The 144,179-nt window shown below is 42.2% G+C and overlaps 4 protein-coding genes across 11 annotated transcripts in view; 2 read left to right on the top strand and 2 right to left on the bottom strand.

Annotated features, from left to right (window-relative positions):
• Positions 1-24,452, bottom strand: part of GTF2B (general transcription factor IIB) — a 28,157-nt gene extending 3,705 nt beyond the window's left edge. The window contains exons 1-3 of one of the 2 annotated variants that reach the window (XM_054211625.1): positions 24,144-24,452; positions 18,331-18,437; positions 5,789-5,922 (exon numbers count right to left, since the gene is read on the bottom strand). In XM_054211625.1, the coding sequence (XP_054067600.1) occupies positions 5,789-5,922; positions 18,331-18,361 (165 nt within the window). In that variant the 5' untranslated portion in view covers positions 18,362-18,437; positions 24,144-24,452. Of the gene's footprint in view, positions 1-5,788; positions 5,923-18,330; positions 18,438-21,692; positions 21,821-24,143 lie in introns of those variants that run through there. The other variant, XM_054211624.1, reaches the window with a different exon arrangement.
• Positions 24,453-26,710: 2,258 nt separating this feature from the next.
• KYAT3 (kynurenine aminotransferase 3) lies at positions 26,711-51,590 on the bottom strand. Of its 4 annotated transcripts, none has more exons than XM_054211620.1 (14): positions 51,483-51,590; positions 46,857-46,987; positions 43,675-43,733; positions 41,798-41,942; positions 38,634-38,783; positions 37,328-37,414; positions 35,782-35,904; positions 35,571-35,691; positions 31,837-31,913; positions 30,858-30,947; positions 30,025-30,211; positions 28,937-29,010; positions 28,415-28,501; positions 26,711-27,440 (listed from the first exon to the last, which is right to left on the bottom strand). In XM_054211620.1, exons 2-14 carry the CDS (start codon positions 46,953-46,955, stop codon positions 27,378-27,380), a joined length of 1,362 nt encoding a protein of 453 aa, XP_054067595.1. In that variant the 5' UTR covers positions 46,956-46,987; positions 51,483-51,590; the 3' UTR covers positions 26,711-27,377. The 4 variants fall into 4 exon arrangements, with proteins under 4 accessions (XP_054067595.1, XP_054067596.1, XP_054067597.1 ...); XM_054211621.1 differs by having other exon boundaries at positions 46,857-46,977; positions 51,483-51,570; XM_054211622.1 differs by lacking the exons at positions 46,857-46,987; positions 51,483-51,590 and adding an exon at positions 46,520-46,789.
• A 10,928-nt stretch (positions 51,591-62,518) lies between these two features.
• LRRC8B (leucine rich repeat containing 8 VRAC subunit B) lies at positions 62,519-86,348 on the top strand. Of its 4 annotated transcripts, XM_054211930.1 has the most exons (7): positions 62,530-62,673; positions 71,692-71,809; positions 76,835-76,877; positions 77,849-77,900; positions 79,270-79,369; positions 80,055-82,213; positions 83,260-86,348. In XM_054211930.1, exons 6-7 carry the CDS (start codon positions 80,081-80,083, stop codon positions 83,530-83,532), a joined length of 2,406 nt encoding a protein of 801 aa, XP_054067905.1. In that variant the 5' UTR covers positions 62,530-62,673; positions 71,692-71,809; positions 76,835-76,877; positions 77,849-77,900; positions 79,270-79,369; positions 80,055-80,080; the 3' UTR covers positions 83,533-86,348. The 4 variants fall into 4 exon arrangements, with proteins under 4 accessions (XP_054067907.1, XP_054067903.1, XP_054067905.1 ...); XM_054211932.1 differs by lacking the exons at positions 71,692-71,809; positions 76,835-76,877 and adding an exon at positions 82,300-82,421 and having other exon boundaries at positions 62,519-62,673; positions 83,260-83,340; XM_054211929.1 differs by lacking the exon at positions 76,835-76,877.
• An 18,068-nt stretch (positions 86,349-104,416) lies between these two features.
• LRRC8C (leucine rich repeat containing 8 VRAC subunit C) lies at positions 104,417-127,711 on the top strand. Its single transcript, XM_054212625.1, has 3 exons — positions 104,417-104,516; positions 117,801-117,942; positions 120,110-127,711. The coding sequence occupies exons 2-3, from the start codon at positions 117,805-117,807 to the stop codon at positions 122,378-122,380; spliced, it is 2,409 nt and encodes an 802-aa protein (XP_054068600.1). The 5' UTR covers positions 104,417-104,516; positions 117,801-117,804; the 3' UTR covers positions 122,381-127,711.
• Positions 127,712-144,179: the final 16,468 nt, after the last annotated feature.

Below are 144,179 nucleotides of genomic sequence, written 5' to 3'. Positions count from 1 at the left end.
CTGAAACATGCCTTTAACAAATAATGCCATGTCAGATTAGTAATAGCCGATGACAACATGGCCTGTAAGTTCAGAAGAGCAATGTCTGTAATTTATATTGCCTGCTTATGTGCTTTCTGTTGCAGTGTGAGGGACCATGAGTTCTCACAAGTGGAAAATGCTTCTTCACAACAATTCCATATCACGAGTAGAAACCTGGATTCCCTGAATCAGCAAGCATTTATTCCTTGCTGGCACCTTCCAACAATTTAGCTGGGCAGGGACGTCCAACTTCCACTGCAGACAGATTTGGTCATTTAAACAAGCTGATGTGGCTGCTGCAGACAGACTACTACACTGTTCTGTTTTGCCAAAAACAGTAAGCATAAAGCAGATCCTGATCTATGACTGACTGCTAACCTGGCTGTTCATATCCAGCACTTGCACACAAGTTGAAGACTCGGGAATATATGAGGATGCCCACGTGGTACAAAGTGGGACCAGGATATAGTAGACAAAGGGCAGACCACACCCTGGCACCACCTTATTCCTCTGAGCTGCCCAGATGGAGTCAGAGCTCATTTCTTCTTTCCTGATCCACATTCTTGGGAATTGCCCTTCTATTTTAAAACAGCCTCTGATTTTATAATCTCCCCCTGGTACACATCCACATTTAATACATGTTCTTTGTCTGACGCTAATAACGCTCACTCTTGACCATTCATGTACACTGTTCCACTTCCCTACATCCAAGGATTCCAGTAACACGCCATTTCTGACGAGCTCAGTGGATACCTCTACTGTCGAGACCCGTGTCCGGGACGCACACACACTTTGGGACTGCTGTGGAGATCGAGGAGCCAGCACAGAAGCCTCCTCGCAAGCTTCCCTAGCCCCTTGAACAGGCCCCTCTATGACAGATGCTAGCTTCCAAGACTGTTCTTGGTTTTTTTCTACTCCTTCAAACATCCTTTCAGATGAAAAAAACACCCAGAAATGATCCTGGCACCAACACAGCAGAGGGCTGCTCCAAAGGCAACCCTACTTCCTTGACTGGATGAACTACCAACTACCCAAAGGTTCTCAGGTAAGGTTTAAAGGCCAACAAAGAGCAAGAATCAAGCACAACAAACTTTAGGCCACAAACAGCATTACAAATGTATCTGCAACACTAGACCTTCCTTTCGGAAATGACGGAACAACTTTCCTTGGCCTAAAATATACACAAGCCTCAGGTCAAAAGGCTCCTTTCCTGGCCATCACTCTTAACCCTGTTCCCTGCAAGACATTACAACATTAATGCGCGTTATGGCCTCCTACGCTAGCGCTACGCACAAATGCTTACAGGAACTGCATGTGCTCAAAATCTTGTAGCTGCCAGAAGGGTGACCACAGACAAAGGCTATCAACCCTCACAGAAGCACCCAGTCCCTGTCTATGCAGGCTTCACACCAGATAGTCCTTTACCATGAAACACTGCTCTGTCCTGGGGACATCAAATATTCCCCTTCACCGCGGAGATTTTCCCTGGCTCAGTATATGGCACCTAAAAAATTTAAATTTTTTTTGTAATGGTTCTCCTTCATCTCTTATTTTTTACTTTCTTGCTGGTACTCACAGTTACCTTTTCCTTTTAATGTTTGCTTATGTCTGATTATTATATGCTTACTATATTGAAATTACCAACAGGCAAGTACTGTTAGCCAAAGGATTTTACCCTGTCGGTATGAGCACTCCCCCAAAGCCATACCCAATATACAGCTCACACCTATAAAAGAGCTGGAAAAGACTCTTCCTTCTCAACCGCTTAAATAAACCATAGCAATTTAAATGCACCATCTACTTTCCTTCTGGAGCTTTCAGTCAAGGGACAAAGCTTTGTTGGCTTCAGCTCTTGACAATCACATTAGGTGTCCCTTTCCTTTCATGGAACAAACAGAAGCCATACAGTTTTAACTGAAATCAGACTTTAAGAATTGTGTGTTTTACTGTTGTGGCCTTTAAGAGACGTCTACTCATATCTTTACCATCTTGGCAAGAAAGGTGCCCATCAAAGTCAGGAGTTCCACCTGTTTGGCTTTCGAACAGAGCAGAAAACTCATGGATACAATCCTGGAAAGAGCCTCAAAGATCACTAGAGTGAGAAAACAGAGTGCAGTAAACAGGGGTAATCTCTGAAGGGGCTCAACAGAGGTTACGTTTACAGTGCTGGCAGCCAACAGCTTTGTACGCCAGTATATCCCCTTTAATAGCAGAAAGTAGAAGCATCACCAACATCATCCACATCATTGACTTGAGGTTATCCACAGCGCTAAGGAATGCCCCTAGATCCAGCAGTCTTCTTGCCCAGTACAACCAGCTCATTATACAGTCTGATGGATCCTTTCTTCTTTTTCAGTCATCAGCCCTTGGTATCTTGCCACTGCTTATCAAAATAGCACTTCTAGATCCAGCCCATGCAGTCTGGCAACAGCCAGCTTCCTTCCAGAGGCATCTGATCAAAGGATAGGAATTCTATACCAACAGATTGCATCAGTTTCTTGTTCGACCAATCTAAATTGTAGTCGCAGTCACTACAAAAAGGAATAGATTAACTACAAAGTGCGACAAAAGACAACTTTTCCCACAAGATAGGTAGCAAAACTTAAAAGTTTTCCTTTACATTCACAGAATCTAGAAGCTGCTTGTTCAGTTATTTTTCTTGAATTTTACACAAGGATTTTAGAAATAACTACAATACTCTGGCAACCAAGTCACAACTAATGCCAGACATCACCACACCTCCAATTCATCTGCATTGTCATGAGATCAACTACAGCACACAGTATCTACTTTCAGAGATCACAGTTCTGTGCCAATAACCTAAAGATCTGCCTGAAGAATGCAAACCGATTCCACCGCAGCCAACTACACTATTCACCCTCCTCTTCACAGACAAATTAATCTTTCTTCCAATGCAAGCTGTTGGTACCTCAGACAGATGGTTCCGTGAAGTACTAAAACAAATTAGGAACTAATCCCTTTGCATGGGCAAAGCAGCCTCTGTTTGCTGCTAGCAGATACAGACCACATACTCCCAGCAGAACGGAGTCCTAAAGCAGCACCTCCTGGTTTCAAAGAGGAAAGAGTGACAAACCATTCTGTGAAGCAGAACTGGGCCCCTTCCTTCATTATTTCACAGCAACGGACAGTCACCAGAACTTTACTGTTGCAACCAGCAAGTGGTTCAGACTCCACTTCCACCTACATTCCCAGGAATTTACAACAGATCTCTAATATGATGTGCCATGAGAATTTTCAATGTCCTTCTCTTCTGGATTTTTCACATCACAGGTGGTGTTTTGGATTTTTTTGGTGGGGAGGGGTGGTTCTTTTGGTGGAGGAGGAGAGAGTGGCTAAAGATTCTATTATCTACAGCTCTACCTCAAGCAGAAAGGAATACCTCTGTTCCCTGTTCCATGCAAAAGGCTAAAGCAATCTCTGGCACACATATCTGGGGTCCACTCCAAGCCATTCTAGGAATTGTTATTAACTGAGAAAATACAATCTTATCCTGCTTCATTCTCTGGAATTCACGAAGGCTGTTCTGTACGCTGTCGGATACTACTTATCTTCCCCATGACTACACCAATTTCACCCTTGTTCAACCACTGTGCACATCTAGGTCAATCCTCATCCCAGCCTACTGCTGGCAGTGACTTCAGAAAATTGCTTGAGAAATGTACTTCCTTGGTTTAGTTATTTTTGCTGCAAAATTCATGCCCTTTCTGCACTGATAGGAAGTGTCTTCAGCATCTTCTGATAGAAGCCATTCTCTTCCTTCCAAATGACTGAGGAAAAACGCAGCTCCTGATACAGAGTTCACATCAATGAGCTGACATCCCAGAGCCCCTGCTCACTGGCAAGACAAACACAGGAACTCTTGTCCAGAACACATCCGGGTTCATCAAACAGATTCCCAACTTCCTGTAGAAAATAATGTGTCTCTTCTGTGATTCCTCCCCATGCAAATAAAATATCCACAGTAGGACAGACTGTCCCCTCTGCATTCTCCAATGCGATCCCAGCCGTTGCAGTACTTGGACATTTTTGTTCACAGTTCTCGTAAGTTAAATCAAGCCACACTGACAGTCATGCCTATTCTGGGATGTTCTGGTTAACAGAAAAACTGTTTCATTAGATGAACGTCCATCTCTGAAAATTTTTAGATTTCATTGAAAAATAAACTTTTCACAGATATTTCTTTACATCTTTAAAGAGAGGCTGAGGCTGCTATCCCTTTTATTCTAAAATGAGGATCCGAACCTCCAGAGAGAAGAGGGTTAGCAGCACAAGTCACTGTTCACTTGGATATAAATTCTATCTTTAGCTGAAATATCTTTTGTCTTTTCTAAAAAGACAAAGGTTCTAAAAGAGCTCAGGTGGTCATCCTACCTAGTGAATCAAACTGAGTTCCCAGTAGCAAATGCTGTATTTACAGAGTCCCAAAACAAGACAACAGTGTGAACCTGGACCAAACAGGCCATTTCTCCATCTGTCTGTAAAGGTGTATTTCTGATTTTTATCACAGCTAATGAAATCAGTGACAGAAATCCAAGCCCTGAGAACTACGATCTTTCTGGACCTATACAGGTGATGTTAAAACTCCAGTGACTTCTACAGCACTGCTTCACTGAGCTACATGGCAATGCCAATTTTTTTAATGGACCAGTGCAGAAATTTGTTTGCCTGAACAAATTCCAAAAGCCACCATAAGGCATCCTAAAATCTAGTGGGCAGCAATGCTTGGTGTTGTCCAAAGCACAAGCATCTACTTGAAGCCTTCTGTTCAAAGGATTGTCCTTTTCACCACGGGAGCTTCAAGATTAGCTGTCCATATCAGTATTTATTAGTTGTCTTCATCTCTCTGAAGAATTCTTGGTAGACATAAGTATGGTGCACACTCCCCTATATGTATCCATACGTATGTAGGTATGTCTACTTCTTCATCCTAGCAACATCACTGGAACAAAAACTTCTGAGAAATCCTGGTGTGTATGTACCAAAACACACAAAGCAGCAATACATTTTTTAATAGTTAGTTATCAGCAATGGGACCACCTTTCATGAAACATTCAAAGAATCCACAAAAATCAATTTGGATCTTGCAGCAGAAAACCTAACACAAAGCACAACAATGAAAACTTACCTGGGTCACTACTTCATTAAAGGGAGTGCATTTGTGCAATTAATCTTGCTTGCTCTCTCGTGGGAAACAGCAGGATATGGCTGTACCACTATATTTCAACTAAAATATACAATGAATACTTTCTCACACACCATGAAAGAGTTCTACTTCTAGTGCTTGAACCTTAACTGGAAGAACATGTACAACGTGTGTAGATCTCTGGGTCTCCAATATGAATCTGATACAGATTTTATTACAAACAATGATAGTCAAGTTGGGCAGTACTAGCTACTGAGACCTCAAAACTAAGTATCTGTTATTTCAGAATCATCTTAAATACAAATGCTAAGTCAAAGTGTTTCTTTAAAGATTGCAACATCAGCATTTCTATTTATAGCAGCATACCAAAGAGCAGCAATTAACCCCAGAGCACTGCAAACTTCTCTTTTGTTGAAGAGGTCAGTCCTTTCCTGCTACCCCCAAGAAAGAGCCACATTTTACACACCACTGAAATGTAAGAGTTCAGTTTAGACAAAATCTCTTTGTAAATACATTCTCTGAATAGTTTCCCAATGGACATACAAATACGTACTTGACATTAAAATGCTCAAACGTCATAAAATTTAGTATTTTAAGTGTTACCTTGCCAATCATTGTACTCAAGTCGCCATCACTCAACAAAGGATTCTGGGTATCCCCGACTCGAGATGGATCTTTTGTTGCTTTGTCATTGCTGAAAGTTCTCCACTCTGACCCTACGTCTATGACCCGGTCACCTGAATTTACAGAAAGCAATAATTGTAACATTTTGAAATATTTCACGAAGTTATACATGTGAGCTCTTCATTATAAAAAGGTAGTCTGTTGGCATTCCCAAATAGAACAGTAACTTGCAGGACAATGTACTAAAACGTTTGGGGATGTACAAGTTCAGTTAAAGGCAATGGGGAAAAAATGGGGGGGGGATATGCAACTAGAGCTGCACAGAAACCATAACTAACTAGATAAATGCATCCGGAACACAAAGAGTTACAGTTATCCTTTAAGAGTATCATGGGATCTTCAATACATAAAAAGAATCAAGACCTTGATTTCAAGCTGGAGGTCTCGGCTGCCTATGGATGTTCTCAGTGCTTAGGCAAATGAGTACGTTATTGTAACTTAACAAGTTCTCTCACATTTGCCACGCGTTCAAAGTGCACATGTGAATTATCTATCATGCACAATCTCATTAAGCTGTAATAAATCACTTCTGTGCATGAACTCCAGGTCCTTGGTACTCTGAAATATGCCACCTTCTAACCCGCCATAATGACACTTGGCACCTCAATTCTTGTTCTTGAAGGAAGGTCTGACCCTGCCCAACTCCATTTCATTTATGATGCTTGACAGTTATCAACACACAATACATACCCACAACTATTTCTTCTTAAACTCAACCTACCCTGTTATACCTGGAACAGTTTAAATACAGATTCAGAGTAAGCAGAAAAAGCACTAAACCCACATTGTCTGAATGAAACGGCTTTCCTTGCATTCTTCTGTTCATCTCACATTCATCTAAACCTTTTCTACAGCAACTTTTCAGATTGAGAAATAACTCTAACCAAGGTTCTGATACAGGCAAAAGTCCTACAGTAATCACAATGATACAATCTTTAAAAAAAGAAAAACACACCCCAAACAAATGAAAAAAAAAAAAAAATCAAAACACCACCACACAACCACACCCCCTGCTGTTGGCAATGCAGTTTGTTCTCTTCACAGATCTGGTAAAAGCTGCATCTCAAAGGTGTTGCCCACAGAGCAATACTACAGAATTTTTAAGAATACACATACAGAAACGCACAAAATGAACACCCTTCTTGCTGTTTTTGCAGAAAAGCAGATTACAGCTCTGTGCAGGATATCAGAAGAAACTTCAATATAACTGCCACCAGGCTTTGCTAAACTCGAGGAAAAATTCACTACCTTTATCTGTGTTTAAGTATGTTGTGAAAGAAATGTCTGCAAAGAGTAAGTAGCTTTGACTGCAAGAAAAATTTCCGGTATGGAATTCTTAGTATGAAACCACAGAGGTTGATTTAACCTGCTGAGAACATAAGCAGACAGACAAAAGCAATCTCCAAACAATGGTAATACAAGATATGAAGCTGGAGAAAATACAGGAGCAATGGACAGAGTGATACAACTGCACAATTATTTGGGGGAGGGGGGTCTATTCTGAATGAGGAACTTCATTCTTAACATAAATTTATGCAAGGAATATTCTTGAAATTGAAAGCTGTAAATGAACCACAAGAAATCATCACAACCAGAAAGAATAAATTTAGGTTACAGGTTTTCTCACCAATATTTGCCAGACATGCTCACAGCTATGCTCCACCTTTATTTACTGCTATAATGAAAAGTGGGGGGAATCAAAAACTAGAAGGTTAAGAACATAGCAGAGTAAAAGGCGGCACAGATCCATTCTTTCTGATAGAAAGGTCTTCCCCCCCCCACAAGCTTAAATTAGCCGACAGCGTGCTCCTCTAGCTCCTGGACTCTCTGTAAATATTTGATTCAGTAATGCTCCTTCTACGGCCTAGCAGTAACTCTACTTTAAGACAACCCCCCAATACTGTTTACAGCATCTAAAAAAAGCAAAATGTACTTAAAATTCTGGCATGGTATAAATAGAACACTGAGTACAGGGCAATGATGTAATATTTTTTCCACACAAGAGGGAATGACCTAAATGACTCACTCAGGGATCTGCCTCTTGTGAGTTATGAGCCATTCCTGCTCTAACAAAAAAGTGTTATATCACTGCCTGCTTTGGCAAACATAGTACAAACAGAGGACTGAGACTACTATTTCAGAGTGAGAAAAGATTAAGTCGAACAAATCACCGAATATAAAGCATTTGTGTAATTAAGATGCAGTATGCAAATACCTTTGCCAAAAAATCTGCTATTGCAGGAAAAGGCTTATCTGTGTACTCTCAGTGTCTTATTTGAAATATAGGAAGTGCATTCTACCTTTCAAAAGGCTTCTACAAAAGTGCGACACAAGCTAGAAATATTAATGAAAATGGAAAAAATATGCCAAAAGATCTCCATAGATGGAAAATATACTCAGCTACAAGCAACTAATTATCCCATTCTACACACAAAAAAAATAAAGTGTGGCATTTATTATTTTTAACTCTCCAGAACACAAAAAGCACTTTGGAACTGTGATGTTAAGTACAGATGCAATTAAGCTCCACCCTAAACAAAACCTTAAAATACTGAAGTCAGTCTTGCAAGAAGTAGTGTACAGAATCAGCCGTACTTGAAGACTGGTTCTGAGTCAATATTTCAAGTCCTAAACTGAAGTTGCTGGTCATACACTACTGGTTGGCTTTCCTGAAGCACCTGGAAAACAGGTCTGATAGTCATATATCAGAGTAAAAATAAGCTCCCAATAAGTACCTTATAAAATAGTTTCTGCTTTCTCACATCATTATTGTATTGGGTTTGGTAATGGTATCGAGCTGCGGTAAGTATGGGAGTGGCTGCATATTCCTTTCACTACTTCCTTTTGATGCAGTCCTTTTGAACAAAAATAAACTTCACTAGATATGGTTACATTAGACACTCCTTGATTTAATTTTCAAACGGATGAGTTCATCTCCTCAGCTTTCTCCTCTGATGTACATACAGAAAACACAGTTTATAGGACCACATCTCTGTACAACTCATCTCCCATCTGATGTCCTGAACCATCCTTCTGAGCGTATTGAGTGTTTCTCCATTGCCCCATTTCATTTCATAAACCATTCTTTCAGAATTCCGTTACTCTTTAAAATACAGTCTAACAGACTAACACACAGGCTCTAGTGGAAATACACACCGCAAACTTCACCGACTCCGGTTACCCACCATCTGAAAAGCTCATTTAGTAAAATGCAGAACTGTTATTCAGAACGGAAAACCTCAGACCAAGGCTACTTTTTTTCACAACTGCCAAAGGGAAAGAGCATGCGCTACAGAAATGCAAGAGTAAACTCAGGTCAGTATCAAAAACTAAAATATCATTTTGAACAGTTTCTAAAAGTTACCCTAGAAGTTACGCATCAGAAATTATCTATGTTTACTCCCCTCCTAAAAATTGAAAGTGCTTTCTCAAAGGAAAATATTTTCACTTGACAAGCCCTGAATTTGCAATTACATATTTATAGAGAAAAAGTATCAGCTATTTTGATGTTGCACTCCACTTGCAATAATTCATAATACACATATATTTTATTCTTTTTGCATTTTGTATTATCTATTATATGAAGACAATATAGCTGCAAATTTAAGATGTTTAATCAAAACAAGGAATAGGATGACATCGAAGCCTCAAGTAATGTTATCTTCCATATCCAGTCTTGAAATGGTTGAGAAGGTATTTTCTTAAGCCTTTTTCAGAGTAGCTCTAATATCAGCTGTACATCGTATCAAGCTCTACATACTATTAACTAATATTTTGATCTGAAAATGAATATGGTGATTAAAGTTTATTTGCACTTTAAAGCACCAAAATACCTATTGTTTCTGCAGAACATTTCATTCTTACAGTTAGTTAAGGAATCTGCTGCCATCTAGTGAGCACATATATTATACTTTTAGTTAAAAGCATTTTACAATGCCAAATTTTAAAAAAATAAATATATAGAATTCTAATTAATTTCAGTCATGTCCTTATTATCCAGAGTAATGAGGTGCTGAGAAAAACTACAATGAAAATCCCAGGTAGCTGACTACAAGGTGAGGAGAATTGCGAAAACGTAACTGCACAGAGCCGTGCTGAACCGAGCCTTCTGTTTCCCGGGCTAACAGTCTCAGCTCTCAGCCTCTCCTCGTACAGAAGATGCTCCTGTCCCTAAATCACTTTTGCAATCTTCTGCTAGACTTGCTCCAGCAACTCTCCATCTTTCTTGTACTGAGGAGCCCAGAGTTAGACTCCAGTACTCCAGATATCTACTCTGTTAAAGGAGAAGCTGCTGCCAGAGCATTCATACACCATTCTGGTGTGTCTCTCTTGGAGGCATACAGCCCGGGCTGTTCTTGATGTTATACCTTTCAATTAATTATTTTATAAAATCTGATGCCTGGGACTCTGCTGTGGGAAACCTAGGGTTGAGCCTGAATAAGGAGGAAGCAGGCCTGAGAGTAAGTGTGTGTGTGTGAGCCTCACCATGAACGGTGTGTGAATGCTCAGGCAGCAGCTTCTCCTTTAACATACTCCATGTTCTATTATCAGCTAACGCACTGCCCCATACAGTAGTACTCAACTTCATAGCTTCCAAATAATAAACTCAATTTTTTTTTCCAGTCTTCAGCTTCAGAACTTCTATTTAAGACCAGATGTATCCAATGTTACCAAAGAATAAACTCTCGGGTAAAAATAAACCTACAATTTTAGTGTCACAGCTTTTTCTACAACATTTCCAGCCTTTTGTAAGATAGCAATATTCTTTGCAAAAAAAGTTGTCTTGTTTTCAATAAACTGTAACCACCACAACTGTATCATCACCAACAGCAACACCAGCCTATTCACAAGACTCAGCTGAAATCACAAACCGAACCAAATCAGGCTTTGAGAAAAAAAAAAAAAAAAACACACACAAAAAAAACCCCACACAACAAAATGCAGAGAATACTTCCACTAGTTTCCAGACATCAACAGCATCATACCAGTACCTATCGGCAACTATGGATTGGAACAGTATAGCACTGCAGGCAAATGACTGTCACAGGAACAAAGGCTGAGCAGGTCCTGCATATCAAAATGATAACAGATTTAACGGGATTTCCAGGCTTCCTAAGCCTGGACTTGTAATAATTTTGGAGGAAGCAAATGAGAGTAGAAACGTTAAACAATCTGGTGGACAAGTCTGGTCAGCTGAAGTTAGCCCTCCCCAGGACTTGTGGCCTTTAAAAGGCAAACAGTTGAAGCATTTGCAAAGGATGCTCCAAACTACAGAATCTCAATGAAAAATGTTGTGCCTGATCTACACTGTATCACAAAAATCAGAGGCTTTGAACTCTCCTTCCATCAAAGGAGTTTAGATAATTTCCAGCCCTTATTTGCCCTAAATCACTTTGCCAATCTGATAAGGAAGCAAGTAAAAAACATTCCCTAAGTAGGATGATTCAAAATGTTACCGTTATTCCACTAGATAAACCTAGTGCTTAAACTAATAGAAGCATTCTTCATAGTGGCCCTCAAACACCTTTGGTTCCCAGACTAGAACCCACTAACTAGAAAATCTCCACAAACAACATGCTAAAAGTGGTGCTTATTAAAAAGCCTGACAAAAAATGCCAACTTTTTGACACCTAAAGTCGAAGTTTCCACTGTTACAAGTGTTGTGGCTGAAACAGATAGAACCTTGTCTTTAAAGCTGAAACGGGTTAGACTTAAAACACAGACTATTTGAAATGCTGACTGAAAAAGGCTAGTAAATTACTTTTTTCATATTACAAATTCCCAGTGAAAATCAAGCATCTATGAATGCTCATGCAAAAGTCAACTATTCAGAATTTCTTCAAGTTTCAGTATCCTTTATAATTAGCTTTCCTGTGGATGCAAAGAGTTTTACTTGCAAGGACTAACTTTTGTCAGCCACTTTTTAGTCCTCTGGACACCCAGTGTGCAAGCAGTAACCAGATATAAGGTGCTAATACTCTTCCACATCTGAAGATTTTCACCTATTTAAGTAATACTTCAAAATGAGATTTTTAAGTGTTGACAACATTCACAGAAAGAAGTAACCATGAACATACACCCAAAGATGAAAAGATATTTCACTATTCAGAGGCATAAAGACACTGTAAGAGATGTAACAGCGTAACTGCCCTCTAGTGGATCCCAGTCAGAAGTACTTAAGCACCTCCACTTAACGAGGTACTACCAACAGCTGGGGGGATGAAACACCAAACCCATGTTTCTTTGGTTTTCAGAAAACAAGCATCTGTGTACAGATGCAACCAATCTTATCCCTAATGACAGGCATCCTGAGTAATGGGCTGGCCAGCAGAGAGGCAACTGTGAAACCCCTTCCTCCTCATTTGTTATAGTATAGAGAAAAAAAAAAAAAAAAGTATCTGTGGTACGCTTAAATCTTACCTATTCTTCATACAATACCTGAATTTAAGATGCACCATTTAAACCTCAAACTTTTCAGAAGCATTAGCCAACTGGATATTCTGACAGAATTTCATAACAGCCTTACTGCTGACCGCAAGCTATTGAACATTCTTCCCCAAGATTCTTTAACTGAACACTCAGGTATACACAGAACATTGCATAAACATCTGAATGTAGGTCATAATCTGACTCAAAGCTTTAACAACTTGATACGTGTCCAAGGATTCTCATCAGCTGAAGGCCGTTTTCTGCCTTTTTATTTAAGAAGCCTATCCAAAATGACTTCATACAAGAGCACTCTTCTTCTCTAAGCCACACCTGCCCACTGAAGCAAACAGAGCTAACTAGTTAGAGAAAAATCACTTACTAAATGCTGAAAATAAACTCCTCACTGCTGCAACTCCTGCACACTAAGACAACATTTAATGAAACGATACAGAAGTTTAAGGGAAGTCTTAGATCAGAAAGGTATTCCTACCTAGCTGAGATGCTACATGGCTGTACATGCCACTAGACTCAGTCACCTTTGAAATTCAGCTCACCACTTTGCTACATATCAAGAAAATTCAGTGCTTTGTATTCCACTTCGATTCTGCTTTCTTCAGCCCTTTCTGGAATACCAGCTGACTTCCAGCCTTTTTTACTGCGTAAAAGGTAGTAAGCAAAATATTTACCTGTCAAGAAAGAGGATTTACTAGCCTTGTGTTCTTGAACAAAATACCTCTCCCCCCACTAAGTCTGTCTGAAGAATGAGATATGGTCAACGTTTTAAACGAACACAGAACTAACTACTTCTCCAAACTTTAAGAACTCTGTTGGTGAATTCTCAAGCCAGTACCCGAATATTTACCGTACTATATATCCCAGAACAATCTCAGAAAAGTATGTATAATAAAACACAAGACTTAAAACAGCAAATAAACATAGACGGAGACTTGTAAAGTTTCAGATTCATGTCAATCAAGATTAGTATCAAAATTCCATGGATAATTGCAACTTAGGTCTCCAACTGCCTTTCATCCAAAAGGCAATTCGCAGGAGGAAGAGTTAACAAGTTGGAAAGTTACCATGAAAAGATGGAGCACAAACTAATCCAGGAGAGGTAACCCCGAGAAGGCAAATGAAAGTTTTTAATAAACTGAAGGTATATTTTGAAGCAATAACAAAACAGCCACCAGCTTCAGTTACACTGACATGACAAGATTTCATTGTTTTAATACTGCACAGCAAAACAGCACAGTTTATTTAGAACAAGTGAAAAATGCTGTGCAAAGAAAAAGCAGCATTTAACTTAAAATTTTAATCTTGAGATACTAAGAACAACGTCTATGAGTACAAAACAACTTTGATTAAAAATTTCTCGAAAAGCCCTTCAAAAAGCAGTATTTCCAATATACAGTGCTGCCTAAGGCATGGAATTCAGCTGTTAAAAGAGATGAGCTCCTTCTCTGAGCCTCCTGTCCCATAACTTTTCCCCTTGCTTCACCTTTTCAGCTACAGACCTGATAAATACAACTTCAGTCATAATACTAATAATACTGATTTCATCTCATATTCCCAGAAAATTGAATACAAAACATGAAAATTATCTATGCAACAGCTGGCGATAAAGGCGGGGCACAGGCGGCGGAGTGACTTTGACCTGACCGCAGGCTGCTGAGTGCTGTGCCGGTGCCGTGGCCTGTGGGGGGGCAGCCGCTGGCGCCGGTGTCGATACGGCCGGAGCCGGCGGGGGGGCAGCCGATGTGGGTCTGGCCAATGTCGGGGCCTGGGGGGGGAGCGGGGGGGCAGCCGATGCCGCTCGGGCTGGTATCGGGGCCGGTGGCTTTGTTTGTGTCTGTGCTGTAATGGGCAGTAATCCGAGTTGTTTGGGTTCCTGCTGTAGCTTTCAGTGGGAGGGCTCTCTGAATTCCTACTGCAGCATTCGGTGGCAAGGTTGTCTGAATTTCTGCTGTGGCTTTTGGAGGCGGGGCTGTCTGAGTTTCTGCTGTGGCTTTTAACGGCAGGATTGTCTGAATTTCTGCTATCTCTCACTTTGGCCGTGGGGTTTGAGTAGCAGTATCACATGTCACATAATACTCACTCCTGCACTGATATTTAACAATAAATCACCCCTGCAACACATTCAGGAAAACCGACAACAGAATCACGTACAAATGAAAGTAACATTCACTCTCTAGACAGCCCAAAAGTTTTTCATCCCCTAATTCTGTTGCTGTCATTTTGGCATCATCATCCAAGGGCAAAGTAAACTTTCCCCAGGTAAAACCAAGAGTGTAATTAGTAAAAGAATCCATCCCAAAAGTGTAATTAGTAAAAGACTCCATCATGAGGTGCCCAAGATGCAGGTAGAACCATTACCCAAGCAATTTTTTTTATACATCTGAAGGCAAATCCACACCAACAGAGCATGCTTAGACCACCGCATCCAAACACAAAGAAGAAATAAACCATGCAATATATTCAACCAGTTAAACCCCACTGCATTGATTAACTTCATACAAAGCTCTCTAAGGACACGATACAAGATTTCACGTAAGAACGACATGATGTGAACTGTCTGTTCTCCCTGAACAAGCTGGAATTCAAACTATTCAGGCAATCTGTCAGAGCTCTGTTCATGCCCCATGTTGGGCACCAATAAATCTGTCGCGGTTTTGGACAAATTGGCCAATGGCCAGCAACAGATGCTCCCCCCAACCTCTCATATACGGAGAGGAGGAGGAGAGATAGAGAGATTTAAGAGTTTAGAAGAAACTATACAACTTTAATGAAATATTAATAATATAATATAAAGGAAATAATAAAATAGACACAGTATATACAAAACCATATTAAGCTCCCAGGGTGACGTCACCAGCAGCCACTGGGGAAGTCCCAGACTGGACTCAGCGATGGGTGGGAACTGGATTCCACAGACGGAGTCAGGAACACACGGATCAGGATCAAAGGCAGATGAACAGGCAGGGTACTCCCTGGACACTGGCCATTGAAGAATGAGCATTGACCCTTTGATCCCTCAACTTTTATACTGAGCATGGGGCAGATGGGATGGAATCCCCCTGCTGGTCAATTTTTGGGTCACTTGTCCTGTCCGCTCCTCCCTGAAGGTGGGACCCCTCTACGCTTTTCCGCTTCCAACCCTCCAAGGGACAAATAACAAAATTAGCTGACCTTGGTTGTTACAGCAGTAAGTATAAGCACGAGCCTCTCTGCATAGCATTCCTTGGCACGAACTGTCTTATCACTCTGAACGAACCTTTTTATACACAGCATGCTGTTAATTTCAGAGAGTTAGAAGACGCCTAGCTAAGAAATAAAATTACTGAACAGAAAATTGGTTCTGTTTTACTTCAAACCAGGACAAACAAACTCACATTTTCCCCACAAATGTGAAGCTTTAGTACTTTGCCATAGCAAGCAAGAAAAACACTGAGTGGAAATATACTTAGTTTAGTCAAAGACTCTTTGCTCTGACTTCAACCAAAGTGTACTAAAAACAATAAATTAAAAAAAAAATAAAAATCAGTGAAGTCACATCACTATGTACTTTACAACAGTAAAATATATGCACAAATTCAGCATTTACTATTCTGCTCCACATACACCAAAATCACAGTATTTAAAAATAAACCTGTAACACTTCTTTGGCTATAGAGTATATTGAGTCTTTTGGGGTTTTAACTGTTCTAATCAATCCCCTTCAGTGATAAAGATCTCACTAACTTTCAGTCCACCTCAAAATATATTCTGAGTGGGCCCTATTCGCAGCTACACATCATGACCTATGTAAGCTTTGAAACCCAAATGCATGACTTTTCTATGTAAGAACAGGCAATGAAATTACTACTTTCTTAACGGGAACACGTATCATGGAATCCGCACCAAATACATAAAAGTTTTCTCATTTGGAAACAAAATTTTGTCTTCGCTCCTTTAAAACATCCCTACTTCGCACGCACCCCCAGAAAACAGCCATCAAGAATTGTATCTGGTTTTGTCTTCCTCTAAATTTCTTAACAGATCAGAAGAGAAAATGCTGAATGTTCACACTTCTGTTTGGTCGTGCACTCTCCAATTATTTATCTTCATCTGATTTAATTAGTTTACTAAACTAGCTGCTAGATACTCTAGCTAATGAATTGGACATATGCAGGTAAACTAACATGCTGAAGGAAGGCATGACACAATGAGAACAATCAGCACAACAAAAGTAAATGTTAAAGCCTTTTAGTGATAAATCCATAGAAAGGCCTACTTAAAAAACACTGCATGCTTAAAGAAAAAAACCTTTTTACTCTACCGGTAATGTTGGCTGCAAAGAGGGCTAAGACCATTTTAAACATATTTTTAAAATTAAATTCAGCAAAAGTTTGAACTAATATTCTAATGATTCTGCTCATCAAAAATGCTGACAATGCAAACTAAAGAAATCTCTAATGCTATTGATTCAGAAGAGACCAGAGAGTAAATTTCTAAAGCAAGAATACCTTGTGACTGGTTAACAGACGGTACATGAAGTGAGATTTCTGATAAACTCCCCAAGTTTGTAAAAATGAAACAGATCAAGCAAACCCTTTTCCTCTTCTTCTAACACCAGCGTTATCTTAAAAGTTACGAACTGATCAAGATGGGCTTTTCGAAACTTTGGTTCAACTTCTATGGCAGCCATGCAAAAAGCTAAACATGGACCAAACTATTTTTAAGCAATAACTTAGAAGCCTGTTACCATATTTCAATAGGAAATACTGATATGGACATTTGAATTTTTAACCAGCAAATCTGTGGGAATTCATTTATCTTTATCAGAATTCATGCAGTTTAAACCACTTCTTTTTTTAACAAAGAAACAATCCTGCCCCAGCCTTTTAAATGGTTTCATAATTTTCAAGGTAACTGGTACTCAGTTTAAATATTTTTATGTTTACTTTAATAAGCTATGTGAAAGTTTGCTTTTTGCAGAAACAAAAGACACATATTTTAGTCGCATGGCTAAATTAGTACTACTTTTGCTGCAACTTATTAAACCTTTACGCTAACAGCTGTATGAAAATTTTTAATTCAGTGCAAGACGAGAGCCAAAACAAAATCACCACAGTCTAGGAGAGACATACATAAAACCATCTGAAATATTTAGCACCACTGAATGAATCATCTGAACACACACCCTCAAAACAGAGGATTTTCTTTTAGGTCATAGCATGTGTAAAAAATGTAATAGAAATAAATGAGGTTTAAAGAAAGATCATAACAGGAGCATGAAGTTTCCCATGCAAAAGGAATGAAGACAATAAGGTGCACAGTAAGACGCTCATCCTAGAAAAGATAAATAAAAATGAATATGCAGCATGTTCTATGACACGATTCCCTCTCACTCATTCAAACAAAGACAAAAAAGGCCTAAAAGGCCTTTCGTTTTAAATATTCAATTATACTTAGAAATATAGTTTAGCCTGTGGAAGTTGCTGCCACACGAATAGAGTAAAAGAGCTCAGAAAAATTCTAGAGGAAAAACTGGATATTTACTTTGGGTAGTATTAAAAGCCTTAGAAGAAGTAATTAACAAAAACAGGTGCTGGCAAGGATATAAAGATAATTCCTCCAGGGCAGAAGATAACCTCTAACTAATGGGAAACTGAGATTTATTTTTTTTTTGTAAGCAAGTTATTTGACAAAGAGCTTTTATTACATTTCTTATACTTTCCTGACTGAAACAACAGTCATGATTAAAGACAGGATACTGGACTAGACAGCAAAATATTCTAAATCAATATTAAAACATATTTTAAATTACAACATATTTTAAGTTTTTAATCTAAAGAGAGCTTGGTTCTTTTCATAACGCAAGAAGTTACCAGAAGATGAACTATTACAAACAGTAATCTTTTAGCCAACAGAATACCATAAAAGAAAACATTTAGGCATCAAGAAAAAACCTTTTAACACTCGAATTATCATATAAGTCTACATGCACAGTCTAAGTTACATGCTAATTGATAAAAATATGAATAGCTACTTACCAACTACTAGCCCACACTCAGAACAAATCATATCACCAGCTCTATAATCCTCTACTAAAATGGAATCTGGATGATTTGGGCAAGTCACTCTCGGAAGTACATCCAAACTAAGAAAAAAAATAAGTTAAAAGTATTCATTACTTTTAATCAAGCAGGCTGCATATACAAAAGTATTAAGAGTTCCTTGCTGAAAAGAACAATTTAATAACACAGAATTTACAGTGATTTGAATGATACAATATTAATCTAAACACTGGAACTTCACCTTTTAGTTAAATGCTGTAACACTACCGTTGACAATCGAGACTTCAGGTCATCTTAAATCCCAAAATTTTTGTGATATATCTTACAAGATACACCAAAACCACTTCAAATTAAAACATCAAAAATCTAAATAACAGACTTGACTAAGTGTAGTCTAACTCAGAATCTACCACTAAATGAATTTCCCAAAAAAGTTAGTGGTGATTGCGTCATTCCAGATGAGTATTCTCATTCATTCTAATCAGACCAATATTACTAACCAGGTCCTTAATTCAGGAATTAGTGTATACACAACATGTATTTTTAGGAAATAGCTGATTCTACCACTGTTCTATTATTTTCAAGTATTTGAAGAAAAAGTCCCCTTTGTAATTAAACAACTCATTAATTGTGAGATCTTAACAAAAAACAATCAGCTCATGAAGGGGATTACGTGGCAACTGCTTCTGAAAAGAGGGATCTGTCTTTTTCACACCCATGCATCTTCAAGAGTTATAGCAGATATAAAAAACTTCCTAAAAAGCACTAGCACTATTTAACACAACTGACTAGAACAATAGCCAATTGCTTCTAACCAAACATTTTTAAATTTAATACCTCATTCAAGCTACTAGTGACTGTTCATTAATTCTGTTAAAACCCACCATTTCAAAATTAGAATAATAAATATTTACAATTGGAGTCTGTATAGTCATCAAAGCCATTTTGCTCAAGCTAAAAAGCAGAGGGTATGGAGGGTGATTACAAAAAATTTGTCACGAGTACCCACAAACTTAAATCTGATTGTGCCAAAAAATAACTACTAATCCTTTCAATTGTAGAAAATATCCTATTAAAGTTTAAATTAATCTGAGTTCCCTCCTTCACACTAGTCCATTACTTCAGCCTAATCTATACATTCCATCTGAATTTTTGTGTCTTAGGCACTTCTGATGAGTCGAAAGCACTGTCCTGGTTTTGGCTGGAACAGAGTTATTTTTTCTTCCTAGTAGCCGCTACAGTGCTGCTTTGGATTTAGGATGAGAATAATGTTGGTAATATACTGATATTTTAGTTGTTGCTAAGCACTGTTTACACTAACTCAAGGACTTTTCAGCTTCTCATACTGCCCTGCCAGTGGGGAGGCTGGGGCCATACAAGCAGCTAGGAGGGGACACAGCCAGAACAGCTAACCCAAACTGGCCAAAGGGATATTCCACACCATATGACATCATGCTCAACATAAAAATTAGGGGGAAAGCTGGGGAGGGGCAGGCCACTGCACAGGGCCAGGCTGGGCATCAGTCAGTTGCTAGCGAGCAATTGTTTTTCATTTGCATCACTTGTCTTTCTTGGGGTTTATTTCTCTCTGTTATTTTCCTTTTCATTACAAATTATTATTATTATTTTATTTCAATTATGAAACTGTTTTTATCTCAAACCATGAGTCTTCTCACTTTTACTCTTCTGATTCGCTTATCCTCCGCATGCCACTGGGGGACAGCGGGGGGGGGGGGGGGGGGGGGGGGGGGCGGGGGGCGGGAAGGAGGGGGGAGGAAGTGAGAAAGCAGGTGTGTGGTGCTCAGTTGCCAGCTGGGTTTAAACCACCACAAGCACAAAAACGAAACAACAAAAAACCCCCAAACATTTTAATTCAGTGACTGTTCAAAAATAACTAAGACTTGAAGCCAAAACTGAAAATCAACATCACTATTAATATTAAAGCCTCCAGAAAGAACACGTACACACAAGATTTTCAGGTGTAAGCTATGTTCAAAATACTACATAAAAGCTCTTTAAACTACTTTCCGAGAAGTAGTGAGAAACTATTCCCAGGCAGTAGTTTCATATGACAAAACAAAACTGTTGACAAAGCGTGTGCAATCATCTGATGTTTGGCATTACGCAAAAGGCTAGCGACACACTAAGCAAAAGAAAAAAATAAAATCCAGAAGCCTAAAAGAATACTAACAGTGTCTTGTTTCAGATTCTACCTTCACGAAACACTGTAAAAAATTAGACTTCCTATCCTAATTTTAACTCATTTATCTAGACATATATAGCCTACTCATATAACATACAGGTTCACTAAGTAACCCATACTCAAGGAAAACGCATGCCACATGTGTCAAGGTCCGTCTCAGCAAATAGCTCCTGAGTTGCACTAAGACGAGTAGGAAGCACTCCCTGTATCCTAGGACAGGTTTAGCAGGAGGAACAGAGTCACTGCACAGCCCGCTCCATAGGCTTCATTCCTGACTTGAAAGAAAACCTGGATAACGCTCCAGGGAAAGACACCAATTCGGAGCCCGAGAGCCGTTTGGCCACCGACTGGTGCCGGTACAGATTTAGGGTGGGAGCCTCAGAGTTGTTTGCAGGACCCGATAAGCCAGGCAGGGAGAAGCCACCCCGGCTCGGAGGCGGTGCCGAGCCCGGCGACACCGGGGAAGGCGCTCCATACCCGCCCGACGGCCTTAGGGCACCCGACGCCCCGGACCGAGGGCAGCCCTCCCTCCGCCGGAGCCGCGCTCGGCGGCACGAAGGTAGGACACTGCCGAGGGAAGAGCTCGGCCCTACAGGGAGAAGGGCTCGATCACAGACGCCGGTGACACCAAGCTCTGGCTAACGAGGGGCCCCGGAATCCAGTCACAAATGGCCACCAAGTGCCCTAAAACATTCGCTTCCTCCCAGTGCGCTACCGGTTAATAACGACACGAAGCAGCAAAGCGGGGAGCTCAGCCCCCCGCGGCGCTCCCGACCTCCGGCCCCTCAGAGGCCGCTCGGCCCGGCCCACACGGAGAAGCCTAGGGAGGCCCGTCCCGCCGCGGCCCTCCCTAGCCTCCTGCCACCCCGGGAGCCGCGCACAGGCCGACATGGGAAACCAGAGAGCGGCACGGGCGCCGCGAACCGAGACAGCCGCGCCGAGCCGGGGGACAGCGGGGCCGGGCAAGGGCAGCGCGACGGCCACAGGTTCCTCCCCGGCCGGCAGCAGGGGCAATCGCCGGCCATTTTCTCTCCTGCGCCACGGGCAGGGAGAGATGGCGGAGCCCCTCCCGCCTCCCCCCTCGCGGCCTTCCTCCGCGCGCGCCCCTCCGGGCGCCCCGGCCGGCCTCCCGTACCGGCTGGTGGACGCCATCTTGCCTCCTCGTGCCGCAGCGCCGCCGCGCAGTCAGACGGCGTCCCGACGTTCCCTCTTTTTATAGAGCGGCAGCGCCGGGCGGGGCCAGCCGGGAACGCGCGCGGTACGGGTCGCGCGGAGGGACAAACGGGTGCGAGGCCGCCAGGCCCCGCCCTTCCCGCGGGGCTGTTTGTTCGTGGCGTCCCGGCGCTGCCGGGGCCGAGCCCGCCGCTGTGTCAGCGCAGGGACCCAGGCCCACGGGCAGGGCTTGGCCACCCCAGGGAATGGCGAGGGCAGGGGCGAGCGGGGAGCCAGCCTGGGAGCCACCCGGCAGTCAAGGCGGCGCAGGGACCAACATCCCGCTCTAACGAGCCAACCGATGCCGAGCACCTCGGGCTCAGACAGGGCCTGTCACCTCAAATGCGGCACGGTGGGAGGCTGCGCTGCAGCCTTCCCCTTTGGGCAAGCTGCGGCCCAAAGCCCAGGCAGGGGCACGGCTGCGCAGAAGCCCCCTGCCAGCCTGCATGTCACTGTGCTGTCACCGCAGTGCCACCCCTGCCCCTGGGACACCCCTCCGGTTCCCCTGTTTCTGCACAAACTCCACAGAAAACGAGCTTAAACAAAACTTCTGGAGTTTGCGCAGAAGCTTCTGGGGCACAACATGTTCACGGCTCCCAGAGCCAAGCTGAGGCCGATTCCCAGAAAGGGGAAGAAAGCCAAGTTTAGTTCCCCCTTATTGGCACCATCTGCGCCAGCCCTTCAGGTTCACCACTCAGCTGATGCCACCATGAGAAAAACCCAGCCCTTCCGCAGGACCGGTGGGTGCCGGGCAACCCATCTGTGTCTCATGGAAGCCCTTGGCAAACAGGCCATGCAGAGACACTCAGCCTGATTCAGGCAGACACCACCAGATGTGCCTGCTGGTCCCTGTGGGTTCCCCATGTCACCCTACACGTGACATGATCAGATCCCCTTCTGTCTCCCCCCCAACACCCGCCTGGGCAGCAAATGTCAGGCCAAGGAGAAATCCACAAAAACTGATGCCAAACCAAAGCCCTCCAGCACTGGACTCCAGTCCAGACTCTAATTCCCCAAGAGGTGATCCATATGCAAAATGAGTCTGTGTATTGAGCAGCAACAACAGGTTTTCAAGCCCAAGTTGTAAAACAGTGGAAAAACACCCTACTCCTTTGGCATGAGCTTCTCCTCACTGATAATGTGAGGGATGAATGGAGCAGGAATGTCTACAGGTTTTGGAAAGTGCCATTACTTCAAGGCATTAAAGGCATCCAGACTGACATCTCTGAACAGTTGGAAATTGGCTATCTATTAATCAGATACAAAGAGCTATTCACACCACTGAAGACCATGTCTCCACTATGTATGAGTATTTTTCAATTTGCTAGCTCAAAGAAGGAAATACAGCAGGGTTGAAAAGTTCTCTTCATATTTGCTAATATTGAGTCAAATTCATTATCACACAACTTCTAAACACTGAAATGCTGTGTGCTGGTTGAAAATGAGCTAATTTGAATTTGCCAACATACTCCTTACACTTTAAAAAAATATATCTACCTTTTGGAATAAAAGGAAGCTGAACTATTAGAAGATACAGATGCTAAGATAGAAATTTAAAGCTTCTCTTTTTCCACTTGTAATGACCTTTTTCACAAATGCTCAATAAACCCAAAAGATGAAATAGTAATGAAAAAAAAAGTCACTGTAACTGTCAATGGGAATACAGCACGCGATACTAAGTTTCCCCATAACGTCTGAAATACAAATGTAGCAGCATCTGCAACAGATGTGGCCCATCAGCACTCTCAGGTCCATCAAGCTTTCCAGCTTTGTCCTGGCTTCTCATATAATCCGTTCTATGAAAAAGATCTTCTGCTGGCAATCACTGTCAGCAGTGGGTCCCTCCTGACCCTATTCTCATTAACTAGAATGGAAAGAGTTTAATTTCCACCCACAGAAAGACAATAATTTTCAGAAATGTTGCAAAAAATATGATAGATCATCTCTCAGCATTTCTTTATTCCCTGTCTGCAGCAATTTTTCAAGTGCTCTGTCCATAAGCGGCAGAAAAAAGGTGGTTGATGCGGCAGATGGGAATATCGCTATTAACAGTCTCTGTCAACAACAGATCATTTTAATAACTTACAGAAAGTTCACCTTGCTGTCCCTACTGTATCTGTTCTTTCCCATCACTGTAGTTAGAACAATAATCCTATTTTAAAACTTACTTAATTGGTCATTCAGGAGTTTCTTAAAACTTCACCCAAAGTATCTCATGCTAGCTACTGTCAGTAATAAAAATGTGTAATTAAATTGCAATTCTTACATTGCTTATATTACCAGCACCATTTCAAGAATAACGCAATGGGATATTCAGATGCCTTTGCAAACACAATGAACAGTACATTAATGAAAACAAGTCACTGGTTCTTACTTGTATGTCTAAAGGTCCTTTGTAATGGTTTGTTGATTTAGCCAACGGTCATTTTGTTAAAATAGCAGATGTCAGTCAAATGCCTCAAAGGAGCAAACGAAGGAAACAGTAAATAGCCAGAACAGTTGAATTATGCTTGGTGTGCTGCATCTTATCTGTTCAGACATTTGATGAAACGAAAAGATTACCACATTACAGCACCTGGACAAAATAGGAAAAAGGAAATTTAAACTACTGAAGTCTAACACAATGGGTCCTATAACATGAAGGTTGTGGTTTAGCCTCAGCCAGCAACTAAGCACCACACAGCCGCTCACTCACTCGCCTTCCCCCAGTGGGATGGGGGGAGAATTAGAAGGGTAGAAGCGGGAAAGAAACTTGAGGGATGAGATTTAAAAGTGTTTAATAATTAAAAATAAATAAAAAATGTAAGGAAAATGGTGAAAAAAAAAATCAGAGATAGGAAAATAAAACCCAAGACAGACAAGTGATTCAAATTAAGACAATTGCTCACCAAGAACCAACCGATGCCCAGCCAGTCCCTGAGCAGCACCCTCCCCTGTCAACCTCCCCCTGCAGTGTTATTGCTGAGCATGACGTCATATGGTGTGGAATATCCCTTTGCACAGTTGGGGTCAGCTGTCCCAACTGTGTCCCCTCCCAACCCTTTGTGCACCTCCAACCTACTTGCTGGCAGGGCAGTCTGAGGGACAGAAAAGGCCTCGAGACTGGATAAGCGCCGCTCAGCAGTGACTAAGATGTGTGTTATCAACACTGTTTTCACTACAAATCCAAAACACAGCCTCATACTAGTTACTATGAAGAAAATTAACTTTATCCCAGCCAAAACCAGTACACATGAGTAAGGCTCTGCATCTATACACATCGGCCACCTGTGTGTCCCAACTCAAATTTGGTGCTTTAGCAAGCGAGTTATTAGCATACTAATGAGGTATTTGAAACAGTCAAACATAACCATGGAAAAATTATTTTGCTATAGTTATTTAATATCCTCTTCAGCCCTGCATATCATTTTTCTTTCATGCGTATTCTGGACTGATTTTACACAGTGTCCCATTTGCCAACGAAAGTAATATAAGCGTGTTAGATCAAGTCTTCTGGAAGCAGTGAGGTGCGACAGCAATGAAAACATTGTAAAGAGAGGTATGTTCTAACAAGCCAGCTATCTCAGGAAAATCTTAAATCATAGAAATACGGTTTTAAAAAAATACTTAAGAGATTTGTGCTTTGTAGCTGTTATCTTCAAGAGAAGCATGATGCAATGATCTTTAAAACTTTTTATATATAACAATGATGCAAATAATATTACTTGTGTAATGTTTAATCGCATTGAGAAGCACCTGTTTCAAGGACAAGAACCCAAAATGCAAATATTTTATTATTTTGTATCATTTCAGAGGCTTAAGAAATTAGAAAATTTTGATTCACATAATCATACAAACATTTCATAGAAGCCTATTTTTTCCATGTATTTATGCTAGAAAAATCTGCTTAATTTTATAAAAATTTACTTTTCAATTAAAGCAGAGTATTTTGCATTTGCCTTTCCCAAATTATCATGCAGCTCAATAGATTATTACACTGCCCTCTTAGCTCCTGCAACAGCACAGCTCCCCAGTGCAACTTAGATAAACATTTTAAGCTCCTTGTAAAACAGAGAGTAGATTTCACAGAAATTTAGTATCTTAAAAAAATAGCTCCTCCTGGAATTTAATGTAGGAATTTCCACATTAAATTCATGCTGAAATTTCAGTTAAGTCATTCTAATTACTAAATTGATTTTTCTACACAAATACTACACACCACCTTAAAAATACCAGCCAACAATTTTCTGGTAAGATTCGGGGAACGGCAGTACAAGACAGACACAAGGACTACAGAAGTCCCAGCTACTGGACTCTCAAAGGCCCAAGACCAAGAAGTACTAATGAAAAAGCCTTGCAGCTTCCTCACAGTCCACTTTCTATACTTTTTTTTCTAGGCCCTGGCCATGGTCACAGTCTCATGGAATTCAGTTAAGATTCCAGCTGTGTGATCACAGAATGAGTAAAATATTTGCAAAACTAGTGCTTGAGTTTGTTCAGTTTTTCCACCATAAGGCCTGTGGGAAGAATACAGAAACAAGATGGAGAACATAACCCACAGCCTTAAAAGGCTGGCTACCTGAATTGCTTCTGCTGGTGGGAAACCCATCGACAGATTAAAAGGTTGCAGACAGAACTGAAATCAGAGACAACTAGAAAGGAATTCTCCATATTGATCTCTTTTGAAGCAGTCCTTTATCAACTGAGCTTCAAAGAAAGTTAGTTGAGCTCCATAGCACAGTATAAGGCCCATCTCCATTCTCCCCCTAGATCTAAAGAGCCTGAAATAAGTTTGGTGTGAAGTTACCAATGTTCTGAACATGCTAAAAAAAAAAAAAGGATGACAGGATTAATTATGTCACCGTACATCTGATTGTGAAGGAGCCTCTAAAGTGAGGTTTTTTATTTTGCTTTGTAGATTCATCCATGTAATAAATAAATAAATAGGCAGACAGGAGTAAATAGAATTCCTATTCTAGAGGCCACTTTTATAATTTTATTGAGGACCGAATACTTTCAGAGCAGCACACTTGACTATTGTGGGAAAATAAAATAGTAATTATGCAACTTAGCACTTTTCAGTCTTGCCTACAGTGTAAACACTGCATTGATTTAACTCCACCACTTTAAATAAACTGATGCAATTTGTGCATAGACAGGGTAGGTAGGTATGTATGTAGAAAGTCACTGCAATTATCTAATATGAGGCATATCTTAATTTTCCTCCACTGCAGGCTATTGTGTTTCACAAGCCACAATGTTTAAGTCTCACCCTTAGTTCCTATACTGTCTCATACCAAAAACACCTCCCACTTTTTTCTTATAACTTTTAAAATACCCGTATCATTTATTTATTTTACACAGTCCTACAAATGTTTGTCTTTCAGTAAAAGAAGTGAATCCCATATTTATTTATTTTTCTAGGAAAAAAAGTAAATTATTTTGAAGACTGAAAATAACCTGAGTTGCATTACACATGTCAGTAAATCATTGTTTTAACCCCTCAGCAGGTGGCAGCACAATTATGTCATATTAATTCTGTACTGTATTAAGTAATTTGTTCTTAAATTTGCAATAAAACCTGCGACTATTGGCTAATAATACCAGATGGAAGCGTTAATAAGAAAAATCAGGCTGTCTGTTTATTCCAGTTCTTCAGGATTGCTTCAGCTGCATCTAGTGTGCTGTCTTTCTGCAAAACAAGGAACATCACTATTACTGCAAGTATGGAGTTCCTGAAAAGAGAGTAGCAGTCATGATTGTATCATCCAAAATCAATATTTGGCAGTTTCACTTGCATCCTGTAAATATCTTTCCATTTTTCATTAACAGTTATAGCTACAAATCTAGACTACACAAAGAATTCAATGCCGATTCCTTGCAAATATTTATTAGGTATATTTAAAAGACAACATATTTTCCTCAGTATTCATACTATCAAATTTAATGAAAGCAACATTTCTTATATAAATGCCTGGCATTTATGCAGTGATGTACTTGGCAGCTCTATATTGGAGACATACTAGCATAGTTTCCTAATCTTTATGTGTACAGTTGCGATTTTTAAATCTCCATGCAACCAAGTTATGCTGTGAACTACTTAAACATAATCCCTCTAAATGTGGGTAATCCATCCAGTGGCCAGTTGTGTGGCTTGGCTACAACCTGGCGGGTCATACAAGTAGTCTTTAACTTTACATGCTTGCTGCTGTTCGTCCTGGGAAAGCCACATTTACAACCAGCAAGTTTCATCCTGGTTGTTACTGGCTCAGTTTACATCATAAGTCTTTATACCTCATCAAAAGAACTAAGTAAGACAAGCAGAAACTCCCCTTCATTACTGGTTCGATCTAAGGCTCTGATCTTTGTACTAGAACAGTTAAGGAGTTGCACATGTTCCATTATGCTGACTCTATTACAGAACACTCAGGAAACATCTTAGGGCTGTGGGTTTATCAAAGCTTACATACTTGTCCCCAAAGTCTTTCAGTTTTTTTAAGAACAGATTCAAAAGGAGGAAGAATATGTGAAAAGGAAATGCTCACAAAATGACAAAAGTCAGCCAATTCACAAAAAACATGTTAAATAACTTCAATCAATTACTTGCAGATTTCTGTACTGCACTGATTTCTAGAAGTCTTAAGTCTTCCCAGGACACAAATTTACCTTAATGAAGCAAAAACGTATATATTTTTCAAACTGCTTTTTTGTCTCAGGACCACAGAATGCTGAAAGAGGAATTGCTGACAGCTTCTGAAACATAAACCAGAAATATTTGCTTATTTTATATATGTATTTAAAAAAATCTGTTTTAAGCATGATGATTTTACTATTCCATTTCTAGAACTCTCCCTCCTGACACGCAAAGGAAAGACAAAGTTTGGTTTTATATACACTAGCTAGGCTTAACCAAATTCAAATTACTTTTCTTAGGCAAAACATTTCAAAGGTACTTTTGTACAACTAACACTGAAGCATGCTGAAAGAAAAGTGCTGGGACATAACACAAACCTACAGGTTTTTTTATATTTAGCAATATTTTAGCCACATCATTATCAGCAGTTACTATAAACACCAAATAATATTTTGAATGGAATATCTCTATGACATTTAATAAGGACAGTTGCACTGCTCTTGCTTTCAACAGAAAAGCATTTCTAAAACAGGAGTATGTCTAAGATACCTTACCTTAGACCTTATCATCCATTTGACAAATTTATAATCATAAGGTTGTTTCTCATCTACATCAGAAAGATCCACATCTAAAAAAATTAAATTTAAAACAAACATGTTGTAAGATTTCCTTGACTCCATTGGGAAGGCATTCATTAACAACACTTTATTATAGTTAATACTTAAGAATAAAGATGTATGTTTTTATTGTAAAATATAATTTAAAAAATATACTATAACAAAATAGGTCAACAGATTGAATCTCTCCATTCCGACCTGAGCACTTGCTTTCCATTCAAAGCAAATTCTGACACGTAGCTTGGATGAAAGCTATGCAGTACTCCAAGAAGTCCTCAAGTCTGGGTTATTGAGGGATCAGGACTGTGGAGGGTACTGAAGAGTGTGTTTATTGCATGCACAGCAATAATCACTGCAACTGCGATTTCCTCATCTGTGAAACTGAGGTATCTAAAACTTTCTGACATGTGGTAGCACTGCAAGGTCCAGCTGTGTTTAAACATTTCTGTGTGAATGACAAGTGCCATTAGGACCAGTTAGTGAAAAACGTGGAACTAGAACATGTTCCCCTGTGGGAATTCTTCCTCCAAAGTTACCAAAACCTGCATTTCCAAAAGGTTTTGTAAATTTTGGTAGTATTTTACAGTGTTTAGAAATCAGAATGCCTCAAAGGGCCTTGAAGGTATGACTTCAGATTAAGAAAAATAAGCAAACAAAAAACAGAAAGGGGAAAGTACAAGTGTACGAACTCAGGATATTAAATCAGGTTCTTGGCGCTCAAACCTTTTCATAACCATAGACCTTTTGAAAATAGAAATTTTTATCCACCTTCTTTATCTTCCCTAAAACCTTGCCAAAACTTTGCAAAACATGGAGAGTAGGTACGATCACAAACAAAGGCTTTGCTGAAGCTTATAAAAATCTAACTCCCAGGCAAAGGTCAAAGAGAAATTTTAGTCCCAATTAGCACTTCTGACAATGTTATACAAACATGAAATGAGAATACAGTTTATAATGAAAGTTGCGTTTTCAGCTTAACTACAATACTTGCTTTTGACACCCCTTTTAATAAACTTCATACTAACTTAATGTAGAAACATCAACAATCATAAAGTATCCTCCATCTGGAATGACAGGCTTTAGTCCAGCTTCTTGAAGTAGGTGAGCCATCCGATCACGCTTGCTTTCCAGCTCTCGAGACAGTGAGTAAAAATAGCAGTCTGGGTCATCCATGCGTTTATAGTCTATCCAAAATGCTTGTGCCAAAGCCTCCTGGAAACATAATCAATGTTCAAAGCACTCATGGATACTCAGTAAATTCACAGATACTCACACTTCCTACTGAAATCATACGGATTTTCCTATGATTCTGGCCCTTATTAAGCAAACTAGCATACAGAAATTACACAAGCTAGGTCAAAGAGTGCAATTTGTTTGTTGCTTTGTACTGTGGCAACACCCAAAGCACCCAAACATTTGCTAGGCACTAATCATATACAGAAGTCACAGTCCTTGACGCAAGGGTTTAGAACCTGAATTGAAGCTAAATTTACATTATTGACAATAATGTATCATAGAATACTAGAAACTATCAGACAGAGATAATGCTCAGTAAAACAAGACGTTATTGCGACAACTTTTATTTGTATTTGCTAGGAAACCAATAAGATTGTCATGTTTTATGCGAGAAACAGCAGTTTGTAGGTGAAAGAAGAAAGAATCTGCAAGACTGATTTATTTATTTTTTTAAAACTTCTAGTGAGTTGATCAAATTTTGTCTTCTCTTCTTGGACGCCAGAAGACATATTTTGACTAAAAATTTGACTAAAAATCATTGTTGTGATTATTGTTTTGTTACAGTGAGTCCTGTAGTTTTGCTACACCAGAAAATAACCTCCTCTGCCCCATGCGTACCTACCTGTAATGGAGTTGGGCAAGTATACAGTGTATTTTGGTGAACAACTTGCAAATGCTTAATCAGGTTCTGGGGGCCAATAGACCAACCAAGCTGAAAGAAGAAAGCATGCATAAGTTATACTTACAGCAATGGTGTTACTAAAAATTATCAAAGAATTAAAATTAGCCAATGTCTCAAGTTTTTCTATTTTAAGAATTGGTAGTGAATTGGTTTTGATGAAGAATTCAGGAAAGAGCTGGTTTACACAAAGTTTGCCCTTAAAATTCTAGGTTTGAGAGAAAAGTTATAGTTTCACTTATCCCTGTCTCTCATAGGGTACTGAGCAAACTTTTAACTCTTCATATAACAAGGGTTAGAAATCAAAGCGAGCATTTATTAGGAACGTCATTCCTAATTGTTTTAGAATCTTTCCATCTTACAAGCTCCTGTGTCAAAAGTGGTCTGAGCATAAAGCAAAAGCTCACTACTGAGTCGGATATGTCATGGTTCAGTTTGAACACAGGGGATGAAGAAGAAAGAATTTAGTCACTAAATGGTTAAATATTTTTGTTTACTTTCTGATATATATTTTAAAGTCAAGCAAAATATCATCATTACAAATTTTACAGAAATATATGCAATTCCAAAACATACCATTATCACCATCTGAAAATATCACCACAAAACTTGGAAGTTAAAATATCATAATATCCATTTTTTCTCCAAGATTCTTGACTGGTTTTGAACAAATCGTACTGTGTTTATTTTTTTAGTATTGTTTTCTCACAAGAGCTTATTAATTGAGAGACAAGAAGAGAATTAAAACATGGATGTTCAAGATAGGTAATTACTCCAAATGAATGCTATCTTCATGCTTTGGAGACATGGAGATTTGCCAGAAGCTTTCAAAAGACAGGTCATAAAACCTGAGATTTTTTTACTGTAATAAATGCATTCCGTTATTTATATAACTGAACTCATTTATATTGATTGTTCTTACCTTCCAGCCAGTTACACTATATGTTTTTCCAGCACTTCCTATAGTTATTGTTCTTTCCCACATACCTGGCAACGTAGCTGTATATAAAATAAAATTAATTGGGTACAGGTGCACTCACATATTCCATGTAGTTAGAAAAACTGTACTGCCCCTAGCTCAGAGCTATATGTTGACGTATCATCGCAGCATACAAAGCAAGCAATGAGAATATTCTAAAATTATAGCAACTGTAACAAATGAGAAAGGATATATGGGCCAATGCTTTTTGTCATGAGAAGAAGGTAAAGATTAATGAAAGGATAAAGAAGAGGCAGAAAATAAGAGGCACAGTTTGTGAAAACTACATGTTAGTTATCCCTAGCTAAAAAGCATAATTATTCATAAGAAAGATACGATCTAAGAAGTGGCTACCCATTCGTCTCAAGACAGCACTATTTCTGATGCCTGATAATAGCACCATATACAACACTCATTCAGGCACTGCAAGCCATTTTAATAGAATTGTCCAGTTCAGTGTCACTGGCTGTCTCAGACATCAGGAAAATAAAAGAATTATTAAGGCTTCTAACCCAGAACCGAACACCACAAGAATCAGAAAATCAGCAGAGTGAGTAAATAAATTACATTTTGTTATATAATTTAAACAGGCCTGTGACTGACCGACAATAGCAGCAAGCTACTGATGTCTGCAACGATTAAGGGATGCATAGAGGCCTATCTCTATCTCTGTGTTTGTATCTGGTAGGAGACGAAAATCCTTTGTTTCCTTTCCAAGGTGATGGCAGACCAAAGGTCTCTTCCTATAGTTTGCAAATTTTTTTCTGTACAGTGCTTCAGGGGAGCTCTATTTGGACTCGAACTTAATTCACTTTCAACAGAACAGATGAATCAAGACACACTTAAGTCCGAGACACAAAGTTAGACAAGGTCAAACCACAACTGCAATTACAGTGGTTGACAACATCCGGCTCCACCTCATTTGTACACTAGAACCACTACCAAGGAATCTGCCAATTGTTAAATCCCCTCTCTAGGGAGACCAATGAACAAGGATTTTCCAAATAAAACCACTGAATTTCATAAGGAATTTTTTGCAGCAGTTATCTGCATTAGACACGGTGTAAGTCTTTGCAGTTATTGGAAAACAGGTATTGTATTTTTTTGAGCACACTTGCCAAGAGGAGAAACAAAACAGCAGGAAAGAAACTCATATTCCTATTAGCCCACCCATATTCACTCAACCGCTCTGTGACCTTGAAACAAAAAGGCAATTTGAACAGATGCGCCTTCTAGCTAGCTAGATCAAGAGTATAGATACTTCCTAAAGGCAACCAAACTGGCTCTCTCAGACTGCAAAAAGAATTGAATTTCAAAGCTAATGCCCTCTAGTGACACTGTTTTGCCACACAGTCATAGGAATTTGACCTTGAAGACAGAATGTAACAGCATTTCAAACAATAGCAGCAGCAAAAGGGCACAGGGAAAGAAATAGCCCTATTGCTTTTACAAGCAGCAAGTTTTAAATAGAGAGGGAAATTCCTCCATGCCATATGGCAACACCATTATATGACATCATAACCAAGTCTGACTACAATTTAAAAACTAATGAAGTGCAAACTAACACATGGAATAAGCCTGTTACCTGGGATGACACTCAGCTTGTTGAGAGGCTTGTTCAGAATCCTCAGTCAGGAGATGCAATCTCTGCATCTGCCAGTGCAACCCTAATCATTACTTAGAGGAGGTCCACGGTTTTGCGAAGTCAGATAATGATGAGAAACACGATGAACTGCTCTACACTACAGAAAACTGCTTCAGTGACAGCACAAAGACAGTACTAATTTTATGATCTGTGGCTAGCAACCCCTGTGAAATTGTATTAAGGAACCACCACCAGACCCTGTAAATTGATTCAATATCCATCTTTCATCTCTCACTAAAAAAGTGTCACTGTATTTGATGGAATATGTAGAGGTTAATATGCAAACACAAGAGTTTTTAAATAGTGAAATAACACATTCATTTTTTCTTGTATTACCTTTTGTAGATTTAAAAAAAAAAATCTAAGAAACTTAAGTTAAAAAGAGCAGACCTTGTTCCTTTTACTGAAATAATGTTTTGTTTACAGTGTTACCCTGAAGGTTCTATAGTCATTTTAACACTAAAGTTAAAGATGATGTCATAGGATCTGTTAGAGAATACATTCCTTACCCTAGCTGACTAACTGTCCAGGCTTTAACTTGCATTATCATTACATACTATTTTCATATTTTATGCTAAACTACAGAATGCCTTTTGTTCAACTGGAAATTGTTTTGGTTTGAAGCATTAAAATGACAATACTGATATAAACAAAAAGAAGGAGTTACTGTGTCTCAAGAATTCACCACCTGTCCACTAAGACAAAGTGTAACTGACAACACAAGCATTCGGACCTGCTGCCATTGCAAAGGAAAATGGATGATCTTATACCACCCACACAGATTTTGCTTCTAAGGATGGCTATTTGCATGAACCACCTGCTAAGTACATGAAGCAAGCTTTAATTTAACTCATTTTACTTTGCAATTGGGACATGATAAACCACTGTGGTAACTTGCTAGGATGCACTGACTCAGATTACTATCACACGAACGTACCCAAAACATTCCCCTTCTTCCATGTCTGAAGGTCTTTGAGAAGGTATCACTACCAACACACCACAACTGCCAGGAGATCAGGCCGCTTTCAAAACAGACTCATAGCCTATGCGTGGCCAATACAATCAATGTATTGCAGCTGTATGATCAGCAATTTTGTAGCTGAGCTAATAAGTATTGCAAGGTCATTTAAATATAATTTCCTTCTTACATTTTATAAGATTCAGTTTTTACAATGATGTAGCCCACACTAACAAAAAGTTTATTTTATTGCCGCTCTACATATATGGAATTGAAGCATAGAATCAAAGTTATTCAGCATTCAACCAGTGGCAAAGCCAGGAAAAGACCTAAGCTTTTTCAGGTTTAAGTTATATTTACATCCTTTGATTTCGTTGTTTAATCTCAACTAGATGTCTCTACTGCACATGACTGAAATGTGCCTTCGTTATGACAATAAGTGTATCATAACTGATAGTTCATGCAAGATGCTACCATTAGAAACAAAACATCTGTACATATAGTAAGGAAGTTTTGGACTTTAGACAGATCAAACACATAAGCAGGTTCAAACCAAAACCACCACACCAGAAACTTTTACATAAATGCTTAGCTGTAGCATTATAGAATTGGGGAAGGAGTTCAGTAACCTGCACTAGATTCACTTAGGCAGTGGGAGTGATTCCACTAACATCAGTGAAACTTGGATCAAGAAGCAAAACAAGAGGGACAGGGACATAACATCATATTTGGTTTTCTGGTTTGTTCTTGCAATGATGCTTTACGCCTGTAGCAACACTGCCTGAATGCTTCAGCATGCTTTCACACTGCCTGTGCAGCAACTGACTTCATTGAATTCAATGTCCATTACTTAACATCTTTGGAGGGACTTAAGAGCTTTTGGAAATTCTATTTGGAAATTATTCTTCAAAATATTTTTCAGAAAAGGTAGGGAGTCTCCTACTTAAGAGTCTAAACATTGTAAAATAGTCCAAGCTTGAAGTTTGAGCTCCTTCCAGCAACCATTATCTCCAAGAGGCACGTTTATGACATCACCCCACAACCACTTCTAAGATGCCACAAAAAAATCAGTACCTATTTTAACATGTTTATTTCCTTTATAGACCAGCCATTCATACACCTCATCGCTGATGCACAGGGTATCGTGTTTAATACAGAGATCAGCTATTACTTGGAGCTCTTCTCTGGTAAATACCTGGGATACAAGAAAGTAAGGGACAATACATTAATCAGAATGTTTAAGGAATACTCTGAAATTACAGTAGTGTTAAAGCAGGACTCTTACCTTGCCTATAGGGTTGTGCGGGGTATTCAGAATAATTGCTTTTGTTTTGGAATTAAATTTATTTGCAAGTTCAGCAGGATCTAAGACCCAATCAACACTAGATGCAGAGTTTCCATCATTTTTCTAAAAAAAAAAAACCAAACCAAAAAAACCACCAAAACATAAATTTATCCATTACTTGAATACAACATGTCACAGCCTAAACAGAGATGCCCAACTTATCACCCTCAGAAACTTTCATAACCATACTTGACAATCTATCCAATCCGTCCTGTTCTCCTGGGAGAGGGCATTTCTAGGAACAGGCAGGGAGCCTAAGAGCAAGGTAAATTATTATGACAGTTGCTGTCCCCTCCCAGCCACTGTCTGTCCTATAGCCTCCCCAGGAACTGGTTTCCAGGATCTGTTTACACACATGCTGATTATATCAGTGTGTAATGCAGGAAGCCCAGTCATATGACATAAGAGTTTGTAGCCTTCTCAGACACTAGAACAAGTGTGTGCATGCTTGGCTGGAAAGACTGATCACCACTGGAGAGATTCAAGATCTTTTCCTCCTCCTTGTCCATATGAAAATGGCGAAACAGTTAAAAATCTGTACCACTGAGGCTCTGGAGTTGCTGTGATATTACACAAAGACAACGGAAGTTTGGGCCAGTTGCTACAGAGAACAAAGAGCATGGCTACACTAACTTTCTGACACCTGCACATTACTGGGAGAGGGCCAGACAGAAAACAAGGGTGCAAAACAGAAAATACCCAGAGGAACCCCATCATTCAAAATGCCCCTAGAAGGAGGGCACACAGAGGAAAAATCTCACCTACTTCCACTGCAGTCCTGGAGGTTTTGTCACTCCATGTTGTTCTGATTTCATGGTGTTCATGCAAGAGTCCTGCCTAAAAAGCACCTCAGCCCTCCCCATGCAAAGCTGCCAGTCACCCAAAGCAACGGTAATAGGATCAACACTTTGCATCCAGAACAATCCTTGCAAGCTGTCAGCATAATGCCAGCAGTACCAATTTGAAAATTAACCCATACTAAAATTACTCCTTTTTACCAATAAAGGAAACAGTAATTCTCATACGTATAGCAAATATGTCTACTGCAAGATCTCTCCTTATTTTGTAAACAGATTTTGGAAAAGAAATGACATTCTGTCATTGTAGGAATTGCTGAAGGGATCAGAAACCAAATATTTTGAAAACCAGCAGATACAGAAATTGCACTGATATGTGATTCTCTTTCCCTAATTTGCACTGAAAACATTCTCTGATGACATCCAAAAAGGAATTATGATCAGCTTTCAGAATGTGCAAATTAAAGTAAATGAGAAACATTGTCCCACCTTCTCCAACAGTAATAAAATATTCTATCTGCTTTGGATTGTCATTGCCTCAGACTTATATTATAACAAATAAACAATTTTTTATATAATTAGATACTATGAAAAACTATACAGAAAAGCATTGCCTAGGTGTTCATCAAACTGTATTGAGTATGGATAAGAAACTTTATATGATAAATCATTTTTAAAAAGCTACTCACATATCTCAGTGGGATAAAAACAGGCTTTGCACCCGCCATCTTTACCATTGGTTCGTAACAGTCATAAAATGGCTCTATTATTATTACCTGAAATTACAGTTATCAGTATCAGAAACAGAGAATTTACCATGCACAATACCATCATAGTTCCAGATTTACTTTGGTGGTATAACTTGATAATGTTTCTGGCACTCCACCCTGATCTAACATTGCAGAATGTTTCTCCTTTTAGAATATCACATAATAATGCCCTTAGCCTAAGTATAATAAGCACTCATTTTGACAACATGCAGGCTGTTCTTCTATAGTTACACATTATTAAGATATAATATTAGGAATATTTGGGTCCTGCACAGAGATTTTAAAGTGCAAGGCAAAAATGCAAAGATGGGAGACAGAAAATTGTTAAACGACAGAAGAGTTGCCCTAGTTCCGTCCATGAAATTCCAGGATTTTCTAGTATCCAGAAATCCCAGAAGAACGGCTTCAGTCCTCAAATTTTATCAGAAGAAAATTTTCAGGCAGAAAAAGAGGACAAATTCAAGGACAATTGTGTAGAGACTAGATAATAGGAAAACAAAAAAAAAAACCCAAAGGCTCATAGCAGAGGACTGTTACCAAAAAAGAGAAGTGAATATCAGAGCAACAGAAAAGGAAGAAAAGATACAAGCAAGAATACATTACACAAGTAAAACCAACAAAACATTGAACGCAAAATGCATGACAACACAAAAAGTTCTTGTCCACTACAGATAAAAATATCCCCCCAAAATTACTTTTAATATCATTGACAAAAAGGCAGACATCAGTAGTGAAGGTATGAACCATCACAGCTAGTACAGTAAATTAACAATCTTTTCTTTAAAGGACTTTTCTGCTTTTCTGCTACCTATGCTGCTACCACACAATAGTCCAAAACAGAACTTGATACACAAAGGTTATTCAAACAACCAACAACACTTGGCACGCCCTTAGCCTTCTGTTGTAGACAGCAGCCCATAAGTTTTCTCAAATAAGGACTAAGTGTGTATTGTATCACAGTAATAGCGATAAAGAAACTGCTACAGGTACCATAAGTATGAAAGAGAGGGCTCTGTAAGTTGGTGAATGATAGGAAGACATCCAAAGGATAGTCTCCTCATCATAGCTTCCGAAACTGTCAGTGAGGTGTGCAACTGTAACAAATAAAGTTAATGGAGATCAGAAAGAAGCCCCAACATTAGCTTATATTTAAAAATGGATGAATAAAACCCAGACTAATTCTCATTTCAGTGAGTATACCTGAATATTTCAAATAAAAACTTACTTCGTCTCCCTCTTCAATTAATGCCTGTATTGTACTAAAGAGAGATCCATAAGCTCCCACGGTCACCAGGATATCTGTAAGAGGATCAATCTTCCTTCCACAAACTCTCTCGTACACTTGAGACAAGGCTTTCACCAGTGAAGGGTGTCCCTGTTTAAAGCAAAAAAATGCAACTGATTGGTGTGCTCCTGACAACTTACAAAACTTATGTTTGGGGGTTTTTCCACATATATCAAAACAATACATTTTGAAATAGACAAATTTGGGATGAGCCCTCAGTGTTAATGGCTCTTAACAGGTAGCATGGTTTAAAGTTTTTGCACATTAGGGAAGAAAAGTGGTTCCAATTTATTTGTATCTACTAGGAAATTCTTTTTGTATATCTGATGTTGTTTAATTTCTATCTTCTTATTGTATCTCAGGATAGCTCCAGGTAGCCTACAGGAGAGGTAGGATAAAAGACAGGAGGAGAGAAACCAATTCATCCTCGCCTCCTTTAGAGTCTCTTTCTCACCCGCCCATACTTCCATCTGAAGTTCATTCTGTTTCTTTCCTTATCTTTCAACTAGAAGTTATTTGGTGCAAGGGAAATCTTTTTACTCTGTTCATATACTGCTGATAAACACAACTTGTGATCAGAATGATGATTCCTACAGTCATATCCCAAATCTCAGAGCACCATTCACCATTTCTGTCCCCTACAGGGACATGGGAGTTAACATACTCTTCTCAAAATGTGCAAAGAACAAGAAAATAAGCATGCGATAATATGCAATTCCGTTTACTCAGGTAGACTACAGGTTTCCTGCTGTGAAAATCTTTTTTCTTTTTGGATACTTGGTGGAAATATAAAACAGCTCAGTGAGAAAATGCAACTATGTAAGAAAAAACCTCTAAAATACTGAACACTGTACATCAACACACAAAGCATAAAACCATGAACCCTTCTGTAAACAAGAACATTACCATAAATAAAGGCTTACAAGTCGTTGTTGATTCAAATGACAGCCATTTCTTGTCGTGAGTGTGTCAGCTACACAGGAATGCTGCACCACCCAAGTCACATTACGTCACTCTACAAGCCATAGCCCTACAGTCAATGAGAGGTCCAAGCACCGCAGAGAGCCGAGACAATGTCTCAATTAATCAGATGGATGTGCATCATTCACACTCATCCCTCCTGTATTTGCTACCACAAATACTTGTGCTCAAAAACCCTACAAGTGCAGAAGTTTGCAGAGGAAGTGCAAAGGCTCAAGATGGGAATATTGGTAAAAATTCCTCATTAATTACTATTACAGTACAATATATCTGCAAATGTTCATAATTATCATGGGAATTATCAAACTATTTGGAAATAAAGAACAAAGTGATAGAAGTAAATATTGAATAATTACATGCATTGGGAAAACTATATTTATGCTTGATTTACAAATTGTTTAGAGAATCAGTGTGTGAATATTGGCTGGAAGGCAAACTATAGCCCATTTTCTCTGTAACCCTTCCCCTTGTACCAAGGCTCCTCCAAAACCTTGTCTGCCTGGTGAGCAAAGAATTTTCAGGTACCTTGTTAGGGGTGAACGCCACACTAATGCTTAGCCCAGAAGTTCATTATATCCCAGCCATCTTTTGTGTGTTTCTGACGCTAAATAATTGCTTTATACATTCAAGTTTACATATACAGAGAGAGTTTTTATACATATATATATATATATATATATCATACTTGCAGAGACTCTATGCACACAGCTCAAGGTGATTAAACAAAATGATCCAAAGACGGATGGTAATAAGACTACATTCACTGGGGATTTTATTTTTTTCTTTCTGTTCTCACTGGGGCCCTGAGTGCCCTAACAAGCTTTAATGGCCCTGACCAGCCTCACCTGGAGCCTCTACCCAGAGTTATGCGCCTGGTCCAGGGCTCCATTTAAGAGCTATGTAGCAGGGCCCCTGGTCTACAATTCAGTTACAGCCATGCCTGCAACCTGGCTATAGACCCTGTTGAACCCAACTCCTACCTATAGATTGATTCTGTAGTTCGACCTTAGACCTGTCTTGTCACTCTGGTCCTGCCCAGTGATCACTGGGTTAACCACAATCGTTAGCATTGCTGGGCCTGACCTGTGGACTGACTTCCTGGCTTGACCTCAGGCCCACCTCACCACGACACGCTTGCCTGGTGATCTGGGCTGACCTCAGCCACCATCTCTGGACCTGCCTTGCTTAGCTACTGTGGGACTGAGCCCTGGCTGGTGAGGCCTCCACTCTGCTCGCTGTGATAGCTTCTCCTTTAGGGAGCTGCTGGCCTCTGCTGCTCCCTTGTCAGTTCTAACGCATGCAGATTCTCAGAGAATAGGAAAAAGGTTTTGTCGGAATATATACACAATGATTGCACAACTACCAACACAATTGCTGGCCTACCAGTCTATACAATGTTTTTCTATCACTGTTGTGTAACATGGTCATCTAGAAGAATATTAGACAGACTCCTTGGGGTCTTGTAGCAATCCTGACACATGATTCTCAATCAGGCAACATGGTTTATCTTTACCACAAAATACAAGAAAGACAAACCAAACAAGGAAGTGGTCATACTAAAACAGTAATAGTCCATTTGAATATCCTGCCTTGGACAATGATAAATGCCACACACTCACACCCAGTTCAAGACATAAACTTTACAAGCCAACGTACAGAATGGGTAGTGACTGTCCTCCAGGGGCAAATACTTACTGTTTTCATCACTTCCTGATCTCCACTGAAATCGATTAAATGTTATGGGTGAATCTTTTCTTGATCCTAGAGGCACTGTCTCAAGTGGTATCAAGTATTTCTTTCTCATTCTACCATTATCTTATCCGATTTACGTTTACACAGACCAAAATCGGAGCTAAATACATAATTTACACTCTTGAAACTGTGAATTGACTCTTCAAAGACAATCTATCCCAGATGTACTCTACCATTTTGCTCTTCCTGAAGGACTCTGCCTTGAAGAAGCCTACACAGAGGATGTTCATTAGTAACAGATAAGGGTCCTAGATCAACTTAATATGGGACATAACAGTATGACCTACAGATGAAACCAATTTAAAGTCAATTTTTTTTCCCTGTGGCATGCTCTCCACTGAACTCGGGTCCTCAAGTTCCACAGTACTTACAAAGCCTCGTGTGTACTGGTTCAGTCTGTCAACTGCTGCTGCCTTTGCCAGCTCTTCTTTAACATAGCTAGGAGGGGATATATCAGGAAGGCCTTGACCAAGATTAACGATTGAGGGATCTGCTGCCACCTTTGTAAATTCAACCCTAAAGAGAAAAAACATCTTAAAGCGAACGTACAAGATAAAATTATCTTTTCCTTCATTATCATGAAAAAGAAAAAAAAAAAAAAAAAAGAGTATTTCACTTTGACAAGTTCTCAGCAGTGGAAACAGGTTTTAGTAGAGTGCTCACATGGAGAGGTGGGGGCTGCGACAATATTAAGCAACCACAGGAGTCAGAGCGAACCCAATAAAAGGTTGACTTTCTGCATCCACAGAGTAACTCTTCTGCCAGCAGAACTGTGCTCAGATGTGCACACGCACAAACACACAGTAACTCTTGATACAGGCAAAAATGGAACACTACCCTCTTTGCAAAATGAAACAGACCTAATTAGAACAGGCACATTAAATGATTTAAAGGCTAGATTCTGTCAAGTGAAGGTGTCATTTAAACTATCCAGTCATCTCAGAGTACTATAATTCATATTTTTTTGTAATTTTAGGCAACAGACTGTTTCAGGTTGTTAATTAATTGTTCCTAGTAGCCTGTCAGATACAAACATTAGGATTCTTGAACAATTGTTTTTCCTCCCTTCACAGGTAAGCTTTGCATTTTACCTTTCCTCCCTACCCAAATGTTAACAAGATTTTAAAAAAAAAAAAACAACACACACAACAAAAATCCACCAAACAAAACCAAAAAACCTATGTAGCATCACAGTTCTATCAAAAATCAATACAAATTGCTAAAAATGAGTTTGAGGCTGGATGACCAAAACACCTTCTGTATACATATATAATATATACATGCAACTAATAAAAGCCCAAAATAGTGTTTTCACCAACTAACAAAATCCCATATTTACCAGTGATAGCAATATTGCTTTAAGATCAATTTAATGTCTAGGAAAAAGTGTGTTAAAAACAATGAGCTAAATTATAAAGACAAGTAAAATGGCTTTTGTGGGAAAATAACGGAAGATTAGCGAGGAATAAACACATTCAAGTGACTTGCAGCTGGGGTATCGAAAAACGTATCTCGTTCTAATTGTTGTTTCGCCTTGTGTGTTGGACAAGTAGAACGTCTGTGTTTAGATAACATAGGCCTGTCATAGACTTAGAGGCACCCTATCGAATATGCTCAAGATTCCTGCCCTGCTGTAGAAAAGATGAAAGCACACTGGTACACTACGCCTGTATGAATCCTTGATAAACAGGCAAAACCAGCAGGTTCGGTGATCCTCTAGCATGGACCGAGCTTCACAGTGCCTGCGTTCCTGCCTGTGTGCCTCTGCCCTGGTGCTGCTTCGGGGATCCCGTGGTTGGCGAGGCAATGAAAATAAATTTACTCTTTGCATTTCATCCATGGTTTTGTGGTTGTTCCTGCATCCTGCCTGCACCAGCTCGCACAGCTTTAAAAAGAAATCTGATTCATTTGGTAAACACAAACCAAGTGTAATTGAAATACGTTACTCAACAAAAGTAACATTTAAATTTGAAAGTTAGCTATACTACCATGCCCAAGAGTTATACTTGTCTTGTGTGGTTTGCTAGATGAAGAGAAGCCCAAGCCCAATATTTAAAGCTCAAGAAGAAGAATTAATTCACACCTTTAACAGAATTTGGTTCACTACTTCTAAGCAGTTGCCAAATCTATTTCAGCAGAGACAGCAAGTGATATATACCTTCTTATTGGCAATAATTATCAATTTGGGAAGAAAATATATCAGCCAAAGACATATTCTGAGATTTGCAGATATTTTCCTTTTACTTACCACACATTGCTATCAAGGCCTTCAATTCGTCTTGTGTTTTTGTGTCTGAAGGCCATTGTCTGCAAGATCAAAATATACAGACAGAACGGTTTTGTTAAGAAAGACAAAGTACTATATTGTTGGATTCTGCATGACAAACCCTCCTTCGTCCTTTCTCAAATATACCATTGCCAGCTGAATTCTGTAGTTACACAAAATTATAGACATGTTCTTTCATGAAAGCTTCTATAATAGCTTGAATTCAGACTAACAAGAAAATACACAAAAATGTCCAAAATTCTCATTCATCATTATCTAAAGCCACTGAACTTTCAGCAAGGATGGAACAGGGGCACAATTTAGCTCAGGAGCTCTAAAAGATGACCTAAAAAGAGAAAAATAGGGTATATACATTATTTTTCTTTTCTGTGATACACTAACAACTTAAAGACTGTTATTTCTAGTCAAATTTCTGCTCATTCCTGCTGTTTGGAAAGCGTGCATTTTCAAAGTAATTTTATTTGTTAAATTGATGGGTAAGAAGAAAATAGCAAAGACATTTCCTATTTTCATTCAGACTTTTAAAACTTTAAACTATTTACTTACAGCACAACACAACCACATTAGAACATGTTTTTGCTGTATATTCAGACCTTCAATTAAGGTCTTGAAAAACTGCTTTAAAATAGACTTTCAATGAGTACTTTCTATAAAGGCAGAGAAAAACTTATTGACAGTTGTGGTATTTTTAAGCTAAAAAGAGAAAAGAAAGTTAGGGGGGAAAAAAAAACACACAAAAAAAGTGGAAGTTCATTTCTATCTTTGTAAACCAGCCTGATACCGGAAAAAATACACAGGGATTACATAGTCCCTCAGTCCTCCAGACACTCGTGTTTCTTTGAGTCAGACTACTGATTTTAGTGACTTTTATCACTGTTAGCTGTTGTTATTGTCTGAAAGATTCAAAATCCATACTCTGAGAAGAAAATGTCTGTGTTACCATTACACTCCAAGTCTCAACTTTGAATCAATGGGAATGACTCACATAGAAATATGCAGGCACATGTTTGCACTCAACCTGTTTACAGTAATGAAGCTACCATATACATAACGATTTGAAGAATGGGAAGCTATAAAATTAAATAGATATTTCATTGCTCATATGTCTTCTCCACAGATCGAATTCTGACCTCATCTATGAAACACAAACACCAGAGGAATCAAGCACAGGACATGTTTTACTTGTCCTCAGGAAGAAAACCATTAAGATAACTAGATAGGTGAAGTTGTAATTCTTGACACAGAACAAGAAGAAATTAAGAAGGACTTCTGACTAGGTAACCTGTACTGCATCTATTTAAAAACACGCATACGGTTTAGAAGATGAATCCAATTTCACAGTGTACGTCTTGGTAAATATGACTAATGTTTGTCTGTACTATATAAATACAAATAACACAGCTACTACTTAGACTGAGCCACACACACACGTCTTTTTTCACATGCTAGACTACTTCTCATACTACAAGGAATAAGAAGTCTCACCTTCAATCTTTCCAGTTAATAATGAGAATTCTGTATGCTGCCATGGGTAAATTTGTTCCACTGACTAGCTCTTCTTGGAACTCCTCCAATTTATTAAAAGCTAAAGGCTTATCAACTGCAGGACTTTTATAATTAACTATAATGTAACTCTTAACTACATTAAGTAACCTTCCTTAGCTAAAAATGTATTGACAAGTAAAATAAGGCTTCACCTTACAGCTCTCATACTATTTTAAGTTTAAATATTTAATGATTCAAGTCTTCCTGTTTATTTTTTCTTGTGCCTTGAAACTAGTTTTAAAACAGAATAGCTGGACCTGCATTGGGTTCAGGTCCACCTTATTACTTTGAGAAAGCCAACCAATTAAGTGACATTTTAAAATGATACCTTAAGTAGCATTCTTTCTTCCAAAAAGTCATGACATTCCTAAAATTCTTTTTTGTTTTAGCCCAGTTATATAATCACTTGATAATCTTCAAGCCAATTCTAGGTGCAGGGCAAGGATTTCCATGAGTTTAAGTTAATTGGGAGAGGTATGTCCTCATCAAGCTCTAACTCTGACCTCCTGCTTTCCCTAACACTTTCCATCAAGGAAAGCACATGACAGAAAGTCAGGTGTGGCTCATATTTATCTTTCTTCCTAATACAAAGAAAGCTGTGATTAAACTGAATAGCAGTGTGTTTAATAATGATAGAAGCAAATACTTTTATATGGTGCATAATTAAATTGTGGAATTCAGTGTCAAAAGCTACAACTGAAGGCAAGATTTTAAGAAAATTTAAAAAAAACCCAAAACAATCAGGATTAGATGTCAGCACATGTAGTGAGAATATCCAAATCCATTAAATAGAATGCAAATACTTACAGGAAAAATTAAAATCTGACTCAGGCAAAAGCTGACCTTCAAAGTGGCTTGCGTGCTAAGAGAAACTTCTCAAATGGGCAAAATATGCTACAACTGTCCAGTACAATGGTTTGAACATCCGTTTTTAAGGATCTGACATGTGTCTTGGTTGACCCAAGCTGCTGACTAGATAAACTCTTGTTCTGACCTGGTAACCCAATTTACATTCCAGTGTTCTATATGCAATGCAGAGTGAGACCTCCAACCACCTACCATGTTGCAAAGTTCTGCTTTCTTCCAATAAAACTGGAAGACTTGAAATGAAGCTGCACAATCTTATAAGAAGTTAAGCTGGGAGACTGAGAAGATTCTGTAAAAAATTAAGTTTGAGGTACTTATATAGCCCTTATCAAGAAGCACCCCACTCTCATTATATTAAAGTAGAACTGAGATACAAAGAAATTAATTGTCTTACCAAAAATCTGTGATAAAGGTGGGATTGAAACTGTCTTCTGTATCTCAAGCTCTGGTGCCCTAACAACTAGGCAATCCTTCTGGCCTGGTAAGTGCTAGACGTGACTCTAAAGACTGAAAAGGATACACAAAGCAATAATCGCCAAATTCTGTTATGCTAGCGTGGTTAAATATCTCACTGATTCAAATATCTTATTTTCTTCTTGATATTAAATGTTTGGATCAATTTAACAATGAATAAACACAGCTAACAGATACAAATTGGCAACATTGCAAAATTAGTGCATCTCAAATATTGCACAAAATAGTTTTATCTAGGAAGCTGAAGGAATACTTACTGCAGAGGCTGAAAGTTTGATGGATCTGGAAAGCAAATCTGTTCGTCGTTGGTATGTTCTAATGCCAAGGCAACAGAAGCTTCGTGAAGCCAAAAGCATGCCTGGATAATAAATAAGTGACCTGAAAAAAACTTAGAGATTCCAGGAATGAGTTTCTACACATCACTAAGCAATTTTAAAGATAAGGTCCCCTTCTCTTCCCTTCAGTGATTTTGTTTCACTGAAATAAGTTCTAGTAAATTATTACCTTATCACATTTGTAAGCATACAGGATGAAACTTTTTAACTGACAGGGCTGCAAAATGTTCCTGAATGTCATCTAGAAGGAAGGTTTGCTCTACTTGACAGCACTGATCTTTTCCTTGAATGACAATTAAGACTTAACACAATTCAAGGTTCAAAGTCTCTGTTAGAACTGTTGTGAAAAATGTGTTGTGTAATAAAAATTGCTATTACAATTCCCAATTTAGACAGAAGAGAAAAATAGCCCAATTTTTAAAAAGCCACACAGCTTTAAAACTGGTCTCCATTTTCAAGTGTTCCAAATCAGGTATTCTGAAACTGAGATAATTAAGATCACCAGTCACACTGGAGAAGCAGGCCTACGCACTTTATGTAACTATACTAAGTTTTGCCACAGTGACTTGGCAAACATAAATATCTAGCACAGCAGAAAACAGACAGCTAGAAAGGACATTCTGTGTGGAGTAACAGATCGTTCACTGACTAGAGGAAATGTGCTCTGTTAATCAATAACTATAAAAAAGAATTAAGAGATGGTACTTCAGGCATCTACTTCCAGAATGTATTTTTAAACATATACGCTGGATGACATTACCAAAATGACTGGAATGTGCAAGAGAAAAACATGTAACCCGTAGAGCTATGTCAGAAACACAGTAGCCACAACAGTATAATTATTAACTTTGTCTTCCATACTTTATTCATTAAAGAATAGATAACCTCTGCTTCCCCCCAGGCTTTGCTACCTGAAAAGGGGAAGAAAACAAAAGAAAGAAAAAACCTATACTATTTGTATTAGAAACAAAGGAACACCATTGCCTGTTAAAACACTACCATGCAAGCCTTGCAGATAGAAGTAGAGAAGGTAATCCAATATCGAAGTATATGATTTTTTTCATTAGGAAGGACGGGTTTAGTCCAACAAGAAAGTGTTCTTCACACTTTCCATGTAAACTAACAGAAAAGCTCAACCAATACTCCCTTTTCATGATGCCTCATTGAATGAGTTAAGTTTTTAAAGTATGTTGATTTTGCCTTTCTTGTATTCCAGTGCTACAAACTCAAGTCTCAATTCTGAAATTAGGGTCTTTCTCATACAATACTGAGTTGTAGCTAACTCAATTAGACCCTCAATAATACCCATGCAATCCCATTGCATTTAGCAATCTGCAAGTATACATTTCATTGATGCTTTCTTTACAGGAAGAAACACACAATTTTCTCAACTCTGCTGGCCTGAGGACTAGCAAAAGTAAAGAGCAATTACACCTTTGACACTAGCCAGCAGATTCTCTGAAAGACACAAAAGAAGTGTATCTGTTTAAAAAGACCTGTAAATAATTTTACATTACTTTTAATAACAGTACTTAGCATATTTGACATAATCTTTGTTAATAATTACATTAAATCAAAAAAGTTGTGAGGGCCTCTATTTCTCTCCTTGTATATGCTTCCAAAAGCTACTTATGTAACATACTGATACTATCTTAAAATGTGACTATAACAATAGCGCCATTCTCCAGGGTCAGAGCAGAGGCAGGATTACTCTTGCAGCACACTGCAAACACTTGCAATAGTTAGCACAGAGGGACAAAAATGCATATCATTGCTTGTTTCACTTTGTATTGAGGAGTAGCAAAATGAAATAAAAAAACTTGCGAACCTTACACGCAAAATTAACTTGCAACTTTTGTAAGAAAAATTATTAACTGTTGTAAATTTTTCTAGCATCGGTGCCACGCTGCACTGAAAGACAATGTGGTATTTGACAAGCCATTTTTTGACACAAGGCAAACATACAAAACCACAACATAACATGAGGAGCAGTAGACCTCTATCACTCTGGCATAGTCAATCTCTGCAAGTACCTGAAATACCTGAAGTAAAAAATGATATCCACCTTTAATACCACAGAAACTGTGAAAGCTTTATGAGGGACATAATAAAGACTACTTTGCTGAACAGCCTGAGTAAGGAAAGTCAAGGCACCAGCATGTAACATTTGTCTCACTACATTTCAATCTTTGTGACACTTTCCCAGCAAATGCTGAACAGCATTTCTTCAGACTCAAGAGCCCTCAGAGACAAGACTACTGGCCACTAAATGGGAAAGCCACCTATAAAATTTTTTATTACTTTTTTTCTTTCTAAAAATACTTCTTCTCTCTTCTGCAATACTGAATATTTCCATTTAAGCTACTCTAGGAAATAAAGGTGAAGGCCTCCTTAATATAACCAGATACTCTCCCATACTGATCTCAAAAAAAACCAAAAAACCATGAACAACTTTTTTTTTTTTCCCCTAAACACACACATTCCCACTATAATTGTATATGACATGTTAATACGTATCACAGGCTCAAGAGAATTATTTACTGTTACTTTTAGGATGAGTGCACGCTTAATTATTACCTCTGTATCTGTTTTTGCAACAACCAAGTATGTATAAGACACCAATGAGATGTTTCGTAATGTCTTAAGGTAAGTTTTTCTCATCAAGATAGAAAGTTTCTTCCAGCTCAGGAAAGCTGCAGAGTGCTAGGCAGCTACAGAGGTACTGCAAACCCTGTTTCAACTCTCTTAAAAATTTGTAAGGTTCTTCAAACACAGAAAACACACCGATCTTTGTGGAGGAATGTAAAGGTATTAATTTTTTTCTTTCTTAGTCTTATTTTAATGTCTCTTTTTTCAATCTTGGAGACAGGCACCAGCTTTTTGGCCAAGGGTCATGTCTGTTAAACTCAGAAATTAGCAGTTAGGAATACTTTTCATGCCATTCTAATTTTCAGCGCCCTGAAACATTCACTCTTTAACTCATAGTCAGTCCTCCTGGAATCCAGGCTTGTATCCTCATAAAGAAAACAGGAAAATGACCATGTTAAGGGAAAAAAGGATAACGAATGACTACCCCTGCAGCTTCCTATTTTTCAGGGCAGTAAGAAGCAAGGAAGGCTAACAGAAAGGTCAACACAGCAAACGCTTTTTACTGGGGCTGGGAGGAAGAAACATTGTGGTTGCTAATCTGTTTTAAATTCGGATTTGGTAACTTAAACTAGGTTGGAAGATATAGCTAGACTTTGTCATGGGAACTCTATGAACACATCTGTGCACTAACAATCATTTAGCTCATGCTGTGGCACTCCAGCACAGATACAACCTCTGAGTCACAGGCTCTTCTGCTCCCGTCGCAGCTGCCCAACCTCTGCTCATACAGTACCCTGATCTCAGATGCTACTGTACCATCAGGGCATTTTATGTAAAATTACATGTTTGTAATGAATTGATTTTTTCCCCTTTGAAACTGAAGGCCAGATGCTACTGTCCCTTCATCTTTGAGCATCAGTTATACCACCTCTCTAAAACCAATGCCTTTGAGCTTGAAAGACTTATGTCAGACCCCTTAAGCTGCTGCATTTTTTCCATTGTAACAAGTAGTCTCAGTTTACTGTGCAGTCTCAGGAACAAACACTACTAGAAACACTGCAAGCCCATCAGCCACCACAATAATATAAATATAAACCCTATTACATTTGTGTTGTGTTTAATATCTGTTGGATATGCAAACCTGGAAAATGTTACATCTCAGCCAAACTTTGTTGAGCCTTTGAAAGACTCTCTTCATATGTGTCTAGAAGATGAAAGCTTTAGAGAATGAAAGGGTTGCCATCTTACCAAGGCCTCTCCAAAACTTTTTTTCTACCATCTAAAAGCAGTAAATGGCACGTCAAGCCAAGAGAATTGTTGCTAATTCTGCTGGACTCAGGGAAGTTGGGTATTCTTATTAAGGGCACTGAACTTAAGAACTGCTGTATTGGAAGGATTTGTCATAGTAGTCAACATTTTGTCATTTCTTCTTCCATAATCTTCATGGAATGGAGAAAACTTGAGCGTGGAGAAATAAATTTCACAATACGGAATGAGGAAAAGGATGAGGTGGTGGTGTTACTTCCTCGCCCCCCCACCCCCGCTCCATGTAGCAGCTTTGCCATTTCACCACTTCATATTGCAGTTATGCTTTCCCTGACGCCTCAGCCCACGCATATTTTCACCCCAGAAGCACTCCGCGTTTGCAGCACGAAGTTCGAAAGGCCAGGAGCTGACGGAGACTAGCAAACCCCCTGCCTCACCGACAAGGCCCCGCGTCCAGCAGAGGGGAGGGCGCCGGACGCCCACGGGACGCCCCTGCGCGGGTCCCTCCACATTCCCCGAGCCCGCGGCGCTGGCTCCCGGCCGCTCCAAGAGCCAAGAAACGCGGCCACCCACCCCCCACCGCCAGCTGGGGGCCGGCGAAGCCCGACGGCCGCTTCCCCCTTAGGCCCTCGGCAGAAAGAGACAGGCCCTGAGGCCAGAGCCTCCACCCCCCACCCTCGCCGCCAAACTCACCACCGCAGCGCCGCCTCTACCGCCCACCGCACTCCCGCCCGCAGAGGGAGGCGCGGAGCCGCCAGGGCGGAGCTCGGCGCCCGCCTGCCCCGCCACCGCCGCCCTGAGGGGGCGACCGTCTCCCCACCGCCCACCGGCGCTCCCTGGCGGCGCCTCAGCAGAAAAGGCGGGAAACCCCTGAGGGAAATGGCGGCCGCGCGGTGCAGAGAGGGCACTTCCATCGTCGCCCGCCCGGGACAGGGCACCGACTGGGCCGTAAGCGGCCGAAGAGAGTGTAAAGCTCCGTGGCCTGAGATAAGTGAAGTCCTGCCCCGCATCTGGAGCGGGAGGGGGCTGCCCAGGGCAGGTTTCTCGTGGGCATCCTCACAGGTGCCTCAGGGCCGCCGGGGGAGTGAGGAGCAGGACACGGGTGATGGCATCGGTGGGCACGGCCTGGAAGAGGCGGCGGGAAGGCCGAGCAGCCTGCCCTCACTCCTGAGGGGGAGATGATCCGTCGAAGGGCAGCTTTAGTCACTGTAGCGAGACAGGCGGTTGAGGTGGTGCCTTGCAAAGGCCTCAGTGGTGCGCCATGCAGGTGGGTGAAAGGCTGCTGCCAGGTGGGAGGCCTGCTCACGAAGTAGGACACGGCAGCTTGGCTGAACGTTCTAGAAATGTCTTATGATTGCCAAGTTCTGGTGGACTTTTTGTCAGAACTTGCATTATGAGTTTTCTGATCTCTTCGTGCTCCAATACTTCTTGATACGGAGCTACACGGACACTCATATATGTAGCATCTCTATGTAGCATCCACTATGAGGGTGGTGAGACGCTGGAGCAGGTTGCCCAGGGAAGTTGTGGATGCCCCATCTCTGGAAGTGTTCAAGGCCAGGCTGGATGGGGCTTTGAGCAGCCTGGTCTAGTGGGAGGTGTCCCTGCCCATGGCAGGGGGGTTGGAACCAGATGATCATTGGGGTCTCTTCCAACCCAAACCATTCTATGATTCTATAATTCTGTGATCTCCTGAGCAACATAAAAATTGGCACTTGGTGTAAACTGGGCTAACTAGTTACTCTCAGGTGTGTCTTTCTGGAAAGAATGAAGTGTCAGAATCTTTAACAATCATCTCATACCTATCATCTCATTCCCCTATCAGGAAAAGAATGAGGGTTTCCAGATTTCTTAAGGTCTTCCACAAAGTCACAGGATTTGCATTTCTAAGGTTCCCCTTCACAACGAAGACAACCAGAGAGTCCTTTCATAAATGAAAAAAGTTCCTTTTAATCAGCACCTCATCATCACTACGTTTGATTATTCAGTTAGAAAATATATATATATATATTTGAAAAGCCTTGGCAACATATTTTTGCTGCTTTTATAAATCTTTACAAAACCAGTTTGCCTTAATATTAACATCGCTGTATGGAGCTTTAAGAAAGAGAAAGGTTCTACACCTCCAATTGATTTTGTATGCTGAGTAACATTGTGATCTTAACACGCAGTATCTCAGACCACACTGCAGAGCTGAAAGAACCTCACAAATCAGATTTTTTACAGTGGCCTGGCATGACGTTACATGTTAAATGCGCTTATTGTTCTAAAATGTCCAGTAATACAGATAAATATTTTAAAAGAACTGTACAAGCCAATAAGAAAACACTTTCTATAACAAGTTGGGGTTTTTTTAAATGTTAATGCTAGAAAGAGCTCTAGTGTATCAATAATAATCGCAAAGAGATGAATTAGCAGGCAGAATGCAGATACTATCAAATGTGATAGACACACCTACTACTTGTATATCATTACTGTATGTATCGTGTTATTATATATATTCATATAAAATGAGAGAGAGCTGATTGAAGAGAACCAGTTTCATAACATGAACTAGAACACCTCTACTTGGATGTAGAAATACCCTGACAAAATTTAGAAATTAATCCCAGCTATTATTTTTAATCTTAATAAGACACACAAAGAACTTAACACTTTATTCCTTTTTTTCTGTCATGCTTGTTGAGAATACTCACGGTCTCAAACGCGGTGGCGCTGCTGGCAGAGAGGGCCTCTCTAAGCATCCACCGGAGGGCAGCAGATCCCAAACCTTGCCATGTCACAAGGCGGTTCAAAAAGGCGGGGGGGGGGAAGAAGAAACTTTAGTCTTCCGTTGCCTGTTCGTCACGTTGATGCCCGTATTTTTCACAGAATATCGCGTATAAAGCAGACATCATGATGAAATCCACGCAATGTTATATTTTCCAGGCTTTTGCACGAGACCCCCACTCTAGTTCTGTGGTACAGATAGCTGAAGGGATGTTGTTAAGATACTGCTGATTCATCCTCAGCTGATGAAAGAAGCACTGTTTGAGTCCTTACCCCGTTAAGTGATGCTCAGTGTTTACCAGATCAGCGGAGATAGTGAAGAATAAAGGCGGTTTTAAAGTCTCATCTGCCCCAACTGACTCTGACATTTCATCTCTTGCACGACACCTAATTATGTGTCTCCTGTTGGTAAAACAGAATCTTGTGAGCACATACTTTAATAGGATCAGTTTAACTAACACGACAAAGCCAATATTGTCTGCTCGTTTAGTTACAGTTCTATAGCATCTGGTGCAACAGGTTTGGTCTAATTTTCATCTGAAGTAATACGAAAAACATGTAAGAGGTCCAACTTATGCAACAATCAAAGTCCAGTGTAGTCATGGACCACTATGAAAGTTATAGTTACCACCTATGCTCAGTAGCTTTTTTTTTTGAGTTCTCTCTCAAAATTGACAATTTCTTTAACTTATTGGCATTTTGTGCTTTAAGCAGGAAAGGCTGACTTTGTATCAGTCAGAAGGTCTTGAAGGAGGCCTGTCTCAACAGTATTAGAGAAACTGATTGAGCAGTTCAGCCTTGCCACGCTTGCAGCAGTGTGAAGGGCCCAAACTTCTGTTTCAAAGATTGCTGACTTAAAAGGATTTTTCAAGCTCTGTCACAGCAGGGAAAACAGCAACACTGACATCTGAGCCTAATGATTAAATCCATTGTCAAGTCTTTTGAATTGAGCATTCAACAGTTTTCATAAAATTAAATTGGGCCTGAATCCCAGGACTCAGCTAGAGTAATAAATTTGGGTATGGTGACATATTTGCTTTTTCAAATTTCTCTTTCATACTTAGAAGTAATATTTATTTCCATATTTAAAGTAAGTAATTTTCCTGGCACCTGCATTAAAATTTTCTGACTTTTTTTAAGCACCCCAAGTATCTCATACTGACTTTCAGTTTAGAAGCATCTCACTCATTTTGTAAGTGCACAGTAATGCATCTTGAATTTTTGATAAAAGTCTTATATGGCTGATCTAACTGGTTAACGCATTCTCATTCATTAGAAGAAAGAATTAGTGCATTTCTAGGCTAGTTTCTTCTCATATCACCCAGCTCCATCTTATTGGTGAAGTAGGAATAGTAGTCAGGAATTTGTACACTTCAAAACAGATTAGTGACAGGCAGTTCAATTGAGGAGGAAAAAATTATTTGGCAGAACTTGGATGCACAAGTCACCTTATTAACTGCCCATAGAAAATCAGCTGACTTCAGCTCTGTTTTGTCCATTGGAGTTTTCTACCCCAGCTGCAGTTAGATAAGACTCTAATGAACCTGTACCTTGGTCAAATTGAAGTAGAGATGAAAAACATGAAATTTAGATCAGCTTTCCCTTGGGATACAGCCAGTACTTTCCACAGTGGTATTATGCAAGTCATAAAAATAAAACCTTACACGTGGCCATTCAAAAAGGCACATACATGTTGTAATTTCCTTTTTATATGAGTTTAGGGCCCTGAGAATTTTTTTGTCAAGAGGAAAAAATACTGAATTACTGAGGGGACTTATGTGTCTTTGACAGAGTCTTTTTTACTAACAAGAAATGGATGAAAGCCCATTTTTCTGATCACAGAAGCAACGGGACAGCAGATGAGAGAATATCTTTGCTCACCATTCCTTTTCTTAGCGTGTTCTTCTGTTCCTTTTGTTCCTCAGAACCGCACAACTATGTTGTACTAACGGTCCTGCTTTTCAAGCAAAAGCACAGGAAGAGATGCTGATGTCTACAGCAGTTCAGTGTCCAGTCCTGTACTCATGCCTGTGCAATAGGATAAGCAGGACATTCCCACACCTCTTAGCCATGGATAATTAGGAGTCTCTCGGGTGGGAGGTACCATCCTTAACCGCCAGCCCATTGCCGGGCTGCCACTTCACACTCTGACATGTTGTAGCTGTAAGCCCTGTTCAAGAAAAATAGTAGGAATCTTATTTTTTGCAAATACTTATTAAAAGAGATGTTCTGAGAAATTAGTGTGCCGTCTAAAATACAGCATACGACAATAGAGATGAATAAATACCCAAAATTGAGCCCAAATATCTTGCAGGCCTAACTTTATTCCTAAAGGCTGAGTCCAGCCAGCATCTGGATTGGGGAAGAGGATGTGGCTATCTGACTGCTCCCACACAGCATGACTAACACTGGATTACATCAAGAGAGTCTAGGAAACTGGAAATACTTCAGTGAGAATTTCCTATATTACTCACAGTATGCAGTATTAAACAAATGCATAAAACTTTTCAGTTGTTTGGGGTGAGCTGTATGACTGGTGTCTAACTACATTTTTTTAGGATTAAACATCCAAAATATGTGCCAAGGAACTCCGTGTATCAGTCTGTGCTGTACGCATTTATTATTTACTTTGATTCTCATTCAAAAATAATGACTTTTCTTTGCCTGGTAGCCTACACTGTAATGATTTACTTATCAGATAGTAGCCACGGTATATGCTTGGCACTATTTTAAAAAAGGCATCATAGCCAATTAGTTTGATCCTGGAGTTCAGATTATACTGGGTTTATTGGCTCTAAAGATCTAATCTTAACAGGTGATGAGAGCACTCCAATTTTAAGTGACCTCATACATTTTGTATAGCTACAAGAAAATTGAATGCAACCATGGAATGAGGCAGGTGGTGGATAACTCTAGCATTTCTTAGCAATATCCATAAACAAATTAATATTCATTTATTTGGATATTGTTCATACTGCCAAGGCTGATTTTAAATTGTGCCTCTGTATCTTTATAAAACTCTTTATAAAATTATATATTTTTATGTTGTGACAGTTTGTGGACAAATTGGCTTTTTTCCCCCTGTGGAACCAAGCCATTAATAATTAAAATGGATATGACAATGGAAGCATTTTCTGGCAGATTCCAGAGGTACCTTCTTTGTATTTAAATTTGGGTAGAGATACTTTGGTATAACAGACCTTTTTGTCTTATTTTTCCCATGGTCTCTAGAAAAAAGGAGGCAAATTTCTGCTTGAGATGTAGCAGTGGCATCTTTTATTATGGATTCCTCAAGCTACCAGAAAGTGATTCTGTGACATTTTTGCTGGTAGGGGCTCCAAGCAGTACAGAACTGATGTTTTCACTTTCTGGAGGGATATCAGGAATAAGCTTTTCAGATAAATCACTGGCCAACCTCAAACTATACATAGGAAAGAAGACTGAAGAGAACAAGGAAAAAAGGCCCAGAATGAAAGTGTGATGAAAGACAAAACAATTGCCTTTGGTCTTCTGATCTAACAACTTCCCTGAGGATCTGAGTCTGCAAGGTACAGAGCAGATCCTGCTGTATTGTACAGGCAGGTTAAATGGGAAACAGCTTATACTGGGTGATCCCAAATTGGGTCTTTCAAAGTGATGCAGATTAAAGAAACCCTGTAACCAAAAGTGTTTAAACAGACCAGGTTAATTTTGGTAGCACTGAAATGGGGAGCAACATCACACATAAACCAGACCGCAGTTCTGAGGGAGCAGCAACCTCTGACAAGAAAACAGCTGTGGACTATAGTCGGCAACAGGAGGTTATTGAAGGGGATGACCCTCTTGACCTGTCTCAGCTGAAATCAGGGCTGCATGTCTGCAGCCTAACGAGTAAAGAAACAGTGATTATATAAAACAACACGGTGAGTAGTTTCCTGCTGGAGGACTTCTCATTTCTAGTGTGTTAACCTCCACAGCAAGTGTAAAGTTGTCTCCAGACAAGTGCTGAATTGACTAGAAACACAAGACTTTGCGAGAGCGCTGAGCAAACAGAAGCTGGCATTAATGAAATATTTACTAGGTGTAAAGTTCTTTCACCTCTGTGCAAGGTGAGCGAAATGTAAAAAATAAGATAGCATAAGTGAAAAAAAGACCTAGGACACTTGTGAGAAGCCAGGATCTGCATAAGAGTCCAGTGAAGTCTATTTCCTGTGTTTTCTGCAGAAAATTATGTGATGTAAAGTTTCAAGTGCTGGTTTCTTAATTGCATTTTTATGATTTGTAATTGCTGTAGTAGGACTGTACAGTGGACTCAAAGCATTTGTAAACAGCAGGAGTGAATGGTATCAGAATCCTAAAGCACTGCATTTTATTTCTCTCTTTTTTTTGTTGGTAGCATTCTAGTAGACATGCATCAATTATTAGCAATGCAGCATTAAGTGTCGTGTGAGAGCTGTTAATGCCTGCAGGGCTACTAGAGCCAACAAACATTTATTTTGTGTTGAAAGCTCTTAGGAAACAAATACTCGTCTTTAGTTGCTCTGTCTGCTTGGAGTCCACCTTAGAGTTTCCTTGGAAAGTCTCAGACAAAGACTTCACAATTAGTCAATAAGAATAAGATACAGGGATCATCAGGAGGCAAGAATGCAGTACCCTCTAAAAGAAGCAGAGAGTAATCCTTATTATTCAGCATTTAAAAACCTGGTGATGACTGGAAAACATCCTGCTTAGAAAAAGCATTGCTTGTGCCACCTTATGCTGGTGTGTTGTGTTTTTTTATTATTGCTGTTACTCAGGATGCCTCCTTGATCCTGACATTCGAGTTTATTCTTCATTCAAGCCTTTTATTTCCTCTCCAAACTCTTTGAAAACATGTTTTTTCATGAGAAATATTTCTTACATGATGTTTTCTAACTAGACCTTTAGTATGCTTAGCACAGGCTTTGTTCTGAACACAAATGAGGAACCACCTACTGTGTAATCACCTGTTTCCTGTCTTCTAGTGAAGGTTTTTTTTCCAGTTAACCTCCGTATAGCTTTCAGCACTGTTACCTTACCTGTTCTAACTTTTAACATTAAGTACCACTTTGATCCAATCTTTTGACAGTTTTTCTGTGGAACGTCTCTGTCTCCCTGTTCAAAGTAAATTTCTCTGACTGGGAATATTGTTTTAGGATTACATCTGTATTTTCTGCTCCTCTTCCCCCATCTTTAGGTTATTTGTCATCTTCCTGTGTTTTGAAGTCCAGCAAAAGCCTTCATTCAGCAGAGTATGTGAACAGCATCTTTGTTCAGCAAAATGCTTAATTATGCTTTTCAGTCATGTGTGTACAAATGAGGAGCACATGTAGTACTGCACTGGGACCAATTCCTGTCCTCATGGAGAACAAGAATTAAGCACAGTCTTACTCGTTTATGTCAGCAATTCTCACTCCCCCTCCCTCAGTTGTGGACAGTATTCCAACAACTGTATGAGTTGAACGTGAGACAGCTGTATCTGAATATGGTAATTTCCATCAAATCCCCCTGTAAAATGTCATACTCTGGTTATTGCTAGCCATTTTGAACAGATGGCCAGTTAGAAATTGTAGCACTCAATTAAAATTCACTGTAGCACTGTTCTTGGTTTCCATTAGAGTCACAAAAAGTACGGCCACTCTCTTAAAAAAATCAGTCTTTTTTTCTGTGGGGCCCTATATACACACTCTACAAAGAAGTACCTGTTGGTAGGAGTAAAAGGTGTTTTTAAATATTGATTTAATTTTATCTGGCGTGAGGCTCCAGTTGACGCTTAAGAGTTGTCAATTAAAATCAGTACAGACTGTGTAGAGAAGGTCTTTGCAGACAACAGATCTATATATATCTGTTGTCTGCAAGGTGAGGTTCATGATAGCAACCCTATATACTGTATGTTTCTGGTGTTTTTTAGGCTGCCCATACTATAATGGGCCAAAAAAAAAGTAATGTTAACATGCCGCTGTCACTTTGTCTGCGCTCACTTCCTCACAGGCACAGAGAATAGGGAGCAGCACAGAACAGAGAAAGAAAAGGAACATGCTGAATTCTCCAATGTCCTGTGTTTTGCAGGTATTTGCAACACCTATGTGTGGTAGTGTTCTTGCGGTACCCTGCAATCCTGATGCTTTTTCACTGAAGTGCATCAAGCCGTCTCCTACTCTGAACTGCTTTAGTGCAGCTCAGGAGCTAATGCGTCAGGGTTTTGGAGCGAATATGAAATGGCAGACCCCCAGACTCCCATTTTTTAGCAATATCTACAGCTTTGAGATGTTCCTGTCTTGAGCAGAAACTAAATTGATAATCCTGTCCAGTTGATGCCGGATTAAAATTTTACGATTATCATAATCATTTGATAAATTAAGAAGACTTTTACTAGTTTTTTACTGTCCAGAGCTGTCTGGAAGGAGCAGGGGGTCTTGTCCGAGCTAGAGGGGGAGGGTTTGGGCCGGTCCCTCCAGCGCAGGCAGAGCTGTGGCTGCCCGCAGAGCCAGCAGAGGGAAGCGTTGATCTAAAATACCCACCCCTTCCCAGAGAGCCTCTTTTGTGAAGTGCAGGCCACGTTATTGCTCCAGGGAATCAATGATGTGGAGCCTATATAACATGTGATTTATAAATTTTCAGAGGGAGACGAAGCTTTAGCAAACGCCAGAAAGAGCCAGTTTGATAATCAGGATGTGCCAGTGACCGAAATTAAATTTTATGGAGAACTATGAAGCTTACAGTTTTGGGTTTTTTTAATTCTCTTTAGAGAACAAATGGTAGTATGGCATTTTAGAGGTTAAAGGGTTGTGATCTGCTGGTTCATGCTCCAGCTAACCATGGAGCTGTACCCTTTCATACCAAAAGACGGGATATTGAGAAACAGAGGGTCAGAAACGCGCTTGGTGGTCACAAGGCAAGTTGTCACAGGGAGCTTTATCCCCAAAGGACTGGCTCAGCTTGGGGTAACTGCTGCCAAAGCGACTGCCGTCAAGGTGCTGTTGCTCCTGCAACTCCAAGCACTACTGCAGGGTTAAAAGACAAGTATAATATTGCCTCTCTGTTATTAAAAAGAATGTTCAATAATTTTAGAGTGAAAATTTGACTGTAAATATTAGCCTCTTAAATATACAGAATGCTGCTATATAGCTTTCACTTTCTTACTACATGAGATTTCACAAAATTGTACACGTGAAGGGATTGAAGTAGATGCTCAGGACACCCATTAGTCACACTGAGTGTAACGTTTGAAACTGCTCCTTCTTTTGAGATTCAGAGCTGGTTTTGTAACATCTAAATATCAAGTTAGAAAAGATCAGGGGATGGCATGCTGTGTGAAATGAAACTCAACTTTCCCTGGATTGTCAAGCTGTTGTTTTTCAGTATCTTATAAATGGCTGTGACAAACAGTTAGAAAGGGTGTTTGAGCTTGAGGAACGTTTGCCAGATAGTGCTGCTTGAAAAAGATTGGAAGAAATTAATCCTAAAATAATCGCACTAAGATAACCCCAAAGAAGAACTTGATCTGCTAGGTGTACAGTCAGGAGCTGCACAGCTAAAAACAGCCTTGTTTTGGAGTAGGCGGTTGACAAAATATTCCCTTTGCTCCGATATCGTCGGCTGGAGATTTGTGGGGTGTGATTGATGAGTCAAGCGCTCCCCTTGTGCTTCCCCAGGAGCTACTCAGCAGCAGAGTAAATAAGAACGAAGCCTAGAAAGCTGGGTTGCAAGCTTTTGCTCAAGCAATTATGAACATTATGACCATTAACTTCAGAGTTCTGACTTAATTCAATACTTTTATTTTTAGCACAAACAGTGCTTGGTTTTGTCATTTAGCACAAATAGTTCTTGGCTTTATAATTTGATTAAACATGAATTTGTCTTCCTAGCCTACTGCTGACGAAAAGAAAATGTGGCGGTTCCTGGAGGCAGATTATTAATTTTTGAGTTAGTAGGAAGGAGAATTATAGAATAAGATGTACTTTTACTTATTTTGCTCACAGAAAGGGGAAATACTTCCAATATGGTAAAACAGATGTGATTATTCCTCAGGGAAACCCGAACAGGGCAGAAGATTTGTCCCAATGATGGAAATGGAGATATGGCTAGCCAAGGCGGTGGCAGGTCATGAGAGAAAGGGGAATTGGTCCCCTGGGCAGGCTGCAGGCCTGCTGTCTGCCAAACCTCACCAGCCACTGCAGAGCAGGGACTGCAGACAGTGCCACCCTATCCCTGTGACACAGTGTCACATCCTTGTGACGGCCACAGCGGCCTCTCTGAGGTTCAGTTGCTGTCTGGGTACATCACCCTAAGTAGAAACCGCCAGCCTAAAACAAATACATTCTCTGCGATGCTACCAATATCACTGCAAAGTTGGGAAACAAAGATGCATTTTTTTTTGTTTTTTACAATATACATGTTTCTATGTGTTTGGGTTAAAAAGCAAGCTTCGCTTTTATTTATATTTAGCTTCACTTTCAGCTTGTGTTTCAAAACAAGTGCATACAAAAGCACATTATGTTTTTGTGGCTCTTTGAAGTTGAAACTAATAATAATAGCTAAATGTAATACGATTATAGTAACAGATAGATGAATACAATTTGCAAATTGTTATTTTTGCTAAATTTCCTCACTGAGCTGTTTCAATGAAGGGAGGGGGGGGTTGCTACACCTGTGACGAAAACGAGTTGGGGGTTTTATGGAAAGGTGGGGGGGAAGTAATTAAAATTGACCCCTTTTCCCTACCAAACCGGTGACGAGACAAACAATAATCGTTATTATAGCAGAGTGCGAGGAGGAGGAGGGACCCTCAGGTGCCGCCGCAGGTGACCCCGGCGGGGCGGGGAGGGGGCCGGGCGCGGCGGGGCGCTTTTGTCCGCCTCCGGCGGACAAAAGCGCCCCGCCGCGCCCGGCCCCCTCCCCGCCCCGCCGCCTGTCAGCGGTTCCGCCGGCTTCGCCCCATTGGTTGGCCCCGCCGGTAACGTGACAACGGCGGGGCGGATCCGAGAAGTGCCGGTTGGAGCCGGTGCTTCGCGCCGCGCTGCCCGTTCGCCGGAGCGGACGGAGGGAGCCGTTGCGGGCGGGCGGAGCGCCTGGTCATAGGCCGGGCCTAGGCAGGGGAGGAAGGCGGTGTGGGCAGGTAAGCGAGGAGGGGCGGACGGTGCTGACAGGTGCCCCGCGGCGTGGGGAGGGAGCGGAGCTTTCCCGAGGGCGGCCCCCGTTTTTTCCCGCCTGCCTGAGGGGGCCCCCGCCGGCGGCGGGAGAGGTGGGGGCCTGCCGGCCCCCGGTGGCCCGGTGAGCCTGCGCGGCTGTCGCCCCTTCCCTCGGCGGCGCCCCGCCGCTCACCTGCCCGCCTCCCCGTAGGCCGGCCGGGGCTGGGAGGGATGGAGGGACGGGGCTCCGGAGGGAGTCTCTATCGGCCCCCGGGGCCTGTCGGCCGCCCCGCTCCCGTGCGGGTGGGGCTGGGAAGAAAAAAAAACAACATCAAAACCAAAAAACCGTTTTCTGATTTGCGTAAGCGATATTTACACGTGTCCTTAAGTGACCCGGGGCGCCACAGGTCGCCCTGAGGCTTCCTTCCTCTCCCCCGGGCTCCCGGCGCGGCCGGGCGGCAGCGGCCCATGTGCGGCGGCAGCACCTGCCCTGGAGCAAACGGCGGGCGGGTGCCAAGTCCCAACTTCTCCGAAAGGAAGAGAAGAGTTAAACCCGCTGCCGAGGCCTGGCAGTATCGCGTGTGAAATAAGAAACGTCCCTTTTCCTCGTCTTTGTCGTTCTCTTCCTCTCCTCGGTCTTGCCCTCGTATTTCTCATCCCCAGCCAGGCACCGTTCTCGTAGCGAGGGGTTTCTTGCACGGTCGCTTTCTCTGGCATCCTAGCGAGGTGTTTTGGTGACGTGAGGCTGTTCTGTGGTGAAACTGAGGCAGCTTCCTGGCTTCAGTCAAGAATTTGTCTGTGCTGAATACTGCAATTAACCAGTTCTATAGGACTGGTTAAAGCAGACTTCTCTAGCGTGTAATGTTATATGAAGGTTGTCATTAATTACGCTGATCAGGTAAACTGTGTTTGAATTGGCACCTATTGTGGCCCTTTAAAACAGTAGCTTGCAAGTAGTGCTAGGATGAGCTAGGGACTATGTGGTCACTTGCAGTTTCAAGTATCAAAGCTACCTGTTTTGCTGACTCTCAGCTTTCCTTATCTGTTTGCTGAAGTGATAAGGTAAGGCCTCAATTATTTCCTGCTGTCTCAGAATTCTTCCTTGTGTACCTTGCTAGCAGAGAGGGCAAAAGATCAGGGCTTATTGATTTGTCTTGTTTGAGCTCTTAAACTTTTAAGGAGAGGGGAGGAAAAAAGCCCACAAGACTGAAGTATCAAAATTTTATAGTATATCACTCATAGAATATATTATGTATTTACTGTGTACGTTGCGTGTGTTTTCTTTACTCTGTGTAACTCAGCTGACTGCAAGGGGGACAGAAGAGTTGTCCTAAGTAGTGCTTTTCTTCAGTATCTGTGGTGCTGAGAAGGGCAAGGGACATGAAATGAGAGCAGAAGGGAGAACGGCAGTAGTAAAGAACCAATAGTTAGGAAAGGGAACAAGTTTTCTTAAGGGTTTTCCACCGTGTTTTAAATGTTCTGTTGTAGCTAGATAACAAAATGTTTATCACAGAGTTTTGCATTAGCATATATTTTTACGCTCTACTGAATTTTACGTTAGCATAACGTAACTGAGTTTCAACTTCAGTAGAATTGATGTACCTTTTAGAAATTTGCAGTATTAACGTGCCGGTTCCCTTGCACTCTTGAGAGAAGAGAGTTGCTGGTCTGACTCTTATTTTTTTCCTTTTTCAGGAAAATAGGATTCTCATGGGGAGAAAAAGAAAATTGCCTTTTGTTTCTGGCAAGATACCAGTACAGCTTCTCTTTGAAATTGATGAAAGCATGTTGAGTAAATTTTAGGGAGGGACCAACAATGCTAAAGAAACATCCATCAGTATTTCAGCATTGTAGAATGATCTTTGTAGAGCAATATGCCACTGCCAAAGAAGTATTTTTATAATGAGTTTCTGAAGAGAGGGTGGAAGGGGAAATCTTGTGTTCCTGTAGCTGCTGCTGTGCCTGCCTTGCCTGACATGCTACAGGTAGCAAAAGAGACTGTGGCACTATAATGTTACTTCAGCTTACCATACCTACTGCTAAAGCCATAAAGCTTTACTCAGCTGGGATTAGAAATGGATATTTTATGTGACTAAGGGGATAAGGTGTGGTTTATACTGGTCTCTGTTGTTCCCTAACTGAATGTTTCACGCTATCTGTATTCTGTGCACTGTCCCGTGGGCTGTATTTGTCCTTTCTGTAGGCATCCTTATAACAGCTGTTGCCTTGCAAATAGTGTTATGCTGCCAGTTGCTCTTACAGTTACTCTTTTTAAAGATAAGTTAGAAATCTGTGCTGTGGTTATGAAGATATTGGGTTCAGATACCATGGGTATCCATGCAGAAGGGCAAGGAATGTAAAGTGGAATTAATACTCTCATATTTAAATATTCTGTCATTTTAATGTGTAAGTGGTATAGATTATATGTTGGGTTTTTGCTAATAATTAACTAGTAAATTATATGCTTTATTCTTCTTAACTGGTGACAAGCTATGGTATACCTTGTCTAATACATATTTGTACCCTGTATGGAGTGAGTTCAGAACCGCACATCGCAAACTTGTAACTGTGCTTTGTGGTAGCTGGTAAATGTAGCTGAGAGGCTGTGGCCTGAATTTTATTAACCCTGCCACTGCCATGTGGGCAGTCAGCCTCATGAATGTCAGAAAGCTTCTTATGAATCTTAAGTTATTAATAACTAAACTGCTTATTTGTATGAACTATCTTGTCCATACATTCCAATTAGAGTTTTACCAGACTTGGTAAGCGGGCTTCAGTTTATCGTAGTTATGCTTGGGTTTGGTGATTCTTTACCCCAAGAGTTGTTAGCATGCTACGAACTAGTTGGGGATTTAATTTCTAGCTAGTTGAAATCAAATTGTAATTCAATATTGAACCAAAGTTTCATAATACTTGTGAACAGTTTCCCCAGTTATCTGGTTGAAACTTCCTTATACGGAAAGACTATACTTCCTAGTGTTGTGGTACGTTGGAAAGAAGGCAGATGATGCAGCTCTCAGGAAAGCTGTTGGAAATGCAGTTTGGGGTATAATGCTGGCACACCCCTGTCCAATGTACACCCAAGAGGATTCTAAGGGTTTTCAGCAATCGGAAGGGAATTGTGGAGAAAGCTCGTAATGGAGTATCTTCATCTCAATTCTTATTGGTGCCATTCTGTTTCAAAATAGTGTCTTCACACACCCTGAATTAAATTATGTGAGTGCGTTTTCATCAAGTGCTCAACTTTTCAGTATGTTCTGGTACTGTAAACTGAAATGCAATTTCTTATACTGAAACTGAGAATTTAGTTGACTGTGAGAAACTGAAGGGATTAAAAATGCCAGTAAGGGATCCAGTGATACTGATAAAGACTATGGTAGTAACACAGTCTGGTTTTGTTGCTGCTAATTGTTAGTAGGCTTGAGACCTTGTTGTAAACACGATTTGTTTGTTTGGGAGATACTAGCTTGAGTTGTGGTTTTAGTTTAATATGGAAACAAAGTTTTATTTTTGTGGCACAGCAGCTACAGACTATGGTCATGTAGTTTACTCAGGCTTAATTAAAGTGACATTGATTTTAAAGCTCTCACTTAAAACCCCAGGAAATATAACCCCTGATTTCCTGGATGTTATTGTTTTAGTTTTCTGGGGAAAATATTGGTATTCTGTAAGTAGTTCAGGTTGTCAAACACTTATTCAGGTATTTTCTGGTAGCTAAGTTCATCTGCATGCAAATGTAAAGATTACTGAGCTGGAATTAAAGAAATGCAAATTTAGACTCTAATGCTAAAATATTTATCCTTTAAACTAACTTTTCCATCTGAATGCATGCAAAATCTTGATGTGCATTTGTTGTGTAATCCAAAATATTTGAAGAAGAGAGGGCATTTGAAAAGTTTTAACTGAAACACTGTTTCTAGGTGTGTTTAAATTATTAACAAGATTAACTATCACTTCCAACCCATGCCAATGAAAGTGTGAAAATTATTATTACTTTGCCAGTGCCTTTGCAGTACAGGAAAACTGTTTTCTAAGTAAACGTTTTTTATTAAACATTAATGTTGTTTAAATACTAACTTTGCAATGACACTGACTCAACATCAGGAAAACACCAAAACATTGCTTAATTAAAGTGAGACGGGATGTGTCAATACTCAAATGCTTTACTGAACTGGAGTTGTTAAAAGTAGCGTCTGCTTTGCTTCAAACTGTTATTCGGTTTCTTACAAATATGGGGCTGGATTTTTTCGTTCTGCTTCTGAGTTCTTAATTGGTTCAGGTGGTGATAAAACCTTGACTGTTTTCGGAGTTATTAAACTTGGCTTCATACCAAAAAGTGTTTTTCTTGTAGTGCTGCTATCTGAAAAAACTTGCCAGTTGTTAGGTCTCCTCAGACAGCCTACTCAAAAAGGAAATTTTGCCCAGTAGAAGAGTACGTTGCACGGCTTGATGGAAGTGTAAAGCGTGAACACAGGTGCTAAGCTAACTTTGTGTTTGTTCAGGAAAAAAAGTGGGATTACTGTAGGTTTACTGTAGCTTTCAAGTTTGATCACTTGTATGTGGTTCTGAAACTTAGCATTGTTCTAGGAGATGCTTCTGGTAAGCATAACAGCGCTTTTACTTCTTGTGATCGTATGGGCAGTTCTCAAACTGCAGAGTTGGATTTAGGCAGTAGTATGTAATTTGCACGTAGACTATTACACAGTATGTGCAATGTGAAATTCGTCCTTTGGTCCTTTAATTTTATTAAAAGAAGATGTAGCTGGGTGCTTTGTCCAATTAATAAATACATAATGTAGAATAATATGAACAGGAAGATACTGAAGAGATTGAGGTGATTGTGTGCACAGCACGCTCCCTGCCAGAGCATTAGTTAAACCTGTTCCATTTCCGGTGAGTTTGTATTTGGCTGCGGAGTTTCATGAATTTTTCCTTTGGGGTGGGGAGATTCTTTAAAAAAATAACATGATGGGTTTCAGGAGAGTTTAGATACAAAAAGAGTGCCTGATGTAAATTGGAAACTTACCTGTTCTCATTATTTTATTTTGGATGTTTAGTCTGAACATCTAGAATCAAGTGTTTTAACTTGTCAGGCTGGCTTTCAAGAATAACTGTCTTTCCTGTTAAACAAGATGAAAAGCTGCTGCTTCTGAGAAGAGATACGAGCCACTGCTCAAAATCTGAATCAGCTTTCCAATGTCAGAACTAATAGAGTGAAATCAGATGTGTTTCTGTATTGCTGCCCTGATAATTATGTTTTCCTAGATGTCGTTAAATTCTTCTCTGTGGTCTGTGGAAGTAATAATATTCCTTTCTGGTAAGTTCTTCATGAAACTTATGCAGCATCAGGAAAACTTAAAACCAAAACAGTTTTTTGGCTGTTCTTAAATCTTGTAGCTATATTTGTACCTGGTAATAATTATGTTGCAGAGACAGAATGTATTTGGTATATATTTTTGATTTGTGTTTCTGTTGATGTTCACTTGATGTTTCTGTTAGTTCTCAACATCTATTATCCTAATAGGATGCTGTTTGGTCTTGGCAGTTTATAAATACTGAAAAAACATCAGTTTCCTTTTTAAGTGAAATGTTGGAATTTTAACTTATGGTACCAAATAACTGTTCATATTTTAGAAACATCAAAGCGATTCTAGCTAGAAAAGGAGTATAAATGCAAATTCATATTTCTGAGATTAGGCAAAGGTGATAACTGTCTGACCGCTATTAGAAAAAGTAATAGCACGTGTGCTGCCAGCTGTCAGAACCTAATAGAACCTGTAGTACAATCCAGAATAGCATCCATGATTACTTAGTAAGAAGTGTTATTACTGTATAATGTTCCTCATTTAAATACTTTATGAAGAATGGGAGAAATATTACCTTGATTTTATGGCTGAGGAATTTGAGGTAGAGAGAAATAAAATGACTTGTATAGAACTACTCAGCTGTCAGAGGTAAGCATCCCTATTAAATGGGTTGGATATGGTTATTGTATTGGAAAGCAGTGTTTGAGCCAGGAAAATATGTACAATAGAGGTTCTGAATATCTAAACCACTAGATTTCAGTACTCTGCTCTGTGCAAAACTAGCAGGACTTCCTATGGTATGAAAAATGTTGCCCCCTTTGATCTTTGTCTAAATGCAGTGCTGTTGAATTCCTTATAGGAACTTTATCTGGAAGTATCAAACCAGAATATGAACACGTTTTAGTTAATACATTAGTACCTAAGGTGTTACATTACCATATAACGTATTATATTGATAGCTTAGTTATAGCGGCATGATACCCTGTGGACTACAAAATTGACCCAAATGCTTACTTGACTTCTTAAATAGGATTTGTAGTCCACGCTATGTTCTGCTGTGACAGCAGCACTCCTGGTGGTACTTGAAATTAATTCAGAGCTAGTTCAGGTGTGCGGGCGTACTCCAAGGCTTCTCCTTCTGAGAGTATTTTCTTATTTCAGACTTGTTTCCACTGGTTACAGGAGTTGTCTTGGTTATTTCAAGGGTCTCTGCCATTTATAACTTTATTGAAAAGTACACTGAAAATGGAAGAGCGTGTATGAGCAATTCCTGGCCTTTTCCCAGAGAAAGATGGTTTTTGTTAAATAATCATAACTGGTTTATACTGCTGGCTTTTTTGTACTTTTACTGCTCTTGAAGACTGTAGATAATAAACTATACTATAATTAAAGAATCTGCTAGTAGGGAAACTTTGTAGTATTTAAGCTGTGAATATTCTCCAGTGTTATCTTCCTCTGCTTTATTTTCTGATGTCCTGAGCACAGTAGCACAATGGATGGACATCGTGAGTATCTGCCTGGCTTCTGGAAACTAAGGGGATAAAAATTAATTTTCTATTGTAGTACTTATCTTGGTATGCAGAATTAAATAGATACCATTGTGGCTTCCTTTAGAATGCTGGAGGGATGCAGCCGATACCATTGTCTTATGGTTATGTATTCGTATTTCTCAGCATGAGAAAGACCCAAGAATGTGGTTATGAGAATAAAAAGGTGTTATAAGTGAGCTTGAAAATCTAATTTCATGCAGTTGGAAGGTGTCTGACTCTGTGTTAGCTACATTAGTACTGGGATGAAGGACTCGATGTGCTGTTGTGTAAGATGGTTTCTGGGAGAGCTATAAAAGGTACAGAATACAACAGATATCAGTTCCAGTCTAGACCTTTTGAGATTGCTTTTCGTGTGATCTTCATTGCTTACGAAACAATGGATGAAGAACCAAGGAGACTTTTCATACTTAATGCTCCAAACTTGTTCTAAGATTTCTTTGGGACTTCGAAGTAAGGACTGTTTGTAGTATTGGTATAGTATTTCTATGTTCAGCATTGCCATATGGATTGTAAAAGCTAGTTGGGGGGCAGGGAAACATCAAAGGAGGCCTGTTCTTTTAGGTACCATTTAAGAGTGTAATCTGCGCCACTTCTGTGATATCTTCCATGGCACCTTTGGGCTGGAATGTTTGACAGCATGGCATGCCTGCAGTCATCTCTGGAGAGAGTTGTCTCCTCCCACGCTGGTTTGAATAAGTATTAGCTGAGCACAGATGGGCTATGTACTTCCGTCCTGAGAAGGCAGATGCATTTCCCATGCTGTTTTATCCCTTCCTCTCCACCCCCACTACATTCTCATTCCTCTTTTTCTTATGTTAGAAAGCCCACTTCCTTTAGCCTACTTAAGAGGCACCATCACTCTGAGCATTGCTAGTCTCACAGTTCTGATTTTGGGTTTGTTGTCTTTTTCTAAATGGGATGATAATGCTCTTCAGGCATCCAGATCAGATTTGTGCAGGGATGGTGCACCTGTCTGCTACGAGTATTTTCTCGGATAGTAGTGGAGGACAGCCTTTGCTGCTCTTAGGGCTACATCATCGGTGGCGTGTTCCTCGTACAAAGGATTAGTCCAGGTAGGGTTTTCCCCTCTTTTTTTGGTTGCTTCCAGCAACTGACTCAAAAGGTAGAGGAAAAAGCCTATTGTTTGCACAATTTAATTTTTTTTACACTTTCCCATTGCTGCAGTCCCCATAAGTGTTAAATCTTATTTTTATCTAGTCTACCTGTTCTCTGTTCGGCATGGCCTATGACCTGTCTCCTTTTCTGTGAATTGCTTGTAATTTTTGTGAAATTACCAGCTTTGTCTTAGCTGATATAGTATGGAGTCACTCTGGAAGTTGTTTTCTGTAACCTAGATTAAATCTCTTGCACTCGGCTTGTTTAGAAAACTATTTATCAAAGAAATGCGCTTACTTGGTCTAGCAAGCTCTGTTTAGTTTTTACTTCTATAACTTGAGTGTTATATTTTTTGAAAGGAAAAAACTTAATGGATTTGTAACTGGACTTGTTTGTTTCTTTAAATATATATGAAGTTCATGATTGTATGTTTGTGTCTGTGATAGCTGAGCCACTCTGGGGTGATATTGATGATTTGAGTACATTGCTGTGGGTGATGCAGTCTAGTATCTCAGTGCTCTTGCAATCCTATTTCACAAATCCATTAACATTTAATGAAAAAAGGTAGGTTTGTCTACAAGGAGGTAACTGATACATGCTTTGAATGTGCTTGGCTTCAAACTTATTTGTAAAAAAAGGAAAAAGTCTCTTGTACTGCTTGGGTGCTGATTCTGCTTGTGTTACTGTGTCCCCTTTTTGAGACTTAACATGAATTGACTTTCTTTTCTGTTGCATTAAATTGTGCACTTCATTATGGGCTGTCTAATGCCGAGCTTAAAAATACAGTTCTTTGGGCTCTTAGAAGTGTATAGATACTTCAGAAGTAGTAGGAATGCATGCCCCTCTCCTACTTTTTATTCAATAGTGAAGTTTTTGTTTACTTGAAATGTTACAGGGCCAAAAAAAAGGGGGAAAGGAGGCTGGCAGAAGATAGTGCTTCACTTTAAATAGTAACCTCTTTGTGTTGAAAATGAATGTGATCAGACTGTATGGTGCCACTTAACAGATGTTTGGGACTTGTTCTTTGTTTCAGTTTTTTTTTGGCCCCTGTTTTTACTTCATGAGAATAGCAGAAGCAACCTTCTGGAAGACTGTATCGTTTGTGGTTTGCACCAAGAGGTGCTAGTCCATGATGATCTCAGTAAAAAAAGGTACTCGAACTCTGTACAGTATCATTTAAAATGCTTTTTATTGGATTTGACACTATATAAAGAAAGAGAATAGTATAGGTAATCTTGCATCCCTTTAGAAGCTGGAAACACGAGTTGTGTGTGCAGCACCAAATGAGCCTTCAATCCTTGTGCAGCACACCACGCAGACCCTGCCTGTAGAACGGGTTACCTCATTTTGATCGTTTGAGCTAATATAAAATTTTCTTATAAGAAAACAACTCTCTGCATCACTTCTGCTGTCAACCAGGAAGGATGTTCACAGGAGAACTGCTTGCTGCGCTTCTTGATAAAGACAAGGACGCTTTGTCAATAATCGCTGGTACCAAGTGGGAGCTGCCTGCAGACTCCTCTGCTGTGAGCTGCCTGAGTTTATCCTGTGGCCAAGAGATCTGCACTGCACAAGCCTGGGCTTGTTAACTAGCCAGAGGGGATCACTAACACCTCAATGTGCCACGACAGTTTTTTACACTCTTATTTTTTTTAAAAGTCTTATGGAACTCTCTAGTTTTTTTTTTACTCTGTTAATGGGTTTTGCTATATTTCCTTAGGAATTGCCAAGCAGACTCGTGATAGCAGAGCAGTTTTTTAGTGGGTAATACCAATGTGGAGTTTTGGCAGTCTTTTTCTGTTAATATTTTCCTTTTTAAGGAGGAATATGTGAGATGTACAACTGTTTGAAGAAACGTAAATTAATGTACCAAATAAAAAATCTGTCTAAAAAGAGTGCTAAAGTCTCTGTTGAGAATACAAATTAAATAAGTTCAATTATTAGTTAAATATTAGAGTGAAACAAAAAATTTCTCTAAGTGAACTTACTCTTTGGATTCTTTGTATAACCAATACAAAGTACTCTCTTCTAAACATATGCTTGTTTTGATATTTATTGTAATCAGTATTTTAGATGTTAATACCGCTCTTAAGTTTATATTTGTAGTTAAAAAGAATTAAAGGGATGAAGGCACAAGGTGAAAATATATCTATGGTCTGCCAAAGCTACTACAGCTTGGCTGTAGTTTTATCTTAATGTGTCCTCAAGGAAAGAGGAGACCACAGCACTGGAATACTTGTCTGTGTAGTTAAAGTCCTTCTTCTGTCATACTTCTGTCTTCACCTGATATAACCTTAACTTCTTTTTTTCTTTTTTTTTTTTAAAATGCATCTCTGAGTTTGAAAATAGTGCTAGGACACTAAAGCTGTACAAACTATTGCTTACTAGAAATGTTCAGGTTTGATTCAGAGTCTGGATTCTGCTTGGTTTGGTGGGGGTCTTAGAAAGCCCCTTGACTATGAATGAAGTGGTATTTGCTCAGAATGTAGACAGCTTTCTTTCAAAGAGCTCAGTTGCGTTGATGCAATTATATGCAAAACAAAGCTGGTCTACCTTTCATTTTACTTTAGTTTCTTTACCATTAGATTGCTTGCCTGTTTAACTCAGAAACATGCTTGTTCAGAAACCTAGGTTTCCTAAGTTTCCTAGGTACCTACTTATCAGGTTTTTTTCTTTGTTTTGTTTTGCAGTGGGTTTTTTTTTTGTGTAAACTCCTTGTCTCACCTACTGTCTGTTTGGTCTTAAACTTGGGTTTAAACTGAGTATTTGTCTTGCTAGTACAGGCCTTTCTAGGAGCACAGATTGTGACCTGTTATAGCTAGAATACAGTCTTTAGCACCTTGAACTTGAGGAGAGGGCTGGGGAAGGGGCTTTTACCAGTCAAAGTATGTCTATCTGAATATGAATTTGTATTTAAAATAGCTCTCCAGGCTGGACTAGTATTAAACAAAAAGCACATTTAACAACCTTTTAAATTCATATCTTGTAATACAACTTCATTACAGACTTCAACCCTCAAAATAATTGACTTGGTTTCTCCCTCTCATCCACTATTGAGAGTTAGGCTCAAGTAACTTCATGGACTTTTGCAGACCTTGCTGATGTGATTCGTTATCCTGTGGCCTACAGGTATGTAATTCTAACTACCTGTGGAATCACAATGTCTGAAGATGATCCATCTCCTCCCTAGTGAGTGTTTGACCAGTGACATATTTTTCTATCAAAGATTAATTCTTTACTGGTCTTCTTGAATAGAGAAAAGACTTAATACTTGCATATTGATGGCATTTAATGAGAAGTTAACTTTAATATGTCTCAAGGAAGGCAATGGTCTTTTCTGGAGTGCTGCAGGCATAGGTTGGAAATGCATAATGTAGTGTACCTAATTCTGCACAGCCAGATTTGAAGAGTAAGTCTTGTGCTTGTAAAGCAAATCAAATTGGAGTAAAGCTTATTTTCCATTTAGATTAGACTGCAAGATAAAGTATTCTTCTTGCATTAAAGAGAAAGGAAGTAACAGAATAAAGACAGATATTCTGAGTTTAGGGGAAGCTGCCTTTAAGGTGTTTCTTTTTCAGGTGCTGTAAGGCCTTTTGTGTTCAACCTTGGAATGCCCAAGCTTTTGGGTAGCTGAGGAAACGATTTAAAATACACTCGCTATGTTGTACTCTCTTTCTCAGCTTGCTGAAGGTATGGTAGTGGTAGAGCTGGGTAGTAGTTGCTTAATTTTGCAAGACTTTTTCAGCTTATGTGCTATGCAGTTAACACTGAAGCAGTAGTAGAGGAAAAGTAACCCATGTAAAGTGAAAATGTCAGTGCAGCCTAACTTACTAAATTTTAAACTAAAAACATGTTTACAGTAGTCCACACACACACACCGGAAACTATTGGGCTACATAGTTTTATGTAAACAGCCTTCTCCAGAGAGCAAGGATTGCTTCTTAAACAGCCTAAGACTTTGCTATTGCTGTTCCACGTCTTATGTTCAGCAGTATTGTGTTGAGAGCAGGAGTATTTAAGAAAGGCAAGGCATCTAGTTAATCCAGATGCAGATGGTGAGATTGTCTGTAGTTTTAATTACAGTCTTTGATTGTTTGAAAGGTTCATATGGAAAACTTGAACAATGTTAGTGTAGTCTTGAACATCCTGTGCTTGAGGAATATGCTGGTTATTGTAGAGTGTGGGAATGTCTTCGGGTTTATTTTAAACACAAAAGGATAATCACTTATACGTGTTTAATTATCACCTGTGACCTTCTTCAGAAGGAACTGGAAAGAAGCTTTCTCTAATCTTGTTTGCATGTTGTTCTGCATTCAGTGGAACAGATCCAAAAATACAAACCCCACTGAAAAGATTCTGTAACTGAATCCGCTGCATGTGCACACAAGTGGTCAAAGTACAGATTCGGAAAGACCACACATCAAATGTAGTGCTTGAATTGAGTAGTCTATTACTTATTAACAGGAGGCTTAAAAAAAGGCAGAGGTGGTCATCTGAATACATCTGTTAAGAGTACGTATGGCAGTATCATTCTTTATAAAGTCGGGCTTCCCTGGGAACTCTTGCAGTACCCAGTTTTTTGTTGTTTAGGGAACACTTGGAAAAGGAAATAGTAGTGTGCTAATAGCAGGGGAAGTTTTAGCCGGGAAGGATGTGTTTCAGGTGAGAGAGAAAAAGTGGTACACTAGCTAGAAGCTAAGTTGGTACTGTAGTTCAGGAATCACTTTTGATAGAAAATTGGTAAAACAGACACATTTACTTTGTATGTCAGCATCTCCCTATCTCAGTTAAGAAGCGCATCGTGTTGTTGGGATAACATCATGACCCTAAAAAGATTGGCTGAAAACTTGATGGCTGCATTTCTCTGAGGCAGAGGGGAAAAAGGCAAGATAGAGGGGCCACTGGAATACCTGTCAGGTGTGCTTTAGCTGTATAAATCTATTTTGATTAACTTAGTGTGTCAGAAACACTAGGTGAATACTTAATCAACAAAAACAGTGCAGCCTTAAAAATAAAACAAAGCTTCCTGTCAGGTACGGGCTTTTTGTAGCCCATTATCCTTTGGGGAGGACAATCGGGCACTTATCTTGCTGCAGAGCCATCCCCTACTAAATGTGCCTAAAATTATGTGAGCAGTGACCAAATGACGCGGTAATACAATGTTAAGTAACCTTTTGGCAGCAGGGGAGGGTGAGGCAGGATATCTGATGCTTATAGATAATATTTTTCAAAATGATAGGCTTTTATTCGTATTCTGGATATGTTTCTATTGATCAGATTTATAAGTCTTGAAGTAACTAAAAATTGCCTAGATGTTAGCGATCTTTATTACTTTATTTTTCTGGCCTGCGTCCCAGTACTGCTCTGGGGTAACTCTCCTGAAGTCATCATTTAGCCTGGGGCTAAACTTCTGTCTCATCTTCTAAGAAAGATTGCCAATTAAATTAGGCCACTTTGAAAAGCTTTTATGGCTTTGATATGGGTTGAAAGCTGCTGGAGATGAAATTTATCAAACCCATTACAGTTCAGCATTATTCCATTTGATTAGTCACTCTTGGTGTACAGATAGGATTTGAAAGAAAACTGTCTTTAGCAAAATGATCATTAATAATTCACATGTTTATATTACACTTGTATGTACTGTGTACTTCTCTAATAGGAAGCTTTATTTCATATACATAGAATTGTAATAAATATGCATACTTCATTGGCAGGTTTAAAAAAGTAGTCATTAGCAAGACCAGAGTTCAAGTATTTAAATACTTAATATTGCGACGCTCACTTTCTGCTAGAAAGTGTTCTAAAACCGGAGCAAGAATGTAGCCTTTTTTTCCTGAAATATGTAGTAGCAACTAACAACTTTCCACTTCAAGGCAGGGAGGTGAGAAAGCGTTTTATAGAAACAGACCTTACAAGATTACATGGGTCAGTCTCACTTTGAGTTCTCAACCTGTATAATGTTTGAGCATTGTGGCATTGCTTGAAGAAGGTGTATTCGGTTATGCATATTCTCAAGTGTACCGATATTTTTTTAATAGAATTGGCTTGCGTTCCATTTTCTGTTTTTCTTTAAGTGACTTAGAGAAAATACTTTATCAAACACTGTTAACTGTTTTATTGTACTCTGAATTCTGTCCCTTATACCCAACAAGAGCCTTGCTTATTCCCCCAAATAGGTCTGTTACCCGCCGAGTGGTGTTCTTTATATAAAAGTGCAAAGTACGTATGTGCGTTATTAAATTATGTTACTTGTAACTTTCTCTAATAAGCATTTAGTTATATAAAGCATCTTCTTAAAATGTTAATATCTGCCTAACTCCCTGATGATGTTCGTCATAAAAGGATTTCTTCCATCCCCATGCTAATTGGCCTTTTCACACTATTTTAAACTCTCAGCCAGTTCAGTGATCGCTTTGACTTTTCAAATGTTTTTCTTTGTTAAAAATATATTATTTTTACCTTTTGGTCTTACTTTGTTGAATCATTCAACATATTTATCTCTTAGCAAGTTCTTTACAACTTTAACCAGGGTCTCAAGTCTTTCATTTCTGTAACAAAGTTCAAGTAAGAAGAATTGACTGGGTTTAATTCTAGATCAGAAATGAAAAAAATACTTTTGATTTTTCTGTCTATGTTCAAATCAAGCATGTTTGGCTTGAGTCGAGACACGATCCAGATACTCTTTGCAGAATGAAAGCTTTAGTTTGAATGGATTTAGTACCCTTTTGTACTTTACTTTTATATTCAAACCTCAGAGAATTAAACCAAAAGAACTCATTTTAAAGGTATTTACAGATGTGTTTTTTGCAAGTTGAGCTGGAAGGATTGAAGAAATTGCTATTTCTTAGCTGTGGTTAGAGCATCTCAGCTGCAGGGCTAGTAATTTTACTTAAATGCAAAAGCTGTTGAGCTTAAATGGCTTTCAGTGCTTGGAGAGGGGACAATAATAAGGGTCATTACCTTATCTCTACTTTAGGAAAAGCAACTTTTAGATGGTGACCAAGTAAATAATTTGATGGGAGTGGCATCTTAAATTATTCTAACTAGATCTCTAGTTAGATCTTTTTCTCATTAAATGTTGAACCTTTAAAACACTGCTGCAGAAAGAGTAATGAGCTGTTGTTCTTATACTCACAGTTATTGGAGTTCAAATATTTCATGATCTGATGGACAATTTATTTTCTCTCCAGGAGTGTTTTGTAACCATCCTGTCCTACAGCTGCTTTCCCTTGAGTGGGCCTGGTGAGTTTATACATTCTATTAAAAGTAGCCTTGTCAATGCAAGAAAGGTTAACTTATTTTCAGCCATTCTTCCTTCAAATGTGAATGTGGAGTAAGAATAAGGTTTTGCCTTAGTTCAGCTGTTCTTTGTCTCTTTGTAACACCTTGTCAGCTCTGCTTGGAATTGAAACGTCCAGTACCGATATATTATGAATATGAGCCAGCAGTGGGCCCAGGTGGCCAAGAAGGCCAGTAGCATCCTGGCTTGTATCAGAAATAGTGTGGCTAGCAGGACTAGGGAATTGATTGTCCCCCTGTACTCAGCACCAGTAAGGCCCCGCCTCGAATACTGTGTTCAGTTTTGGACCCCTCACTACAGGAAAGACATTGAGATTCTGGAGCGAGTCCGGAGAAGGGCAACAAAGCTGGTGAGGGGTCTAGAACACAAATCTTGTGAGGAGCAGCTGAGGGAACTGGGGTTGTTTAGCCTGGAGAAAAGGAGCCTGAGGGGAGACCTTACCACTCTCTTAGAACTACCTGAAAGGAGGTTGTAGTGAGGTGAGGGTCAGTCTCTTCTCCCAAGTAACAGGCGATAGGATCTGAGGAAACAACCCCAAGTTGCACCAGGGGAGGTTTAGATTGGATGTTAGGAAAAGTTTCTTCACTGAAAAGGCTGTCAAGCATTGGAACAGGCTGCCCAGGGAAGTGGTTGAGTCACCATCCCTGGAGGTATTTAAAAGATGTGTAGATGTGGTGCTTAGGAACATCATTTAGTGGTGGACTCGGCAGTGCTAGGTTAACGGTTGGACTTAATGATCTTGAAGGTCTTTTCCAACCTAAATGATTCTGTGAATAAGAAAAGTACAGAACATTCCTGTTGCTTCGTATCTGTAGTGCTTAAACTTTACAGTAAGTTTTCTCTAAAGCTGGTAGTGTCTGTGGTATTGCCATGGACACTGGATAGTTCATTGATTATTTTTTTCAGGATGCAAATTATGGGCTTCTGTTTTTGAGAAACTTGAATTTCTGCTAAACTTTGGTATATCAAATTTATGATTGAATTCTACTTCTTGAAGTCTTGCACGTTGCATATTTTATTTTCACATAGTTATTTGGCAAAAAAAGTCATTACTTCCCAGTTGAAACGGGGCTAGCTGTAGGTGGTTTCCTGTTTTTTGTGTTGATGTGACTGTGCAAAACTTTGACTTCATATTCTACATGATTGTGTCTGAGTATGTTGTGTTCCATTTCATGTAGCTGTAGCAATGCAAAGATTAATGGATTCTGATGTCCCTAATAAGGCAGCAGTTCTAGTGAAAGCTGAAATGTTTGCTCTTTATTTAGGTGAAGCCACTAAAAATAAAGTATATTCAATGTTTTTTCCATCCAGAATGAAGACAGATGTAAAGATGGCATGTCCAAGGAATTTTAAAAGGTGTAGACCTCCTGACTGAGCAGTGCTGTGAATTTTACTCTCTTTAATTAGTAAAGTAAGTATGAATCAAACCTGTGCTGCTGGGGGTTAAGCATGCTACTTTTATATATATGACAATATTGGACTATAACAAGTTATGTTAGCTTCATTTGCATTCTGTCGGTAAGCTTAATTCTCTTGATGGGAGAACATGGGAAATTATATATAGGAATATGTAATGCAAAACTGCTCTTTTGAGAATTTTTGTGTATTCTTTACTCTTTAAGTGGGTAGAATGATTTAATCTAGTAGAAAATACTAAATTACAGGACACATCATGTTAATATAGCGCTCTGATTCTTGTAATTCTTCATACACAAGAAATCACTTTTGCTATGCAAGTTTAGGACAGTGGTGAAGGACTGCTAGTAATATCACACGTGTCTTTAACCTATACCTGCTTGTTGCTTCTACTTGAACAGTACCCAAATGTTTGGTCAAAATATACTGTCTCCTGATCTGTGACGCTAGTTTCGCTCTTCATTTAAATTTTTATATCCCAAGTAACTTTGCTTAAAATAAATATGATGCTTAGAGTTAGGTGCCAGGAGTTCTTGGATCCTCCTTCTATGCTCTGGATGCTAGGCCAAATGTTACACATCTAAAACTGTGAAAATAGTAATAAGCTTAAAGTGTTTAACGGTGAGATAAATTGTTTGTAACAATTCTCTAAGGATGTCTTTTCTTTTTTCCTCTACCAGCTGCTGTTCTCTCACAGGTGAAAGTCATGATCACGCTAACAGAACTCAAACTCTTAGCAGATGCCCAGTCATCATACCACATCCTAAAACCATGGTGGGATGTCTTCTGGTATTACCTCACCATGATAATGCTGCTAGTTGCTGTGCTCGCTGGGGCCCTCCAGCTTACTCAAACCAGAGTATTGTGTTGTCTTCCTTGCAAGCTAGAATTTGACAATCATTGTGCCGTGCCTTGGGATTTAGTTAAAGCCAACCTTAACATGTCGGCTAGCTCTACAGCACAGATAATCATCCCGCTTAAAATCCAGAATGATCTCCATCGGCAGCAGTATTCCTATATTGATGCAGTATGTTATGAGAGACAGCTTCACTGGTTTGCCAAATTTTTTCCATACCTAGTGCTTCTGCATACCTTTATTTTTGCAGCTTGCAGTAATTTCTGGCTTTACTATCCTAGTACAAGTTCCAGGCTTGAGCACTTTGTAGCCATTCTTCAGAAGTGTTTTGATTCTCCATGGACAACGCGTGCCCTCTCAGAAACAGTTGCCGAGCAGTCTGTGAGGAAGTTGCCAATAGCCAAATCAAAAGCAGTGATTTCATCACCTGGGAGTTCAGTAGATATAGGGGCCAGCAGGCAGTCCCTACCATACTCGCAACCTGGCTTGGAAACAACTGGAAGAGAAAATTCTTCAAGTGTTCTTGACAAAAAAGAAGGGGAACAAGCTAAAGCTATATTTGAAAAAGTGAAGAAATTCAGAGTACATGTGGAAGAGAAGGATGTCATATATACAGTGTACATGAAACAGATTATAGTGAAAGTCATTGTATTTGTAATAATAATAACTTATGTCCCCTACTATTTATCATTTATTACACTTGAAATTGATTGTGTAGTTAATGTTCAAGCCTTTACGGGCTACAAAAGGTACCAGTGTGTTTATTCGCTAGCAGAAATTTTTAAAGTTTTGGCTTCTTTTTATGTTGTTTTAGTGATCTTCTATGGCTTAACTTGTACTTACAGTTTGTGGTGGATGTTAAGAAGTTCACTTAAGCAATATTCTTTTGAGAAGTTGAGAGAGAAAAGTAATTACAGTGATATACCTGATGTAAAGAATGACTTTGCGTTTATTCTCCACTTGGCAGATCAGTATGATCCTCTTTATTCCCAACGATTCTCAATATTCCTATCTGATTTGAGTGAAAACAAACTGAAACAGATAAATCTTAACAACGAATGGTCAGTGGAAAAACTGAAAAATAAACTAGTAAGAAATTCCCAAGACAAGATTGAACTTCACCTTTTCATGTTAAGTGGTCTTCCGGACAGTGTTTTTGAACTAACAGAAATAGAAGTCCTAAGCCTGGAACTTATTCCTGAAGCCAAACTTCCTTCAGCTGTGACCCAGCTAATCAATCTCAAAGAACTCAATGTTTATCATTCATCAGTAACTATGGATTATCCAGCAGTCAGCTTTTTAGAAGAAAATCTGAAAACATTGCGCCTGAAATCTAGTGAGATGGGAAGAATTCCATTTTGGGTCTTTCATCTAAAAAACCTACAAGAATTGTGCTTAACAGGATATTTCATGCTAGATCATCACAACTCCATATACAATGAAAGCTTTCAGGGGCTAAAAAATCTGAGATCAATTTGCTTAAAAAACAACCTCTCCCGTATACCTCAAGTGGTTACAGATCTGCCTTCTTTACAACACTTGTCTATCAACAATGAGGGAAATAAACTGATAGTGCTAAATAACCTGAAGAAGCTGGTAAACCTGAGAACCTTGGAATTAATCTGCTGTGATTTAGAGCGCATTCCCCATTCCATTTTTACCCTAAACAATTTGCATGAAATCGACTTAAAAGAAAATAATCTCAGAACAGTGGAAGAAATAATTAGTTTTCAACATCTTAAGAACCTTTCTTGCTTAAAATTGTGGCACAACAGTATTTCATATGTCCCAGTGCAGATTGGTGCGTTATCAAATCTGGAACAATTGTATCTAAATTATAATAATATTAAAAATGTTCCATTGCAGCTATTTCTTTGTAAAAAATTACATTATTTGGATCTTAGCTACAATAAGCTAACCTCCATCCCTGAAGAAATCGGTTACCTCACCAATCTGCAGTACTTGGCTTTGACAAAAAACCATGTAAGTAGAAGTTTGAATTACTACTTAAAATAATAATAATAATCATAATCAAATATTGACTTAATCTGCCATTTTTTCTGGAACAGCCTCTGGTTCAAAATGCTTTTGTGGTGTTCATGATTAAAGTAAACCCAATCAAGCTGAAAAAAGGGATGGTGCTTGTTTAATTACTAAAACTTTGGTGTCATCAAAACTTGCATAATAGAGAGTAAGTACTATGCTGGTCTGTAGCAGCTTAAGGGCTCTGATCCAGAGATAGTATAGCTTAGAATGGCTGCAGAAATGTAGCTTCTCTTTCCCTGCAGCTGTCTATCCTATGTAATATTTTAATGGAAGTGAACAGTGTTAAATTTTTGCATTAAAATGACAGACTGAAAGCTGTAGTGAATCAACAGCTAGCTGATGAGCAGCTCAGCTGTCTGATTGGGAAGAGGGAAATAATTATAGCTGGTAACCTCGTTAGCCATGCTAAACTGTCTGGCTTGTTACCATGGGGTCGAGGCTTGTGACTTAAGACATCTTTTGGGGTTTATAATTGTTTTCACTGGTGATGCTGGTTTTGGATGTTACATGTCAGTAGCGTGGACCAGGGCTACTGTACTGCACAGAAAACTGTTTGTACAGGTTTCACAACACAGGAACTCTAACGTCTCTCCACACAATCTGTGTTTGTTTTTCATTAAGTGATTCTTAGGAGACAGTAGCCTATTTATCTCCCCTGCCACCTGCACATGCACACATTTGTACGCACTTCTGCGCATGCATGCATGTATACGCTCCCCCCACCACGCTTATGTCTTGACTTCTGCCAGTAGCTGAGCATCTTCAAAACAAAACAAGTATATAAAACCATTGTGGTGTTCTCAAGCACTTTTTTGCATAATGATAGAAGCATTACATTTTCCCTTTCCTTATCCTTCTGTAAATTAAGAGGTTGGGGTTTTTTTATCCTAAAATAAAACCGAGAGATGTCAAAACATGCAGCTGCATGTAGGCTAACAAGTTCTAATGTACATAATTTTTGTTCTTTTCTTTCCTTTTTCTAGATTGAAATGCTGCCTGATGGATTATTTCAGTGCAAAAAGCTGCAATTTCTTCTTCTGGGAAATAACAGTCTAATGAATTTATCCCCTTGTGTGGGTCAGCTACTGAATCTTGTTCAATTAGAGCTCATTGGAAACTATCTTGAATCACTTCCTGCTGAACTGGAAGAATGTCAGTTCCTAAAGCGGAATAGTCTAATCGTAGAAGAAAGGTTGTTAAAAACACTTCCACCTCGCGTAAGAGAGCGTTTGCAGACGTGCTCAGATAAGTGCTAAGTTTAAAATGAAACTCTGCATCACTGCGTTTTACAAGCCTTTTGCTTAATATCTCTCTAAAGATCTGTATAGGTGTAGAGAAGTGAGGGAGAGATAACCGTTTACAAATCAGTCTTAAACTTAAATGCATCGAACTGGATTGTGTTGGAAAAGAAAAATTTATTTTGATTTGAATAAAAGATCAGCCTTTAAGAGGTAATCATATGATTGAAAAATCTGAAATACCAATTGTTGGTTGGGTTCTACCGGTTAATTTGGTTAAATGTTTATGATAGTATTGAAATGGAAGAGTTGATTGCCTTGCTATAGTGAGAGTGTATATACTTTTTTCCTATGGGAATTTTTTCTGTTGATAGTTATGATTTTAAAAAGTTTCATCTCCTGTCGTATAAGATCTAAGAACCGTCTGGAATTAGTTTCTAAATATGAACTCTTCACTAACTTGGAGTATATTAAATTCAGAATTTAAACTATTGAGCAGTTCAATTGCATGGGGTATACTGAAAGTAATTTTTCAAGATACCTTAATTTTTAAAGCTTTTGAGAAATACTGAGCATTAATTCTCTAATTTTTGGAAGATGCCATTTGAATCTTGCTATTAAAACCAGCTGGACAATAATACCTGAAACCAGTTTTAGTATTTTACCTTAAAAATAGTAAATACAAAATGAATTGCTGTCTAGAAGTTGGGAGGAATCAGAAGAATCTGGAGTAACTGTTGTGTGCATGTACTAAACAATAAATCTTACAGTACCGATCTTCATAGGTAACAATGGCCAATGGAACATGATATTGTTGCAAAGTTGTCTTCTGTATGTTGTGAGCATCCCGGGTGTTAGTGTAGTGTATGTGGCTGTTTAACATTTTTATAACTTCTCATTACTGACTGCCTCAGTGCTTCTTCTCCACACCCAGTTACTGTATTTTGATGGCTGGGGAGAGGATGAAGGAGGTTTGTATTAGATAGGGACAGAAAGACACAATTAAAACAAACCAAATAATCACACAGTTTGTAAGCACTTGGGAGGGAAAGAAACAGGAAACATTATAAGCTTTGCCTCTTCTAGGGATGTAATAATTTTATAGTGGTGGAATGAGCTCTTATGCCATCCTTAATACTTGCAAAACTGGATGGAAATAAAATGGTTTCTGGCTTCATTCTTCTGCTGTGCGCTGTTTTATTGTATTTGAAGTCTTAACTCTCATGATGATTATCATGTTCACTAAAAATGTAAGTTGTACCCCTGGGATAAAAAAGCATCCTTTCCAAAACATATTTGAAAAATTTTTGTATTATATTAAAGTTTTCAAACCCAGTCTTAATTATGGGTTAAATAGATGAGGTAAACTGTGCTCTTAATGACTTTTTGTTCATCAAGTGTGCTAACTATACGTTCCAATGTGTAATAACAAATCATCACAGATGAACCAGATTTTACTGCTAGACTACTTCTAGTCATCTCTTGCTCCTGTTCCAGTGCCACTCTTGTGGAGAGTAAGGTTTGTTTTGAATGAAAATGCCAAAACCAAGTCTGATCAAGATGGAAGTAGGAGATATCTCTGCAGTAGCCGTGCAAGAGGTGCATCTTTATTCACTGTACTGATGACATTCCAAAGACCTCTGTAGTTAGAGCACTTTTCTTCTCAGGGAACCAAGATGTGGTATAACTATTACTTTTTATGTAGTTCTAGAAATGTTTAGTGTAAATTGATTAGTTGTGTTTATGTGCAGACCGGTGCTGCTGGAACAGTCTTTCATAGTGTCCGTATATAGCTCTTACAATCTCTACTTTCAGCTAATTTTGAATTGTATAATAGTTCCGTAGGAATTGACATGGTTCTCACACAGAGCTAGCTGTGGTTAAACCAGAGTACATTGCTTTGCACCCCTGTGGCAAGAGTTTTGTTAATAATTGCAATAGGTCTGTGTCAGGGCTTTATAACTTAACATTGAAGAACACTTCATGCCAGAATTTGACATGCAAGACTTGCAGTCTAGTAATTTTTAAAAGATTAAGCGAGCATTTTCTTTAAAGCTTTTTTCTAAATTGGAAAGCTGTATTGAAAAAGTTAAATAAGCAAGTAGCTGGCTTGGCCAATAACTTCAACTTTTTAGCAGTGCGTCTGTCCTTTTCCATAATCAACAAAACTGATGGAGGCAAACAATGGTCTTTAATGGGCATTTTTATGCTAGTTCTGTCAGAGTGAAATAACAGAAATAACTTGGAGAAAGGTACTTCATTTCTAAAATGTGTAACCTCAAATGAGTTGGGGAAACACTAAGAAATGCATAAGAATATAAATACTGTTTTATAGGTAAAATTTTTTCAGGCTTTAATATTTTTTTCATTCTGCACCCCCTCAAGAGGGTTGGATTTTTTCACTGTATATCTGAATGTTCATAAAACACCCAGACAAAAGCCAGAAAGTTTAAAGGCTAGCATGTCTAGCCTTGTTTTCAAACCACAGTGTGCCTTTGCTATCTATTTTATACCATGAAACCCAATCCTAGTGCTTAGAATTGAGGGTGGAGACAAATATAACTCTGAATTTCTTGAATTCACTTCAGCCATGACCTTAATATTCAATATTTCTTCAAAATGTGGGGATTTTCAGGGAATCAATACATGAATCCAGTGTCATAAACTTTGTACAATAAGTATTGTTGGCATCTATTCTTTGTATTAATCGCTTCCAATCAAAAAAGGCTTTTCAACTTGTTTCAGTGTTGTATTGTGTTTAAGAACTTTGTATTGTGACCTTCCATATCGTGACCATTTTTTTGAAAAATTAAATTTTTTTTTTTGCATTACAATTCTATGAACTGTTCTTTGTTTTCCGTATGAGATGTTGCACTTAATGCAAAGCTCAGAAGTCTGCTTCCAGCTGTCTGTGCTTATGTGCTAGCAGGTATATCTTCCACAGGAAAGCGTGAAGATAATGAACAGCGGTGGGAAATGAACACTATGCTCTGTATCAAAGCAGTTCTTGTGTTCTGGGCTAGGAGAGAAACTCCTGTGTTGATTAGAACTAAGCTTCCATCTTAATCATTGTTACAGAACCTTTTTCCAAGTCTCCTACTTGAATTTTTGTGAGCTGGTTGAATATCGAATGCAGCCTGGAATTGTACTGGAAGAAGTGAGAAGGCAATGATTCGCTTCCCAGCTTGGCACATACAGCTGTCATGCGGCTAAACTGCCAAAAATAATACTGCTTGTGGTAAATCATGAATGTGTTTCAAGTATTGCTCATTGTGTTAGCTCAAAGATCTCATTTCTATTGAAATGCGAGATGATACCTGATGGCTTTTTGTGGCAACCTGGGTTTGGCTCTGTGTTTTGAAGTTAAGGAAAAAAACCAAACATGCAAGTAATGTTATGTATTCCAGTGCTAGATTCTTATCTTTCAAAATAAGGACCTTTCTAGGAAGTTTTACAGAACTGTGGCCCTTTCTTCTTGGAGATGAAATGAAATAACTAATTAAAAATGACTTGCGGTTTACCTGTTATGAGGTGGCAGTGTTAGTAAAATAAGGCATAAGATTCTTCTTAAAGCTGTTGTTCCGTGCTCCTACAGATTCACGTATTTTGTTTTCATGGCAAATTATTGTAGTTTTAATGATTTTTTTTTTTTTTAAACCAGTAGATTTACATCATGCTAACAAACTTCCTTGGTATGTAGACTTCCCATCTTGAAGAATGTGACCTGCAGTTCATTCTGTAATCACTTTCTAATAAGTGACTCTTTCCCTCTTTTCGTTTCCACCACAATAAATGCCAGGATTATAGGGAACAATATAGGAGCAACTGAAGAATTCTACTAGGAATACATGGCTGCAAATCCTGAAAGCAGAAGGCAGCGTATGTCTTCCTATGGATTGTTTATATCAAGAATTTTACAGAACTTTAGGTATTCCTGGAGATCAGGAATTGATCATGCTTTATTTGGCCTTGCTGGGTGGGCGAGTCCCTCAAATGTGGAATCTTGGTAATGCATTTCCCAGGGAGAATGCAGAGGCTGTGCAGTTTACTTGCTGTTGTGATGGAATGGATGGCTAACATAGGCTGTGGCAACAGAGAAGGAGTTGTAGTTAGTTGATAGGAAAAAGCACGCAGTGATACTGCAGTCCTGTATGCTTGTAGGATACAGCAATATCTCAGGAATTCTGTGTCTGGAGAAGTTCCCACCCTGGTGTTACATTAAGAGTTTATCCCAGTCTTTCATTGCCAGGACGCACAGGTGGCAGAGGGGGCAGTAGCAACCACTCAGGGGCTGGACTGGCATCTGAAAGGGTTTAGGCATTAACCCAGTCTAGTGAATTTAGTAAATGAACCGTTACATCTTTATCTTGTTGCCTCCTTATGTTTCTCCATTTATGTGAATAACTGTTTTCTTTCTCTAGCCTCTAATAGCTTACAGTCTATTGTTTTGTACAATTGTGCTCTCTGCTTGGCAGGAGCTGGCTACAAGACTTTCAGGTGGTATGGATATGCAAGCCATATGCATTTAACACTTGGAGAGATGGAGAAGGGAGGATGAAAATTGGTCTACCTGCAGAGAGAGAGGAAAGGAATAATTGCTCAAAGTAACGGGGGTGATGTCTGAGAGAGCATTATTACTACTTAACTACTTAGCTCAGCAAGGCAATTGGGAAATGTTACTTGGTAGTAGGCAGTTATGACAGTATGGTGCTTAACACAGTGAGGTATTTGTCTATAGTGCTTGTGGGCATGCTGTTAAACAGGTGAATTTATTACTTGCTGTTGCTTTTTTCCTCTTAAAAAAATGCTCTTTATAAATCTACTGCTACTATTTATAGAACTTACTTATAAAACTCTGAATAAAACTTCTTTTCTTTTCTTTCCCCTCCCTCATCCTTGCATATCTGGGTATTGCAGACCCAACACTCTTTGCAAAGCAACTAACACGATTAGTATTTGGAAAGTGTGCAAGGATGAAAACTGTAATGGAGTTATGTAGAAATGCCAGTCACTGCAATCTCACTGGCAATGCATCTTGAAAATCTCTTAGGGTTAAGGTTTAGTATATGGATGGTAAGGTAGTAAGGGAAAAAGGAGGAACATAGCTCATTACTCTTCGTTGAAAACATAGCTAACCTGCAAGTAAATAGTGAATTGACTGATCACTTTAAAACTGCCTTGCCCAGTAGCAGAACTGCATAAAATTGTGTACAAAACAGTTTGGTATGGCATTTTTTTCTTTTTTCAAGTGAAGTTGCTCAATCATAGCTAAAGGTGTTCAACCCCTCGGCATCAGCATAGGGGAGGTCCCGATGCTCTGGCCCCTGTGCGTTGGCTCCATAGTCTGACTTCACCATTGGTTTGACTTTTGATGGACCTTATGCTGACTTGATTCAATCCAAAAGCCTTGCAAAAATGCTACTTGTACTAGTTTTATGCTGGTTTAACAAGCTGGATCAGTTTGGTACAGTCTGACAAGTACCAAAGTCAGTAGAAAGGGACAAAGATCAGTACCACCTCTTATGATGATTGCTTAGGGTGTGACTTTGCCTTTGCTTGCAAAGTAAGTATCTCTGCCTGCCTCTTTTTATAGTACATTGTTATAACCAAAAGGTCATGATTTCTTCACAGGGGTGTAATATATATATCAGTACATAGATGCACATATATAGGTATTGAGTTTGGATCTGGTATTAAATGGGTCTAGGACACAGTAATATACTAATTATTTTTATCTAAAGGTATTAATGAAGTGGAAAGTGTAAGAATAGAAAGATTAAAAAAAAAAAACCAAACCAAAACAAAAAACACTTCAAGAGTTCATAAATAGCATGTCTTGAACTGATCTTATTGGATAACAGATATGCTCAGTTACCTTAGTTGCAATGGTTGCCTGAAAATTTAGGAGTAGGAGTGAAACTAATCGGACTTTCAAGGTGTGTAACCCATGATAACTGGTGACAATGTGGGCTCATTGATCCCTAACACTTTTGGCTTTCCTCAGTTTGCCTATGTTTTATCTAGATTAGTGCTCCGATTATGGAGCAGTGATAGTGGCTTCTGTGCTTCTTTGAGAGTTTTCTGCTACTTAAGGATAATTCAGATTCTCCAGCAGCAGCTGCTGAACTGTTGTATTTTAGTCTGGGTTATTAAGGTAACCCAAAGTTGGCATTGCTTTTTGTGAGGTAGACAAAACTTAAGCAGCTACGTCAAAGCAACGTGAGCCACTCTTGTAGTGGAGATGGAAAACGGAAGAGGGGAGAGAAGCTAGGGCAGGACTTAGTTCAACTGTTGTAGACCAAGCTGTTTTCACTCCTGAATCAGTTCCTTAATCTTGCTCATGAGAGATACTACTAGTTTTTCTTTAAAGCAGTCTGTCTCATTATAGGAAACTCAGGAAGTAACTTGAGGGCTGTGCAGGGACTGATTCTGTAAGGTGCTGAGTTTTTGAGTAACTGCTTAGTGAATGTGCTTGACTCCCACCCAAAGCCAGTGGGAGTTCAGGGTATGCATAGCATTCCAAATAACCCTTTTTATTCTTAAAGATGTCTTGATAAAAGGAGCTTGTAAAACAATGATTTGTTTTCTTTCTGTTCTGTGGGTATAAATTATAACATATGCATGAAAAGGAAATGGATAACAGTTTTTTCTGTTTTAAAAAATGGCTAGAAACAAGCAACAATGTCAAAGGCAAGGACATATGAATCTTATTTGATTTAAATCTGTTCTTATGCCAATTATGTGTGGTTTTGCTAGCTTGAGAAATAAATCCGCTGAATGGTCTTAACTGGTAACATATTCTTTCCTGCATTAGTTCAGAGAAAACTCTGATAAACTTTAGGTACAAAGTTTTAAATGTACTGAGTCTTGCTTTTAGCTATAGCTGCCTGTTTTTCTGGATTTAATAACACTAGCAGCTTATAAAGGATTGGTTTTCATTGCCGTAGACTTACACAGATCCATCAAAAGTATAAACAAAGCCTCATATTCCATAGCAAAGGAGTCTAAAATTTTACATAAAGCTTCTAGTTGCAGTAGGCTACTATACATAGTTACATTATTTATTATGTTAAAATGGAGGCTTTTAATAAGTTAAGCTCACAAATAAAGATTAATAGTCGATAGAGTAGTACTTCTGATACTTTGATGAAAAGCTCTGCATGTTTTACGCTGCCCAGCACTTACTTCTTAATATATCAAAGATGTTTCTGCTGGAAATGCGCAACTGAGAAGCTGAAGCGGTGGGCAGATGGGAAAATGGAATATGCACACGAGCTGAATGTTCTTGAGTCAGCAGTGAAGTAGCAAATAGTGCATGACAAGCTGTCTTTTAAGACTTCAGGCTTAATCAGTTCAGATCTCAGTCATTTGCCTCCCTTGGAGTATTGCTCCAGGACCTTGCTGACTCAAGGAAACAGAACTGGAGCAGAGAACAAATTGAGGTTTGGGGATTTTTCTTCCCTGAAAAAAAGCAACTGTTTGGGTTTTTTAAAGGAAAATAACAAAGCCATGCTGCAAAAGTCTAGTATGGTTAATAAGGCTTTGAGCTCCTTTAAGTTGCAATATCCCTCTTGCATTTTTTGGATTTTTCTCTTTAAGGAAGGCCTGTATGCCAGTTGATGTCAACTCTGCCTTTTCTCATTAACGGCCTATTCTTAAGTGAGTTTTAATTATAGTAATAATTGCAGAGGGCAGAGGCTTCTAGATGACAGTGAAAGGTCTCTCTTGCGTCCAGGTAAACATGCCTTTGGTTTCCGTATTGAGGGCAGGGAGATGTGAAATCACTGTGGTTGCCGCCTCCCCCTTAGAGTCCAGCTGTTGATAAAATTACAGCCTGGTATGTAGGAGAATTCCTGCTTCTGCTGGCATGAGAGAATGAGCTGGGAGGGGCACGATGGGGCTGGTTATTTTGGTGGCTGTGCCAGTTTACCCGAGTGTTGATCTTTCGTAGGTAGAAATGTGACCTAAATAGTGACCATATCCAAGTGTAGAACATGGAGTAAGAAACATGCCTATTGGGAGGCAAACTCAGTAATTCTTTCGAGGCTGTCCCTAACATATGTTGAAAGAACTGAGCTGGCAAAAAGTACTGGAAAAAATACTGTTTTGGAGGGGCAAGCTTTGGTTGCAGCATTTCTGTTTGCATGCTCGGCGTTCACAGAATCACGGAATCTTCAGAGTTGGAAGGGACCTCTAGAGATCATCTAGTCGAACTCCCCTGCTAGAGCAGGATTACCTAAAGCACATCTCTCAGGGCTGCATCCAGGCAGGTCTTGAAAATCTCCAGAGAAGGGGACTCCACAACCTCCCTGGGCAGCCTGTTCCAGTGCTCTGTCACCCTCACCGTAAAGAAGTTTTTCCGTGTATTTGAACGGAACTTCCTATGTTCTAGCTTGTGCCCATTGCCCCTTGTCCTGTCACTGGGAACCATTGAAAAGAGCCTGGCTCCATCCTCCTTAAACCCACCCTTTAGGTACTTGTAAACATTAATCAGGTCCCCCCTCAACCTTCTCTTCTCCAGGCTAAAGAGTCCCAGCTCTTTCAGCCTTTCCTCATAAGGGAGATGCTCCAGTCCCATCGTTTAGCTAATAGCTGTATCTTTGCCATCTTCATAGGGTTATGCCAGTGGCTTCTTCGACAGTTACATAAGTCCATAGGTCAGTGGGGAGGGAGTAGCCTTTACCTTAATTCTTTCTCAGCCAAAGTAATATGCTAAAAAAATCAGAGAGCTTTTTTGGTGTAAGCGGTACATGCTGGTAATTGAATCAGATTGCCAGTGAGGCATGGGAAATGCATCCTGTGCAGCTAGGGACCTGACATGTTTGGATATGCCAAATAATGTCTTTGCCTTTCCCTCCCAAAATGATACATGTCCTGAGAACATCTCCAGTTGAGAGAGAGAATATATGCTGAGTTACACAAATGTGTAAGGTATGGGTGTGATTGTTAAAGATTCAAAAATTAAACTACAAGGTAAGTGTTCAGAAATATACTTATTAGTTAAGTGTTCAGCTATACCAAGAAAACTAAAACAAGCATTTGTAGAGAAGATTTACCGTGTGCTCTTGTTCCTTAGTATTTTGGTTTTCATTTGTTCTATTTTTTTTAAATCTCCTATTTAAATGCAAGTTTATTTCTGCTTTTAAATGCTCCAAGACCCCTGCATAAGGCATTTCAACTGTGAAATTTGTCTGTTACCCATGCTTTATGCAGCTTTAGGCATATTTTACTCTTCATCTCCCCCTGCCGGCGCTATTGCATGACTAAATAGGTACTGTAACATGATTTCAGGTATGGATAATTTCTTTGAAAAGACAGTTTAAAAAATATTTTCATGAATTAAATACAAATCACTATTTAAGCTCTCTGAGGCTTGACTGTAAACACCCCCTCATTTTCCAGTCACTGCAGTATGGAGCAATGCCCTGGAAACCAGGAATGGAACTCTTATGGGGGCCAGCAGCACCAGTTGATCTTCACACTGCCAGTGTGAAGTTTGCACTGTCTGCAAAGCCTAAGGGAAAAAAAAAAAAAAACTAAGGGAATTCCTTATTTTAATTTATGTATTTGTCAAAATGTGTATTTTCAATTTACTTTTTTGCTGCCAGGGGGTCTTTGAACAGTTTTGATGCTAATCAGTCCAAGCTGAGAAGTACGCAGTGATATTAAGATGGTTGTTAAGTTCTATTAGAAGCATTGTATTAAATGGAAAAAGTTCCAAAAAAATGGGAAAAGTCCTTTTCTATCGAGAAACAGCTACCATTAATTAGTTCTGGAGGGACTAGAAATTGTGTTAATTTTCTCCCCACTTCAAATCCAGGTCAGAATAGTTACCTGGGAGCATGCTCTGCTCACCTTATTTCCCTTTTGCTGGTATCTCTCTCTGCACAGGGCAGTATAGTCACTACATCTCTTGGGCTGCATCACTAGTTTGGAACCTACTCTCCTTCTCAGTCCTTGACTCGTTTTCATTCTTTAACCTTTTTGCTGAATATCTGTTATTTTCTTTATATGTCTTGAGGGGCTCTGCTGGAAAGAGTTTTTTCTTCGTTTCTTTTGAATAAGTGGGAAAATGAAATACTTGTTATTTTGAATCTGTGGATAAGATCTGTGTAACTTCCTAAGGCATCATGTATTGTCTTCTGTTTTTATTCTATGAATGTGCAACATAACATGCTCTACATGATTTTCAAACATAATTGAATAAATAGTTTCATTATGTAGAATGGATGAGATTTAAAAATCAAATATATAATTCACTGATGGCCTGTGTTTAAATGTCTAACAATATTTTCCATTACTAATAATCTGGCAAAATGTTGTGTCTAATGGGTTAGGTCAGCTAAGAACTAGACAGTGGCTCGGGGTGTTCCTCTGCTCTTTTGCTTATTGACAATGAATCACAATTGTCTCCTCATGTTTCATTTCTGTGTTTTGAGAAATTGATTTAGGTCGTTGCTTCCAGCTCACGTCCTTTCCTAACTGACTCTTCACCGTCTGGTCTTCTCCTGGAATTACACCACGATGTCTGCCTCCATGGGCTGCTTTGTCCAGTCCTTTCACTCAGTCTGGGTGCGCTTTCTCTCTTGAGGTTGCAGCCACTGTACAGCTCAAGGCATCCATGTAATATTGTCCTCTATTTAAATCTCTCTGCATGCATAATTTAGGTTGTATAGCAGCTTTCTGGGGTCTTTTTTTCAGCTGTGGGTTTCCATTCTGTGAAAGGGATGTGACGAGGGTGACTGTTCTCATGTGCCAGCTTCAGTGAAATTTTTGGCTAGCTGTTCACAGAAACGTTTCACTGTGATCATGCCACCAGGTATCCCCAGACTAGTCACTAGAGGTCAACATCATCATCTTCTAATAGAGCACTAAATACCACGTTAATTAAAGGACAGTCTCTTGCTTGTAGCAGTTGCTTTCTCTAAATGCTTTAAATGTTCATGGTGGGATGTTACTGATTCTGCCACTGTACAAGGCTAGGAAGACAGAAGATGTAAAACAGGAGTTAATAGTTGCTCACAGTGCTGGCTTTTTAAAAGTGCCAGGAGCAAGAAAAAAATAAATCTGAAGGCCTCTGCCTTTCTGTGCCTGAGGCTGCTTTTGGTGAGTGCCTTGGGTAACAGTGGCAAAGCCAACGGGGTAGAGCAATAAAGAAAACTTTTCCGGAGCCAGTGCTGTGTGTCAGAGTTGTAGGTCTTCCAGCTAATGTGTGTGTAGCCAGGGACACCTGTCAGTACAACATGCACTTCATCAGCACTATTAACTCTTGGGGATACCTAGGATTTTCCAGATGCAGAAGTGTTATCTTTACATTACTACTTGGAGATGCTTTTTACTGTTTCTAGCTTGGAGAAGCACATAGTCTATCTGAAGTCTCTGACAAACTGTTCCATAATTGGATGGAAGTTAAGAAAACTGAAGCCAAGGAGGAAGAGCCTAAGACTGCATCATTTCATGAGCAGCTGAAGGAACAAAGTCTGGCCTACAGATCAGTATCCCTAAAGATTTCCTCATAGTTGGGGTATTTAAAAGTGACCTCCCTCTTACAGATTTTTCTGCTGTTTAACTTAATCTTGCAGGCTTCCTCTTGGCTGGAACACTTGCAGGATCTTCTTCCCCTAGGTAGCCAGTTGTCTATTTTCATGCAACTTGAAGGAACTTGGTTTACCTGAGACTTCTATTCTTTTGTTAAATTTGTTTGAAATCAACCAGCACATTCAGTATTTATTAGGGGTATGACACAGATTGCATCATTACTTTAATGTTTATTCCTTACCTAATTTCCTGTGGGAATATGACATAAATAGTCTTTATCCCAAAAAATCTGCAGAAACCGTATTTGTTACTATGACAGCAGTATCCTCCGGGCTAAATCATCCACTCTGCATTTAGTGAACTTTGAAAGAGGTGAAGGAAGGAACACTTTTAGGGAGAACATGGATCAGAGTTCCAAGTGTGCAACTATATAGACCAAACCTCTTTCAGTTTATAACTTTATCTGCAAGGTCTAAGAGGAACATTGAAGATGGGGAAAGGAAGGGAAGATGGACCTATCCAAAGGCACAGAATAAGATTGTCTGGGTATAATTATCAAGGCTTTAACTAGGCAGGATTTTCATTGTTACGTCTGTTGGAAAGTTGCTCGTAATTCCCTGTCTTTTTTTTTCATAAAAACATAGCATACATGTCAAATTTATAGAACTTGAGCCAATAACATGTTTTTATTTGTTAGACTGGATTAAAAGGAAACAGAAACAGTACTTCACAAACTTCTCCCCCCCCCCCCTCCCCCCCCCCGTAGGAGTTGTCTTCTCACTTGCTGTCAAGAGACTTGCCAGGAGAGGGAATGCAGACTGCCCTCTGTTCTGGCTGGGCTGCTGTGCATTGCTGTTTCCCTTTTAGCAAATGCAGCTTGACTGCTGCTGGGCTATAAGCTAGGCCCATGGGCTGTGCCAGGCAGCTCTCCAGCTCCTCTGGGCTAGCTCAGGATCTCTGCACAGTGGTGCCTTGTGAGGGGGAGTCATACCGCCATGCGGAGACTAAAGGCCACGCCACTGAGATGCTATGGAGGTAACAGCAAAATATAGGTGCAGTGTGAAAAAGTTCTGTTCTTGTTTTCTGTGCAGAGCTGGTGCATCACCTTTGGTAGACTGACACCGCTGTGTGTTTTCACAGTGTAAGTCTGAAGGAGAGCTATCAATCTCTCCTATCAATCTGGCGTACAGTGCTGTTGTCAGGGCTAAGCTCAAATTCCATGAATAGTGTGAGCTGGCACAAACTGATGGTACTGCTGAGGGAGATGGCTCTGATGCCCTCTCCTCCCTCCTTCCCTCCCTGCGCGTGCAAATATTTCTGCAGCTGTGTGAACAATGTCCGCATGGGCAAGCTAAACAGGCCTGGGGCAGAGGCCCAAGCACTAGCATGCTCTCTGTTCATAGTGCACATTGTGGTATAGTCTATGGCACAGCTCTGGGATGGTCAGCACCTTTCCCAGCAATGCTCTGGGTGGCACAGGACAGTGACTGTTTCCAGCTGGCACTTGGGATGTAGTCCCGTTGGTGGCAATAAGGGAGTTTAGCTGTATGGATGCAGGCTCTTCTTTGCAATAAGTAGGTATGAAAAGTAACTATAATATCGTGTCATTGTTCTTTAAACCTTGATAAGCTGACAGTGTTTGGTTATCGTTGGACTCATATAAGTGAGGTTTTCATACTCCTGCCTCTCTCTCTGCTGAACCAAAAAGTAAACGAGTAACAGAAATACGAGAGCATTTGAAAACCGGTTTCATGAAATGCTGTACCTAGTTTTTGTGTTCCATCTGAGCATCTTTGTATATGATGGAAAGACCACCTAAAATTGGAAGTATGTGAATACTGAACAGTAACCATGATGTCACCTGGGTTTGATCCCAATGTCTTAAGAAGTTGCAGTCTTTACTCACCAACAGCCAGTGTCAGGACCTGAGCCGTGCTTGATAAAGCTAAGAAGCAAACACTTCCAGGGTTGAAACCGTACTAGATTTTGCACCTCTAAGAGTCAATTTATTTAAAAGTAAATGCTCCAGCATGTTGGAGCAGAGGTTCCCTGAAGGAGGAGAGCAGAAGGCTCGACTGGAAGGATTGCTCTCATTATATCCAGAGGCCAAAGTTTTGCACATGCTGTGTGGTACTTTCCTTTGAAAGTGCTCTGCGTAACCACTGTTTCAGAGTAGGTTCCAGTCAGCAGAACTGATTTCTTAATGAACCTGAATAGGCAGGTTTTTTATTGCTCTTGAACCCCATATTGCACTGCTCTCCTTTCCCCTCAGAACTGCAGAGTTCACCCGTTTCTATATAATTATTGCCTTTTACTTAGTCATTCATTTATTATTGCTAGAAGGAAGCATGGTCATAGAGCTCTTAACATCTCCATTAGCACTGCATTCAAGCTAAAAGTGGATTTGGTTTTATAAGATAAAAACATGGAGAGATTACGTTTTATGTTGAGATAATTTTGTACTGCTTTGTTTCAAGGTTTGCTCTTGACATGTAGGCTTCCTGTCAGCCTAGCAAAGGTCTTCTAACATGTCTGTTTTCTTCATTCTTCTTTTCATAAACTAAAATATCCTAGTGGTGCAGAGACTGTCGCCATTACCTTTGTTCCCTCTTTATAGTTGTATTTTACACAATAATCTCCGGGAAACAATCCTATTCCTGGAAATTCATCGCATTCCACGCAGTTGTGTGGCCTCAATGATGGTGTTCTTCCACTGAATCACTTGAAGTAGCTGAACTTCCATTTGCGTTTGGGATTCCTGGAAGGTTTGTCATGTACAGTGCTCTAAAAAAGCAATACAGCAGTTGAAGCCTGGCGTAGAAAAATGCACAGTTCAGTCTCTTAAATTGTTATTAGCCAGTCTAAAGGGGAAGTTGTCTACTGCGTAGCCTGAGTCTTAAAGGTCTCAAGTGTAAATATATACTCTTTAGCCTCTTGCTGAACAAAGAGTCATTGCACCGTGTACAGTCCAACCAACAGCTAGACCAAAACAGCTTGCATGGATGTTGCATCCCCTTATGTTTGTGCTATAGTAAACAATCTTACCTCTCATCTCAGCTGCGTGCAGGCTTGTTTTAGTATGTAAGCATGTGTATGTATATGCAAATACATACTGCCTTGATTCTAAACACTTTAGTATGATGGTTATTCGTATAGATAGAAACTTCTGGCAATGCAGCCTGGGCTCCTTGGGCAATGTTGTAAATCACGTCCACCAGAAAAACACCTATGGCTGTGAGGAGGGAAGAATGAAGCACTCAGACTATGATCTTTCAACTATATGAATGGCTCACAGGCAGAGCTTGGAGGATACAAATGCACTTCTAGAAGTAACAACAAAGAGACTTTTAAATATGGAGTCACTGACCTAGCTGAATTGGGTATAGAGCCAGTGGAGAGTCAACCTTTGACAACCTAGGAAAGGGGAAAGTAAAAATGAGAGAGTCAAGTGCATGCTCTGTGTATGATGCCTGAATAGTTGGACTAACAATTAGTGTAGGCCACAGATTGCTGTTATTTATGCCCTCTCACCACAAAAGACTGTTCCCAAACACTGCTCACTCTCCTGTGAGGTTCCCTGCTTCAGAAGCTGTGCTCACCATGGCCTTTGTACCAAAGGGGTCCCGGAGCAGTGAAGTACATTGTCTTTTGGGTTGTTCTCCTACTGAAGTAGTGTGAAGTAGCCAGAGTTGAAATTGTAAACTACCCCTACGTTTTTTGGTGGTTTGTTTGTTTTTTTCCAATAGTTGGATTCAAATTGTTTCCTACTGAAGTGTAAGGCTCAGACTGAAAAACAACAGAGGAAAAAAACCTTTTAACCGTGTGTTGAAATGGAGGCAAGTCTGAACATAGCAGGCATAATTGCAGTGGGGTCAGATGTGTTCCACGTAAGCGACTGTCGGCTGGTGAATAAGCACAAAGCACAGCGCAGGATGTGTGCCGGCTTCCGCCGTCGGAAGTAGTGTTGGCCCAGACTGTTGTCATGTATAAGCAGCAAAAGGTGTATCCATTCATCCTCTGCGTGGGCCTAGCCTAATGACACAGGAGAATATTGGGAAGCTGCCTTCTGCCATTACACTAGTGATTTAAAGAATCATACTGGTACCAAACCAGAATGATGATGTGGACATTTTTGTTCTATCGTGCCTCCATTGATGGCAGCAGTATGTATGGCCCGTGAGCTGCGCTTACACGCTGGGCATGAAAGCTTACACCAGAACGTACTTTTACAGCATAATAGCTCAGTGATGCTTAGCACTATGAATCCAAAAATATGATTACTTTTATCTGACCGGACTCTTCTGCATTAGGAACCCCACAACTCTTAAGCTACTGAGCTCACACAGAAGCCACCAAACAGCACCGTACATTTTGCTCCTTACCAGCTATGTCTGCCTCAGGTAATCCCCTTTGCAGGTAAATTACTGATTTAACTCATCCCCAGTCCCCTGAGACTTCCTCTCTCCTGCCAGGCACCGTATTTCAGAGAATCATTTAGACGTGCGGGTTTTTTCAGTGTTGATCTGTTCCAGCAATTAACACAAAACATGGTTTATTTTCAGTTTAGGCAGCCGAGACTTCTGCTATATTTTAGTGCTTTCTAATTTTGAGAATCTATTCTAATCCTGACCCTTTCACACCTAACAAGCATACCATGTGTCTGATTACTCAGGTTCCCATGCAAAGTAGGAAATTCAAAATTCCAGATGATTAACAAAGATTTCTTTTTGTTTATTTTGAGATGACTGTTTTAAAATACCATAAAAAAATTAGGGACCTGTTTCTCAAACATTTACTTTATCATTTAAATGTGTAAAAGGATATTTTCATTCAGAATGCGCTGTGTTTTTTAAATTATGATTTGTTGACTCAGGTTTGCTAGCAGTACAAGATCTGCAAGTAAGTGTTTAAGACAGTGGTCAAAAAGGCGAGTGATTCAATGGTGGAATTTCATGGTGGGGGGGTGGTACTAGGGAAAAACAATCCAAGCTGAGGTGTAATGACAGTGAAAGACCTGAATCCTCCTTGAAGCATCCAAGCCCAAAGGATGATGCAAAGTGGACCACTACCACCAGTCTGTTATCCCTTAGCAGGATGTCAGCCAAGGAACACGCCACGTAACCAGTGACTCAGTCTGAGCCAGGGTACCGGTCAGGATAGGTCACCGCTCTGGCAAACAGAGACTTACCTAAAAGTAGAGCTGCTTTGTATTAATTTGTAAATTCTGTGCATAAATTTATTTATGAGCAGACTGGCTCTGCGAGTATCATGGTCTGATTTGTGTGAGGGGCAGAAGGCTCTTGAGAAAACCCAACACCTGAACTAAGCTATCTCTCTGTGAGCGTTTGAATGAGGGTAGGAGATGGTGCCCACACAGAAAAAGCCTGTATGCGTGTCAGACCAAGTACAGCAGTGCAGCAGAGAACATCAGAGGGTGCAGATTGGGGGGGGAAAAGGCTGGGCGATAGGACCTGGAGCAGCCTCAGTTACCACCCAAGGTAGAGACTGACTCTTGTCCTAAAATCCTCTGCCAGAAGGTCTGTCTTTGCTACTGCTTGTTTATTCAGTCACACCCATAAAGGTGCACTGGTAGTAATAAAAGCCTCTATTATTTTGAAAGTAGCATTTAATAAAGTGCTTGTTCTGAGCTCCAGCTGCTGGGCCCCATCCCTCCTGCCTCATGTGAGCTACCCCCACTCATTGCATCACATCTAAAATTAGTCAAGATGCTGTATCCCGTGAAGCACACGGCTCAGTGGCTCGGAGCTGTGAGAGCCGTACCAAGCATAGGTGCATAGCTCCCCAGTTAGGAAGATGTTTTCAGACGGATCACTGAAGAAAACCTAATGATGATCAGAAATGTAACAGAGGTAAAGCATCGTTCAAACCCAGGAGCTCCAGTTCAGCCAGAGGTCAGAAAATGGGAGTTAGTCCTATTTCTTTTGGCATGCGTTTGGCTCTCTGTTTTCTCAACAATACGAGGTACGTGGGGACAGCTGTCAATAGCTTCTCTACAGAGAACTAGTTGGGCCAAATTCTTCCCTGATGTAATTGCACTGCTTCCATTGTAATCATACCGGTGATGAATGCGGCTCCTCTTTACTTAGGAACAACAAAAGAGCTCATGAGATTAAACATCCTTTCAGTGTTTTCCTTCTGATTAAAGCAGGTTTTAGTACATAGAATATGCTGCAGGGTTAAGAAATGATAGCGTATTCTTCACCTTGCTCTGAAGCTTTGCTGCTTCTGCCCAGACTCAGCCCATAGCATCTGTGCAATTTACTTTAAAAGTCTGTATTTCCAGTGTGCTGCTGCTATTTAAACATCTGGTGCACTTAAAATTCATATTTCACAAGCACTAGTCTGGGGGGAGAGGGGTTAAAATGTAAAACTAGAGAAAAGCAAGCTAGGAGAAAAGATAAACTTTGTCAGAAACTTCAAGCAGCTGAGAAGAACTAGAGCTATCAAATAATGCATTTTGGATTTGAGCTGAACTAAATCACAGAAGCAGTTTTTCAGTACTTCGTCTGAAAGCAATTTAGCTTTTCTGTGTTAGCAGATTATGCGTTTTCAACAGTTGTTGGAAAGATGACTTATGAAAAGCATTTTCATTGTGGGTGTGTGTCCAAGTACAGACAAAGCTCTCACACTGAAACCCCTGCTTACTTGCCCAGATCTCTCCTGAAGCTGAGAGGGGACGTGGTCTGTCAAGCTCTGCGCAGCACCATCCCCTCAGCCCCAGCTGTGCTTGGGACCCCAGATTTTTGGGTATGGGATGGCTCTGGTTTTTTTTTTTAAGGGTGCATCCTCGCATTATCAGGGGATTGGAGAGAAAAAAAAGAAAGGAAAAACAAAACCCTCAGCAGGAATCAGTAGAAGGTGGGGGCAGATGCTACGTTGGTGCCAAGCAAGGACTTCAGGGCTGAGCATCCTGAACCTGGATCATACCAGGAAATCAGCCCACGGGTACGTGAACGGGGGATAACTGTCACGTAAGCACTGACGGTGCTATCTGTCCCTGTGTCCAACTGGGTTTGGAGGCTGGTTTTAACTCGGGTGCAAACCAGCACTGCTCTTGGTTCTGTTGTAGTGTAAGTAACAGAAGGCAGCGCTCAGTAGCAGCAACAGCACTACTGGAGTTTGTAAATGACAAATGACAGAATAGGTCAATCGACAGTAGAGGCAAACGTGCTAAGTTTGCAGTAATGGCATTTCTTATGTGACCTCTGGAGTCCATGAAAAACAGAGAGGCAACCTGAAATCAAGGGATGGCAAAAACATGCAGTCATACAGATGGTCGAATCCTGTTTCTGTTGCCTATCCTTTTGGTAGAAACAATACTTTTGTAAAACAAATACCCCCAAATTACTTCAGACTTCACCTGCCTAGATGGTCTTAAAGAAAATAATGCAGGAATTCACAAATAAATTAGTTTTCCCCAGGCAGCAAAGTCTTTCCAGTGGAGCGAAAGTTTGTGTGTTTAATATTAAATGTTAATTTTTGTGCCTTCTTCCACCAGAAACTTGCATACCAGAATTGCACTAAGCCTTCATCCCCAAACCCATCAGCTATAATTATCCATGGACCATGTTTTCTATTGCAGTATCAGTGACCTTGCCTGTAATTATTCTTCACAGGGGAAGCTTCGCTCAATCCTCCAAGTACTGCAGCAACTCTGAACAAAAATAACCCGAAAGTCCACAACAGGAAACGTTAACAATGGCAGGATTACTGGCTACCATGTCGCCGTAAAATAAACGAGCAACTGAGAGGGAGTTCAGGGAAAAGCAGCACCATGATTAGGTAACGGGAGGGACTGACTTATGAGAAAAGATTAAATGATCTAAGTGATGACGAAAGGGTGAACAGAATAACAGCCTGCAAATGTCTGAAAGAAGAAACCATCCAGGACAGGGAGGGATCCTCTAAGCTGCTGCCAGGAGTTAAGAGTAATGGAAAGAAACCAATAAAAAGAAAATGAACGCAGCAGTCGCCATAACCATTTCTTTAGCTCAAAAAAGAAATCCGGTGCTGTTGTCCATATGGAAACCTTGCTCATTTCTCCTGTTATTTATTCCTCAGTCATATCCTCCAAAGTGTGGGGCTAACGCTTAAAATTACATAATGGTGCAATATTGCTGAAATCTTTTAGACTGGCGGCTCCAAAGGACTGTGAGGGAGCCATGCCAACAACCTCTTCCAGCTCCTGCCAGATTCAGACCCTCGTGTCTCGGGGTGCCTCAGAAAGCCTCGAGGCTTCAGCTGAGGAAAGCAGCTCTGCAGGGCAGAGCACTTAAGCAAACACTTCAGTCAAACGATGAGCTGAACTCCCACAGCTATAAATCATATCAGTGATTCCCAAATGAGGAACCTGAGTCGCACGGGTCAGAAAGTATGCGAAGCCAGAATTACCCACAGCTATCCATGGCAGACCTTCGGTCCACATCCCAATCCAGTTAATATTTTTGCAGCAAAACAGCTGTCACGCCTTGTGTTGTATTTGTTTCCATTAACTCCCCCCCAGTGGGCTTATATATTTGTATTTCTTTGTTTACATATTTGTAAGTCCCCGAGGGGATACACACGCTGTCCCTAAGGTTAGGGGCCAGCCATAGTCATTGGAGGGCAAGTACCTCCCTCTGATGCAGAATTTGTCCCATCTCTCTGTTCTGCCAGAGATGTAAATCTTTCTTGGAAACGTTGGACAAAAGTCCCTTCAAATATGTGGTTTCTTTCAGCAGCAGTTTTCAGTCTGTGCTTTTTCAATTGCTGGGCCAGAAGTTTGTGTTTCCAATTGTCACTCTCCGAGACGCTTTTCTATTGTTAATGCGATCCCAGGCGCTTTACAGCCTGCTCTCTTCAGAGTCTTTCCACGGCCCTGTGCGCTGAGGATGGATCTCTCCGTAACAATCTCTGCTGCCAGCCTCCAGACACGGACCGCAGCCGCCCCCCCTCCACCCGCAACGACACCCCACGGCACCGACCGCCCTTCGCGGAGGAAAACCAGCCCCCAGCCGCAGCCTGTTGATGCCGCGTTTATCCAGCCAGCCCCCACCTCGCAGCTCCCTCCGGGCGCCGCCGCCGCCCGCTCCCGCCGGGGACGGATGCCGCCGGCCCTCCCGGAGGCCTCGGGTCCCCGTTAGCGGGCTCCCCGCGGGGACGGGCGCAGCGCGGCCGCCCCGCCCGCCAAGGCCGGCCCTGCGGGGCGGCACTCCCGCTGCCAGCGGGGGCTGACCGCAACGCCCCGGCGCCCCCCGCCCGCCGCCGCCTGCGTCAGGCCGGAGACGTGGCCCCGCGGCGGCGGGAGGGCGGAGCGGCGGCGGGCGGAGCGCGGCTGCGGGCGGCCTCCCCGCCCCGCCCGGCCCGGCCCGGCCCGGCCCTGCCCCGCACCGCGCCGCGGCATGATCGCGCTCCCGCCCGGCCGCCGCCCGTGACCCCGCGCCCCCCGCCCGGACGCCTATCAGGTAGGCGCCGCCGCTACCGCGCCCGGCCTGCCGCCCCCCGGGCCCTCCGCTGCCCGGGCCGCGCCGGGGCCGGGGCATCTCCGCGGGGAGGGCGCCCCGGGGGGGGGGGGAGGGCGCCGCGCCGGGACGGAGCCGCCGCGGGGGGCGGCGCTGCACCCCCGCGGGGAGAAGAGACCCGGCCCGGCCCCAGGCTGCGGCTGCGGCGCTGCCGCTCTGCCCGCCGGCGGCATCCCCGGGGCCGCCCACGGCCCTGGGCAGCGCTGGGGGAGCCAAACTTTGTCCGGGATCGCCGCCGTCCGGCGCCCCTCCGGCTCCCGCCCCATCCCCCCCCATCCCACCCCATCCCCTGCCGGGCGGAGCCCCCCCTCGCCGGCCGCGGCGCTCGGGCGGCCCCGGGGGTGCCCCGCGGGGCGGCGGCCCGGAGCCAAGCGGGGCTTCCCGGGGGTCGGCGGGGCGGTGGAACAGTCGCCGTGGAGACGGGTGGCTCGGGGGAAGCCCTCGACGGTGTTTTCCCCACAAAAGAAAACACACCCCAAAACCCCAGCCCAGCCCGCTGTGCGGGGAGGCTGCGCGCAGGACGGGGAGCGCGGTCCCTCCGTGCCCCGGCGGGTTCCTGCCGCCCGGCCCGGGGGGGAGCGCAGCCCCCGGCGGCACCGCGAGCCGCCGGCGTTCGTGGTTCTGTTTTCGAGGAGATTTTAGGGGGGAAAAAAAAACCAAAACAAACGACCGATCCCGATTTCAGATGGGTTTAGCAACAGCTCTGCCTTGTCGCAGTGTGATGGGCGGTTTTGTTCATTATTCACGAAATGCAGTTTGTCCAGTTCACGGGAAAGAGTTGATCAAGCAAAATGAGAGGTTTGTGAAAGACTGCTGAATGCATCCTGCTAGAATTTCATTAGGATGAAGATGTTTGAAAATGAGGAATTTTATTGTACAGATGTGAGTTATGGCTTGCCTTTTTAATTTTTTTTACTTTTGGAATAAGTACTTTCTGCGAGGAAAGACTGTGTGTTATGAGCAGCACTGTTTGAAGACACACATGTATGTGTTTGCTCCTGCTCCTATTAGAGCACTATAAGCTTGAGTGATGCTGTAAAAAACCGGACAGGCAGAAAGGTGTTGGACTTCTTTGCAAGATAGTGAAGAAAAAGATGGCAATGCTGGAAGTAATTTTTTTAAAAAATCTCCCTTCTCAATTCAACGAAGACCGCATGTTCCCCCGGTATATTAGGCCTGCTTTTACTTTTCCTTTTGGCACACTGAAAAGTGGTCAGGAGGGTAGCACTCGCTCCCCTGGGCTCACTCTTTTCCTGGAAACCCCTGTTTGCCCCTGTGGTGCGGGTCAGCATCGAGAGCCGGGCTGAGCACACCGCCGAGCTGATCCCTCATTTTAACCTGGCCTTGGATTCCTGCTGCCCGGCGAGTGCCGGTGCCCAGGGGCTGGCAGCGAGGCGCAGCAGCCCGGTGATGAGCACCTGTGGTTTCTGAATCATTTCCTTTTCCAGTTGTATTCTGAGTTTGCTAAATGTGTGGCAACTGTGATGCTGTTTTCTTCCAGTCTGAATACTAACGGGCCCTGCTGGAGGTTTTACTGGAATATAACTTTCTGTGGGGTTTTTGTTATTATTTACTCTTGTAAGCAGTTCTGGAAAGCAACTTTCTGATGGAAAGCCTAAAAATCTAGTTAGTTTGTATGCCCTGTGTTGGAAATGGACGGCACTGGTTGTCAGTGAAGAGCAAAATCAGAGACTCCTGAATTAATTCTTCCCACAAGCTCCTTGCTTCAGTGCCTGGCGCTGTCTTGCAATCCGTTTCTGTACCAGTTTGAGTTGATTTCCTGAAACAGCCGCATCCCACCCCAGCATCTGGTTTTTGAAGCCCCCCATAAGGGCCTCTGACTGGGAGGGGGGCGGCATCGGGGCTGGGCCATCGAGAGGGTTAAACAATATTCAGGTGGCCTTAGCAGTAGAGCGAGGACATGGCAAGACCCAAAATAACGAATTGGGTCAGAGTGTGCTGGGAGGAGCAGTTCCCCTGATTGTCTGTTGACCTCAGTTGCAACTGGTTGCGGTGGCCCCTATTCACCACCAGAAAAGGCACTTCCCAGCCCAAGCCTTATTGAATGCTGCGGGAAGTAAAAAAAAATTTCTATTACCGTCCAAACAGTTCACAATAACAGGAGCTGGATTTTAATTTTACAGGATTTTTTTCCTCTTCGAGAAAATTTGGTGAAAAGGTATTGTCCTCATTGTCACAGGGTTGTGAAGAGCAGGGGAGGGGCTGTGTATTAAAGAAAACCCTGAAAATGAAACGTTTGACATCAGGAAAAAAAAAAGAGAACCCCCAAGTATTTCCCTAAAACCCTTTCTTAGTAAAGCAAAGAAGCTATTCTCCTTCCGAAATGATTTGTCAGAAGAACGTTGACAAGCATTGGATTTCACATGCTCAACCTAACGGAAACTTCACTTTCTTCTCTATCCTTGAGCTGTTTGCCCAGGGATTTGGTGCAACGAATTTCTGATGCGAATTCAAGCTGTAGTGCCACGACTTTTGTTGCGGTTTGTGTTTCTGAGATCTCTGTCCCGCTAGGAAGACACTAGGTTTGATTCACCACCTTGGGCGTGCGCGAGTATGCCGTTTGCTCCCTTGCTTTCATTCATTACCCAGGGCAGGCGTCGCTCTCGTCCCGTCCCCAGGCAGACAAAGTGTCTTAGAGCTGCCTTTAAACATGAGGGACCCTGGGTCACCTCTCCTGCTCCATATTCCTTGTACATTTTGGTGCCTGACACAAGCAGCTAGTCAGACACAGCACGAACTTTACAACTCATTCAGAGCGTCACGGGCTTGGACCGGGATGATTTTTTTTGGCATTTTTTCCAGGTATTTGATCAGGTCAGGTTTTTAAAAGGTAGGATATTGCAATGTACATGCTTTCCATGTTTTCCATTTGTTTGGGAGAATCCTGCCTTGAGATACAGGGCATGTTTTTTCTTGGTTTAAAAGTAAAACAAATGCCTCCCCTGAAGCACAGAATGGCACCGTTCTCCATGGATAGTAGCTAATGCTGCTGTTGTCGGGAGCGTACAAAGTTCCACTGCGTTTGAACCAGCACGTGTGAAAACATCTGGTCCTGTAGAGTAGCACTAAAAATCCATTTCTCTCTCTGTCAAAGTAAACTTTAACTTTTCCATTGACTTTCAGGCAAGCAGCGTCTAGCCTTTTATACCAACCTCAAGTCCTGGGCTAAAAGGTGATCTGCTGAAAACGGAGATGCTAGCTCACGTCTCCCTTTGGCGGCAATTAGCACATAGCGGTTTTGTATTGATGGGAATCCAAAATTCAACAAGCCAGCAATAAGACTGCTGAAGTGCCGAGAACATTTTCTGTTTTCTTTACTGAAAGCAAGGTGGGAGCTTGGATTAATTGCTTGCTCTGGAGCACACGGTGAAGCAGAACACAGGTCAAGCCCTGCCCTGCGCGTGCAGCGGGGTAAGGTCCTGATTTATGTGTGACTTACAGCAGAATGCAGCAGCTCAGAAGTGCAGGCTGCTGTCAGAGAGCGGGTTTGGTGTTCTGAGCGAGCACCATTAGAGATCTCATTTTCCAGCTGATGTGAATGCCTGGTGAGCCGTCTCAAGGGCAGACAGTTTTCACGCAAGCTTAGAGAGCAAGATTGGTGTTCACAGACAATATTGCCGGAAAAGCCCTTTGTTAAATGTAATGTTATTAAAAAGAGTATTTGCTCCTTGCCATCATTTACCCATGACAACATAATTTCAAAGACCCGCACACCTGCAGCAGTGTGGTCAGAACCTCCCCCCCCAGCAACTCCTTTGATCTCACAAAGTTTAGGCTTGATGGAAACAGCCTTTCTTTCTGTTTTATTGATGCAGCCACAGACTGCCACAGGTGGAAGAAGCTTAGAGCTAATCCCTCTTCAGTGGGCCACAGGCTAGGTGCTGCGCTGAGAAAGTCCAGTAGAGAATTTAGGCAGATAGCTCTGGTTTGCCACATCTCTGAAGTTTATGATCTTTAAAAGTTGTGTTATGCGAATAGCAATTCTGATTCTGTAACTGTTTGTGTTTATCTAGAGTACGCGTACATCACATCCATTTTATGTGCTTGAACTTATCTGTAGTCTTTCTTATTCTTTCAGGAGTATGGATGAGACTATGAGCTTTATTTTTATGGTCGGGTATTTTTGTCACAAAGGATGGTTTGGAGGGAGGAAAATACCTCAGCTGTGTTTCAGACTGAGAATACCTGTATGTTTATCCAGGTGTTTTGGGATCCATGTTTTATGAGACTATTGCAAAGTTTAGAAAGCTTTCTTGTGTAGCATGCAAGTGGGAGCAGAAAAGATCCTTTATATGAAATAAAGTCTCAAAAGTCTTGAAAACAGACATTTTTTTTAATGTTTTTGGCTCAATCGCTGCATAAAAAGTTTTTAACTAACTTTTCAGATGGTTGAGCTGCTTAAGACTCAGAATGGACCCTTTGTTCTTCCTGTCCCAATTAGGAATTAATTTTTAATTATATCGACTGAACATTTTTTATTGTGAGCACTTGTATTAGCCTGAGGCCCCACGCTATTCCTTGGACACTGAATGGCCCTGGCTTGTGTAATATTGTCTGTCCTGCGACATTCTACGGCATTAGTTCTGTCTTCATTATCTGAGTGTGCTAAATACGCGTTTGTGGAAAACCTGCTGTAACTTTGATTAAAACTTGGTGTGACTTTACTTTTCTCAATCATTATAGACATATTTCAGGAGTACTAAAATACCACTTACTGGCTAGTTTCTTGCTGGGTGCTTTGGTTTGCTGTTAAAGGTTTTCACTCGCATTAAGAACATTTTGCAGCTCTGGAAAGAGGGCTGGCAGCTTGAGTGATAGCCCTGATAAACTAAGAATGTTAACTCCCAGAGCTGAAAAATGGTAAGTACTGCCTTTGAAGTAGTCTTTGACATGGAACTGCGTAGAGTATACTTTTCTTTAGATTTGGGCAAATAGCTCAGCAAAGACAAATCTCGGCACAGGCCCGCGTGCGTGGTACAGAAAGAACTCCTATTGATTTCGCTGAGACTTTATCTGGCAGAATGTGTCCCTGAGCAGCTTTTTGTCTTCAGTCCAACCAAGTCGAAGTCAAAGAGCTGCTGACAATAGGAAGTCTTTTTGGTGTGTGATACATGAAAAAGTACTATGACTCAGTTAAAACAAACAGCAAGGTTATTGTCTGGGATCTGACGCCAAAGCGTGTGTAGGTGGAAATTGCAGCATATATTTTGACATGCAGTTTATTAAAGTTGCTTCCTCTTTACGTCCTTTGTGTCTCTTCTTTACATTCCTTATGTCTCCTCTGAGTTCTGGATTCAGCCATTTGAGCTTCCACTGCTGCAGCGGATGGTACCCACGGCCCCGAGCAGGGGATTCACTGGGTGCTGGGCAGAGGGGCAGCCGAAACCTAAATGCGCTCTGGATGCTTGCGGTGTGGGCCTCGGTAACTGAGAGGGAAAAGAATGGGAAAGGTCTAGGTGTTCAGCAAGTTTCTGGAAGTTATACCCGTTCCAGTTTTCTCAGGCAACCAAATCCCTGGTGATTTGTTGGAGCCTTGCCCACGGTTGCGGACTTGCTCGGTTGTGGCAGCTTGGGGAAATGGAGGGCAGTTTTCCAGTAGCTGGGTTGTGACTGTGCTGGAGCTGAGGTGGCACAGCCTGGCCTTCTCCAAGCCTTCTCCAGTCAGTGCATCTGGAAATGAAACCCCGTTTCTAGGCTGAACAGCTGTCACGCAGGGACAACCCCGTGGTGGCCAGCCTGCTTTCATCCGCATCCCTGCTGCTGTCGCCCCTCTGAAAACCGCACCGGTTGCACACGTTTTGTAGGACCACCAAATTGGGGTTGCTGGAATAATATCCTCGATCGGCTGATCTTTGTCGGCTCCCCAGATCGAAGAGTAATACCCACTGTGACACATAATTTTGGTAATGAGTAGTGTGAAACGAGATTAACTCCAGTGGCTTTGCCGGGAAGGTTTGGCATGCTATCAGTCCAGAAAACTGGACAAAGTAGTATGTTACGGTTTTGTGCTACTATTCATTCATATTTCCCAACAATGGTAGCAAAGAAAGTAGGTACCTTTCTGTTTTGCAGCTGGAGAAGCGGCGATGTGGCGTGCCCAGAGCAGGAGCACAGGGAGCCCACGGCCAGGTCCCAGCGGGGAGTCACTGATTCATGCTCTGTTGTTCCCTCGGGCCATGTTTCATCACCAGCCTCAGCCCCAGGAAGACGAATTTCAAGTAGTTTGTTTGAAAATACAGTAAACACATGGACTTGTAAAAATAATTGTTTGGATGCAAATGGTTTGTTTTTAATAGCTTTCCAATTCCTTAACGTGGGATCTATGCTTAAGTAACAGACAGCATCATTTGTTTGTATCTCCCACTTCGGAATGATGATATTTCTTCCTATGAAAATCTCTGTTACAATCAACAGAAGAAAAAGCGGCCCATCACGTTTGAAAAAGTGGCAGTATGTGATACTTCTTTGCCATACTCCCACATAGCCGACATTCAGAGTGGTTCTTCCAACCCAAAAAATGTTGACAGTTTGTTTGGTTTTGGTTTTAATTTTATATTACAGAAAACACCAATGGCTGTAAAGCCTAGCAGGGAAACTGGTCCCCCTGAAATGCCTCCAATACAGGGAGAAGTTAGTAGCAGAGGTATTATCTATCGTATGTTACATGGGAACTGACCGAGCACCTGCACTTACCAAAGTGCTGGACATTTTGGTCAGTGCAAACATATGGCAAGATAATGACCAAAACTGAATGTCAGGGTAGTTCAGACATTATGTCACTGCACGTACAACGTGTGTGAGAATACACAGATAAGGATGGAACATCAGCCTCTTGGGAATTAGGAGTTACTAATTCCAGCTCTTATCATCTTATTTCCCCGTTAGTTCTAATCTCAGTTTTCCAGACTTGGTGCCTCGTCCCTGGGTCCGCTTTCAGTCCTCTCCTGGTTAGGTGATGAAGCGAAGCAGGTTCACTATCTGTGATCTGTGGTGCCAGCACGGGCAGTGCCAGGAACTGCGAGGGGCTCCTGGACGGGCGCTGAAGATGAAACGTTCAACTGCTGAGATCAAAGGACACACACAAAACCTCACTTCCCAAAGGTTTATAAATTAGCCAGCTGCGGGCAGCTGTTCACGCTGCAGTAAAAAGCGTGCCCCCCCCACCCCCCAGGCCAAATTTTGGGGCATGGGGGTCAGGAGAGCTTAAAATAAAAAGACCACAAGTTTTGAAGTGTTCACAATTCAATGCTGTTCCCCTGAGCTGGGTTCTAGAGGTGGTTTGAGCAGTTGCTGGCTAGATCTTAATTTAAATTTTGTTTTAAAGTAGGCGGGGTTTTCCTTATGGTCATTTCAGGGGCCCCACCCCACCAACAAATACAAATTTGGCAAAGTTATAATCAACAGAAACTATGACTGATGGTGTTAGTACCCAGCCATTTCAGTGCCAGGCTGTGCTTACCATCCATGGCTAGGGGAGACTGTGGCCCTAAGCCCTGGGGCTCTGCGTAGACCCATAGTTTTAAATTGGGTATTTAAGAATACGTCACTGTGGACCTGGCTGAGAAACGCCCTTATCCCTGCTTATTTAACTGGCTTGCTGTGTAGTTCCCAGTCAGGCAAAATAAGAATGCAAAATTCTGCTTTTTGTTGCGGCCTCAGGCCCTGTGCCTAGAAGGGCTTTAGCTTAACTTCAGCTCTTGGCCCAAGGCGGCCGAGGCCAGACAGCACGGAACCACCTGAAAAGCGACTTTGTGGTATTTTTGCAGAGTGACAAATGTTCACAACCAAGGACAGTGGGCTGCAGTGTCCAGGGTGTACAGTGCCATGTCCCGTGCAAAGCAAAACCCACTGGAGTGCAGCCCCTGCGCAGGCGTCCCCTGGCACTCGGGCTCTGCTCTTGGGTTATTGACTCAGGCTCTTTGTTGGGGTTTTCAGCTTGGAGGAGAGAGGGCTCTGGGGAGACCTTGTAGCAGCCTTCCAGTACCTAAAAGGGGCCTACAGGGAAGATGGGAAGGGACTCTGTCAGGGAGTGGAGTGATAGGACGAGGGGTAACGGTTTTAAACTGAAAGAGAGGAGATTTAGATTAGATATTAGGAAGAAATTCTCACCACTGTGAGCATGGTGAAGCACTGGAATGGGGTGTCCAGGGAAGTTGTGGATGCTCTTTAAGGTCCCTTCCAGCCTGAACCATTCTGTGATTCTGAGTCCCTGCTGCCGGGTCCCAGGCTCCTTGTGTCTTAAATAAGTGCTGTGCTCCGTTCCGTTAATGAAGATGAATATGCAATAAATCATGTATGGGAGCCAGCTCACAGACCTGCTTGCAGCACTATTCCCAAAAGGCATTTCATAATTTATCCTAACGCATGCAGTGTGTTTAAAACAGCCAGGAGGGCGGGTTTTGCCTAGCTGGGCGCTTTCTCCTTCCAGTCCATCTCTGACGTGGCTGCGCTGTGACAGCTGGCACGGCCGAAGAGCCCCGGCAGCCAGCGGTGCCAGCCTGGGCACGCTGCGCCGTGGCTGGGGAGGGCTGGTGCCTTGGGTTGCCATTGTGGGTGGAGGTGGGGGCGCTGTGGATGCAGATGGAAACTGCGCCCGTCAGCATCCCTGCGCCCGTCAGCATCCCTGCGACCCTTTGCGCCGAGGCCCTGCTGACACAGCGCTGGTTCGGCCCCTGTGCGCCGGGGCCACCGGGGCTGCCAAGGCGGTCCCTGCCCAGGAACCCCCCACAGCGTCCTCTGGGCCGCCAGTAGGCAGGAAGCTCTTTAATTAATTTCCTTTGTATTCTGCAGCGTACATCACGTGGATTGCCTGGTTTGTAAAGCGCGCTCGTTTTTCTCTTGAGGCGCACTGGCAAGAGCCGCCATTACTTCCGAACTGTCCCCAGCACTTTCCTTTATTCCCTCTGATGAAGGCCAATTGCTGAGAACATGGTTTGCTCCATGGTGCGGCCGTTTCACAATCAGTCTGTGATTCAATCTCTTGATTTATTAAGTCTAATTTGTTTCAGATACTTTTCTCTCTCACTTGGATCTATTTGTTCTCCTTAGCTCTTTTAGGTGACATTAAGTCGTTGTGTCTCGCTCCTAATCACCGATGCATTAGCTGATTCCTGTAGTTAGTTTTTCTGATGGAGTAAACGTCATACCTTCATTGTACCTGGATTCCAGTATTGCATTTTATTATCACATATTCATTTTCACTCATCAAGTTTCCTATATTTCCTAGAAATTTTAAAATAATAATGAAAAACCCTACTATTTTCTCTCCCCTCAGTTTTTTTTTTGTTTGGTTTTTTTTGTCATTGTTTTTTATTTAATCTGGCAAACCCTCAGCTCTTTTCTGCAGCACTGCTTAACAGCCAGTACAACTTTTTTTAATCCAAGTTCCTTTTTTATTTCCTTCTGGTAGCTGGATACCAGATGATTTATCTCATGTACTGTTTTCTTTTCTCTAGAGACTGAGGATTATTAGAAATTCAAGAGAGAAAAAAGAGAACGAGTTCTGATTTTAATTGAAAAAAATTATCCAATATTTAGAATTCAATATTTCCTAAAGTAGGTTAGCATAGTATTTAACATAAGTCAGACTCCACATTTCAGCTATGAGGTATTGTGCCATTAAATAGCATTTTGAATGCGAGTGGACTGAAATTAGTAATGCTTAGTTTTCACCAGCTGAAATGCTGAACTCCTTTTCTTCCATCTCCTTGTTACGAGAAGAGATCAGACTCCACAGCGGGTGGTGTGCTGTCCCAGAGGTTGCTGGGGCTGGGGCTGCAGTGTGGCTTTTTAGCATCCCTGTTTTGATTTGTTTAAATTCGTGATTGACTGAGTCACTTTCTCTTGTACAGACCTGGTTTGTGCACATGGTTGTCAGTGAATCTGGCAGTGGTGTGGCTCTGGGCACACTGGTGGGGACAAGCTGGACTCTGGCCACGGCCAGGGGGTTTTCCCGATTGCTCTGAGCCACGTGGACCTGCTGTGGCTTTTCTGAGGCCTCAGGGCCACTGCTCGTAGTGTCCTTTCGGTCACTGGATGGGCCAGAACGGAAAAGAAGCTCGAGGGAAGAGGGAAACAAATACAAAGCGATTTGGTGTCGCTCTGTTCTGCGTGCAGATACCAGCAGCGCTGGTACGCCTGGGCTTCTCTGCACTTCTTTCCAGTATTTTCTCTTTATTGCCAGTGCAGCGAGGGGAGAAGCAATAGGGTTTCTCCAGAGAATGTTGGAAAACGGTTATCCCGCTTCTTCACGTCCATTCTTCATTTAGAGCTTCTTGTGAATGTCTTTTTTCCTGAAGTTAAAAAATATTGTCTGGCATTGGAACTAGATGATCTTTAAGGTCCCTTCCAAGGCGAACCGTTCCATGATTCTATGATTAGACATTGTTGCTTTATTTACCATTATTATGTGCAGTACCATTGCCATCGTTCAGTAGCATTTGTGGGTTTTTTTAATGATAAAGAAAAACATAAGTGGCAGGCAGATTTGGGTGCCTGGTGTTGGGCTACAAACCTCCCAGCCTCACAGATGGGTTTTCCAGCAGGGCTCAGAGAGGCTTTCCCTGTGCAGGTCTCCCTCTGCTTGGCCCATTAACCAGGGTAACAGTAAGTGCGCTCTACTAATGAGGAGTCACACTATGCAAACAGCAGCCTCTAAAGGGAAGGAGGGATCAGAGCAGCGTGTATTTGTGGTGCCAGGAACGATCTGCCTTCATCTAAATTCCCCACACATCACTTTTAGAAGAAAAAAAGCAAATCTATAATACAACAAAGGCCCCTAAAAATACAGAGTGAAACCTATCAAATGCAACAGCCAAATTAATTTTTAGTCTTGAAAGCTGTCCCTGCACAGTGATTTGCAAGATAGTTTCTCATCCCATCTGCTGTCAGGTGCTGCCCCTGTTTCAGTACTGCCGGCTTTCTTAATGCCGTGGCTCAGATCCACGGAGTTGCTCAGACATCCCACCAGCCAGATCTGCGTCTCCCCAGGTTTTGGTGCATGTGAGTGAGCACTCGTGTTTTCTCAAGAGGCTCCACTGTAGGAAACGTGATTGTGTCTTATCTGACACTTGAGCTGTCTATGCTTCTGGAAAAACCTTACAAATAGGACCCCTGGAGGCTGTGGCATCAGAAGATGAAAAAGAACCCATCAGCCATTATTAAAGAGGAGAAAAAAAAAAAATGTCAAACCCTCATGATTTTAAAGCAATGTGTAGATACGTATTCTTGGGTGTACTGGTGGCATTCCAGTCAGCTAACTGGCCTCAAATCCTGAGCGGACGGTGGTATATGTGTTGCAAAGCTTTGAGCAGGACCGTTGCCATGGCAACTGATTAGCTAACATTGGTATTAGTGTATTCCTTTAAGAATTTTTTTATGTTTTTCAGTGCTTGATAGAAAAATTATTTTTTAAAGCTTACAAGCAGCTATTGCCAGTACATCTACATTTTATGCGGAAATAAAAAAGAGGGTAATTCCTTACCGATGGCAGTGAAATGCGTGCGGGTATGGAAGAGAGATCGGGGCGTGATGTTCTTCACCTCAAAAACATCAGAATTGCGGCTCCTGGCTGCGTGTAATTTAATCAGGAATACTGCATTCCTTCGCCACCACTGCAGCAATTCAGGCCTGTTGGCATGGACGCTGCCGAGCCTCCGACCTGGCTGTGTGAACTCAGGCTTGCGTTGCTGTCGTTTTCACTGGTGGTCTATTAATTTGCAAGCGCTGGGGAGGACAGCCTGCCTTCCTCCTGGGGATCGCCAGCCGCGCCAGAGATGTGCATGATTTCATCTGGCATTGTAGCGTGCATCCTAGGGACAGCTTTTAGAAGGACAAGAGGCTGAGAAGAGATTCTCATGCCTGGCCAAGTAGCACTTAAAGCAGCACGGAAGGGTTGCAAGAAGAGAGAGGAGCAGGGAGCAAGAGGTAAGATTTTATGCTACCCACTCAGAAAGCTGCAAAGCCCCAGCCCAGCTACTAACCCAAGCTCATTTACAGACGTCACCTTGTGCTTTTGGGGACCGTGGTACCTCCCGAGGGTCTGCTGGGCAAGCAGGGGCACAGCAGTCCCTGAGAAGGTGTCAAACTGAGCATCTTTCTGCTCAAGTATGGCCGGTGTAGTGGGAGTCAGTTCTAAATTCTTGGGATGGCTGTATGCCTGTGATGAATTGCAGCCGTTAGTGCCTGAATCCTTCTCTGCCAGATCGCTGGCTCTGAACGGACTGAATCCCTTAAGTCCCTGGGCAGTGTATCAGCAAGTGTGCGCTTAGCGCTAAGCCTGCGCACAGCTGGATGGCTCCAAACCCACACTAATGGGTCCCAGTGCTCAGCTGAATCAGGATTATAGGCTCTTCAAATATTTCTGTCATACAAAGTGATTGTGGTGAGCATTTACAATATTAGTTAAAGAGCAAATTTTGTAAATTGCTCTTGGGAGTATTTTTGTTCTCTTCCCATGCAAATTTATCTTTCCATCGTAACTTACTGGGGAGTTTCAGTGCTGGTTTGATCTCAGGGATTCGGTTACGCAATATGCTGTAGGATTTAAGATCAGTTGCTTTGCCTGTACATGCTCATGCGTTAGCTGATTTTTCAGAGGAGGTGCTGATGTAAGCCTCGACATCTGAGGTGAAGATAAAGCCCTTGATCTGCTTGTACTTTTGGTTAGCTAAAGCACTTTAGCAACTTGTGCTTAAAACATAGTAGATTTAAAACTGCAGTGAGTATGCACGCAAATATTCCAAAGCATCCCTAAAACCACTATGAATAAAATGGAAGTGAATGAAAACGCGATAGCTAAAAGGGCCTGTGAAATTTGAGCGCAGGACAAGAATTTTAGCCAGACCTTTGAGATAAAGGCTAATGTGTATACAGCTGAATGTCTTGAGTATCTACAGAATGGGCTGATTTTCAGGGATTCAGAAGGCCTCATTGACCCATCAGATATGGTGGGAGTGGGACTGCATGGATGGGACCCTGGTCTTGCTCTGTCTTCCTCGCAGGAGCTGCCGGGGGGCAGGACAAGCATCCCTCTGCCGAGGCAGGGTGTCCAAGGGACTGCTTGGGTGGTAGCCAGGAACTTTTGTGCCACATCCCGGGCTTCTCATTTCCAGACCAGATTTTTTGAAGCCCCACAGAAGTACTTTCTTGCACCGACTGAGGGGTACGGGCTGCGGGAGGCTGAGCACTGGCCTTACTCTTTTGCAGAACGATGATTCCCGTGACCGAGTTTCGCCAGTTCTCGGAGCAGCAGCCGGCGTTCAGGGTGCTGAAGCCCTGGTGGGATGTGTTCACCGACTATCTCTCCGTCGCCATGCTGATGATCGGTGTGTTTGGGTGCACGTTACAGGTAAATCAAACAGGACAGAGGTGAGGCGGGGGCTCTCAGGGGTGTGGAAAGAACACCACAAACAAGGAAGATCCTTGGAAAGATGGTGTCACATCTTGTTTTATCTCTTGGGTTCGCCAAGAACAATGCAAAAATGTGCTGGTCCCAGGATTAAAGCTGTTTAGGTAGCAACATCAGTAACACAGACCAGACTTCAGCAGCTGTAAATCAGCAGAGTTGCACCAGAGTTGATGGAGCGGTGCCAGCGAAAATAAGAGCTGTTGGTTTGGCTTGTGCCTGGATACCTGTTTTCCCCACAATTTGACATAACAAAACTGATGATCGACTTAAGTTCATATTTGTTACCATTTTTTATGCTTATAAGTTTGAAAAATGTAATTTTGCAATTTCTGTTTTTCTTTATTTGGCAAATGTTAAAATTCTTTCTGCCTCTGTGCTTCAAAGAGATTTGAAATGAATGTGGTTATTTTATCAGTGCCACCCACAACTAATATTATGCCTCTTCCATTCCAAAGCATCTCTGAGGATGCTTACGCATTAACAGTTGACATTACTGTCAATCACTGTTACATTTTGCTAAAGAGCCAAAAGCTGAAAAGAAGTGGGAGCTACTGTTTGGGACCCCACAAAAATAGAAAGTTATAGTCCTAGTTCAAACATGGATCTCACATTTCTTGGCATGATCTAGAAATGGAGCTAAAGGGACACATTGACAGAGCTCTTATTTCTGGGGAATTAGTTTACTTACACGGACCAAGATTTTCACATGTCCCAAATTTCACGTGAAATCAACTGTAGCTTTGCCTGTATTCTCTGCTTTCAGGTGAAAAGATACAATGTCCATGTTTAAAAATCTAGGGCTGAATTTTACCTTAGTAGCTACCTGCTTAAGCACACAAAGTAGAACCTCTGTTATTTTTACGATTGCCTGTGTGATTGGATGAAGCACACTTGAAAATAATGTGTGGGAACACCGCAAATAACAGGCAATATTTTTTTTAGTCCAACTTATTACCAGAGGCATGAATCCAGGGTGTAAGTAACGGTGTATATCAGAATAGCATTCACAGACAAAGATTAACTGCAGGAGTTTTTGACGTGTCAACAGTTACGGCACTGATATTGTTCAAAACACACGTGGCCTCATCTCAGCATCTCCCTGCACCAGGCTGGATCATCAAGGAGGATCTGATTTTGGTAGCTCATGTTGCCTACCCTATATTTAGTGCTTTCAACATGTCGAAGGATACGTCTGCACTACACACACATTCTTAGTTTGGGATAATCCCAGTTAGTTATTCAGTGCAAATAACAGAGCTCCCTGGTTTATCACATGGATTGGTATTTTAAATTCAGACCCATAGGGAGCCTTGCACTGAACTCAGACTGTTCTCCCAAGTTAAACTAAAGGTGACTGATCCCTAAAAGCGCTCTGCTCTCATTTTGCCAACATGGATGTCCAGCCCAAGTTAAGAAAGTTGGTTTTTTTTGCATTATAGACAGACTCAAGGACAGAAAGACAGAGCTACTTTTTTTTACCCCAGCTGTGTGGTATGAGAACTCTATGTATATGTATAAGAAACTGAATAAAAATTATGTCCATGCGCACACGCACCCAAATGTCGTCAATTCTCCATTACCCCTATCAGTCGTTTTATTAAGACTGAAGATTAATAATGTCCCGGCATAGATATGCCCACGTTAGCTCTTTGTCAGCCATTTTCGGTGTGATAAGACATCACAGTGTGAGCGTACAGCCACATGAATGCAGTTGTGCTGCTTTCAAGCCTAAGCTATCTCTGAACATTGTGTAGCCAGAGTGAATACACCTGGCAAGAACAGTCCTTCTCTGGTGAGAGCAATGTAGGACATCCCCGGTCTTTTCTAGAAGCGTGACCCACACTTTTCCTTTTTCTGGATTAGCTCAATGCCCTCTTTATTCAAATTATGGAAAACTAACCATAGATGAAAAGGGGTGACCTAATTCTTGGCATGTGGAACAAGCGTCTTGTTGGGAATAGTAATAATAATAGCACAGCCTGTGGGGCCAAGTGCCAGGCTGCGGGGAGGAATGCCTGGCAGCTGGAGGAACTCCAAGGACAGCTGCCCATTGGTACTGCCACCATTGTTTGTACATCAGTAAAAGATACCTTTTTGTGTGTTTCAGGTCATGCAAGACAAGATAATATGCCTTCCAAAGCGCATACAGCCTTGCCAGAACCAATCAAATAGTTCAAATGTGTTTAACACCATCCCAGATACAACCCCCCTTCCTCCACCCAAGCCATCCACCCCTCCAGCTACAGTTGAAATGAAAGGACTGAAGACGGATTTGGACCTTCAGCAGTACAGCTTTATAAATCAGGTGTGCTATGAACGTGCTCTGCACTGGTATGCCAAGTACTTCCCTTACCTTGTCCTCATACACACCCTGGTCTTCATGCTGTGTAGTAACTTTTGGTTCAAATTCCCCGGATCGAGCTCCAAAATTGAACACTTCATTTCAATCCTCGGGAAATGTTTTGATTCTCCCTGGACAACAAGAGCCTTATCCGAAGTGTCAGGGGAAGACTCTGAAGAGAAGGATAACAGGAAGAACAACATAAACAAGTCTAATACTACCCAGCCAAACACTGAAGGCACTTTGGTCAAAACACAGTCTTTGAAATCAATCCCTGAGAAGTTAGTTGTAGATAAAGGAACACCTGGGGCATTAGATAAGAAAGAAGGTGAACAGGCCAAAGCACTGTTTGAAAAGGTGAAGAAATTCAGACTGCACGTTGAGGAGGGTGATATACTCTATGTCATGTACGTTCGCCAAACTGTGCTTAAGGTAATTAAGTTCCTTATTATTATTGCTTACAACACGGCACTGGTCTCAGAAGTTAATTTTACAGTAGTCTGTAACGTTGATATAGAAGACATGACAGGATATAAGAATTTTTGCTGTAATCACACAATGGCACATCTATTCTCCAAACTTTCCTACTGCTACCTGTGCTTTGTAAGCATCTATGGCCTCACATGCCTTTACACACTATACTGGTTATTCTATCGTTCACTGAAAGAATATTCTTTTGAATATGTTCGGCAAGAGACGGGAATTGATGATATCCCGGACGTCAAGAATGACTTTGCTTTTATGCTTCATATGATCGATCAATATGATCCTCTGTATTCCAAGAGATTTGCTGTCTTCCTGTCTGAAGTCAGTGAAAATAAGCTGAAACAGCTGAACCTAAACAATGAGTGGACCGCAGATAAACTGCGACAGAGGCTACAGACGAACTCCCATAACCATTTGGAGCTACAGCTTTTCATGCTGTCTGGACTACCAGACACAGTTTTTGAAATCACTGAGCTGCAATCTTTAAAACTTGAAATAATTAATAATGTAATGATACCAGCAACCATTGCACAGTTGGACAATCTCCAGGAGCTCTCGTTGCACCAGTGCTCTGTGAAGATCCACAGTGCCGCCTTGGCATTTCTGAAGGAGAATCTCAAGATCTTGAGTGTCAAGTTTGATGACATCAGAGAACTTCCACACTGGATGTATGGCCTCAGAAATTTGGAAGAGCTCTATTTAATTGGCTCCCTAAGTCACGATATTTCCAAAAACATTACACTGGAGTCTTTTCGGGAACTTAAAAGCCTTAAAGTTCTTTACATAAAAAGTAATTTGTCCAAAATCCCACAATCTGCAGTCGATGTTTCAAGTCACCTGCAAAAATTGTGCATCTATAATGATGGCACTAAGTTAGTGATGCTCAACAACCTGAAGAAGATGGTCAACCTGACACAGCTGGAGTTGGTTCATTGTGACTTAGAGCGCATTCCTCATGCAGTCTTCAGCCTTCTCAGTCTTCAGGAATTGGATTTAAAAGAAAATAACCTCAAATCCATTGAAGAAATAGTAAGTTTTCAACATCTGCGAAAACTGACAATCCTAAAGCTGTGGTACAACAGTATAACATACATCCCAGAGCATATAAAGAAACTCACGAGTCTCGAGCGGCTTTCCTTCAGCCATAACAAAATAGAGGTTCTTCCATCCCACCTATTCCTATGCAACAAAATCAGATACTTGGATTTGTCTTACAATGACATTCGCTTCATCCCACCCGAAATAGGAGTTCTGCAGAGTTTACAGTACTTTTCCATTACTTGCAACAAAGTGGAGAGCGTGCCAGATGAACTATACTTTTGCAAAAAACTTAAGACTCTGAAAATTGGGAAAAATAACTTGTCGGTCCTTTCACCTAAAATTGGTAATTTGGTATTCCTCTCCTACTTGGATATTAAAGGCAATCACTTTGAAATCCTCCCACCTGAGCTCGGTGAATGTAGAGCTCTGAAGCAGGCTGCTTTCATTGTAGAGGACACCTTGTTTGAAACGTTGCCTTCTGATGTCAGGGAACAAATGAAAGCTGAATAACTAACTTCCTGTTGCACAGTTTTACAGGAATAACTCTTCTACCAAATACGCTGTAGAAAGTGCGTACTCTGAATATGCATTTAGTTTGTCGTTATGTTTTTTTCTTTTTCAAACCAATCCTTTCTGTACAAACAAATTTGGAATAAGGAGTACATATATTTTTAAATAAAATTTTCCCGTATTTTTTCACTGTTTTAAGATATTTTTAAGTTTGTTTTGCCCTGAGAACAAGGGTGTCTGTAACTTTATTTTTACCGGTAAAAGTAAATGGTTTTATCTGCTGATTTTTTTTTTTCCCCTTTGTCTAAACCCAACAGGGGAACTGTGTTTAAGCTCTGTGCTTTGGGTTGCGTAGTTTGTAACAGGTGATTGATTATATTGTCTTCCTAGTTATTGTTAATCCCTTAGGATGTGGTCTTCAACGGGTGGTGCTGCAGGTGTTGAATGCCCTGTTTCCTCCTTTCTTCAGTGGCAGTAGGTGGTCTTCAACATCTAACAAGATCAAACCGGGGTTGACCATCCTTTTTTATTTATGACATGGTTTTCTCAGATGGTTAAAGCAAGTAGAAAAGGTTCTTTCTGTATTTTAATGGGTCTGAGGGGACATGCAGAACTCCCTCAGCACCTTTTGGCAAGTTTAGTCTAGCTCTCCGTTCACACACCACGCCAAGCAGGAGGCACTGACTGCGATTTCCTCTCTGGTGCAGGAAGAGTAAGGTCACAGTTCACAGAGGAGTCAGGACCAAAGTGAGTCACGTCGAAGATTTTCCAAACAGTGCAAAGGGATGCGGCTGCCCATTTCCTGCTAACTTGAATGGAAGGGGTGCAATGAACTCACGGTGTTGGAAATGTCAACCCAGCGAGATGAAACACTACCTTGAAAAATCCCCTACCTGTCCTCCACTAAACACCCTGTCCTGCAAGGGGCCAAGTGCCCTCTGCCCCCCTCACTTCACTTGCTCACCGGGATACTTGGCACCTTGCAGGAATGGGATCCAGAAAAAGTGCAATCCTGTTTAGTTTGTAAAGCTTCTGACAAGGAAATAGGATCTAATACTCTCCTTAATTGACCTTGGGTACCATATGACCAACCTCAGCATAGGAACAGTTGCAGATTTGCAAAAATGAGATTAAATGAATACATTAACTTCTCAAAAGTCTCAACCTGTCAGAGGACAGCGATGAAGGCGGTTTTCGTCTCCCAGCTAGTAATTAAGTTGGAAATCATACAGTTGGAAGTCTGCCGCTTTTCAAAACAATGTAATAATCTGTAATGATTACGCATCAGGTTGGGAACTTTATCCTCTGAAGCCATATTCAGTTGTTTATTTAATCCAGCCGTTTGCTTTCTTTTAGGCAAGTTTGGCAGGTATATGATAACTCATGTGCTCCTCATAAGCTAATTTAAGCTAATCAAAAATAACCATGTCACAGAATCACAGAACTGTAGGGGTTGGAAGGGACCTCTGGAGATCATCTAGTCCAACCTCCCTGCGAGAGCAGGGTCACCTAGAGGAGGCTGGACAGGAACGCATCCAGGCGGGTTTTGAATATCTCCAGAGTTGGAGACTCCACCACCTCTCTGGGCAGCCTGTTCCAGTGCTCTGTCACCCTCAAAGTATAGAAGTTTTTCCTCATGTTGAGATGGAATTTCCTGTGTTCCAGCTCGTGTCTGTTGCCCCTTGTCCTGTTACCAGGCGCCACTGAAAAGAGTCTGGCCCCATCCTCTTGACACTTGCCCTTTAGATATTTATAAGCATTGATAAGATCCCCTCTCAGTCTTCTCCAGGCTAAACAGACCCAGGCCTCTCAGCCTTTCCTCATAAGAGAGATGCTGCAGTCCCTTGATCATCTTTCCTTGTAGCCCTCCGCTGGACTCTCTCCAGAAGTTCCCTGTCCTTGAACCGGGGAGTGCAGAACTGGACACAGTACTCCAGGTGCGGCCTCACGAGGACAGAGTAGAGGGGGAGGATGACCTCCCCCAACCTGCTGGCCACACTCGTTTTAATGCACCCCAGGAGACCATTGGCCTTCTTGGCCACGGGCACATTGCTGCCACATGCGCAACTTCTCATCCACCGGGATTCCCAGGTCCCTCTCTGCAGAGCTGCTCTCCAGCAGGTCAGCCCCCAACCTTTACCAGTGTATGGGGTTGTTCCCCAGATGCAGGACCCTACACTTGCCCTTGTTGAATGTCATTAGGTTCCTCTTCACCCAACTCTCCAGCCTGTCCAGGTCTCTCTGTATGGCGGCACAGCCTTTTGGTGTGTCAGCCATTCCTCCCAGCTTTGTGTCATCGGCAAACTTGCTGAGGGTACACTCTATCCCTTCATCCAAGTCATTGATTGAACAAGAGCGGACCCAGTACTGAGCCCTGGGGAACACCACTAGTTACAGGCCTCCAGCTGGACTCTGTGCCACTGATCACAGCACTCTGAGCCCTGCCATTCAGCCAGTTCTTCATCCACCTCTCTGTCCACTCATCTAACCCACACTTCCTAAGCTTACCTGTGAGGATGTTATGGGAGACAGTGTCAAAAGCCTTGCTGAAGTCAAGGTAAATAACATCCAGTGCTCTCCCCTCATCCACCCAGCCAGTCATTCCATCGTAGAAGGCGATCAGATTGGTCAAGCATGATTTCCCCTTGGTGAATCCATGCTGACCGCTCCCAATGACCTTTTTGTCTTCTGTATTCTTAGAGATGATATCCAGGATGAGCTGTTCCATCACCTTGCCAGGGATGGAGGTGAGGCTGACCAGCCTGTAGTTTCCTGGGTCCTCCTTGCCAGTTTTGGAGACTGGCATTAGCTTTCCTCCAGTCCTCAGGCACCTCTGAGGTGCCATATGATAGTAGAATATTTTGCCGGGAGATCTCTTCATCCTGTCCAACACCACGCTTGAATCAGATGCAGCCACTGGGTAAATGCTTTGCAAGAATATCTAGGAATAAGTACTTCTTTCTCCAGGAGGCAGTGCTGTTTATAAATTGCAGAGGATGAGTTGCTCATTGTTTAAAGTTACATAAAATAATTGTCTGATGGTTGTCAGGTTGGTTGCTCTTAAATGTTTTCAAACTGCCGTTGCATGTCTTGAGTTAATCTGAGTTCTTGAGCTTGGTACAAAAGCATACTGTTGTTTTAAGAGTTTGACTTAGTAACTGAGTTTCACAAACTAAAATGAGTTTCCTCATGAATCCAGGGTGTGCTGTGCAATCTGGTATGTGGGCTTGCCACAGTACCAAGTCAGACTTATTTTTTGCGCTTGGCTGTGTTCTGGAGAAGATCCATGTGATTAATCAAAAATGGGTCAGGCATGAAGGAATCAAAGCAAGCTTTTTTAAAGGGGTCTTAGTTATATTAAAGACCTATAACTTATGTAGCTATTGTGAGAGCTACTCTTGTGTATGGAATGCACTTATTGGAACAACTTGGCAGTATATATATTCTAAATGTATTTCACTTTGATGTAACGTGAGGGAGAGAAATGTTTCATTGCTCATTTTAGCCTAATTATATAAACCAAAGTGCTGTTGTCCCTGATGAATGTAAACTGTTTAAAATGTCGGTGTAATCGGTGGAGCTGTATAGTTCTCTTACTTAGATTTGAAATATGGGATTACATTTAAAGTTTTTTAAAAAAATCTTTATATTCCTAGATGTAGCATTTTAAATCCCTAATTTATTTTGTGTCTAATGTTGTTTTTCATGTGTAGTTTGTGGTCCGTTTTCTGAATGGAAGTTATGCACACCTCGTAACTGAAGGTTGGAGACTTGTTCTAGGCCATTTTTGTAAATACATCACTTAGGGGATGTGGGGTTTTTGTTTGTTACTGATTATACTTATACCAGTGCAACCCCTCATGTGGACACAGTTACATGAGTATAAAGTGCCTTGTGCTGGTATATCTTTATTCACCTTCTAGATAGGAATAAACTATACCGGTCTAAGCACTTTCGCACTAATAACTGTATCTTCTCCAAGGGTTTGTTCTGCTGAGACAGCTTAGTCAATCCAACAGCTCGCTGCCACCAAAAAGGGGCAGTTACCTCCTCCTCCCGTGCTCCCTATTCCTGCCGACATATTCCAGCTGCTGCTTCGTTTGTACCTTTACTGGTCTGGTGCTGGTCTGATCCCTCCAGAGGACAAATCAGCTTTTTAAGCCGGCAGAAAACTAAGCCAGTTAAAAAAAGGGGCTAATTTCCTGCTGGATGAGCTCTCCAAAGGATCGGACGAGCACTAGGGTGGGAGTGGCAAGGGGACAGGACTCTGCAGCCAGGGTCTGGGCAAGGAGAAGGTGGGACAAGTCACTTTGGAGGTGCTGAGCTGCTCGGTCAGTTCATCACCTTGCTGAGCCATGTGCTTGGAGAGCTGTGCTGTTTTATCTATAGCAGGGTTAGGCAGCATGGCTTCTGTGGGTAGGCAACCCTCAGGCTCGCAGTGAATGATAAAGTATCGCATTACTGTTAATTGCTTAAACTTAATGAAACAAACTCAGGTAGCTGCACTGTTGACTTTTCTAAACTTCTTACTGTCTGGTCTATGGGGTGTATTTTCCAAAACCATATTACAGTATTTTAGAAACGCGTCAGCTAAGAGAAGATTGTTTCCTAATTCTGTATGACATCCAGGAAAATATGTAAAAGTGCCATATTTACTCAGTGATTCATGTACTGCTCATATGTATATTCACATGCAATGCATACTAGACTTTTCCGTGACCTATAGTATTTGACTTACAATGGATGGGCATTTTGTGGATAATACTTTAGGCATGGTTTGTATGAGTTTATATAACTACTTACATTAAACAGGTGCCTAACAAGCAAGACAATTCCAGAATATAAGCAAGGCATTTTACATTATCGCTCAAAAATAATACAAATCTTCCTTGGTAACAGAAGCAGAGATGACAAAGAGGGCGTTAAAAATAAGAAGACAACGTTAATAGTACCTTAAGCCTGAAAAGCAAATCTGCTTTGTGATGAAAATCCGGAGATGTGCATCTCCCCCTTTGTCAAAATTAGGACGGATATTTGTGCTGACCTCGTGCATCTAGCCAGACCAGCAACTTTTGCAAATTCTGATTGGAAAGCGCCCGCTCCAAGTCTCATATCACATTTTTGGCATTTCCACTAGTTCATGTGCTTAAGTGGTGACGAGTCCTATAAGGAAAGATACCAAGGAAAAACTTTGAAATTTGACCAAATGGACAAACTTCTTAATTCTGTAGCAAGAATCTTAATATGATATTAATAGACCTGCATAGTGTTACGTTGCAATATAGTACACCCAGAAAAAATGGAAATAAAATGTTCTTTTGTAATAATGAACATTGTCAGACTGCAATGTGATTATTTGTTTGGGAAATGTTTTGTTTCTGGGTTACCTAAAGATCAGACATAACCATCTTTTGGGTTTGATCCCTTGGGAGGGAAGTCAGGAAAATATGCTTGAAAAAACATCGTTAGACTTGAGAGGATTTATAGGCACATGGTCTCGCTTCCTGTACACCTCCTTCCATCCCCTCGCTCGGGCAGCCAGCTCAATGCCTGCAAAGAAGCCATTGCGGTGGGAGCAGCTCCCCCGCTCCGGTCCCGGAGCTCTGCCAGGGTGTGTGGGGGATGCCGGGGGCCCTGCCAGCCCAGGCTCCCACACCGGCCCCCGGGCACGAGGGCTCCAGCCTCCCCCACATCGCAAAGGGAAATGATGCTGTCAGCCTTTGCATCTGACGTAACCCCTTATAAATCTCCCGACCAAAGGCGATGGGCTCATGCTGCCTGTGTTTGACATGGTACATTTTCCTCATTTCTCTGGATCTTTAAGTTGGAAGCCATAATGTCTTTCAGGTTTGTTTTTTTTACCAAGACAACACTGTCCAGCCAAGATGGAGCAAAAAATGCTCCTCTCTGGTCCTTGTGGTCCCAGGGAGAGGAGGGAAATGGCAAGCACTGCACCCCAAGTCAGTTTTGCCTCCTGATGAGCCCCGGTGGGGAGCTGGCACCAGGGATGCATCGCCCCTGGGGCACAGCAGACCTCCTGAAACAGGAGGAAGCCTTGCTGATGGTGCCTGCTGTTAACCTCCGGGCTGTTCCCTGCGAGGATGCGGAGGGCTGGGAAAGCTGGCCTGCTCCTCACAGGCCTGCTCCTTCCCACCAGCCCTGCGGGAGATACCATCTCGGCGCCGCACCCGGCGAGATGGGAATGACGGCGCAGGAGAAGCCGCTGCAGGGATCCCTGGAGTGATGAGATCATGCTACCAGAGCAGATGTCGCCCTGTTTATTAAGCGTGCTGGTGGCAGGAGAAGTTCACAGCCTGAGTTAGCTGAGCACAGACAAACCCCGTCTTTCAGCAGTTTCCTGAATATGCGTGCTGGGGAGTGGGAGTTCATCGGAGCAGATACCATGCCCTGAGGAACCCCGGCCCCACAGCCCGGGGGGCTCCCAGGGCACAACCCCACCAGCAGCTATCTCTTCTGCTCAGCAGCAAGCAGCAATGCCGGGGCCAGTTTGTCTTTCACTTCATGCCAAATAGCTACTGGGAATTCCCAATACCCATGACAGTTTGCTTGTATGTCTTCATATATTGCATTCAGTAGTGTGGGTGAGGGTAAGAAAATTGCATGTCTGTCCTCTTTTCTCCTTTGGAGCATACATGATGCCCTGGAGATTCAGATGAAGAAGATATTTCCATTTCTCTTTTTTTTTGGTGACTGCCTCACAAACACCCCTCTGCCAAGGGTGCAGGTCTTCCCCATTGCCGCCTCGGTCCCAGTGAGCAGCAGGCGTGTGGGAGCCATGTTCCACAGCCAAAGGCCAGGGCCACCCCGGGAGCGCTGGGAGGGCGAGGATGAGCCCCTCGGTCTCCTCCCTGACGGGGCAGCGCCAGGACAGGGCCGGGCAGGCGGTATCCCTCCGGCGGGGCCGCTCGGCAGGGCAGGCCTCTGCAGGTTCACCTCCACCCATGGGCGCTCGCGTGCCCCAGGCTCAGCTCCCAATTTCCCACCACACATCCTGCTCCTGTCTGTAGCACGGGGTGCAGAGGACAAATCGGGGCCGGTCCTGCCCCGTCCCCACTGGGATCAGAGAGGGCTGGTGCGCTGCAGGAGGATATGGGGTTTGGCAGACGTGCGATGGATGGCAATGGCCCCAGAGCTTCCACATAAGGAAGCCCAGACCAGCGTGTGCACCTCTCTCGAGTCCTCTGGCTCCAGGCACATGTTTGCAGGAGCTTGTGCTGGCAGAGATGTTGCGTTTTTTATCGCTGTCTCGATACTAAATAGGCCATGTTGTGACTGGGCTGTGGCTGACGGCTTTGGCTCTGGGAAGTAAACTGTGAGTCTGCTCATGGCGGTTGGCAGGGCCGTGCCGGCTCCTCACACGTGGGCTGTCTGCAGGTGGACAGGCCCAAAATGGAGCTGTCTTTCAGAGCAGGGCTTCCTCCACCTGTCCTGGGCCAGGGAGGGCCCAAGTGTGCCCAGAGGTTGTGCTTCCAATGAGAAAAAAAATGCAATAACCTCAAGGAGTGTGACCGTCATGGCCAGTGGGGTTTGGTGGCTCTTGGCCAGGGCCAAATTCCCAGGTACTGCAGCGGGCAGCACTGGCAAGGTGTGCAATCCCAGGGCGTGGAGGAAAACACCTACAGTGCAGGCAAGCTTGAACCGTTCTGTTATCAAGCATGATTTTATCAGACCATCCTCTCCTCTGTTGCCAAGGCTTATGAAGTTGCACCTGAACTGAGGGCGTCTGGGTAGCACATCCAGCAGAATCCTTGGCGTGGGCGTTGGGAACGGTAATGGCAAGATGGTGCTTCCTTCAAACCCATTCGGATACCAACAGGCCAAATAGGATGTGGGTGTCTGTATCCCTTTACAGTCCTGCAGTGTGTAGCTTGCACTAAAGGTGGACCCTTAGCTACTTCAGGCTTCTGGAAGTTCCCCCAGGAACAAGACAGGACTGCCAGATGGGAGCCCCAGAGCACGCAGGGATTTCAGCGAGGAGTCACTTGCTGGTGCATGTGCTGCTGCCAGCCTGGTGTGATACTGCAGAACATGTGCTGACTTGATTTGTTGTGCTTTTACATTTCTGGAGTAAAAGGGCTACTAATCTGTCTGTCGGAGGTATTTTGTCACATGAATTTTATGGACTGTGGTAAATAAGTGTTGATGTTTTGCTGAATTAAAATTGAATTTAAATGTAACCCTTGTCTCTTGCCAGTTGGGGTTATGTGGCACTGTGAGACTGGCTTGTGGAGACTGCCTGCAGTTCTATTTATTTTGTAAAATATTTTGGCAAAGCTGTGGCATCCTGTTTCCTTGCTGTGAGCAGAGAGAAGAAAGTAGTTAAAGAAGCACAGAACTTCAGTACAGTCACAAGGTTACCCTTAGGAATAAGCCGCTGCTACAGCTTGAAGCTAAATGAGATTTTTACAAGTCCAGAACAAGTTGCAAATAAAACCACAGAGCAAAGTAATCCCCTTGGCAAAGAGTAACTTTAAGAAACTGAAGCGCTAGGAGCGAATGCAGGCAGGATCGGTGCTGGTGAGATCTGCAACCTCGTTTAGCCCATGTTGTCCCCCCGTTTGTCCCTCTCCCGAGGCACGCGATGCTCTGCAGTGCAGGGGTGGAGGGTGAGAGGGACCGGCTCACCGGGGGCGGGGTGCAGGACAGCTAGAACAGGCAGAGCTGCACCTCTCTCCTACGTTTTGAAGGTGATGCCATCCAGGAGGCAGTTTCTTTGTCCGTTTGGCTGCAACCTCTCTGTGCTGGGTGTGCTGAGCAGGAGGCTGCTGGGCTCAAAGGGACTGAAGTTATTATTTTCTTTAAATATAAGAAATCCATTGCTACAGCCTCACTACAAGATCCAAGTGTGCAACCTGTGGCATTTTGGGAGCACTGTCCCTTCTCACTGTGACATCAGCACGTCAGTACCCATACGTGGACCCTGAGCAGGGTAAGGCACGGTAAATAAACATCATTACAGCTGGCTCCTTGAAACCACAGCCAAATCTTTGGGTGATTTTACCCCTGTTACTTCAATGAGCTGAAAAGCTTCTATGAAGCCAAGGACCTGGGCGTTTGTTTCAAACCAGACAGCTTATCAGGGGCATGAATTGATTGAATAGAAAAGTAACTTTCTGAGCTGGTGGAAATGGTTTTGCAAAGCCTGGCACTTGCCCAGCGGAAGAGCAACCAAATGGTCCTGCCAGTTCAGGGGTGGTGGCGGCTCCTCCTGCCCGAGCAGCCCTTCCTGGGAGCTTGGTGGGGATCCCCGATAAGCTGCCGGAGGAACTGCCAAGCGTAAGCTGTGCTTTCGCTGACAATTATTTCTGCAGAAGTTGTGAAAGCAGAGAGGAACTGCTTCCAAACTGCTGATGGTGCCAGACGTCAGAAACCAGCTGCACAAGGGGTTTGCCCCAGTCGGCGCCGGCAACCAGGCACCTTGGGCATCAATGGTCCTGCTCTGCTGCAAGAGCTGTGCTGTTCGCAACCCCTGTGGTTGGTGGGTCCCTGTGCGACCCCTTAGCACCATAACCCACACTCTCCTGTGAGCACCCAAGTACTCATGGGTGTCTTCTCTGGGGAAGTGAAGCTGGGATGTGGTGAGTAAGCAACTGCTGCGTCAACAAGATCTTGAGCTTGCACCAACTCATCAGTGGAGGTTTGCCATAAATCTCCCAAAGCAAAAGATCTTTCATGGGAAACCTGTAAAAAGGACCTGAAAGGAAAACTTGTGTTTCATCAAGCCTCTGAGATGGGCAAATGTAACCTTGCAGGCCTGGAAAAAAGTGAGGTGATGTGGCAGGGTGCTGCTTCCCATGGGACATGATGATACCCATGGTGGGGAAGGGTGCTGCTGGCCCTGAGGCTGCAAGGGTGCCTGAGAGCTCGGGGGCTACGCGGCGTTTCCGTGAGCAGGGCAGCAGCCAGCAAGACAAACTCTTTGCAGGAGTGTAAATGTTTTTGCAGTCATTGAAGAGAGGACTGTGGCCCGGCGAGCGAAGGACGGGTGAAAAGGTGTTTTGTTAGGACTTGGACTTCTCCTGGGCTTGTGTTGACGCCGGTGGGGCTGGAGCTCTCCCTTGGCAGGGAGCGGGGAAATGGAGGAAGCAGATGTGTTGCCGTGGCGATGCAGGGAGCAGCCGCCATCAGCACAAGCTGCCTTTTTTTCCGCTTTTCAGCTCAAGCTGGGAGCCAGTGTCAGGGACTGTCTGCCTCAGGTGCCCTGGAAGGCCCACGGCCACCCATGGCCAGGTGGGCACCACTCACCCTGGGCGAGGTGGTGGGATAGAGGGACTGTAGCACCCATGGCAATGGCCAGACTGCAGCCTGGGGCTCCCACTGCCACCCCCCCGGCACCAGGTTTACCACTAGGACACATGGGGCTTTCATTTAAAAAAAAAAAAAAAAAGCCTGTGTTTACTTAAGTTTCTTTTTTTTCCCCACTAGGTAGGCTTCAAGAGCCCTCATTCATAAGGGCACAGGAGGCTAAGTCACACTCTGTGAGGCAAGTTCAAGTTATACTTAAATATGAAAAAATACAGCTGCCCCAAACTTGCAGATTTCAGATCTGATTGTTTCTGTGTCCTGGGTCTTGCAAAATATTTATTGGTTGGGGTTTTGTTTTGTTTTGGCTTTTTTTCAGAAAAAAAATCAGGTTCCTCTACCAGTCCAGTAGACCACCAAATTGGTGAGTTTCCCAAAGCCCGTCTCCCCCTCGTCCTCCTGCACCCCAAGGCTGGAACACAGGGCACCGTGGGGTCCCCGTGTATCATCTCGCCAGAGAAGGCAACAAGCCTTAAAGCAGGAGGAACGAGGGCCGTGTGGCAGAGGGCAGGTGAGGTGCTCCCAGTGTCACTGACAGCTCTTCTCTTCACTGCTGCAGGTGTGCTCAGTCCTGCCAAGAACCGGTCCTGTCTGTCTTGGTCTTTGGCGCAGGATATTTTAAATGGGGATTAGAGGACGAGGAATAATTGCGGACCGAACTAATCAGTAGGCTCCAGGGGTAGGATGTTCAGTGGTGCGATTGGGTCACCCCTCAGGAGGCTTCGTCCTCCTTCAGCTCCTTTCTGCGTCCTTCAGCTGGAGGTGGAAGGTGAGCAGAAACTACAATGTGATGGTCAATCCCGAGCAGCCGAAAGAAGGTGAGAAGAGTCCTACCCAAATGACTTACAGTTGGATAACACCATCCCTGGGTGTTCAAGGGTGCTCGATCCCCTCTATACAGCACAGGCCAGCTGAAAAATTGTAGCCAGGATTTTGGTATGGGCTGAGACACTATCCAAACACAAGTGAGCAATGTGGCCCCAAGTCAATCATTAATAATGTGTGTGAGGATGTTTTCCCTTGACAACAGCACAGATGAGCCTTAGCCTTATCTAAATCTCATTTAACCAGCTTTCCAAGAAAGCTTTAAAAAGTGACTGGAAACTGCATTGAAGTCCATCCATTTAAGCTGTAATTTCATCCAGTACTTATTTAGAAGAAGTTATGCCTCAGAGATCTGCCTAATGTACGAGCGTGTTTTCCTTACACGTTGCCTGCCTTGACGTTATTCCATCAGAGATCACTCAGCTGTTGGGGATCTGTGATAATGATGATTTAGAGACAAGGCCAGCAAGGAATTCAGATGGAGTACAAACAAATGGCCCAAAGCCACATCCACCCCAAGCATATTTCCATTTTTCACACCCTTTTTCTCTACCGCATAGAAGGCTCATAGCACTCCGTAAGTACATGTTTACAGTCACTTCAGGCCTTCAAGGGCATCCTGCATTAAACCATCTCTCATTATACAAGAAATGTTTCCAGTTTTAGGAGCCTTTAAAGTGAATTCCATTGATGTTGCGCTTCTACTAGTCCTGCAGCTCTCTCACTGGGTTTTGATCCCATTTTCATGTGTGCCTTGGATGCTTTGGTTGCCTTCCAAGATAGTGAGACTGATTCCCTGGTTTTTAATAACATGGTGTCCCCGAGCACTTTCTTTTCAGGTCTTTAATGTATTATTTGCCATGGGTGCACAGACAATGCAATAGATGCCAGATTTATTACGCCTTATGAAGCATTCTGTGAATTTTTTCCCCATTGCAGCCCACATGAAGAAGTCTGTTTATTCTGCAAAACTTCAAAGCGTTCAAATTTAAACATTTTCCTTTCCCTTTTAGGGCTGTGGAAAAGAGAGGTGAGGCCTCGGGGTGTGAGCTTCTTCCACAGTGTCGCTGACGGGCAGCAGATATTAGGGGGGCCAGGGGAAACCGGGGACACACCAAGCACCATGGTGTAAGGGTGCAGGGCAGGGGCGGAGGTGAGGAGCAGCTGAGCAGCCCTGCCGACAGACACAGCAGGAGCTGAGAGGCCTCAGCCCTGGCACAGTGCTGGTGTGCGCCGCAGGGGACAGGTGATGGTCCCTCTCCAAATTATGACCCTTTCTGGGGTGAAAAAAGCAGAATTCACTAACAACGCTGCTGGGGGCAGGGTTGGAGAAGCCTCTCTCCTTCCCTTCCTAATTAACTCACTGGGCACACACTGAGCATGATTCTGGCCATTGCCCCGGGAGGGGGGTTGTGTCTGGTCCCATGTGTGGGACATGCATGCCAGGGGGGCTCCCTGGGACAGCCCCTGCCAGGGCTCGAGCTACGCATGGAGGTCAGAGACAGGTAGCCGGCATCTCACTCGTTGCCCTGCGAACAGCCACCCTGTGACTCCTTGCCATCTCCAACCCCACCTTTGGCATGGGGGAGCATTTAAAGGAGTTTGTCAAGCTGACAAAAGGTGATGTAAAATTCTCCGAGATCCTCAGGTGAGAGCTCTGTGTCTCAGCAGACTTTCCTGAAAATCTCTTTCACGACTCTGTGCGCGGTCATGCAGGGTGTGTGCGGCCAGCAGCGTTGGGGGTCTTTGCAGTTTCCATGTGAAGCAGAGCCTGGTTCGATCCAGGCAACAGTTGCATATACACCAGATAATAATTAACCTGACGTGTCATGGTAGGAAATGTAGTTCCACCCCTGGTGTAAAGATAATCTCTGCTTCTTCCCTACTGCTTTAAACAGTACGACCAACACACATCCCCAGGTGCGGCCACTCACCCAGTGGTGTGAGATAGGCTCCCCCCAGCTCCCCAGGCTGGGCAGGGGCTGGATTCACCCACCAAGTCCTCCCAGGGGGTTTGCAGCTGAGCGAAGTTTCTGAGCAGCCGGGGTGCAAGAGGGACTGGCAGAGGCCGAGTAAAGCTGGTCGGTGACACAGCATCACAGGAGTCCTTGGCAGTGTAGATGCACCCTGTGTCAGCAACGCTCTGGTTGTGTTTGCTTGCTCTTGGGCTTACCTCCTCTTCCCTCAGCTTCTGCCCGACGAAATCCCGGCCGTGACCATGCCCTGGCCTCTCTGCCCACCACTCTGCACTGCCCCGCTGAGCCGTGGGCTTGTGGCTGGGTCCCGCTGGGTGGGAGGGCAGCAGCCGGTGGGGCCATGGAAGCCAGAGCAGGGCGCTGGATGGGGACCAGGGCAGCAGGGCTGTGTGGTTTTTTGGGGGCAGGGAGCCTGGGCTCCCATCCCTTAGGGAGTCCCTGGCTGGCTGTGGGGAGCACAGCAGCCCCGGTCCCGGGGTGTGCCAGGGAGGGCTACAGGAACCCAGCTGCAAATGGCAGTGCTGAGCGCCTGGGTGGAAGAGGAAAGAGGCTTTCCTGCTGTTCTTTGTTTCTGTTCTTCCTTCATAATTAAAATCTGATAGGTATCTATGGGAAACTCTTATCCTTGATATCATTTCTCTTAAATCCTTCTCTTTTTCCCCTCCATTTGCTTTGAAAGTTTTTTTTTATTCCCTTGCCTGTTTCCCAAAACTTCTCCCTTTCCTCGTTCCCCTATCATTGAGGGGAAAAAAAAGAAAGTCCTTAAACCAAAAACAACAACAACGAATTCAATAAATAACCCAGACTTACAGGAAAAGCTCAGCTATTTTTGAACTTCCTCTCCCTAACTTTATTTCTGGCTCCTTCGATCCCTGGTGTCTCCTGCCACCCACCTCCGGGCTCTGGTGTGTTCATAGGCGAAGCTGGAGGGATGTAGAGCCAGGGCAGGCCGGGGCCTTCCTGGGGCACGCTAGCCTGGCTACCTCCTCGGCTGGTCAAGGTACTTCCCCAGGGAGAGGGGAAAGGGAGATTTTCGCTGCTGTTAAAAAGCAAAGGAAGTGCCTCAGCTAGCCAGGAAACTCTCGTATGAGCGGGGTACGTCAGCAGGAGCTCAAATGCTCACAAAATCAGAGCACCCAAAAAACTATGCCATAAAAGCAGCCCTATATCGCATCACCTTAACGGGTGCGCTGGATGCACAGGCTGATAACGTAAGAATGAGCAACTATCCAGTCAGATGAGGAAATACAGTATTTCTCTGACTGTTTCTCAGTGCTTGCCTACATGGTTCTTTTTCCTGCTTTCGGCTTCTTTTTCCTGCAAAACCAGTTTTTTAAGCAGGGTTATTATGGCTTGTTCAGTGAATGTCTCACTCCTATTTGCTTTCTGCAGCTCTTTTGCATTTGGATCCTCTGTTAATAAACAGTCACTTCCTTTTACCTCCCTGTGGGACTATGAGAGAGCCTGCGGGCAAAGGGAATTGAAAGCATCATCTTTCCTCTGGCATTGAGCTGGAAAGAAAAGCCTCCTGCAAAGCCCACGGGGCACAGTGCTTGTAGGAAACTCACCTGAGCTGAGGCTGGGGATAACACAGGGATGAAATGATGCACAGAGGGACCAGGGACACAGGTGGCTGCTGGAGGAGGTGTTGGCCAAAAGATGCTGGAGACATCTCGTGCAACTCTCCCCCTTCATGCACAGAGAGGAAGAAATCTCTATCAGCTGCCAGAAGTGACCCACATAGAAGGAAGAAGGTAGATCTAAAAAGCAAACTACAAATCAGGACTAAAAGGTTGTACCTTCCTCCTCCTTTACTATGCAGGAAGAACATTAGAATTGGAAGCCAGCTTATTTTTTGTGAAACAAATTGCAAATAACTGGAGGGCTTCAAGTGCCTGATCTATTTATAATAAAACCAGCGGGAGGTTTAATTTGCTTATTTTCCTAGCACTTAATAAAATATCTGGCAAACAGAAGTGAGAAAACCACTTATGTTAAAAATTTTGTGTTTTCACTTCTTCAACAAGTCTTTAACTGAAGGCTCTGCTCATCCTGGGAGACCATCAAGGGAGGCTGGAAATTTGGAGAGTTGAAAAATAAACACACAAGCAAAAACTCTGTGAATAAATTTTTCATGCCTTAATTTTTGTCAACAAAAGGCAACACCCCCAGTTCTTCCAAGATAATTTCCCATCACTTTAACAAAGAGCCAAAGAAAAAAAGAAAGGGAGAGGTCTTAAAAAGTGCAAATCCCCTTCCACGTGAGTCAGTTGAGCCGCGGCCAGCAGAACCGTTCACTGGGGGAGTGTCTGTGAGGAAGCTCTGAAATATGCCTAAACTCTACTTGGAGAAGGAGATATTTTTGATGAACCTCTACATTCACAGAAGCCTATGAACCATTTCACAGTGTCTTTGAACAAGGCTGGGAAGAGCAAGATGCAGAGAATGTGGCGGGGGTGGCATGCTCCTCTCGACCTTTGCTCTCCAATGTGTTCTGTAATATTTTAAAAACACAGTTGAGGGTATCTGAGAGGTCCAGCCATGCTGGTGGCCTGGCAGTGCAAGACCCAAAGGACACGGGCTTGCTTTGCAGGCAGCAGGTAGGCAGTGGGATGGCTGCCACCACTCACTTGTCCTTTGGCATCCCCAGGTCCCACCTGAGAGCTTGCTGCAGTACACAGCTCAGGTAAAATGGGACCTGGGAGAAAAAGATGTGCATTTATTTATTCGCATATTTATTTATAGCCGAAATGTATGTGGGACTTATGTATGCCTTAGAAGCAAGAAGGAGGATGAGAAGGATTTGAAAAGCTATGTTTCTACCACACCTGTGAGTTGTGTACACCTTTTCCTTCCCATATACTGTACCATAAGACCTATAACAAATGAGGGATGTTGCACCAAAGGTGCTGAGGGCCATGGTATTTTTTACCCTGCACTGCAGTGAGCTGTAGGACCAGCTGTGCTGATGCAGGTTAAATTAGAAAGTCGAAGTGGCAGGTGTAGGGCATTGGCCAAGGATCGGTGCTTGGCTCAAATGAGTTCACTGCAGCTGCGTACTAAGCTCCCTGCCTTGCATGGCATGGTGCAGCCCATGCGAATGGGGCCCTTTGTGCCTGGTGAGCGCCTTTGTGGAGAAGGTAGCTGTGCTCTCAGGATGAGCTCTGGGTCTCCATCCTGCTCTGGAGTTGGGTATCTCTGCTGCTGGACACCCTCTTCCCCCAGGTGTGGAGCCCACCTCCCACTCACAGGCTCCTTCCCCCAGCCTTGCATCGCTCCCTGCACCTTCTGAGTCCCTGTCACTGGCTGCCTTGAATGTAAAGGCTTTGACCTTAATTTGATTTTCTGTTGGAAGCCAGAGCAGAAAATGGAGGATACAGTTACGAGCTTGTGGTGCTGTTGATGGGGAGGGCTGGTGTCTCCTGGGCACTGAATGCTTTGTGCGTGTAATGTGCCGACAGGCAGCAATTAATGAAGGTGCCTATAACTGAGAGCGAGCAGTCTCAAAGGTGGGCAGAGTATCCTACTGAGGAGCTGACGGGAGACTAATTGTATGTGTGGGTTTTTTGGTTGTTTTTGTTGTTGTTGATGTGCTGTGCTCCCTTAGGATGGTCTTTTCTGCTGGTCTTTCTTCCACCCTTGGTTCCCACACTATTCAACATTTTTCTAATGCAAATGAGCTCCTTCTCAATGTCTGCACAATACTTGGGAAGCTCAGAGAAATGTTGATGCCCTGAGGGCAGGGAATTTTCAAAACCCCTCTGTAAGTAGCTGATGATCAAATCCTGGCAAGTTGTTTGTCTATGTCCTGGTTTCTCTCATTTACCTGACATTTACCCACACTCTCTATTGGTGTTGCAGCGGCTGAGAGAGGCATCTGGTCTGTGTCAGCTTTTATCTGCCTTTTTTCTTCCTACTGTGCCTCATTACGTATGCTTGCTAATTCAATTCAGATTTGAAAGGAAATATATGAGAAATTAACTGGCAAGGCATCAGCAGCTGCAGGAACTCCATGGGAGAAGAAATCCGTGAACTAATGGAGTTAGTGGCAATGCAAAAGCTAGATGTGACTGCAAATTACTTCAGCACGTGGGAGTCTGAAAACTGAGAGAGGGTCCAAGAAACTGGAAAGGAGTCGGGAGAAAAATATCTGACTGTCAAGCGGCATTTTCCTTGCTCCTCTCAAGGCTGCAGGTAGACTCAGAGCAGAGTAAGGTATCTTGCAGAGCAGACACCGGCAGGAGGACACAGAGGTTGCCATACTCGGTAATGCAATAGCAAAGCATGTCAGACTCGCTCACGGTGGGAGCGGTGCCAGCAATGTCCCCAGTCCCTAGGAGCACCTGGGGCTGCGTCCTGGGTGCCTGCACTCCCCAGGACCGCCTGCCTGTGCCGTGGAGTGGGAATATGGCTGTGAGGAGCCTGCCATGGCCATCCTCTGCTTGGGTCCTGTGGGACGGTTGGGTCCAAGTAATTGCACACTTTGAGAAGCCTTACTACAGATATAGAGACAGCTCCAAAAGAGCACTTTGCCTAATTGCAGATTTGGGTGGTTGATGATGTCAGGATTAAAACCACAGCTGCTTCCCCTGGAAGATCTGTGAGGTGGCTGTGATGCCTCCCACAGTTTGTAAGAGTCCACCCCAGCCCTGGGACACCGGGGTGTTGGGGGCACAGCACATGTTGTATTGCAGCTGAGTGTTCCCACTGACTTTCTTCTTCTTTTTTTTTTTAATCTCTTTTGTTTGTTTGTTTTTGAGACAAGTGACATAAATATTCCCGGACACTGGGGAGCGACGTCTGTTTTTTAAGACTAGACATCTTTTACCTAAATGCTTAGGGCAGTTTCCTAAGAGAGCTATGCTTACACAGATCTCTTGTGGTAGCTGGTGCTACCAGCTGGGACCCCCAGGCTACCCTCAAGCCAGGGGATGGGCTGGTGACAAGCCACAGAGGGCTCCCAGGGAGGCGGATGTCAGGCACAGCCCAAGTGACAAGAGCCAGCACACAGAAAGGCCACAGCTTTATCAAGCGGCTCAGGGTTACAGCTTCTGTGCTGCAGCTCTGCACAGAATGGGGAGAGTGCTTTCAGCCAGGGGAAACGCCGCTCTCCTCAACTGAGGTTTGTGTTTGGCCCAAATGGAAAAACCAGGTACCCGCAGGCTATCAGGATGTGGTTATGCTGCCCAGAAGAACCACCATGCAAAGCCCTGGCAGCATGAGGTAAACAGAGTCTTTAAATAATTTGGCTGAACAGTAGCTCTAGATCAGCAACTGTCTCAGGAGCCCTGCCCTGTAATGCCATTGCAAATTGGTTTTTTTTATCTTGCTGATCATAAAAGCAACAGCAAAGTTTTTCTTGGTGTGTTGTGTTTGGTTTTTTTTTCTTTCTTAGAAGAAACAAAGATGGACCAGTGCTCTGCAGGCACTGTGGAGATAAGCAGATGTCTTTGGCCACAAAATGAAATCTCTCTTGTTTTCTTTCTGGTCCCTTTTCCCAGGGCACTTGCCCAGCTCAGCGAGCGAGGCTCAGCGTGATGAGCTCCAGTACCACCTGTTAGACTTGCCGGGAGGGGAGGCAGCGAGGCTGAGTATGAGGAACCTTCTTTCCCGAGCAGCTCTTCCTGACCGATGTACTGGAACAGGGGTCCTGACATGGAAGCTATCACGGCGTGAGCCATGATTACATGATATCACGATTACAGGTCCTGGAAATCAGCTGGCCTCCAGAGCTGGGGTGTAAAGCCACCAGCCCCACAGCCCACAGGGTGTACCCATGGTGTAAGTGTGGTCCAGGACAGCCCTGCAGTTGCCTCCTCTCCAGCAGATTCGTGGCAAGTGCCTTGGAAAAATGGCAAGTGCAGAGGCAGCCAGGGCTCAGCCAGGGGCTGTTTTATTGACCCAAGTGTCCCAGGCCGTCCCAGACCACATCAGCTGCTCTGTCTCACACTGGGAACCAGAATAAAGGAAGCTGCAGAGTTTTTTAGACCTGTGTTGCCATCCTCACCCTTCCCTTCAGCCTGTGTACTGGATTTGTCATGGTACAGCAAAGGGTGCCCAGGAATCCCCTCACCACAGTCCTGCAGTGGCTGCATGCAGTAGCATCAGGGTTGGCTTAGGGCTGCTCAGGGACAACATGCAACTCCATAGCCACAGGCTGGTCCTGGGACATCATAGGCTTTGGGCACTCATTGGGGAAGCAAAGATCATCAGGAATGACCTGGATCAAGGGGCTGGACTACTGCAGGCAGGAGTGAATCATAGAATAGAATCATAGAACATGTTGGGTTGGAAGGGACCTTTAAAGGTCATCTAGCCCAACACCCCTGCAGAAAGCAGGGACATCTTTAACTAGATGAGGTTGCTCAGAGCCTGGCCTTGAATGTCTCCAGGGGTGGGGCCTCCCCCACCGCCCTGGGCAACCTGTTCCAGTGTCTCACCACCCTCATTGTAAAGAGCTTCTTCCTAATGTCTAATCTAAACCTGCCCTGCTCTAGTTTAAAACCATTGCCCCTCGTCCTATCACTGCATGCCCTTGCAAACAGCCCCTCCCCATCTTCTCTGTAGGCCCCCTTCAGGTACTGGTAGCCTGCTATAAGGTCTCCCCAGAGCCTTCTCTTCTCCAGGCTGAACAGCCACAACTACCTCAGCCTGTCTTCATAGCAGCGGTGCTCCAGCCCTCTGATCATCCTCATGGCCCTCCTCTGGACCTGCTCCAACAGGTCCGTGTCTTTCCTGTGCTGAGGACTTCAGAGCTGGACACAGTACTCCAGGTGGGGTCTCATGAGAGCAGAGTAGAGGGGGAGAATCACCTCTCTTGATCTGCTGGCCACGGTTCTTTTGATGCAACCCAGAAACAGGTTCGGTCACAGGAGCCCAATCAAATTATTTCAGTAAGTTTCTCCATTTGTGGGTTCGTTTTGTTTTATGAATGTCAAATGTGGGTTTGGGCTTTTTTCCTTTGCCCTGTTGCTGTTGGACATTGCCTCTGGGAGCGACTTTGTTCAGACCTGTTGAGATGCCCAGCTGTAAGGACATCAAGCACAGAAAAGTCCTTATAATGAAATTTTCCAGGATACTAAAAGATTAATTTATTTTTGTTTGCAGAAAAAGACCAAGCAGAGGCATGTTCTTATATAAGTGGAAAAAAGAGGCTAATAGAAATTGTCTGTAAATGCCAGGGAATAAGGTCTAGTGGAGAGTGTTCTTTTTCAGGTGCACTACTGCAAATCTTTAGTAGACAAAGCATAGGGAAAAGGGATTGCTAGGATTGCTAGCACTGTCCATTATCTACATCTATAAAAAAAGGTCAAATGCCTTTAATGTGATTAAAGACCAGAGGTCAGACCTGTTTTAGAGTGACTTTGGACTATCCAAGAGAGAGAGAGACTCGGACTCCAGGCATCAGTAACAAATACAGATAACGCAGCAGGAGCAAATGGGAGATGTCCAGGAATTTTTAAAGAATAGAAAAAGGAATTTAAAACAGACTCCTTGGAATGTAACTTGAAAAACAGGCAAGTAGAAAAAGAAAAAAAGGAAATAGAAATGCAAATGTTTCTAGTTCTTTAAAAATGATGGTTTAGGTATGTGATGAGCAGGCAAAATATTAAATCAAAGAAAAAGGAGAATGTATGTACGTATGTATGCACTTTGAAAGCCTTCTGCTGAATTATAAATATCTTTGAATCATAAAATATAGAGCCTGTCAGTGGTTTCTATTAAAGTTTGAACATGCAATTTCACTTGTTCATAGCACAGCCCGTGTGTGCTATCACGTTAAAACCAGAGAGAAGTAAGAAAGACACAAAAACATCCTGTAGGTAAAAAAAAAAAAAAAAAACAAACCAAAACCAACCAAACAAACAAAAAAAACCCGAAAGACTGAGTAATTATTAATGGGAATCTCAGCATGTATAAGCGTGTGAGGCAGACTCCTCTAGGAACTGGCTTTTATCACGCAGTAGTCAATGGATGAATTGCTAGAGGTAAGGTTCTTCCCTCCCTTGGAAATGTGGAGAGGTTGAAAACGTGAAGGCTCATCTCTAACAGCCAGCAGCTGCCCCGGTGCAGTATAGATGCTGTGATGGGACGCTGCTGCTCTGCTGGCAGACGCACTGGCTTGCAAGGCTCTCCCATGGGCACCACTGAAAGGAGGACTGCTGGGAGTACTTGAAGCTGTCGTGGGGTGGGGGACACCTGACCCTGAGGAACAGTGTGTTGAGGACCAGCAAAGCACCCAAAGCTGTGGGTTTAGGAGCAGGCAGCTCTTCCAGCGCTTCCTCCATGCCACATGCCCAGGCTACTGCCTGTGACTGGAGAAAGGATGTCCCAGGATGGACACATCCACTGTCCTGTGGAGTCGGGAAGGTCTACAGGACTGAAGGATGTTGGCCTTGTGAGCACTTGGGGAGCCACAGGCAGAAGGGTAAGCGGGGCTGTGGGTGCCGTGATGTTGGCAAGGTAGAGCAAGGCTGGCAGCGGGCAGGGCTGGTGGCAGCAGCAGGTTCTGCCCACCCTCGGCAGTCAGTCCTTGCTCTAGGCCAGAAATCCAGGACCAGCAGGAGACAAGCCTGGCCACCTGCAGCCAGGCCATGGGCAGGGGTGAACGTCCCAGGGAGGGTGGTGGGGCAGCGAGGCCCCCAGGTGCACTGTCTACCTTGACACAAGCATGA

Source organism: Rissa tridactyla, chromosome 8 (genome assembly GCF_028500815.1).
Source record: "Rissa tridactyla isolate bRisTri1 chromosome 8, bRisTri1.patW.cur.20221130, whole genome shotgun sequence".
NCBI classification, from domain to species: Eukaryota; Metazoa; Chordata; class Aves; order Charadriiformes; family Laridae; genus Rissa; species Rissa tridactyla.
This window is presented reverse-complemented; position numbering and strand designations above follow the sequence as displayed.

What these genes read in the sequence shown, in the direction of transcription:
- KYAT3 (XM_054211620.1), bottom strand. Translation starts at nt 46,955, where the DNA reads ATGCTTTTGGCTTCACGAAGCTTCTGTTGCCTTGGCATTAGAACATAC. An exon ending in TAATTGAAGAGGGAGACGAA is followed by an intron (nt 37,415 to 38,633) that starts GTAAGTTTTTAT and finishes CTGTAATTTCAG; the next exon opens with GTAATAATAATAGAGCCATT. An exon ending in CTTGCCCAACTCCATTACAG is followed by an intron (nt 30,212 to 30,857) that starts GTAGGTACGCAT and finishes TTATGTTTCCAG; the next exon opens with GAGGCTTTGGCACAAGCATT.
- LRRC8C (XM_054212625.1), top strand. Translation starts at nt 117,805, where the DNA reads ATGATTCCCGTGACCGAGTTTCGCCAGTTCTCGGAGCAGCAGCCGGCG. An exon ending in TGTTTGGGTGCACGTTACAG is followed by an intron (nt 117,943 to 120,109) that starts GTAAATCAAACA and finishes TGTGTGTTTCAG; the next exon opens with GTCATGCAAGACAAGATAAT.
- LRRC8B (XM_054211928.1), top strand. Translation starts at nt 80,081, where the DNA reads ATGATCACGCTAACAGAACTCAAACTCTTAGCAGATGCCCAGTCATCA. An exon ending in TGGCTTTGACAAAAAACCAT is followed by an intron (nt 82,214 to 83,259) that starts GTAAGTAGAAGT and finishes TCCTTTTTCTAG; the next exon opens with ATTGAAATGCTGCCTGATGG.